Source organism: Trachinotus anak, unplaced genomic scaffold, assembly GCF_046630095.1.
Source record: "Trachinotus anak isolate AG129_WGS33_773 ecotype Australia unplaced genomic scaffold, CSIRO_AGI_Tana_v1 ptg000013l, whole genome shotgun sequence".
Classification (NCBI taxonomy): domain Eukaryota; kingdom Metazoa; phylum Chordata; class Actinopteri; order Carangiformes; family Carangidae; genus Trachinotus; species Trachinotus anak.
The window spans coordinates 3,076,562-3,201,082 of NW_027273864.1; the positions used below are offsets into that span (position 1 = coordinate 3,076,562).

Below are 124,521 nucleotides of genomic sequence, written 5' to 3' on the forward strand. Positions count from 1 at the left end.
CACTCCAATACAACGAAGGTGAATGGAACTTTGTGTAGCTACTCTGACACTAAAATGACATCTGATAAATTCAACAGCCACATTTCTTTCCAGAATCAGTGTCCTCATTGGATGATCCAGCCTACACTGGATAATCCACAAACGTCGCTGCCAACAATCTTCACAGAAAAAGAAGAAAGTTGTTCCAGGGAAAACAGATCACAGGGACCTCTGTGTGACCATGAGAGGTTAATAAGAAAAAATATTTTTTGTAAACTGGGTCAGCCAACCCTTTAATGATGAATACTGCTGTGTACAGTACATTATAATACTGCTGCAGACAATGCCAGCTAATCAAAGGTTGTCCTCTAATTTGCCCTATAAACACACTTCCATGCAGTGAGGACTGTGGGAGATCAAAACTACAGTCTGCAGATTTATAAAAGAAAATTGTATCCCTGTAAGAATGTACTCCCATTGGGCACCTGACTTGAAAGAGAAAATCAGATCAAATCCAGCTATTTACAAACTCATCCTTAATTTCTGGGCCACACGATAGGCCGACCTAACAGAGGCACAATGGCCATTACTCCCTGTGGAATATTGTAGTGCTCCTCTGGAATGCTTAGTAGGTTCCTGGAGGCCATTCCCCATTCAGCAAACAATCACTGCCAGGTAATAAAAGAAGCGTTTGTGTGTTATGTCAGCAGTGTGCGCGAGGCTTAAAAGCAGAGAGATGATGTGGCAAGATTGCATTCACTTTTTCTCCCAGAGGGGAAAGCTATACTATTATTACCAGTAGCCTCTAACACAGCTACAGTACTTCTCTGAAATAAAATGTGCCAAAGGCACTGTCAGACGATACTTGTGCGATCACATCCACCATAAATTGTCGTTCCTGAGGTCCAATGATTCTCTGGTTACAGGTGCAGGCACAAGAAAGGCTTGTCCCCAGTCAAAATGCCTAATGTGTTTTAGCAGGAGGACTTCAAAAATAAACAACAGAATTCAGTGATCTTGTCTTATTTTACAGTGTACATCTTATGTGGACTTCTGCTGGTGCTTGTTGCTGTTGTGTTTTTCCATGAATAACCTCTGAATCAGACTTTGTGGGCTGACTGGATTGGATTTTTGTGTTGTGTTTTCCATTGACATAGTTTTGAGTTTTTGTAGTTACGGTGACTCTATCACTGTTTATGCTAATAAAAACGTGTCTCAAAGAATTTTCCTCTGGAGAAGTGGCACTGGCTGCTCTGATTTATCACTAAAATAAAACAGCAGTTAAACTCTGACAACAACCTTTTAACTTCTTCAGGTTGTGTGAAATCCTTTCTGAGTGCACAGGCTTGAGATCCCTCAGTAGTCTAAGAAGGCAGGGAAGCCCGAGGGCCATAATGCTAGTCTGTACATGTGTGTTTTCTACATGCTCTTTACAACACATAGAAACACACGTTTGTTTTGTCTCATCTGCCTGTGGTGTAACCGTGAGCTACAGACTTATTAAACCCATTCATCATTTCACCCAGCGCAGACTGTCACAGCGGTGTGGGAGCCGGAGGACAGCACGAACAAAGCTGTGGTTCGAAACAATCAGCATTTGTTGATATTTCCCTCTATTCTGACTTGATTTGGACGAACTTCTTACTCGTTATACTGACTTCTCTCTGTAAGCTGCTCTCATATGCGACCTTCTCCTGCCACACTGTCATCTGAAACCACAGAGTTTCCGCTGCTGGGCATGTATATATAAATGTGTTGTGATATACAATATAATCAAACACTTAGGCCGTGCTGAAGCTTCTTGAGGAGGAACCCTTCATCTCAGCGATCACAGGAAACACCCACAGTTTATACATACATAGTTGTATTTGTCCATTGCATCCCGATGTACCACTGAGCTTCCACATCTGGACGTTGATGTTAACAGGTTATTTGACAGAAAGTAAAAGAATTTATTTGTCAGATTTTCTTTTTCTTTTGCTGTGATTTATAGTTAAAGAGTTCCATATGGATGAATGTATGTGACTGACGACTGCTGGATTGTTAAAAGTTAATCCTCCTCCATCACTCTAACACAATGTTAAACACCAACAATGAGGGTCCATAATGTGGCATCAGCAGCAGTCTCATGGCTGTGGAGAACCTAAGCAGCCTGGTGTGTTGGGTTAGGCCCCCAGAAAGAAGAGTGCGCCGTGAAAGAGGCGATATTTTTCAAATGGTCTGGCTGGTGAGCAGTGATAGAGCTGCCTGTCACATTTTTCTCCTTGACTACAGGGACACCCTTTCAGAGGAGCTCACAGGCCCTTGGATGTGACACACAAGCAGCCTTCCGGCCTTGTTTGCATTCAAATGTGATAAAACTAAGAGGTGACTTTCCCCCCACAGCTGGGCAGAAAACGGATTAGGTCAAAGTGACAGGCTTCTTGGAGATCCTGCCTCATCGGCTAGTCACACTGGGGAAGAAAAGAGGCCTCACTAAGCTTAGCTTTGGAAGCCAATTGAGAGGCTTTGCTATCCCTTTCACACTCCCAGTGTTCCCAGTGGCAGCTCGCCAGCCATGGTGAGCGGCTCACAGACAAGGTTAGTCATTCAGCACAGTCTCCTCCCAGTGCCAGGGTGCAAACCCACCCTCCCCAGCCGCGAGGTTTGACTTTTAGAAAATATATTACCATCATGATTATATTTTTTTTGTTTGACCATGAACATGTATGAAAAGTGTTAAAGTAATGGTCACATTTGGCTGAAGATGTGCAGACCTGGGAGAGTGGGACAAAATGTTGATTCTGGTGCAGTCTCGAATATCTTCATCCATGAGCAGAGGAAGAGCAGATTAGTTTGTCTTGCAGGAAGTGCAACAGTATGGTCACCTATAAAGTTCTTTATGTGTTGGCTCATGACTGTTGAACTGCAGGGAGTAAAACCTCAGTTCTTTTACCTGCAGCTCTTGGTTCAAGACAGATTTTCTGCTATTGTAATTTCCCCTTCCCCTTCCTATGAATTTCATCCGCTTTTCACCAAGTTTGTAAAATAATATATTTTGATTACTTTAAAAAATGCTTGTCGTTTTATATCCCACACTGTTGTTCTATCACCACCTGCCAAATTTTTGTAGGGTTGTTAGTCATAAATTGCCATAACTGTTTGCAATCAACTTTATATGAGGTCAAGATTGTTTATCAGTGTGTATTTTGATGCAAATCCAAATGCAGTTGAAACATTTATAAAAAATGATATAATTCAAATCACAAATATCAAGGCTTACACAACCTCCTTTCTGGATTTTTTTTCCTTCTTTATGATACATATTGTCTGTTTATTAGTGAGACATGTTTCATTGAAAAATGTGTGCCATGCTCCAGATAAGTATTTGTTTCCTAATAGACCCCTACTCAGTGGTTGTTGGCCCCAGATTAGAACCAATTGACTGTCCCTAAAGCACAGTTTGTTTAAAGCTTAGGTCTGTGTTGACATTGGCTTAATCTACTGCAAGACACAGGATGCTTCTATTTGAAAACAAGCAAACACAGTTGCATTTACATTCTATGGGACATAAGTTCACATCACCACATGATCAGGACTTTTTTTTTCTTTACCATGTAAAATGTGATAAAAATATTTCCTGAGGCCAATAACAACATTCTGACTGTGTGAGTGCTGAAAGCTTTTATGATGATTTTAAGTAGAGTTTCAGATCATGTTTCATCAAACTTTAGATGATTAAGTGAATTAATCATGGGGTATATCGCCAGTATATCTTAATGCACACATGCTCCTCAACAGTTGGGCGTATTATGAGAGAGCTCAGGAACTGCAGCGCCATCTTCAGGCTCAAGTTGTCTGAAGAACAAATCCCATTATTCATGGGGCTCAGTCATCAATGTGTTCATTCACACATTCTCATGCAGTGATGCACAAACACTCTGTAAACTTGTAGCTGAGTGAATGCTGAGTAACTGTATGCTTTACATATGTTCATTAGGCTGATTCCATTTAGTTTTACTTCATCTTACAGACTAAACACAAACCAGTGAAGTGGATGCTGTGGTGACTCGACAGAAGCTTTTTCAATCAACTCAAGGATCTGAAGGGAATTCTATTTCACACTATTGGTTTAATTGTTAAAATGGTAACAACTGGGCCTATATATGTCATCAGTGTTGTTCAGTGTTTGGAGTTCATGCCATGGTCAAAGTCACTGAGATCACATGTTTTTCCTCATTCTGATGTTTGAAGTGAATATTAACTAAAGCTCCTGACCTGTATCTGCAGGATTTTATGCAATGCACTGCTGCCACATGATTGGCTGATTGGATAATTGAATGAAGGAGCAGGTCTATAAGTTTTTATTCATAAAGTGTCCTTTGTATGTTCTCGTTATTACTGGATACCAAATGGATAACTGGATAAGTTGGTATGCTGTTACAGAAACTTCCATATGGTGTTCAAATGAGAAAAAGGTCCATCATCGCCAATTATAATATGACTGATAATGATGATGTGGACATATGCAGGGTGGTTTTGTGTGTGGTGGGTTGTGTGTTTTGACAGTGGGTTACTCACATCTCATCTGTGTACTTACACACAACCAGTATCAGTGATTGTCAATGACTGGTCTAACATTTCAGTACCGGTTAGTGCAGAGTTGGTGTACTGGACTGCAGCGATGTGCACCAGGCCTTTAGGGAGGGCAGTGGCCTTACAATGTGTGTATTCTGTTGGGAATGTGCTCCATGGAAACATTTTTCTGATTCAGGGAAGTGCAACGTTTATATACAGGATGGGAGTTGCAGAGAGGTGGTTGAGGTGTTTTAAGCACAGGACTGTGACATGGGTGACCACAGCTTTCACCCTGAATCCTGTGTGTGGTTGGATTTAGGCAACAAAAGCACTGAGGATAAGGGAAAGTTTGAGGTTTAAAACGAGACCATCTTTCCCAAACCATTTCCTTAGACCTGCTCTATAATCAAAAATCACATGGCAATCTCACTTTCTGCAACACACGACCTTTAAGACCTCCTTACTTACATGAATAGTGTAACGAGTTTGAGTGGCCTGCTGGTCTTCCTCAATATTAGTGTTGGAGATTACATCAGGGAAGTGGCCGCAGAGCAAAGTCACCAAGGCTGAGGAAACCCCAAAGAATTTAAGCCTCAGCAGCAGTGTGGTCAACCTTTAGTTGCTCTTGTCACACTACGGTGAGGTCAAGTTGGGTTTTTTGTCCTGTCTCCATGTCTTGTCTTGTCATTTCCCGTTTTATTTTGAAAAGTAACTCTCCTTTCGTTTCAGGTCACTTGCCCTTCCTCGTGTGGCTTGGTCTGATTGCCTGTTCAGTGTTTCCACCTGTCCCTTGTTACCATGTGTATAAGAGTCTGCGTCTCCCTTTTGTCTTGTGCCAGTGTGTCGTCTTTGTCGATGTCTGCATGCGTTCACCCTAGCCTACCACAGTCTCATCTCAGGCCTGTACCCAGTACCATTTGGTTTTTGTTCAGGTTCCTCCTCGATGAGTGATTTTCTGTTGTAAGTTTCATAGCATAGTGCCTCCAGTTTTCAGGAGAGTTTTTTGTTTGTTCGACTTCTTTTGTTATTTCTTTTGCCTCCGTAGCAGGAGTGATTTTCTGTTTCTATTTAACGTTTCATAGTCTTTTGTGTTTTCCTCCTTTAGTGGAGCGATTATTATTTTTGTACCTTTTGTAGCCACACTTCTCCCATAGGGAATTATAAGAGAGCTATTTCTTAGCTTGCTTCTGTTACTCGGTCTCAGAGGATTCGAATCTGATTCTGCAATAAAGACTTTTATTGAAACAATCCTGCATCTGCGTCCTGAGTCCTAGCCTTGGTGTGACAGCTCTGAACAGAGAACAAAACAGATAAGACAAAAATAATTTGAATACACTGGAAAGAGACACACTTTGCCAAGGTTAATATAATCATAATTATACATTCATAAAGGACTGTTGAGTGGACAAAGAGATTTCTGTCCTGGAGGCAATCCCAGTTGACATTGGTCGAGGGGGGGGGGTGCACCCTGGACAGGATGCCAGTCTGTCACAGAGTTGACACATAGAGATGAACAACCACACACACACACACCTATGGTAAATTTCAACCTAATGTGCATGTCGGAGAACCTGGAGGGAACCCACGCAGACATGGGGAGAACATGCAAACTCCACACAGAGAGGCCCCAGCCCCGGAGTTCGACACATGAGATATATATATATATATATATATATATATATATATAGTTACAGCTTATACACCTGCTAAAATAATCTATGTGCAATTCACATTTAATTCAATTACTTTAATATAATTATAGTTTAAATGGTAAGTGGACTGCACCCATACAGCACTTTTACCACTCAAAGCACTTTACACTACAAGCCACATTCACCCATTCACTCACACATGTATATGGCACATTTTCTATGCATGCTGCGCCTTTGGATGTCACACACTCACACACCGACAGTTTACCATCCATGAGCCTTGCCGGTGGTGCGAGGTTGTGGTGAGAAAGAGGAGGTATTACCGATGCCAGTCAGTTTTTCTGGTCTCGATGGCTTCTGTGTTACATTGCATTAAACAAAACACATTCTCTTCTCTATTGTAATTTAAGAAACTGTATAACTGAATATCAAATCATTTTAAAAACCAATTAGACCGAAGTTTCAATAGGTTGCTATATGACAATAATTTGCCATCCCTGACCATATCATTACTTTAAATCCACTGGAATTTGCCAACAGCCTGCAGTCGCAGTTACAGGCAGCTCAGAACCAGCTATTTTGAAAATTGAGTGAGAAAAAAGCTCTGGATCTGTTGTTCGGTGCAGAGGGAGGTGTTATTTTGGGTTTTAACTGTGATCCAAAAACAAATAGTGCAAATACATCTGCGGCTACAGTTGTTGGGGAGCGGAGATGATGCTGAAGTTGGTGGAGGAATGTTATTAGAGATCAAGGTCACAGTTCACATCTGCACCTGGTGGCTTTAATGACATAAATGATCTGAATTACAGGGCGAGTGTTTTATCTATTCTATCATCACCTGTGTATAGCTGCACTTTGGAGCTAAATTGTTGTCTTTATTATTGCATGTGCTGAGAGAAGAAACCTTGAAGGTGAACACACTTGAAAAGGAGTGATGCACCAAATAAAGTGCCTCCGATCGTCTGATCTGCGACAATGAGATGTGCCTCCGCAGCTGTTTTTCAAAGAGGAGTTAAAAAGTGAAATGTTTGTGGTGAGTGTTGCAGTCTAAAACCAACGTTTGCCCTTCGTCTGAAACCAATTAAGTTAATTATGTCTTCGTGTGCTCTGATGACTCAGACAGCAGGAAAATCAGTGAACTGTCCCCGTCAGTCAAAGGGCCCATCTGGGGAGGAACACTACACTGCAGCAAACTGAGATAGATGTGAACCACAAGCCCTCCTCCTGTTTCCTGCCAAGGGGCCGATGAAAGAACTGTCACTTTCCTGAAGCCTCTGGTAGCACGGTGGCTGAGAGATAAGTGATAACAAATAGGGCAAGATAGAGCCTGATGGTACCCACTTATCACATCAGAGCTCCTTTACAGTTCATGCAGACAGCAGAGGAGATAAAGACCAGGAGCTGATCTCAATCGTCAGGCATTTAGAGGCAGGTGGATGTTCTCTATGGACACAGAATTACTTTTGAGAAGATGCAGAAGAGTGATATTTAATAAGAGTGGAAAATAGCACCTGGAATTAAAATCAAACTGTGGGTCCCCACAAATTCCATCAAAACAAGGACAGGTGGGTTTGTGCTGCTAGATGGATTCAAAACTACTCTTAGGCACATTTAAAGAGGCTAAACTTTAAAGTCATTTATATAAATAAAAGCGCTTTGAATAAGTATAATGCTATATGCTTGAAGTGTTGGCTTGGTCGGATGGTCAGACAGCTTCTTTCTTTATGCAAAGCAATCTGACATTCACAGCCACTTCATGCTGTGATTGGTCAGCTGTGCAGAGATACAAATGCTAGAGTTGAACTTCTCTATCATGCTCTCTCTTTTTTCATTCTGTAGATTATATTTTTAATTGATTGAACTGTATTAGATACAGCTGAGAGTTTATTGATTACTTTTTTTTCAATTAAAATAATTGTTTTCAGTGTTTATATAGACTTTTATCATGTTGTGTTCCACTCATTATTTCCTAACCCAATGTAATGCACCATGTGTCTGAATTCAACACTTATTGATCTATGTGTGTGCGTCAGTCAATCACTGTGTCGCTGTTACTAATAGGCAAATATCATGGACTATGACCCCTGCGGCTCTTTCTGATGGGGGGGGGGGGGGGGGGGGGGTTAAAATGTGGTCACCCTAGATAAACGTTTCTCTTAACCCAAAACCACAATCATTTCCCTAACCTTTACTAAAGTTGTTCTATTGCCTGAACCTAACTACACACAGGATGCAAACCATGGACTCAGAGTCTGGTGACAGCTTCTGGTGCATTTCTGCCACCCTCAGGACTGAAGTAGGGCCAACTATGATCTGCTTGTAGCACAAAGACAGATTTGTGATGTGGGCAAAAGAGGTTTATATACTGTATACTGTGCACTGTATGTGTGTGTAGGTTTAGATTCAGTTCTAGCTCTACCTTTGGCTGGACGGGGGTAACCTGGAGAAGGTATTTGTGGGTAGTGAGGGGGAGGGTCATGGCTGTCTCACAAGCAAGCTGAATATCTGTAAGCAGGAAGTTCAACACCTGGTCGCTGCCTCTCACTGTCACACACAGTGCATGTGGGCTGTCTCTCCAAATTATGTCTTCACAGACATCACCTCACTGACCCTACCAACCTCCATATTAAGTCTTTCAGTTCTCAACCTCTCACATGCAGGTTATTAATAGATATAATGTGGACTTAATTGCTGGTTTATCATTACCAGTAATGATGGGAAGCACTGAGCTTAATCTTTGAAGTGACATCCCAGTTTTCTAGAAGATGGATAAGCACCCGTCCTCCAGATCAAGCTGATACCTTCTTGTCAACAGGTTCAGAGGTCAGAAGGAGAAACATTTGTTAATTTGTAAAACACACTGTTGCTTCAGTTTGTAAGATCACACAGAGCAGCAAGGCTGTGTGCTGCTCAGCTGCAGGGGAAGAAAAAAAATACACTGTGCTTTCTGTGCGTGTCTTCTAGGACTTTGAGGGGTCATTAGTTTAGGAATTTGAAGCCTTTAGCATGCACAGAGCTTTAAATGTACACACCCTGTTGAACAATATCTGTGATGGATCATTCAAATTTGGATTTTACATTTTCTGCATGTTTCCAAGTTAGATAGTATTTCTGCATGTCTTCAGACTGAAGACATTTTTGTGTGTTGTTCTGTAACATTTTAGTGAAGCTCAACTAAGCTGGATTTCTGCTGTCACCAGTTGGTTTATAAACACAGATATACAATATGAGTGGCTGATTTGGAGGTGGCCTATTTTGAACAATGTTGCCTTTATCTGTCCCCTCCTGTGATCACCCACCCCCACCCCATCCCCGCTTGGGTTTCCCAGCAGTCAGACAGCTCCAGGTCAGTCTGTCAGGTAAGTTTTACCTGCAGCTGAACTCTGCACCACCTCCTGCTGCAGCCAGCAGCACCGGCAGTACTCTCTTATCGACTAAACAAACGGTGAATTCCAGGCTCATGTCCTGAGGCTGCAATACTTCCACCACACATAGACCTAATATGTTTTTACATGAAGCCTCTGATTGTGAAAAGGGAGGATTTGCTCCTGTGCTGTGCTGCAGCTCATGCTGTTTGTCAGAACTCTGCTAAAAATGGCATTTTACGTGATTTTACTTTGAAGAAAACATTGATCCTGTTAAAATACAGCATGCGCTCATTTTGTGCAGTCTTCTGTTGTTTCATGCCACTGCTAATACTTGTATGAAATGTTTTTCAAATAAAACTGTCTAAATATGGTATAACAAGATATGTGCTACTAACATAGAACAGAGAAGCAATATGAAACTTTAATTTTGAAAAGTTAGGTTTCTATCTCTGTTTAAAGGTCCTGAAAATGGAATAAGATAATAATAATAATAATAAACAGATGATTGGTGTTCGTCAAACCATCTGTGCCCCCTGACATTCTGCACTGTAGGCAAGCATCACCTGTTCACCTGTGCCACCTGTGCCACGAGCCGGCCCCTGTCTGCTGCAGTATATAAGGTAGAAACAGAGGAGATTAGATCACTTAAACCAGCACCTCAGCATCTCAGATTATTTTGTATTAAAGTTGTGTCTTCAGGTTGGTGCCATCTCTGAAGCAGCTAAAGTCCTTTTAAAGGATGAATATTCATATTAATTCTCACTAACAAGCATTAGCTCTGTGATCACCATTGTCAGCCTGGTAGCTAAAGGTAAAAGATAGAACTATAAAAATGACCCAGTTTACCATGTGTTTGCAGTGGTATCAGTCGCAGTCTCAGCAATGAGGTCACCAACTTTGATGCTTCTTGAAAACCTCAGATCATGTCCAATTTCATAATCTTTTCTGCTGCTTTGGCCTCAGTGACGTAGCAGTGAGGTCATGCAGTAAAGAGACGAGTAAGTCCTCTTTTGCATGAAACACACACTTACTGACTGGCAAGTTTAATCATTTAGTGACGTTAGAGAATAATTTTGGACATAGAACCTTTTCTTTTTTAAATTACATGACCAATCATGCTTAAAACTAAAAAAATATTCTGACCTGACTCAGTGCACCCCCCAACTTTTGGACAAGGCCATAATCTTCCACCTCGACTACTGCGTTGTCCCTCTGGCAGGGCTCCCTTCTGGCACAGTAAAGTCCTTACAGTTGGTCCAGAATACAACAGCCTGTCTGGTTTATTGGTTTTACCAACTTCTACCACCACTTTATTGAGTGGCAGCCTTACTCAGCTCACCTCCTCTTCCACTCCCTTTACCTGGACCACTGAGGCTGAGCTGAAATCCAGTGAACTCAAGAGACACTTCACCAAGGCTCCCATCCCACTTCAATGAGATCTCCACTTGTTTATTGTGGAGGTGGATGCCTCAGACACCAGGATGGGAGGGTTAATAGATTTTTGAACCTGTGCTTTGGCCATTTCTGTTGCTTTTTCCCAACAGTTTCTCTGATTTCCCTTGAATCTCTTGACTTACCCATGGTAATTATTTGGTGCAAAGGGCAGAACACTGAAGCATTAAGAAGGGATGTGACTATCATAAATTAATGAAGGAATAATAATATTGTATATTTGAATATTAAGGTTATAGTCCTTTAATAAACTTGTGTATTAGAAAATTACTTCATGCATATGCTCCTCAGCATTAAGACGCAGCAGTAGCAAGTGCACGACTTGGTGACTGGAGCAGAGGGTCAGAAATTAGCAGCTTGGCAGCGCAATGTTTGTGCACTTTCCTCAGGCTACAGTCCAGACGATGAGCCAGGAAAGGGTTAACAACACTGAGGCAGTTTATGGTAATTATTTTGAAGATTACCATAGAGGTGATGGTTTTAAAATATTTTTGCTCTATACAGGACTTTCGACTTATTTACAATTCAAAGGAATAATCCTAACTCTTTGGAGGAGAAAGGTGAAGAGGTCCAGGCAGAGAGCAGCAAGATGCAGGAGAGAAAGACAGGCGACATGGAATCATGAGACAGGACAGGCCCTGAATTTATTTGACAGAGATTTCTGCATTAAAGGATTAATTTGGTTCATTACACTCATTCATTCATCACATAACTGTACACTGAACAGGTTTGAATCGGTCAGAAATGGCTGAGACATAAAGCATAGAGTTAAAATTCTACACACTGACAGGATTCATTATGTTTTCTCAGACAGGGTAGCACCAGAATGTGATTATGTTTTTGTAACAATACTCACAAATGATCAAACAGGTCATTTTCAGATTTATAACTGTTCTTAAAGACAACTCTGTCAGATGTGAGAAGTTTTATATATATCATACCATCTCGTAACCTTTCCGTCTTTCAACAAACCTGACATTTAGGAGCAACATTTCATTATCATTCTGCCGAATCATCAGCAATGAGTCATTAACCTGTGTCTGCAAAGTCTCCAGATTCCCATAAACATCTCCAGTAGCTGCATGATTCTTTTTGTCCCGATTTATTCAGCTCGGGGAAGAACACCTAGTTTGTGTGACAGGTGGAGAAAAAGAGGGCACTAGTGCTTTTACAGGTTCCTACCACAGAAAATTAAACATATGGCTGTTTGGAGTAGAGGACACAAGTGGGTTTTACTAGTGAGGACAGGACTGCAGTGGAATTCCTGAGGTGTGCACTAAGTAGGCAGTAAAAACACTCCATGTATCTATCCAGGACTCCCACACACAGTCAGCCTAGTGTAAAGTGGTCATGCATCCCGACTGATCTGTCACCAGATGCTTAGTGTGTCCCACAGTCGCTGACGGCCTCGGCCCAGCTCTTTGTCTGCCTGACTGCTGCACATAGAGCAAATTCACATTCCCCACATCCACAGGCAGCACTCTGCACAGCTCTGGAGGGGGGTACTTTATGACAACCTGACACACATTTTGTCTCCTTAATTTGTCATGGAAAGAAAGGACGTTCATTAGCCGTGGGTGGGAGCTTTTCTCATTCTGAAAAAGCAGAAGCAGGGAGTATCTGGCCTTTGTAGTATGGTCAACTGCAGCCCGAAACCTCACCACTCAGCACCGGGTCAGGCTACATTTAGCCAACATTACCTGTTCATTTAGAAGGTTTTGTGTGCTGCAGTGTCACTGGGAGCGGGTGAGGTTTAACTCACGGAGGCTCCCTGCCATAACATACAAGGAGACAGAGCTATCAGCACAGCCTGACACTCCACACCAGGGGGAAAATGGCTTTCATAAGAACAAACTCAGTACTCCAGAAACATTGTTACTCTCAAGGCAAGGCCCAGCTCTTCACCATCGTGAAGATCTGTCCTTTACTTTGGGAAATTTATTGGCCCTAAATCCATTTGCAAAAGACAACGTGCATTCCTGAGCTGATTTGTTACTGAAAGCAGAAACTCACTAGAAAGTATAGAGGAATGCCCAGCTGAGATAGAGACAGAGCTACAGAGAGACAGGGAGACAGAGAGAAAGAGAAAGAGAAACTATAGTGGTATTCAAAATACAACTGTAGAAGTTTTTGAAAGGGTCATTCAGATTTATTTCTGTAACTTTAATCTTATTTTTGCAGTTTTGTCAGTCATTTCTAGAGGTAATAATAATAGCATTGTATATGTGCTGTATCCAATATCTGATTGCAGAAATCTGGGAATGTGGTGATATTATGTCAAAAAGATTGACAACAGTGAGGTGATCAGCAAAGTTTTAAGTAAACCTTCAAACTTACTGAGAGAAAAAACAAACACCAGCAGTATAATTTTTACCTCTAGAAAACGACCCATTGAATTTTTTGGTGAAGCAGAGACAGAAATCCTGTAACTATCCAGTGGCAAACATGCTATACTTCAATTGTTCACCCGTGGACTTTTGTAAAAGAGGTACGACAACTGACATTTGCAGAGCACTTTAAACACCATCGGACACTTACACACCAGCTGATGGTTAAATCGAAGTGCATGGTCCAAAACTGCAACCTGTGACTCTGGGTCCCTGTTCCTTCAAAGGTCAGCACCGTCAGGATGGTTTGCTACAGGTCAGCAGGACGTATTCAAATGTTCACCAAAATTGAACTTGATTTGTGTGGATGCACTTGTCATGTGTGTGATTGTGTCTAAATGGTGGTATGACTGTAAACGTATATTACAAATTACAATTATACATACCTGTACTTTAGGAGTGCATACTGTTTGCTTTTGTAATGATAACCAACATTTTATGTGCACTCAATCAGGGTAAATGGCTTGTTTTGAAAGCTCCTCTGGAGACAGTGGTTCTTACTCAGTCAGACTTTGTAACTGATAGAACTGATGGAAAAACTATGATAATGCGATTCAAGTTCAAATAAATTAGAATTATCCTTCAAGATAAACATGATCAATCTGCAGCCAAAACAAATGTTAGAACTATAAATTCTTCCCCACTTTGGAAGAATTTAGACATAATTTATTCAAATACAATCCACTAATGATTTTGAAGTCACTGTCCAATTGGGCTGTCACCATGGATGTATTATAAGACCTTATAATATAGGTCTTATAATACATCCATGGCTGTCACGTTCTAACAATGAAAAGTTTAAGAAAAAACAAATTCAAAACAAACACATAATTGACAAATGTTTAGCGCGCCCTCTGCTGGACCACAAGACGGACTGTTTTAATTATAATGTCGATTCAATTATTTTTTACTTGAACTGTTTCCTTAATTTTCTGCCGCGCTCGAATGGAAAATATCAAAATTAATCAAAAAGGATCAAAAATGTGTGAGTGCAGATGGACATGTTTGAGGAGATATTTTAGATGTCCCAAGAGCCACTGGCAAAATCAACCAGTGAAACCACAATAAATTGCTGGCATCTACATTAAACATGGGCTGAATGTCTTCTGTATGAACACATATTATTTGAACATGTTTTGTCTTAACGCTTCATGGAGAAGCCTCCGTGCTTGACCTAAAAAACCCTTGACAAATCACACTGAAATATCTGTATTATGATTCAAATGCCCAAAAATGCATTCTGAGACTATGACTAACCCTGCTTGCCATTGCTTGCTGGCTTTTCTTGTGCATGTATGCACTTGGGCAAAACCCTGTGAGCATGATTCACTTGTATCCAGTAGAGTCTAGTGGAATCTCTTTTCACAGCGTAAATAAATCACCTTGAAACTGAACTGATCTTGGCAGAGCCCAACAAGTAGCTTTGACTGAAGTCTAAAGTAATGTCGCTTTCTGTGAGTGTGTGTGCGTGTGTGTTTGTGTGTGTGTGTGTGTGTGGTGTCACAGCCGAAGCAGACTGCATGCCACACAGTGAGACACCACTGGGATCCGTCATCAGAACCATTATTCTTTGTTGTAGCCAGACCCACCTACATCAGGCGATGAAAGTTCAGGTTAAAGTGCACTCGGGTGAGAAAAGCTCTCTGCTCTCCTGCTTTCTCAAATCCCCCACATTCACTTGGCTTGATAGGAAGGAAGCGTTTGCATCCGTTACATGACTGTGTGACTCACTGTGCAGGGATTTTCGAGAAGAGTTTTTGCATAGATACTCTTACATACATACATACCAACACCATACACAAGATTCTTAATGAAAAGGTTGCATCAGTCAAAACGTCAGGCTCGGCAGCTGTCTGCAGATCAGGCTCATGTATCGCAGATTCTTTGAACTATAGTGAGTGGACTTTCAATTTCTGCGCTCTCCAATTTAACACTGATTTAAAGCTGAAACTATTAAAGTGGATATCTGGTGTTCCAGTTGAAGCATCCAGTGGAGGCAGCATTAAACATTTTACATCATGACATAAGCCTCACTCAAGGATTTGTCACCTAAATCTGTGTTCAAGAACGAAGCCTCATGGCTTCAGAGTACAGAATTAGCTGCTGGATTTTATAAAGGGATTAAATTGTTTTGCACTGAAACACCACAGTGGGGGTCAAAAATACCGGTCACGCTGTAAATAGACTGCAGAACATCTATCAGGCTCTGTGATCAATGTTGTGTTGACCATCGCGATGTGTTAAGTAGTTTCAGTGCAGCACGTGGTGACAGCTGATCGAGGTGCAGCACACCGGTGGTTTTCGATGGAAAATGCATCACAGTACATTTGTAATTGTTCAGAGAAAAATCAGGATCAGAAAAACTTTATTGATCTGTGCAGGGACATTTGTTGTGACTGCACAACACACAGTTAGAAAAGGTAGTAAAGAAGAAAAAAACTACTGTAACATGTTACAGTAAAAATGTAAAAAAAATTGTACAAATGGAAATGTACAAAAAAAGTATTGTGTGAGGTGCATCACCAGGCCTCTTTAACGTTAGCACACAGCAGGTCCAGGGTCGTGTCTCCTCTGGTTGTGCAGTTCACAACCTGAGTGAAAGTAGGGACAGTCTCAGTTCAGTCAAAGTCCCCAGAGATCATGGAGAAGGTGTTGGGGTGCAGAGTCTGGGGTCTCGCAGTAACAAAGTGGATGATGTCATATGTGGTTGCCAGGTGAAAGCTCCCTGGGACTGAAGTATGGACAGCTAACAGTCTTATGTCTGGGCTGCAGGAACGCTCCATCCTGTCCACCTGAACCGTCAGAAAGTCGTTGATGGAGTATCTGCCTGTTGCCACGTCTCTGTGAAACTCATAACACTACACTCATGGAAGTTCCTCCGATCCCTCACCAGGGCTGTTGGCCTGTCCATCCTATTTTCCTGTGATCTCACATTACCTGTGATGATAGTCTCTGTTGTCTGGACCCACCTCTCTTCCCTCGTTACTTCGTTCCTCCTCTGCATCCTCTGTGTGTCCTCCTCTTGACTTCTGTGGGGATATTCTGGTTGCCATGCCGACCGGTCTGTCTCAGGTACAATATGGAAAACCCTCAGTGTCAATGTTTAGATTTGCTTTCTTTATGTGATGTGTACTTGCCAGGACAACATCTGGGGGTAGGACCTATTCTTTCAAATCTTGCACTTTTGCAAGAAAATACAGCCTGTATGTTTCTGTGTTATGTTACTGTGTGCTATGTGCCCCTGCTCTTTAACTCCACATTTGCACAGCAGAGAAAACCTACAATGAGGTGAAGTTTATTGATTGAGTGCACAGAGGGACAACAACAGTGTCTAGATTCACAGAAGGCTACAGTTAAATCCCTCCACGCCTCACAGCCAAACCACAGACACAAGAGTGGCCACCCACAAAAATGTTTCTCATAACAGCTCCAATCTCCACTGATAAGCCCAAAGCCAAGATAAATAAGAACGCACTCCTCTGCCAGCCTCCTAGTTTACACTGTAAATACTGCAGGAGTGTGCAAGGCAGTTGGTCAACATTTCCTCTTTTCAAATTGCCACACCCCAACAAGCACTACAGGTCCTCAGCTGTGGGCTCGTCAGAGCCAGAGGTGAAAATCCTCTTCTTGAAGCTTTGCACAAATCTGGTCCAGGGATCAGTTCAAACAGCTCCTGTTTTTTTTTTTTTTTTTTTTACATTCATGCAAAGGTATTAAGATACTGACTGGAAAATGCTTCCAGATTAAAAAAAAATAAAAATGCAGTGGTCTATTCAACACTTCAAAGGACAAACTGTGGTGAATTAACTGTGGCTTTTACCTTCAAAATAGAAATATTTCTGCTTACAAAACAGCACATGACACACATACAACACATGACATTTTCTAAACATACTTTCTTCTTGAATCTTAAAGCGTTTGAAGTGTCAGTGCACATGCTAACCCCCCTAAATTCATTATCACCTCTGATTTGTGGATGTTGAATGGATGAAACGGACCCTCCAAACCTTTTTGTTTATCAAACAGAAAGCTCGGTAAAATATCTGCCACATCAGAGAGACAAAAAACGTCTGGCAGGTCGGGAGGGGAAATAACAGGAAACACAAAGTCGCGTGTCGAAAGACAACTGATGGAACAGAAGCAGAGTTGTGCTTTGTTGGCCGGTCGGGTGTCATCTCTCTTCTGACCCCGGTGTGTAAGCTTTCAGTCAGACAGCACACACACCTTCCATGAGGAGCAGCTAAGCAGTGATGATAACAGATCTTTGTAGAAGATAGTAGAATTTGTTTTATTGTCATAAATTGTGTGAATCAAATTTGTAGCCACACTAGTGCAGCAGGTGTCCCAGTTTTTCTCTGGTCCAATTGATTTGCAAACGGTCCAATTGGACCAATTGATTTGCAATCAATGCAGATAACACCACAGTCGTGGGACTCATCAGTGGAAATGATAAAACAATGCACAGGGAGGAAGTGAATCACCTCGTGGACTGGTGCGGCAACCACAACTTGGAACTAAACTAAATGTTGACAAAACCAAGGAGACAGTTGTGGACTTCAGGAGATCAAAGCCCAAACACACAGCCCTTCACATCAGTAGCACTATGGTGGAGAGGGTGGAGAACAGCAGGTTCCTAGGAGTGCAGATCACAGACAGTCTCACCTGGTCCAGGAACACCAATGGGATTGTAGAATGGGCCCACCAGCAAGTGCACCACCTGAGGAAACTTAAATAAGCTTCACTCCCCACCAACATCCTCAGGACTTTCTACAGGGGCACGGGGCAGGCTCTGCAGAGGGCAGTGCAGCAGCAGAGAGGATCATCAGTGTTTCCCTGCCCTCTGTACAAGAACTGTTCCAGAGTATTGCACAGGACACACTGCAACCCCTCCACATATACCTGGTCCTCCTACCATCAGGCAAGAAGCACCGCAGCATTAAAGCCCAAACAACTGTAAAACAGCTTCCTTCCACAGTCTGTGAGGCTGCTGAACAATCACTCCACCTGAGTCTGTCGTTTGTTCGTGCATGGTGACTTTAACAACAACTTTTTAACCCTTACATGCACCTTTTTAACTGTCTTTATCAGGGTCGTGGATTGTTTTTACTCCTGTCATTTCATTTCATTTTGTAACTTTATCTTTGTGTGAATGTTTTTTTTTAGGTGTGGGATGCTCCGGTATTTCCTGGGAAACGTTTTCTCATTTTGCAATGTACAACTGTTGCTTTGTGCGATAACAATAAAGGCTGATTTGATTTGATTTGATTTGATTTGATTTGATTTGATTTGATTTGATTTGATTTGATTTGATTTGATTTGATTTGATTTGATTTGATTTGATTTGATTTGATTTGATTTGATTTGGCTAATTTAAATGGAGCTTTTCACTGTTTGTTTGTACCTGGTCTACAAATACGCAATACAACAAAAGTAGCAAATTCAGCGTAGTTAAGTGGCCCAACTACAATGGACGTAACCTGAAATAATCTGTGCCCCAAATCAGATATAGATATATGTTAATATTGAGCATGCATGCCAATACTAATGTTCACATGTAAGCATGAACTCAGCTTTCACACTCATGTGCTGAAAGCAAACATCATAATAATAATATCATGTTAGCACTTTGATTGATTCCGCATTTAACATGCACTGCAATCCTAGCGTTAATGCTAATCTTTAGCTAATCTTTCATTAATACACCAACAACAACATTGACGTCAAAGAAAATCTGAAAAGTAAGGCTGAGGCTAAAAACTTCCAACATAGAAAGTTGGACCAGGGAGTTTGACAAGCTCATTTTGATTGCATCATATAGGGTTAAACCTTTAGATTGTGGTAAAAACATCTGTTTTTGGCCAAACTTTACAGTTCTACCCTTCAAGCATAAGGGCTCTAAGTACAACAGATCTAGAGTGGCTGAAATATCGTTTTTGTTTTTATTTTGGTAACCTTGAAATGAAATCAAGTTTGTTGGAAAATATATAACCACAGCAGAGAGAGAGCTTCACCATAATAAGGAGTTGCAAATCCTAGAGTGGCAATATTTGCAACACCAGCAAGCACAAGCAGGAGCACAGGCTGACATACATCAGCCTTTCATCTTCTCTGTATTCAGAGATAGTGATCTACAGATTCTACTTGTGCTTCGCATTAACGCAACCGTGAGTCCTGGGAATGCTCAGCCTCTTCACCACGGCACCTCTCTTAGTATAAGAATCGATATAAAGCAAAGTTCTCCATAGTCTGCACCTCAGTGCCTGTTTATCCCCCATCACACAGCACAGCTCCCTTCATGATGGGACCCCTACCTTAGTGTCATCTAACAACTCAAGTATACACCTCACTTGTACAGTATTTCACAACCACTTAAAAATGCAGAATGATAACAAATCAGTCAGCTGGATAGAGTCACTGACTTGTAGAAATTTAAAACCTACTTTTCTCAAACTAATGTTCCAACAAAAACAAATCCTTCAACCTCTTTTTTAGACTTCTTTGGGACATAATGAGCCACTATAGCAAAACACTACATCCATAAGAGGATATATGGTTTCCAGTACCAAAAACCACCTCAGTGTAGTTTTACATCTCCTCTCTGAGGCTCCTCTCCGAAGGTCTAGTAACAACAGGTCAGTCAGCCATCAGAAGAGAGGCTCTGAGCTTCTCTTCTGATTGGCTGCATTCATATCAGTTTCAACCGGATTACGCAAACATGAATATTCTATTCCCACACGCATACACACTAATGTACACACACACGCTCCACTGCAGCTAAGTGATACAAGATGAGCTCAATCCATTGTGATATGAATGAGTCCACAACAACAGAACAACAACAAGCCAGACCTACAATCAATGACAGTGTCTGCAAAGTGGTGATTGATATCGAGATCCCACCCATATACCCACCAGTCACAATCACAAGTCAATCACAGCTGTCAATCATGATGTCACAACCCTGTTTATAGCATCAAATAACAAATTCAAACCAAGTGTTTTAGAAAAATGAGCACTTGAACAAACCTCAGTGTGATAAGACCTACGTACAATGACAGAAAACATCTTTGGGAAAAATGTATTTGACCTGTACGTTTTTTAGGACCGATGGTAGACTGAGATGTTCCAGCTTGGCTTTCAGTCATTACAGTCACAAGCACAGGCTACAATATGTAGTCATGTGTGCAGTCCATGTATTGTCTGGTGTGTGGTCAGTCAGCAACAGAAACTAGAATTCCTACAAGTTGGGCAGCCTGGTAGTCGAGTGGTTAGGGCGCGTACCATGTGTGAGCACAAGACACTCTTAGCAGGCAGTCACCAGTTCGACTCGGTCTGACTCTTTCCTGCATGTCATTCCCCTCTCTCTGCCCCCTTTCCTGTCAGTCTCCATTGATCTATCATAAAGGCACAAAAAGCCCAAAAAAATATAATTAAAAAAAAAAAGAATTCCTACAAGTCTGTCTCTTAAAAGCGATGTACACTCTGAAACAGTAAACATAGGTGTTTGAAGAAATATAATTGCGACTTGGATTGTTTTCCAGAAGCAGTGCATTTTCCAGTGTGCTTAAAGTCACTGTTGACTCTTCAAAAAATGAAAATGTTTTCAGCATTTCTGCTTTATTAGATAGAGACAGCAAGGTCTCAGGCTCAGTTGGTGTTATGTGCTCTACCTGGTGAGCTACCAGGGAACAAAATTTAAAAGGTTTTGCTTGTAGTAACAAACCCACATAATTATCACTTGCATCTGTAATTTGCTTCAGTTTCACAGTGTTTTTTTAGCCTCTTTTTATGGCCCACAAACACACAACTATGTTCCTAGAATTAAATAACTGGACTTATATTCACTTCAACTGATTTTAGCAATCCTTTGATGCAACGTTCGCCATAGCAATTTTATCAGGCAATACTATGTCAATTTCATGTTTTCTGTCCTTATGTGGCCAAAAAAATCAATTAATCCCACTTTAACCACTTGCTTTGAACAGTCTAAACATAAAGAAAATGTGAATCATGCTGTAGCAGATGTTGTAGGGAAGACAACTGGGAACGTTAAAAACATTTAAAACCTATTTCCTGTTGCAAATAAGTGGTATATTAACACATACTGCCGGTATGTGTTGGCCTCAGTCCACTGCACATGGGTCATGCTACAGCAACAATTAGAAGCCCACATGTAATGTGGCCACAAACAGACATGATACAGCGCCTCTCTTCCCATTATACCATTTTACAGAGAGGACTATAGCTACTGACTGGTGATGGATTTTCTAGACTCTGCTTTGGAACATCGCTAACTTAGGGTGCGTCTGAAAATTAACAAACAACCTCTCACAACATTCACCTTCCCCTCTTCTTCCTGAATTGTTTTTTTTTTTAAATTAATTATTAATTATTATTAATCAGAAATGCCAGCCTCTCTTAGAGGTGCATCACTGCCTGGAACCACTGAAACTTAATTATTAATCTGACTTGATGAATTAAATAATCAGGTCTGCACTGACAGCACTGGAGACTGGCCACTAGAAAACTGTCACTATACTGAGCAGCATGTGAGTGGTCTATCATTTTCAAGTGGTCATAAAGCCCAAGGCATAAATCATGTATCTGCATGTTGTTGATCTGTCACTGATGGACACTGACTGATATTTACACTAAATGAGTTTCTTAGTGGGGAAAACCTGGGAGATCATTTGTCATAGCAGCTGGAAAAACTGGGTCAATGATGGTCACGTGTTTGTGTTCTTTCTTGCACAGAATTTTGAAATCAACAGCAGCGTTTACATTTAGGTTGCACAGAATTTCCAGGATTCTTCACCTGGGTCAGAAGCCTCAGCCATCGAGTCGTCTAAATAATACAGTATAGGCTCATATAACAGAATAACACAGTCGCATGTTTAGCAATCTACAAAAGCACTTACAAAATAAACTTTTTAGATGAAATGATGTATCCTGGGCAGATTGAGGGTGTTCAGAGAAAAAAAATATCCCTGCTGTAGTCATCACTTTAAACTCATCATTTGTACGTCCTGTAAACTAAGAGCTTCTGGAAGACGAGCAGAGGGAATTACCACAGTGCCTCAGGGCCTGAGACAGAGCTGATAATAGCTCATCATGGCATGCAGTGAGTAATTAAAAAGCTGCCTGTAGTTTCTTGCTGCTTTACAAAAAAACTATGAACTGCTCTGAAGGTCAGTGTGAGAGCTGTTTTCTGTGCTTTCTGTTTTTTCTTCATGAAAAATAAATAAATGAACATTTTCATGGGTTGCAAACAGGTCAGACAAAAATTCTGATAAAAAATGATGAAATCATGATAAAGTAATACAAGGAATCCAAAGAGACACCTTCTTTGCAGATGTGAAACAAAGCTGAGTGCGGCTTTGAGCTTCATAATCACAGCTCTGGAGTGACCTGTGGCTAATTCAGCTGACCCGAGGATCAAAGCGGCTCAGTGTACCTGTGCGAGCATCACTTGTTGAGTACAAAGGCCCGTGCTGTCAGCCTGACCCTCGATGTAGCTGACCTGCGGCATCCGAGCTGATTCAGACGTGAACCATCCCAGCCTCAACAAATACACTGCTGGACAACTTCAAACGCTGCACTCAGTTCTGAATTTCATTAGCTCACATGAAAGACAAAGATTCATCTTCCCCTTTGAGCCAGACATTTCGTTTGATGCAATTCACTGACCTATATGGCCACAGTGCAGGTTTGGTTCTTGACAATCAGGCTCAGGTCTGTCACACTGCATCATGTAACGTGCATATACAGTGTATAGTTCTAATAAGATCAATAAATGGGGGAAGTCACTTCCTAATGTTTCAGTTAAAACATTAACTGCTCTTAAAAAGCAGTTACTCTTCAGTGAACCTGGGAAGTAAAACATTTCTGAGTTGGGGGAAGGTGATTTTTCTCACTTAGCCAAAGGAGCAGTGCAGGGCTGTGTGAAGCAGAATGGGGGTTTGAAAATGACCTGTCAAGCCACTAAAATCCAAAATAACACATTTTTTCAAGTCAGTGGAATGCACCATCCCAGTCCCTTACAGACACATTAAAATGACTGCATTCTGATAAACAGCAGAAAATACTGTTTAGAGTTTGATTTGCCAACTTAATTCTCTAGCTGCCCGAAGGAACCATGAGCTTTAAGGTTAGGGTTAAGTTAACATTAATATGTACTGGTTCTACCGGTGAAAAGTCAGAAAACAATCATAATTGTTATTTTTCCACTTGGGTGTAGCTGAACAAGCTGCAAACACAACACTGACATTAAAGCTGTTCTTAGCAGCATTAGCATTCATGTTTCGGCCCACCAAGTATTCACTCTTGCTCTTAGCTCTGTTTAGGCCTCTACAAACTCCTGAGAAAAATATCTAGTAAAATGTAGCTGCTGAATGTTTCCCAGGTAGTCACTCACTGCCACTGGCTATCTGCCTGCTGCTGGAAACAAGTTTGAGGAGCAAGACTGAATCAAAACAAATAGTTTCAGGGTGTAAAAAATCAAAACAAAAAGTTGAAGGACATTAACAAAGCTCCACAGAGCCAAGGGCAACTACAGAGCCTTTTCACAACGAGCAACTCCTTTCACAATACACAATATAGTAATAATGATTAGTGCAGCTTTAAAGAAAGATTAAACATAACCACGTCCTTTCTGCTAAAACAAAGTTAACTTTAGCAAATTTCTCTAATCAGACCTCTGTAAATAAATACATTTTAAGCCCTTAGTAGAAGCTGTTCTAATGATCAGAATTAAGATACTTATTTTACCTGTTTATCACAGTTGTATTTCCTTCTCTTTTAGAATACTGTATTGATGCCTATGGAAAATTTTATGGTAGACATTCATTTGAACAATCCTGTTCATGTAAAAAAAACATGACACTGAACCTAACAATGATAAGTTACATGTCAGCCAGGTTCCCTGAAGGCCGGAAACAAGTATGTTAAGGAATGATGAAGAGAGCTTTCAAGTCTTTTGCCCTCTTTTTACTGTCAGTGCCGTAGGGAAAGTTAGTGCTTGGTATGTCAGGGAAAGTCTCCCTTTCCACATACATAATGTATTGACACTTTTTCCTCTTGGTTACCAAACCAGTTAACAGACAAGGATTTACATGTTTGACTGTTTTCAGCATGAAGAATAAACCCTTCACAACAGTGGAATATTTTATAGCTTCCTTGCACATAATGATTATTATTTGTCAGCAAGATTTTGCAAGTGTTATCACTCTTTTGTCAATGTCCACTATGATTTAAAGCTTTTGAAACAGGCACACCTGGTCCAGTTATGTGTTTTTACTGGGAATGTTCCAGTCTCCCATGCCCACTATATATCACGCACTTAATGCTGTAAAACCTAAATGAATATTAGTGTGACAAAGTGGAGGGTTCTGAAAAACCCAATGTGGAGTTGGTCCATAGAGCTGTACACAGTGCAGCCTTGTTTCCAATTTGTCCTAGTCATCATTGTAGGACTGCAATAAAAAGAGAAAAGCGTAAACCTAGTGTACAGCAGGACTGTGTATGTCAACATGAGAAAATGTGGACATAGTTGATAACTGCTCTGGAACCGCTGTAAACTAAAGTTTGCTCGAAAAGTCACTACATGTGGCTAGATGACTCAATATGCTAATTAGTGACTGTGGAGCCATGTGAGTACAGTGAACTCATCGTCATTTTCAAGAAACCAGTTTGAGATGTTTGCCAAAGAATATTCCCCACACCATTACACCACCACCAGCCTGAACCACTGATACAAGGCAGGATGGATCCATGCTTTCATGTTGTTGACACCAAATTCTGACCCTACATCTGAATGTCACAGCAGAAATCGAGACTCATTAGACCAGGCAACGTTTTTCTAATCTTCTATTGTCCAGTTTTGTTGAGCCTGTGTGAACTGTAGCCAGTTTCCTGTTCTTAGCTGACAGGAGGGGCCCCAGTGTGGTCTTCTGCTGCTGTAGCCCATCTGCTTCAAGGTTCGATGTGTTGTGCATTCAGAGATGCTCTTCTGCAGACCTTGGTTGTCACGAATGGTTATTTGAGTTACTGTTGCCTTCCTATCAGCTCGAAGCAGTCTGGCCATTCTCCTCTGACCTCTGGCATCAACAAGGCATTTTCTCCCAGAGAACTGCCGCTCACTGGATATTTTCTCTTTTTTGGACCATTCTCTGTAAACACTGGAGATGGTTGTTGGGGAAAATCCCAGTAGATCAGCAGTTTCTGAAACACTCAGACCAGCCCGTCTGGCACCAACAACCATGTTCAAGTCATGTTCAAAGTCACTTAATTCACCTTTGTTCCCCGTTCTGATGCTCGGTTTGAACTTCAGCAGGTCGTCTTGACCATGTCTACATGCCTAAATGTACTGTTGCTGCCATGTGATTGGCTGATTAGATATTTGCATTAACAAGCAGTTGAACAGGTGTGCCTTAATAAAGAGGCCGGTGAGTGTATATAGCTCTTTTCTAGTCTTATTAACCACTCAAAGTACTTTACAACAGGAGCCACAGTCGCCCATTCACACACACACAGTCATACAGCCCTTACTTCTACACATAGAGCTCTTCTACCATTCACATGCACTCATACACTGAAGGAACAACCAGCTGAGGCAATCTGGGGTTCAGTATCTGGCCCAAGGACTGGGCAAGGTCACAGACTGGAGGAGCTGAATAGTGGACAATCAGCTCAACCTCCTGAGCCACAGCCACCCTAATTGTGGATCCGCTGTCCAACACTTAGCTGACCAATCATGTAATGTCATCATGAACTCAACTCTATCACTCTGCACACTGTGACCACCCCAGCCCTAAAATAAAAAAATCTCCTGCTGTGCAAAAAAAGTTTTCCCTTCAACCACTATTTTGAAAGACGTCAACATTCTCACTCCTATCTACTACTTCCTCTAAAATTATAAACCATGATCGAATATCTAGAATAGAAGCCTCTCCCAGAGCCGAGAGAGAAACTTTTTTTTTGGTGTCCAGCTTTCTCAATAAATCCATGAGGTGGACAGGTAAGCAATACATGATGGAGCTAATGCTAGCTAATGAAGACTGCCCTCACAAGACGGCAAGTTACAAGTTGTTATGTTTACCTGACGAGGACCTTGAGCAGTTGTATGAGTTAGTGCTCATGTTTGTCAAGAGCAAAGGCAGAATAAGCGAGACCATAGCTGTGTCCCACTTCAGGGACTGCATTTGAAGACTGACTGGGTCAAAGCAGCGCTACTGGGCTGTCCCACTCCGAAGGCATAAAACAAAGAAAACAGACTTATAGCACAAAAACATACTTCGGGTCACATATAGGGTGAGTGAAGTGTGAGCCATTACTCTTCATGTGTAGACAACTGGACTGATTAAAATAGTGCATATAAGCGTTCCATTAGGTGCACATGAGATAGACGGCTTTTGTATTTTTTTTTTTCATTTTGTGTAATTTTCCACACATGCTGTATAATTAAGAAGAGCAGTGGCAGCAAGTATGATAAAAAATGAGAAGGAATTTTTCCATAATGGGCCTATCCAAGAAAAATACTCACTTGAAACAGCGTTTCATCGTGATTGCAGTTCTGACAAAAAAGAATTAATCAAACTGAAGTGCTGCTCGTCGCGTCGAGGAATATTCCAAAACACATTAAACCTGGGAGGACTCTGATGAGTATGACTAATTCTGAGTGTGCTGACAATTGCTAGGTATGCAGCAGCAGAAGCTGTTTGATTTGCCAGGTCTGACATACACAGGCCTCACAATCTTTTGTATCTCTGCGATGAGCTGGAGTGGAGGATGAATAGTTATCATCAGAGGCATCGTTTTAAACTGGAGCTCCAGACAGTGTGCTGGTGTCACAGAGGGATTTCTCTGCTTTGGAAGAAACACATTACATCTATCCATGGAAAAGCTGACTCATGATTTCACACAGAGTCTGTATGATATCTCTCTCCACTAATACTTTTGACTGACACATTACACTGGGACTGTGATTAAACCGGGCAGTTAAGTGGAATCATTGGTGTGGTTCTGCAGTGAGGAAGGCCTGTGAGAAGAATGGGAATGTGTTTGTGACCACGTGCTGGAAAGGAAAATGTAGGCATGCATTTGATGTGCTGACACTCAGACAGGTTACGCAAGTGTGTTGAGCAAGTGAACATTCTTTCAGCTGCATGCTACGGCTGCAGGATTGGCACAGTCTGCTGCCCCCTACTGTCAGCCTGAGGGTTCCTGACATTCAGGGGCCAGCTTAGAAACATTTGAATCAAGGGGCCAGATAGTTTTAAAGAAGGTGGGCATGTTTACAAAATAAGTAAATATGTGTTCATATTTGCATTTAAAGCCCTGGATTTTGGCAATAATTAATTTTACATTATTAACTGTTACATTATCAGAATCAGAATCAGAATCAGAATCAGAATCAGTTTTATTGCCAAGTATGTTTTCACATACAAGGAATTTTTTCTGGTGATTGGTGCAATTGATCAGCAACAGTGGGGCTCTCTAGCCTTGTTGATGAGGCTAATAGCAGATGGGAAGAAGCTATTTTTGTGACGAGAGGTTTTGGTCCTGAAGGACCGCAGCCTCCTGCCAGAGGGGAGTGACACAAAGAGTTTGTGTCCAGGGTGGGAGGAGTCGGCTACAATCTTCCCTGCACGCCTCAGAGTCCTTGAGGTGTACAGGTCCTGGAGGGATGGAAGATTGCAGCCAATCACCTTCTCAGCAGAGTGGATGATACGCTGCAGTCTGTTATTGTCCCTCTCCGTGGCAGCAGCGTACCAGATGGTGATGGAGGAGGTGAGGATGGACTCAATGATGGAGGTGTTGGTGTTGATGGTGTGAACAGAATTATTTATTCAGTGCAATAAGGAAATACCAAATTAACAACTAATATGACATAATATCAATATATATCTGCTATTTTTAACTGTAAATGGTCAACAGTCATGGACTTATTATGAGACGTTGGGCCCACAATGAACAATGAAACCTCCCCCTCTCCTACATTGGACCAAGAGCCCCAGACTGAAAGAGACTCGTTCTGGTAATGTTTTCATTCTCTGTAGTTGTTTTTCATCTCTTTATGTTGGTATTATATCTTTGTGGTTGTTTTGAGGCTCTCTGTGGTCATTTTGAATCCTTTTGGAGTCATTTTGCATCTCTTTGTGGTTGTTTTGAGTCTCTTAGTGGATGCTTTGTGTGTTTCTGTTGTTTTGCAGCTCTATGTGATCAATTTGCACCTGTTTTTTTTTTCTTTGATTTTTTTGTCATTTTTTGTCCTAAAAGTTATCACTTTGCATCCTTTTGGTGTCATTATGCATTGTGTCTCTCTGCAGTCATTTCACTTTCCAACAAGAAATGTAACAGTCACCTGGGTAGGCCCTGGGCCCAGGGGCCCAGTGGGTCTGCCCAGTTATCCATCCATGATCATAAGAAGTCAATGTGTTTCTTTTACCAGATTCATGTTGAATATATTATCTTCATTACCTATAATCAAAAGGTTTTAACTATGAAACATCATCTCTATATTGCCATGTATTGCTTGGGGCAGTTAAACAGGGTTTTACACAATTTTGAGCAGGTGTAAGTGAAAAGAAATACTGGAAAATATGTTTTTTTTAATTCCTATATTTTATTCATATGTTTAGAAGGCAGTGAGAGGTTTTATCACAAAGTGTTTCACACAGTTTCTCCAACAGGTGAATATCACCTAAACATTATGTCAACCAGGTGATATTTTCAGGTAATTTAGCTAAGTATTTCTTTCACAGGTAAATAAGGTGATAAATAAGACAGAATATTCACGTATTTTTTACCTGACAAAAACATTAAATTAACACCAGTCATCAGTCAACACCCCGCCTTGAAGTCTTCAGCCAAGAAATGTGACCATTTTCAAATCTGGTAAAAACAAGATAAAAAGAGAGGTGACACATTTCATTCATGGGATCATTGCTCTCTTCCTGTTGGCTCACAGACCCAGGGTTCCCAGTTAGGTCCAATGTTGGCCCCTTCATCAACCAACAACAGAGATAGTGACAGAACCAGCAAACTGAACATCTTCATTTAAGATCAAAGCATGTTGGCCTGAATGCTCGATGTGGAGGTCACTGATCATTTTCTTTAACACACTGCTTTCATTTCATTGCCTAAGCTCTGATGTCCTTTTTACTGATGTGGCTTTTGAAAGCCATCGTGATAGTTTTGTAATTGAGCTGCAGTGATTCTGCAGGGAGTCTGTCTTTGAATTTAACTCTTCTGGGATAGTAAATCTTCTCAATCAGCATTTATAGTTTACATATACATTTATGACCAGTTTGAGATTATACAGTGAAACCCTCCAGTGAAATCTGGCTAATTAAGCTCTTTTTTAAATAGCTGGAAGCTCTGTGAATAGGAACCTACCGAACCTATTATAGTCTATGGGAAACTCTGGAATTGATACATATTACTGACTATTTTGAAATAAAATGCACATTCAGTTTTTTTTGCATTCAGTCTTAACACTTCTTTCATGTTCACAGATTACAGGCACCTCTGAATCTGGTTGTGAACGCTGATAGATCAGATCAGATTCAGTCCTGTCACATTGATTTGTGAGTGAGGTAGAAGAATGTGGCTTGCAGTGTAAAGCACAATATATAATAGCTGAGCAGCTATTACCTATCACTGTCTTTTAATGAGCTTTTGACGAGGCAGTAAACTGCTGTGAATCACTGTTGTCAGTCACCAGCACGAAGCTCCACTGCAAAAAGCTACTAATATGGTCAGTGACAATGGTGATCCAGTATAGACAGTTCAGTTTAAAGATTAATTGTCAAAGATTTACTTATGCATGTACTGAACAGCTCTGATAGATTGGTAACTTATTAATTAAGAAAAAAATGTTTGTAAGTTCATATATGAGGATTCACCAAGAAAATTCGTGGAGGTCAGTCGGTTGCAGTAGAACCGACAGAAAGCAGAATCACCTGATGATCTGTTAAAGGTTCTGTAAAAGATCATCACTGCCACTAGATGTCGCACTAGACCAGCAGCATCTCAGACCAAAACAAACACTTCATTAGCCACAACTCAGGCCTCTGTTCACATTCTCATCAGCAAGGCACTACGAAGCCCAGTGAAGGTGGACACTAAACACACAACAAGACACACAACTGAATAAAGTTACCCTGTTTACACGAGAGCCAACAGAAACAATCTAACCACAACCATTAGCTCATGCTAGCATTGCCGTGACATACTCCTCAGCAAGCTAGCGATAGCAACATTATCATGCTACTGTAGCTGGTCACTAACGAAAAAACAGACACGTAACGTTATGTAGCATCGAGTTACTTACACATGGAGGAGAAGTAAAACCAGTTCTGGGTCAAGTTGGAGCCATTTAGCAGCTTGTAGGCTTATCCATCCTAGTAAAGGCAGCCTCCATGTTTGGACTTTTGGATTAGGAAAGAAATTCAGCCATAGACTTATCTGCTGGGACGGCCTGCACGAATCAACAGTCCGCCGCCCTACTGGGGTTTGATAGTCCCCATGGTCGGTCTACTGCACCCTGGACTTACCTTCATTTAGAACACCATCAGTTCACCTTCATGTCTTTAGAGTGTGGGAGGAAGCTGCAGCACCTGCAGTGACCCTTTGACACAGGGTGAGGGATATGGGAAAGAAAAAAAATGTTGCTCCTCTCTCTGCTCCTGTTCTTTCTTGTCTCTCTCCTTTCCCCTTTCCTCTCCATCTCCAGCCTTTTGTCTGCCTCTTTCTTCAATGTATTTTCCTCCCTTTTCATCTTCACCTTTTTCCTTTTCAGTTCTTTGGTCAAGATCCTGGAGATTGAGAAATCAGTTTTCTTCTAAGCAGTCAGTTGTCAGGCAACTGGTGTTTATTAGCTGTTGCTTCCTGACTCCTCTACCTGCTCCTGATAAAGGTTTTTTTTTTTTTTTTTTTTTTTATTAAAGTGAAACCAACAGCTTGAAACAGCAAATATGCTTCTTCCACATTAGAGAGACTCCACTCTTACATACACTCATACATTCTTAGTGTCAGTGAATCTTGTGATTAACAACTTAGGCTGAAACCTAATGTATAAAACATTCTGAGGTCTGTTGATCTGGTGAAGTGAACCTGTTGGCATTTAAGGCGTCAGCAGAGTAATGTTCCTGGAGGTCTGCTTGTTCTCATGTTACAGTAACAAGGTGGAACCTCATCACATATATTTAGTTGTCTTGATAACCCTTTGAAGCCGAGACGCATAATCAGAGATCACACCCTTGCATGTGTGGGACGCCACCTCAATAGCCGGATGTGTTCAGCAGAGAGGGAAGAGGCCGCCCAGCGCAGACCCGTGTCACCAGTGGACTGGCTGAGAAGTTTCCTGAACAAAACCTGATATCATCCAGTCACATTTTGGGCCATATGAATCACAGACTCCTGTGATAAATATCCCTCACAATGGTATGGGTATGAAGTCTGAAAGGCATGGAATCTGGTAGATCTTTCCCTCACTGGTTCACAGAAAGTGATGTTTGTTTGACTGTTGTGTTTTGTAATAAAACAGAAAAACCTAGCACCACCAGCAGAAATCATAACAGAGCCCAGCTGTGATTTTGTCAACACTGCGATTTTGAATGTGAAATATACACTAACACCACATTGTCATCTTTTTGATTTCATTATGCTTTCCTCAGCCTTGTTTCCGGCAGACGCAGCAGGCGGCCGTTTTCAGTGGAAAAGCTCTGATAAATTCACTTTACACACTTTGCCAGCAACAGTCAGCTGACATAAAGAGTTAGAGACCAGATGGTGAACAGAGTGGAGCATCTAGCTAAGAAGACAAATATTTCTAGGTGGACACACTAATGTTGCCGATGCTAATGTTGCTCTGTGTCTGCTGGGTTTGTAAGGCAGCTATTGGCTGTTTTAGTTACTAAAAATTTATATGTTATGTAAATGTTTTGCTAAGCTTTTTGTAGGTAAACAAATCAACAAATGTAGCATTTAAAATATCACTGTAATAGAGTTTGAAGGCCTTTGGTCTTTTGGTGTGTTATTTCTTCTAATTTTATGTGCTTTTTCATGTTGCATTAAAGTCTGAGGTCTATTAGGGGCATTTCCATGTTGACAGATACAGGTCCTGTGCAAACAGTTGATATTGCACACCTACAAATGGATGATAAAGGGCAAACCTGAAAAAATGAGGGGAAGAACATAAGAACTAGAAGGCACAAGGGCTCATTAAAGACCCCATATTGTACTGTTAAAGTATCAAAGCCCCAGTCCACAGAGAAATGTACACAGCCTGTATTCAGACACTGAGCCTTAAAACCAGCCGTCAGGACTTCTGGAACTTGATGTTGTGATGTCACAACAAAGAACAACCCAGACCTAGACCCAACATCCAACCTTGCAGGATGTGGCACATTACCTGAAATCTGCTTTATTCTTATTTGATCACTCAGAGTCAGTCAGAACACCAACCTGTTGTTGCTTCAGCTCCAGAGAGAAGCCTGAGAGAGGAGATGTAGAACAGTAGAACTACATGAGCTGGTTTTTGGTTCTTAAAATCACAAATGTAACATCAACACTTCAAACAAAACACTGTAAAAGTGTAAAATATGGGACCTTTAGGAGGCGAGATTATGAAAATAATGTGAATCATGTGCTCTGGCCTTTGTAGTCACCAGATCTAAACCTAACAAGAGATTTTGGAGCGACATGTCAGACAGCTCCCTCTCCAACCATCATCAAAACACCAAATGTGGGAATATCTTTTGGACAAATAGTGTTCATGTTTCCACTAGAAGGATCTATGCCAAAGAGCATGAACCTGTCCTGGAGCCTCGTGGTGGAGCAGTACTTCATTAAGATACTTTCAGTTGGTATGCCCATTAATTTGTCACCCAGGAGCTTCAGCCCAAAAATACCAGTGTTGATAGTATGTTCTAAAACCTTGTATCAGTCAGACTGTGGTGTTTATTTATATGGTGACCGGGGAATGATTCACCCTGCCTAGTTTCCATTTGAAAGGCTATCTGTTGTATTAATAGACTGAGGCAGCAAAGCACACACACTTTCCGGGTGGGAATGTTGGAGGGTGTAACACACAATAAATGTTCCTTGTGGAACAGCATAGGTGATAAAAACAGGATAAAAACAGTTAAGAAGTGTCTAGACTTACTGGGAAGCAGTTTATTTTCAAAATAATATCTGTTAATAATAAGTGGTGAAGCCAGCTGACACTTCCCACCAGCAGATGGGGATGTTGGCTCATTGTACACCCAGAATCAACGTGAGAACAACAGGCCACCTGTGTACAGCACTGGGAGAAAGTGAAGATAAACTGACTCTGAAAATCTGCTAGGATTTAATTTGAACTTTTATTGAGCAAACGACAACAGTTTGATTATCATTTATTGATTGTTTTAGAGATATAAATGTCATGTGACAGCTGAAACTGTTCATGCTGTGTGAGGCCAGTCTGGAGTTACATCAGCAGACTGGTTTGTTCCTGCACACACACACAGGAATTTGTCTGGTGTATAAAAGACTGAATGATTTCGACCCTGAGATAATTACAACACAGTAACATAGAAAGATATGTCCAGTAATAGAGTATAGACTATAACACATCAATAAAATGATCACCAGTAACGTTACATTAATATTCTCACGGCTGAAAATAAACATGAATGAATGTTTTCTATGTCACGTGCACTGAATTTTCAACACTTACAATTTAATCAGGTCACATCTTTTTCTTTTTAAAAAAAATATACACCAAATGCTGAACAAAATGAAGTATTTGATGGATCTGCGTCTTTCTAACCGCATCAAAAACTGGGTGGTGACTGCTGAGGCCCAAAACTGATAAAAGTAATTAAAAAGTAGAACTGAATACGTCAATAGTGAACCCTGTAAGTTAAACATTTAGTGTAGAAAGAAAGCCGTATTAACATTTGGAATTTTCCTTTAATCTCTGATCAGTTGGTGAAATAAACTGAAATTGTATTTCTTTAAATCAAAATCAAATGGACCTTATTTTACTCTTTTATTTTAGCACACCATACTGAACCAGCCTGTGTACTGGACATACATGGACACCCTCTCTTTATCATATAAGCATAAAAGTAAAAGAGGAAATGTTGCAAAGGCAAAAATAGAAAACAGATACAAGTTTTCTATTTCTGCCTTAAATTTGGGCCAAGACGGAAAAAAAGTTAAATAAAATGAATTTAAAGAATACATTTTAAACAATTAAAATTAATACAAAGAAACCAATAGTTTATTCTATCAAGTAATTGGTGGTAAAGGAAAACATGAAAAGCATTTTTTTGTTGTAAACTGCTCAGAGATTAAAGGTTTTCACACTCCCTTCTAATTATTTAACTAACATCATCATTTATCAAAGAAATTCAGTCATATTTTTGACTCATCTGATAAACTTTTAGTACATTTTGTCAGTTTCGGGCCGACATAGTGACAAGTGCCATAAACTTGTAGTGCTGCAATGGTTTATTTGTGTCTTCAGACTTTGAGGAAGAATTCTCATGAAAATGAACTTTTAAAGAGCCATCAAGCCAGACTTGTCACCTTTCATATGAACAAACAGCTTGTGTAGACGCTAACAACAGTGGTGCATAAAAGCTGAAATGACGTGAGTCAAGCTGAAAAAATACTTTGCAGCAAATACAATGTTTGTCATAGAAAGTCTGCAGAGAAACAAGCAAAAAAACCAGTTTGACAGCATTTTACAAGATACTTGACTACGTTTAAATGTTTGGAGATGTTACAAAAAGGGTCTGCACATATATAAAACATTTAGCACCATACGAAATAGTCTCTTTCTCAATCCGTTCTGGTTCACACAGTGCTGGTAGTGATGAAGACATAGATCCTTGCAAGGAACGAGGTGAACTTGCCCTGCCTCAGCAGCTTCATCTCCACGTCTATTACGAAGTCTTTGGGCTCACGGACTTGTCTCTGCAGGTAGACAGCACCTGTGAAGCTGTTTAGCTTCCTGGTGCTGAAGTAGCCCTCTTCGTTGCCCTTGGTGATGCCGATGACGATATGGTCACCAGAGTAGGCGGGGGAAGGTCCGATTCGAAAGATCTGGGCTGGGATGATGATGTTGGTCTGGAAGCTGAGCTGGTAGTATGTAATCCGCACAGGAGAGTTCTGACAGTCTACGGAGTTGCTGGGACAGCTGATCCGCTCACAGCGTCTGAAAACGGGTTGAGAGAGAGAGAGGGTAGGTGAGCAAGACAATATTTAGAGGCTGACATTATACTGGGAAATTACAGGAAAAAAACTGGCATTGTTGAGTGCATTTAATTGGTAAAAATAGATATATTTAGCATCTTCCTCCTGTCAAGCTTTTTCTTGGTTGTGAGTCCTACTACCAGCTGTTTTTGTTTCCAGTGACTGTGTGGCTCCTATGCTGTGGTCACACTGTGAATATATATATAAATAAATGTTTCTCCTCCATTTCTGTTTGTGGTATAATTGTTTCCTCATGATGTCCCTGTGCTGATATAAGACGTTTCGTTTTCAAGACCCCCTCTGATGAAAATCAAGTGTTTCACCTTGTCCATATGATGCTTTTCATACGATACAAGACATATCATGAGCGAAATAAGTAGTTAAAGGCATTACTGCACATTTCAACCCTGGAACTGCAGTGAACCAATGATAATGACAGTCTCATAGAAACAGATTCAGACAGTCAGGGATTCATAGACATGTAACCTAAGGAACCAATCATGCCAACTGGCAGGGACGGGGGGGGGGGGGGGGGGGGCATTAGCACAACCACCAATACTGTGCCAGTTACAAGCTAACAAACAACATAAACAAATAAAAGATGCTAACTATGCTAACTGTTCTGATACGTCTGTGATTCTGGTCTCAACAGACTCCTCATCTCAGTCTGGGTCTGACTGAGGCTCAAACATGTAGCAAAGTAAGTCATAGCAAAGTATTTTATATAGTTTCAAACATGTCTGAAGAGGAACTTTAAAGTAGATAGCTACACGACAAACTGCAGAGCAAAAGATGCTTGACGCATTAAATTAATTTTACATCAAACATCTACTGTAACAAATCTGCTCATTATTTTGCTGTGTCACTTGCTGCAGCGGCTGTGCTGCTGTGGCTAAAGAGTAGAGGGGTCGTCCACTAATCAGAAGATCTGTGGTTCAATTCCTGGCTTCCCTTGTGTGTATGGTAGAAAAAGCGCTGTATGAATGTATGTGTGAATGGGTGAATGTGGTTTGTAGTGTGAGTGGTTCTATATAAGTGCAGTCAATTTCCCATTAATCTGGCTGTCAGAGACTTCAGTCTGCAGTGTGGTTCCATACACTTCAGTGATTAATTAATGTCAAGGATTTAATTTACACAATTAATAAAGTCCAGTTTCAGTGTCACTTCTCTCCTTCTGTGTGTACACACGTCCGCTCTCTCCTGTTGCTGTCGGATTCTCTCCTGAATCAGGAGATGGGTAGTGATAGATAGTGTGGATTTAAATAAAATACAGTAATGTAGTGTTTCTTAGCGGAGAAAATAGCATACAGCTGGAAACATCTATATATTACAGTATGATTCTGACTGCTTATAGGCAGGGTAGTTAAACTAATAGTATCACTACATGTAGCATTGCTGGTCCCCATCACTGTCCTCTGCTGCAACGACTCAGTGTAGTTGTGTCCACGGTTTTTCCCGTCTGTATTCCAATGCTTTGTGTGACTGCTTATCCATCGCACATCAGAATTTACAGCCTCGAGTAAAGCTTGATGTAGTGCACCTTAAAATGTGCCCAACTCATGCCAAAACAAGAGTCTTTTGGAAGCTGTTGCAGTGAATCACAGGGTGGCACCAAGAGCAGAGCAGGAGCCATTTTACCGTCAGCTGTCTGCCTCCTTGCTCGCCAAGTCTACTCATAAATGAAACATGTCTCTCCATGCCGTGCCAGGCCACATCCCACTGAGGTTAATAAGGTGTCTCTTGATAACACTGATAAAGCACTGCTGGTGGACTGACTGGAGTGTGTGTGTGTGTGTGTGTGTGTGTGTGTGTGTGTGCTGTTTCTGTCCACTGGAATGCAGAGGAGCGAGAGCAGCAGAGACAGCCCCAGGAAGCACCAGGCTGATCAAAGCCCTCTGACTTCATCGTAGAGCTCAATGAGAGTCGTGTTCGTTTAGCAGCCAGCCTCTACAGCTGCCACATGTTCACAGCTAACTAGGCCATTCTCTGCAGTATGGTGCACAGTTAGGACATGAATGTACAGTATCTCTCAATAGAGAACCACAGGCTTAAAGGAACAGATGCAGATAAAGGGGCAGAATGTCAGGTTTTTAATGCTCAGGTTACTGCAAAATAAATGTGACTCACGTGTCTGACACCTTCTTGTAATTTTGAGGACAGTCGAAGGAGAGACATCTGAAGCCTCCCTGCAGATTGTAGCATGTCTGTCCGTACGAGCAGTTGTGGCTGCCAGCTGTGCACTCATCAATATCTGGAAAAAAGGATAAATGAAAGGGGTCACTACACTTTCTCACGAGAAGCAGGCCCATCTCACTGGTGGCAATGGACAAAACATCACGCACAACTTAAAACAACCAATCATAGAAAAGATTAAATATAACTCACTAATCCTCAAAAGCAGGTTTGACAAAACAATCCTAACCCTAATATCCCTGGCCTAATATCACATGATCTTCATCAGCAGATGAGTCTGAGCTCAGTAGCTGTTAAGAGTATGTACTCATTTACTCCTTGTTTGTGCTGGCTTAATGTCAAGTTAAATTAACATTTCAGTATTTTGGGAAATACACTGATACCTTTCTCATGTCTACTTCTTGGCGACCAGTGGCCAGATGCAGTGATTTTGTGGAGTCTTGTTGTCTCTGCTGGTTATCTGGCAACCAGTAGAGACAAATATAATAATAACAATGATAATAAACTTAATCTGTGGAGCACTCTTTCAGTTACAAACTGATTTCCAAGACTCCAGGAAGTCAGTGTACCTGTTCAGGATATAGTGACAGCAGGCAGCTCCTTCTGCAACCACAAATTGTTGTTGTAAAAAAAATGAGATATAACATGTTAATTAGTGAGACTTAAGGGTACTGGTGGGTGGGTCAGAGCCAAGTTGGTTTTCCTCTGCTTCTGGTGTTTGTGCTAAGCTATGCTAATCACCTGTTGTAGCCTCCTCCTGTAGCTCCTGTATAGTTAGTGCCCAGACACGAGTCTGGAGCCGATCTTCTCATTTTACGTACTCTCAGGAAGAATCTGAGTGTGTGTCTGTATGTTACCATATTTCTAAAAATGTCAAACTATTCCTTTAAGCTTCAATGTGAATTGGCCTGGATGAAATCATAGAACCTATGTGGTTGAATACGATTAGTTCATCTCTATAACAAATGAGCAAACACAGCAACACATCTGCTGATGAACCGAAAGAGTTGGAACTGCTTCAAACTCATCGAATTGCTTCCTTAAGATGACTTGAGTGCAAATTTATATAATTCATATTTTATCATGCAATCGTGCTTTATTGTTTACACAGTCTGCCTGCATGGTAAAAGCTGTGAATGTCATGTTACAACCCTCAAGGTGCAGATTTTAGGGATATGCGGAGCAGTTTCTTTAATTAGTCCTCTTTGTTCTTTTAAACAGGCTTTAATCTCATTGTTTCATTATTTTTAAACACATAAGAAACATAAAAGGGGCTGAAGACTGTCAGAGTCTCTCTGGCAGGAATAATAAGTGCAGCCAGTTTCTACATTTTTAACAAAGTTTCTTTTCCATTTAGTTCTTATTCCCTTTAGAAGAAGTTAGAAAAAGGAGACATAAAATAATGGGTCATGACTAATGCAGGGTAATTAGTAACATAAATGAATGCACCAATGAATACAACTGTGCACTATACACACACCAACATCAAGTCAGCACTTAATTTTTAATTCAGTTAGGACCAATTAAGAGTTGTTTTTAACACTTCAGTCTGTCTGCTGTTTCATATTTGTGAAAAAATACATTAAATAATGAGAATAAAAACTAAACTTAAAAACTAAATTTTCTCTTGATGTAATTCATCTGCAGTTAACACAACTCATACTGTATGTTCACTCAAGCTTCACCTCTGCAGGTGCGTCCATTGGCCGACATGGTGTATCCCTGAGGAGGACAAGCACACCGGTAGCTTCCCGCCACATTAACACACTGGAAGGAACAGAGGTTCCCGATGCTCTGAGAGCACTCGTCAATATCTGTTAGAAACAAACACACAACTCACGAGTCAGATTAGAGCCCTGTTTGGAATCAAAGACATGTTCAAATAAAGTAGAAGCATTTGAATGTTGAATGTGTGTATTTGAGCCCTGTCACCGCAGAAGAAATAAAACCTGCTGCTTTCAATCTGGTCTCTGTATATATAACAAAAATGTATCATTATTTGGATCATAGTCTTAATATTAACCATCTTTGTTTTAGGGGTTATTCCATAACACAAATGTTATTAAGATTAAAGGTCCCATATTTTACACTTTTCCTGTGTTTTATCTGAAGTGTTGATCTCCATCAGAAGATATATTTATTGTTTTAAGAACTAAAAACCATCTTAGTGTAGTTTTACATCTCCTCTCTCAGGCTTCTCTTTGGAGCTTTAGCAACAACAGGTTGGTCAGCCAATCAGAAGAGAGGCTCTGAGCGTACAGGTGGGCCAATGCATGGAGCATGGCTGAGAGCGGTGACTGTTTTGTTGTGACATCACTAAGTTACAGAGGCTCTGACATCTCATTTTCTGTCCGTGCACTTTGCACTTTGATACTTTCACAGTATTAATATAGAACCTAGACCTGCTTTATAATCAAAAAAGACATCTATACAATATGGGACCTTTAAACAGCCTTTCATTAAGAATCAGTGTTTGGTTTGTAACTATGCACATATATCTCTACAATGTGGAATACCATTCACTTTATACTGCTGATTAAGTTGTTGGGTGCTGAAGACATCGCTGCTTCACTGTTCTAATTGTGTATGTACAGTGCTCAGCTCTGGTAAACTGCATGTGTATATGTAATGAAAAATATCTACACTATAAACTATCTGTCCTACTTTCTCAAGATTTGAAATGTTAACAGTTATTGATGCAACTAGACTGTCTGCTGCATTAAACAGTTTTCTACAAAATGCTGTATCTTTAAAATGATGGCAGGCTGAGGCTGCAGCACTTCACTGCCTTCCCTTTTATTACTGTTACATTGGCACCAACTTTTCGCTCAGTGAGTGCAATAAGTCCCGAGTTAGGCTGCATTCATACAAAATAATGCAACATTGGTTGAGGTATGTTGTGTCATGTGCTAGTGAGGTCCAGCTGAGAGAGTGCATGCATGTATGTGATTGAATGCAGCACGTCCCAATGTGACATAACATTGCACTGCATTAAAGCTGGTTCAACTGTTTCTCTGCATGACGCAGTGATGTTTTGGGATGAGGATGATGAGGGAATGTCTGTGTGAACATGGTCTTCATTGTTTCTGATACCTATTCCCAGTTTCATCATTCGTCCTATTCTTCTGCTAAATAAAAGGAAAAACACATTGAAAACTCTACAATAAAAATGAATGAAGAAGACTAATTTAAACTTGCTATGTGCGGATATTTTATACGATTGCAGCACCTAACAGCATCTTTTTGTGACAAATTACAGAGTGGAGTGGTTCCATGGAGCACAGGACGAAGAGGGTATGGGTTTGCATTAGGGTTGCTACATGATTTTGACACTATCCCCGGGGAGTGCCAAAGTCTGAAACTTTAATTACATTTTTACACAAAGGCTTTGAGGTTGCAAAGTGTAACCTTTTGTTTTGTTTTTGTTTTGGCGACTTGGCAGCAGAGCAACTAACGTGAAAAACACATATACTTCTTAACCACTCTCTCAGGTAGACCTAAACAATTTAATGTCCATCCAGTACAACAGCCATGTCACATATTGTACCTTTGCAAAGCTTATTATCACCAGTTTTTGCTAAATGTTGAATTATGTTTGTGTTTCCCTCATCAATAAACATGTACTGAAATTAATACCTCTCTGGGGTGTCAATCAAAACTGAGCATTATTATTTTTGTAATGGAGTAATTAATGGCCGAGCTGTTGTGGTGGATTGAATTACATTCCAGCAAATACCTTCACAAGTGTGTCCGTCTTCTTTCAGGAAGTAGCCTTGGCGACAGTAGCACTGATATGAGCCGTAGATGTTGGCGCACTCCTGGCTACAGGGATTTTTCTCACATTCATTTACATCTGAGAACAGAAAAGACATGATTATATTTCTCTGTTTTCTCAAAGGATAAGGCTGAGGTTTTAGTCAACAAATCTTATGAGAGGACAAACATTAAAAAAATAAATATCTATCCATCTCACGACATTTTCTGAAATCCCTACCCTGTCTGTGGCTCTGGGCCACAAGTCCACTGGTTCCTACAGAAGATGTAACTCTTTAGAAATTGCTGATAAATGTATAGTTTCATGTTTTACTGGTGGTTGAGACAGACCGGGCTTCGGATACATGGTTTTGGTCTTTAAGTGGAATTCAATGACAATAATGTTTGATGTAATAAACACACAAAGAAATGAGCAGCGCCTAAAGAAAGATCAGAAAAAGAAAAATAGGAAATGGGAGCCTGTTTGTTTGACAGGTGATATTTGGGGAACTGAAAGATTGAGTTAAAAGTAAAAATAAGATTTCTGCACATTAGCACTTGAGCCATTTTGATGGTGCAACAGTTGATGCCATTTGTTATTGAACTGCTTCCTGGAGAAAGATGAGCTGCAAGTGTCTGGAACGAATTAATTTGAAAATCACTAATCAAAACCCTCATCATGAAGCTCAGACAAGCTTTTATAATAAGCCTTGATAAATGCAAAGTTTCACCTTTGGATCGTGAACAGAAACATTCACAACCTGATTAAGTTGCCTCAGTAACAGCTGTGACAAGCTGAACGTAATGTGACTCACACTCCTGGTCAACTTTGCTCTTTAAAGCATGCCGTGTTTTCAGCATGTTGATTACTGATTACACCTGAACCTGGAAACCATTATGCACTGTTTGCACTCTGTGAGTTTCCCCCCACAGCCCACAGGTGGAGACTAAATTAAATTCAACCACAAAACTGTTTTTTACTGATAACTGAGACTTACGAAGGGCCCAAAACAGTTTCCCATTAATATATATGTAATCTCTGTATTTGGTTTTTGATGCCAAAGCTCTCCCCAGAGACTTCAAGGAAAATAAGACAGTATATCTAAACAAGGTGGCATTTAAATTCTCACTATGTTAGGAACAAAAAAAAAAAAGCAAACCTTCACAGTTCTTGCCATCGAATGCCAGGGAGAAGCCAGCTGTGCATGAGCAGTGGTAGGAGCCTGGGGTGTTTTCACAGGTCTGGGCACACAGCCTGCCAGGATAGCGCCAGCACTCATTTACATCTGTCAGTACAGGAGTAAGAGCTATTAGACAGCAGGCAAATACCTGCAGGCCACTAAGGACTCAACGCCAGTTCTCATTCAGACACACACAGAATGATGTAGCAGTGTGTGGTGACTTCTTCACCTTGTTAGCTAATTTTTCATATTCCTTCATACAGTACCTCGATACTCACCGAGCCTGTGTTAGGAACACCTGTACACCTGCTTATTAATTTTCAGTTATATTTATTGATTTGGAAGGCCCTTTTATCCAAAGCCACTTACAAGTGAGGGAAATGATTAAAGCTTCAGTGCAGTAGGAGACCTTGGCGTAGGCACTGTATCTAGTACTTAGTTTTATTCAGGCAGTTATCCAATCAGCCAATCATGTGGTAGCAGTGCAGTTCATTAAGTCGTGTAGATACAGGTCAGGAGCTCCAGTAAATGTTTCACATCAAACAACAGAATAAAGAAAAAAATTCTTACGAACTAAGGTTTTGGCCGATGGGATGGTAGTGAAAGATCTGTAAGTCGTTGTCTGCCACAAGTGGGAAACTGCTGAAGAATTACAGGCTACAGAACACAACATCTGGTCGTGGGCAATCTTGGCCATGTCCATATCACAGCTGCCCTTTCACATCAGTGTCCAGAAACCATAGAGCTGAAGAGGTTTGACAGCTAGGAATCATCTCACCTTCGCAGCGTTTAGAGAGCCACAAAACTGTCTTTAGTGTATTTGAAGGACACAGAAACAAATATGTACATTTCTGAAACACAAAAGCAGAAGACACAAATCCTGTTCTTTGAGAGATTTTAAGTAAGAAGTGTATGAGTCAGCGTAATAAGACTGTTGATCATTTTGATTCACCAGAGGCCAGTGATGATGAGGCTCCTGCTGAAGACAGAAGTTTGAATCTGGGGTTGCACGGTACAATATTCTCAGTTGTTATGAGCTCAGTGCTAAAACACATACAGACATGTGAACAAGTCTATGACAGAGCCAAGAAAAACTGAACCTTAAAGCCATCGTAAAAGCAGACTCTGTGGCTGATTTTGTTTCATGCTGTTGATTGGACACCAGAACCCTCAACTGTGACTTAGAGCCATTCCAAGCACATACAGTATGTATAGGGTTTAATTTGAAAGGTCAGCTGTGGTCACCCACTAATAATGTGCTACACATGTGTTTTACATTTAGATCTCTGCTCCCTCCAGTGTATTTTCTGTGCCAGTAACTTTGACATCAGACTTGTTCAGCACCAACTGCCACTCAGGAGTAGGTCAGTTTGCGTGATGTGTATTTGCATTCTGTCAGATTTTCAGACTGACATCACTCCCATGTCTGTGGTGTAAATATGAAGCTACAATGGGCAGCTTATGGGAGTTTTAAGTGCTATGCACAGTTTATTTGCTGGGACCAATGACTTCCTGGAGTCACAGCTGGTTCCCTGAGACAGCACGTAAAGGATCATTGATAGAGGTTTGTTTAACAGTAATTTAACCACCTCGTGTTAAAAACTGAAACTTTAACAAGGTTTAGGTTAGTGGATGAATCACAGATGTAGTCATTCTGTGTTTGATGGTGAAAATATATCAACTAGTATTTGGGAAAACTGTTGCATAATTCAACACATTTACATAACAGTTATTATAAATCTCTGCCAAAATTGTTTTAAGTTCGAGTTTTAATTCATCACAGGACGTCAAATCTATTCAATAATACCTGTTGCCACATTCTTTCTGTTTCCAATCGACCCAGGCTACAGTTTACTGAAGTTGGGTCGACAGGTCACCAGGTATAAACATTTTTTTAAGCCAAAAATGCCAAAATACAACAAATAAATAGAGAGAGGTGCTGTAAGGAAACAAAGCCTGAGCCACAACAAAATGTGTACGATATGAATACAATATAACATATGCTGACAATCTGTGTGTCATTCAAGTTGGAACTGACCAAGAACAAATGTTGTGTGCTGTAGACTGTAATGCATTAGTGGATTACAAATCATCCTGCAAGCCATATATGCATTTAGACTACAAAATGAGTAACTATATTCAGATACAGATTAAATCGATGGTAATAAAAATACTATGGGGCTAGAATAAAAAACCAGAACTGAAAAGTTAAACAATGGCACTGAAAAAAAGATGTATTGTATTATTCCACTGAAAAGTAAAGCACAGGCATTTTTCAGTTCAGGTTTTGTTTTCAATGTCAAATTTTACTTTTAATACCACAATGTAATGTCACTGTTCTAGCCCCAAACAATACAATTATCATATATCTTTCAAATGAACAGATTACTTAAAGGGATTACTTTCTCCACAGTTATTGACTCTCAAATTAAATAACATAATTTCAATGCAATTGATCGGAACCATTTGGGTATCATGAAAATATGTATTTCCATGTCATTTTGGACCATTACCATTATAATATTTATAAAAACACACCCACACAGGCTGCCATTTTTCATGAACATTAGCAAGAAGAAAAGCGAAACAAATATGCTCCCTGATGAAGAGACAACCATGCCCTGAAGTAATCCTTCATATTTTTACGAGTGATCGCCATAAAAAAATACCACTGGTAAAACAAGACTTATAGTGAATGGATTTGAACTGCAATTTTCTTATCCTCCCTATGGCCATCTGAGAATGTAACAACACCAGTCAGCTGACTGACTTACTGCAGTGAGTTGATTCCTCCTCTCCCTCTCGCATAATTATTTTGCATTGGCTTCATTTTTCAGCCCCCGAGGTTGCAGCTGAGTTACAGCAGCATCCTCTTCATTCATATTTGTTGTAATGAATTAATCTGTTACTGTCTACTACTGAAATACATATCCCTCATTTTTAAACCTAGGTTTCAGAAAAGAGATATTGTCTCATATTAGGCAAAATACAGCGTCCTTTCTACAGAGCTGTACAGAACTCTTGACATTTTTTCCATTCATCTAGTTTAGGGAGGAGGAAAAAGTGCTGCGCCTGAGTTGTATGCATGCCCCCTACTGAACTGTGTGAAATGATGTATTGATATCACGTGGCTCGGTTTCAGTGAGGATATGGTTCATGAGGCAGAAGCTTCCACTGAACGATGAACAATGAGCAGGATGCAGGATGATTTCGATGATGGAAGCGATCTATAATTGTGTGTTTGCATACGCTTAAAGGTTTTTCATCTCTACAGTTTGTACACATTCAGGGTGACTCAGATGCTGGGGAAAAATATTCTGAACTCAGGTGGTGTGCCACGTATTACTATGTGCCAGAGCTTCTGCACTCAGGTCCTATGAGTCCTGAGCAGGGTGTAGTCACAGATGAAGGCTGCAGAGATTTGATCAAAAGCCCCAAAAAGCTAATAAGTGAATCTTGACTTCAGAAGCGCTTATCACAGATATGCATTTCCAAGTTCAAGAGTAAGTCACCACTCTCAAATAACTTATTCTGTTCACATAATATTAAAAGGAGCGAATGAATGAGATAGGAATGATTCAAGTTACATTTGTAGTAGCTGTGCACACAAGAGCATATGATCTATGATACACACCAACAGATTGTTTCATCGTGATTTTATCTTATTAGTTAATTTTTGTTTGTTGTCATCTAATAAACTTGCATTGCTTTATTACATTTAGTCCTCTGGATCTGTGTGCTTATGTTTAAGTGAGGCAGTGAGATGGCCTCCACCTCCAGAGCAGCACTGGCTTTGAAGACAGTTTGGACGACAAAACCTACAATCTGCTTGTCATCATCCCCCAGATCTGACACTGAAATACGTGCCTGTGCAGACTTTGCGGAGGGCATCATACTGGTAGCCCGTCTGACAATCACAGCGGTAGCTGCCAGGGAGGTTGTGACAGATCTGGCCCACTCCACAGCGGTGTGTCCCCATCTGACACTCATCAATGTCTAGACAGGCAGAGAGAAAGATAAAGCACCTCAGCGATGACCCACTCTGCACCTGTCTGGGTCTGTCCTAAACACAGCCAAACTCCCACTCACCCCTCCAGATACAGTACACACACTCAAAAATGCCCTCTCTGGTTTAGAACTGTTGGTTGGAGAAGCCACCTTGGCCCCTGTGAGCTTTGAAAGATTTTATAGACAAAGTAATTGGTTGATCAGTTTAAACAAGACTACAGTCTACAGCCATGCTAGCATCTCTGCAAGGATGTGCTTTGACACAGCAGTGTTTTCAGCTAAATGCTAACATTAGTTTTCAAACATGCTCACAATGTCAATGCTAACATGCCTTGTTTGCATACAGCATTAAAGCACACATAATTTTTATCTTGTTGACCATCTTAGTTTAGCGTGTTACCATGCTAACATTTGCTATTAAGCTATAAACACAAGTACAGAACAATCCGTGCCATTCATCCACCCACATGTTATGATATATAAAAATCTACTGTTTCACTCAATCTTGGTGGTTGTGAAAATGTCAACACTATTGACTTCAATATATAAAAGAATGTGCTCAAATAGTGTTTATGACAAAATTATATCTTTCTGAAGTTCAAAGACATTATCATGATCACAAGGAAGATAAACTCTGAGTAAAACAAGATCAAAAGATTTCATCTCACAAGGCTGTTCTAAGTGCTCGGAGTAAGGTTATGAATTCAAACATTTGGAATCAATGAATCAATCTTTTTTTTTTCTGCTGGCTAGACATCACCCTGGCTTCTGTCTTTTTCTCTGTGTCTGTCAGAAAAAAAAAAAAAAACAGTTTGTTGCAGCCTTGATAATAATATGGCCCAGTGTCACTGCTCACTCACATATACACCTTGCACCTGTCCTACCTCTTAATTAGCGTGGGTTTGTTAATGCTGAGTCTAAATCATTAATTGTTCAAACTTAGCTCATTAATATAAAATGTAATTTTGTCTGTAATGTAATTTTCTTAAGTTCATAATAGCAGATGTTCAATTTTATTTAATAAAAATTGTTATTTCAAAAAGCCCTTTTTCAAGTATTTTTATGGCCCCAGCCACTTAAGCGACAAAGGTCAACAACTGCTTGAAGATTTTACAAGTTAGAACTTGTTAGCTAGAGCAACAACAATGCTAAAATTATTCTGAATCAGCTATCTGCTGCTGTAAATAAACAGCTCACAGACACAGCAACTAACATCTATTTTTTAAAATTTACTTAGCTTAACAAGGCTGCACATGCTACGTACTGTACACACCTGGCTAACTAGCTGGGTGGGCTTGTGCATTTGGTTTATTACTCAGCATCAGAGTAAGGGCACAGTGTGAGGAGCAGCAGCTAATATTAGCCATTTCATTCGGGGTTACCTGAGCAGTGTTTGACTCTACAACAGCTCCATCATCATCAAAGATGATGGAAAGTCTTCCCTTGTGGTTGCTCAGCCAGTGTGAGCACCTCACTCACACTGGCGCTTTCCTTTGATGCTAGGAAGTAAACATATCTATAATATTCTAGGCTAAACTGCCTATAAATATAATTATTTATTTACAGTTTTTTTGTTTGTTTAGTTAAAATTGAATACTGATATTTATACTTGGTGGGATTGGAATACATATTTTTTAAATCTTATGTGTTCTGTGGTAAGCCTTTTTGTTTTTAAACGATCTTGGTTTTCCAGTCCTGTGATTGGCTGCCTGCTCATTCAGACGACTGCAACGGCCAATCATGTTACAGGGACTACCCAGTTTGTTTTGACTGACAGACTTTGGGAGGAAAACTGGCACTATGAAATAAAAGACTCACTGGAAATGGTGCTTTTGAGAAATAGAAACAGACTATTTAAAGGACGCTGTAAAATAAAAACTGCTGCTGTAATTTCCTAGCAACACACTGTTATTCCAAAGAAATCATAATAATGGGCTCAATTATTTCATAATGTCTTGTTCATTTATTTAATTTTGAACCATTTTGGTCTTCATATAAACTCACCCCAACTGCCTGATACTCCTCCCTCTTGTAGCATTTTGTAATGTATTTGAGTACTTGTGTCATAGCCAACACCAGGGTGATATCACTGCATTCACATCTTTAAAAAGTTCCAGCCTTGTGCGTCCATGCTGTTGTGGTTGAGAGGTGAATCTCACCGACACACTTGGCTCCACTGGGACTGGCGTGGTATCCGTGGCTGCACTTTATGATCTTCTGCTGGCACGTGTAAGAGCCCACTGTGTTGATACAGTAAAATCCCGAGCTGCACGGCTCACTCAGGCTGTTGCACTCATTTATGTCTGGAGAGAGAGAGAGAGAGACGGGGGGGGGGAGAGAGAGAGAGAGAGAGAGAGAGAGAGAGAGAGAGAGAGAGAGAGAGAGAGAGTCAAGCCTCAGGACAGCTGAAAAATTATAGTTCCAGAGGAGAGTGATTGTTAGCAGGTTTAATCCTGATTGACAGCTCTATCTATATCTATTTCCTCACAGTAATTTCAGGACAATTACACACTTATGTAACTTGTTGACCTGATGCTGGTAATCATGCCTTCTTAGTATGTAGTGGTTCCAATACTCATAGAGCTGTGTCAATGTAGATTATGAACTGTATGAATGAATAAAGTTGTGTGGATGGTGGACAAAATAACCAATATCTTTTAAAAGGATTTGGACTTTGGACTAACTAAATGCAGTTAGTGGTATCTGTTAGCTCCTAAGCAGGACTAATAATCACTACATGAATTGATAAAGGACTTGGAGGAAACAAAGTCACAGAAATGTCAAAAATTGCTCATGTCACAGAATTTCCATAATTGTGGTTCAACCTTTTTAAAACAAAGAAGATACAGAGGATTTCCAGAACACTCAGGTTTACTTATGTAGCAAGTCAAAGAAAGACTTTCATGCTCTGTGACGGTTCAGTAATGTATGTGCAATCATCTGCTGGGAGTCATTAAGACTGATGACTACTCTGCTCTGTTTGGCTGTGTATCAGCACAAATACATGAAATCAGGAGCAGCCAGAAGTGAACATTATGGCTGCTTCATGATTTTTGTTGAAAGTGTTTTCATACACACTGGTAAAGAAATTTGAAGTCATCTAAAGAAAAGTGAGATGCTATACAGAAATGTAATATCCCTATATTTAGAGTAATGTTGCCATATATATCATCTATATATTATTATCACATGTATACATCCTCTAGATATATGAAGCTATAGGTTTATAACATATATGAAATACCCATAGCAAAGTTTGAAGCAGCCGACATATATTGAAAATATCTATATGATGAAGTTTTTACACGGTATAATATGTTGTAACCATATATGTTAATAATATATATTTAATTTCTACATGCAGGTTTATTAAAACAACATACATTAAAAATTATATATGCTTATGTCATATATAAATATATCTTACATGTTTCTTTCTTTTAAATTTCTCATTAATTTTAAGCATGTCTATCTTTTGGCATGTCTATCTTATATAATATCAACACATTGACAGGCTTTGGGGCAGATGTATATTTATGTAACATATGTCTACAATATAAGCAAACATACATAAACATACATATGGCAACGCAATATATGTACATATATTACTTTTGCATATGGGATATCATTTGTTTAATCTGTAAAAAAAAATTACAAGTTGAGATTTTATTGCAGTTATGTCCCAGATTGTTTCTTGGACAGATGCAGAAACTTCCTGGAGTCTAGTCACCAGTGGTGAATCTCCAAGAAGCTAAGAAATTATCCATCATATAATCCTCAAAAAAAAAAAATAAAAAAAATCCCACAACCTGTCATTTTTACACTTCTCTTTATGCCTTGCTCCAAAATATGTGGTAAATATAGTTTATATATAATATATGCCTACTGGGCAACTTCACCAGTTTAAACTTTAGTCATGGAAATGCTGATAAACTCAGAATAAGGATTAAACTGCCAAACACTGTGTAACCTTAAAATGGAAATCACAAAACCCTGTGCTAGTTGTGGACTGGGAAAATAATAATTCCATCCAACGAGAGAAAATGACAAATGACTGAAACAAAATGTGTATTGATTATATGAAAGACATTTCTGATCTTTGATTGAGTGTTCCTCTGTGTAAATCAATTTTTAGCATAATGTTTTATCATGCTATGGTGTAATGGGTCACTGACATATTACTTTAAATCATCTGGAATTAATATTTCTTTAATAAGCACAAAACAGAGCTTAAAGAGAGAAAATATTGGAATTACCAGCATCAGATGGACAGACACACCACTGATCAACTGTTTGCTTCCTGGTTCACCATATGAACTGGTTTTTGTTGAGCAGTGATGCTGGGTCAGAGATGAAACATACTTTAAACTTTCACCTAGAGAGATCATTGCAGTTTTGAAAACTGTGCACACTGCAAACAAACAGTGAGGAATGGGGGCCATAACGTGGGTCCTGTGGCTCATTTAGCCCTGGAGCTGCCCTCGCAAGTTGATCCAGCTGTAGAGAGGCAGCAGGATAAGGAGCTCTGAATCTGTTCGGAGGATAAAAATTTTAGCCCACTCTCCGGGCTGTGGCTCAGGAGGCAGAGCCAGTCATCCACTAGTCCAGAGGTTGGGTGTGTGTGCGTGTGTGGTAGAAAAGTGCTGTATGTGTAGATGAAAAGCAGTTTGTGAATTGGTGAAGGCAGCGTGTAGTGTAAAGCACTTGGAGTAGTTGATAAGACTCTATAAATTCAGTCCATTTACCATCTATTAGCTACTTCATGGTCATGTGTTATGAGTTTCCATTAGCCAGCAGAGAGCAGCCCTGACAGTCTCTTACCAATACAGTTGCCATGAGAGTCCTGTGTGAAGCCGCTGATGCACTTGTGTTTGGGATTACACAGGAAAGAACCCACTGTGTTCTCACACACAAAGCCCACTCCACAGTTATGGGTTCGCAGCACACATTCATCAACATCTAAAGAAAGAGCAGATAAACATAAATGCGATGAGTCATCCTGAGGAACCAAAATAATCCACACTGTATTCAGCTGTAAAAGGCTCACATCTGCTCCAGCCTCAGCTGCCGACAGGACAGTAGGTGGCACTGTGGCTCAAGCACAGAACAAACACATTGTCTTCCCACAAATTCAAACTTTCCCTGTCAGTGTTTAACTCCAGGAAAAAAAAATCCCCCTCCCATAAAAATATCACTTGTTCCAACTCTGCAATTAACAGAAGTGGAACCAAACTTCTTAAATGACAGTTATTGAATCTCATGAGCGATGGATGAAGTTTAAATGGAAGATTTTTGCTTTTGTGCTGCGACTACATTTCTCCAGAGTTCACATTATATTTTGTCCTTTGGAGATTCGTACCGAGGTACACGGGCGGAAGGTCTTAATTTGGGTTCTCCTCCACCAATCATCATCAGAGGGATGGATAGCCCACATCAGACAGCAGAGATCTCGCCTTTCTTTCATGAAGCTAATTATTTTTTCCCCTTTCCGATGGTCGATTGAATATTACCTTCATTATCTAGTTACACTGATTAGTCCTCCCTGGTGCCAAGTGCTGATGACACAAGTCAGAGACACAGCTTCAACGTACTTGACTCCCCATGCAATGCTGCCTCTCTGGGTGATTATCTTGTCAGATGCTGAACCTGGGCATCTGCCGAGGCACAAACATCACTACTGGGCCTAAAAAACATTAGCATAAATCTTAATGAAGCTTTGCTAACTGAGCTGACTTTAAGTGATCACAGCAGACAACTGACACGGTGCGGCAGGAATCTCACAATGAAAACTATTGGGAATTATCTGTATAATGGTCCAGGGTCTCGTATTTCTACACAGTGCTTTGAGGATTTGTAAAGATTTTTCTGCCACTAGTGTTGATTATATTCATGAAAACACAGATTAAAGGTGAAAATGAGCTGTTCAAATACATCCAATTTGTTTCTTTGAAAACAACTGTGTCCTATAAATAATGCCAAGAGCTACTTCTGATGTTCGATCCTGCAGTCTTCTACTCAGGGATGATTTGTGAATCATTAAGGGCCCTTTAAGGACAAATTATTTTGGGTTTGCAGCGATGCAATTAGAAAGAGCTACAGAGGGGATGTTATGACAAATTTAAGGACCAGAATAGCCTGCGTGTTCATGCCTGATCATCTATTACACAGAGCCTCAGTTTAAGCCAGAGGTGTCAGACTTGCGTGCTGCTGGTTGCTAGATCCTCCATAAGGCGCTGGTAAACTGAGTATCACACTCCAAAACAAACACAGGTTTCAGCCAAAATTAAGTGCCAAGTTCTGTTGTAAAGTGGAAGTAAACTGAGGGTAGTGTGAAGAATCTCACAGCTTGAAGGCTGCAACCTCAACTATACATGAGTGAATATTTTTGGGTTTCAGCTGCATATATTGCAGCCCAGTGTCACCAGCAGTTACATAAATACTGGGACAAATCCACAGCTCTAGACTGAAGTTCAGCTCCAACCTTCAGTGCCAATACAGGAAGTAGTGTGCCCTAAGTGCGGAGTGTGGAGGTCGGGGGTGGTGGATTGGCGTGTATTGAGTTTGACTTTCATGCAATAGTCTGTGTCCCATTACAGGTGCCTTTTAACATAACTATAATTTCTCATTTTTTCCAGCATTAGCAATTCAAAATGCAAATAGCCATTGCAGAATTGTAAATTCCCCCACTGTGGGACTAATAAAGGACTATCTTATCTCATCAATATATTAAAATTCTGTTATTTCCTGTCCAAACAGAATGTTTTGTTAGTGGCCAGGTCTGCCATTCTCATACTGGATCCAAGTTGCCTTCCGACGCACAAGGGATTCTCATGCATTTATGGTAATTCAGCACTACCGTCTGAATAGTTATATCATAAACACCAGCCTCACTGTTTGCTCTTTACATTCTCACACCTGTGTCACAGGAAACACAGTGTATTTGTCAAAAGGGCAGTGCTGACTCAAAAATATGTCTATAAAACAAGAAGACTGTGATTTTCTGCATTTTTTATCAGTGGACTCTTTTATTAAAACATCAGTCTGTAACAGTTGCTGTTACTATGGCAACTACAAACATTGCCCAATTAACCAGAACTGAAATCTTAAGGATAACAAATGTAGGCATATCTGAATCATCTTCTACTGGCTCTAATCACGATCTTTCCCTTACTTGCCATGAGCAATAAACTCAGACAGCGTGAATTTAAAAAACATTGGCAAAAAAACCCCAAACAGATACAATCCAGAGTTGTGTATTGGTGATTGTGGTTTTGGTACAAATCGAAGTTACTGTACTGCACTGGTATTTCCACTGACTACATTAGTGGCTCTGGAACTGACTGCTGGGTAAAATGTCTTGATGAAATACATCAGAAACATGAACTCACCTTCACAAACACTGTTCCTCAGCCGGTAGCCTGCAGGACAAGTGACCTGCAGCTCGCATACAAATGAACCCACTGTGTTCACACAGCGCTCACTGGGCCCACAGCTGTGGGTGTTGGTCACGCACTCATCCACATCTGCGGAAGAAGAAAAACATTGGCAGACAAAGAGTGCATGAATATGAGCTGAAGGTGAGGCAGCTTGTTGATGGACAGGATTTCTAAGCAATTTGATGCAACAATATTCATTGGTGGTTTCTGCAGGATCAATTTAAAATTTGCAGGCTTAAAGGGAGAAACCCACCAGTATTTGGAGGCAGAAGAAACACCAATTTAATTTTTGCTCCACTAAATGAAGATTTGCTTTTGGTCCCACTGATGCTGCACACATTACCCTCACAGAGTGTGTCCCGCTGTTTGTTAAGGCCAGTGTATCCACTCTGACCAGTGACTGCTTCGTCATTCCCAAGTCAAATTTAGACAGGTTTCATGTTTTGGCAAGAGTTAAGTGGTGTTTTGCTTGGTATGCTTGTGTAGTTGCAAACCTTTCAATTTTTATCAGTCACACAGCACTGTAGCTGGTAAACTGTTGCTGTTGATTTATGACACCGGTGGGCTCGTGCTGAGACAGAGGATCCTCACTCTGTTGTGGCTTATCTTTATAAAACGCATTGCCGATTAGCTGGATGCACCGAAGGGGATGGACTGGGATTATTGTGCGTTCCTGTGTATTTGTGTACATGCAAAAATGTGGCAGATATCCAGATTTGAAGATCACCTCAAAATATGGTGCATTCCACAGGGAACCAGAAGAAAAGGTCTTGTACTAATCTGCATGACAGAGCTGAGGCTTAAAAACAAAAGTATGGAACAAGAGGGGAACATATTCTCCTGTGTTGCCCGTGTATCTGTTGGCAGTCCCTTGCTGAAATTCCTTTTTCAACTTTCAAAGCCTTGCCATAGGGAATTTGAATGAACTCTGTGACTTACAACATTTTCACATGGGGAGAAGGAGGAGGAAAAATACTGATCTGAGGTTTTCAGTGTTTACCTGGTGTGTGGGTAACATCCTGCAGCTCTTTTCCTGTAAGGCTATTCACCTCAGAAAACTATACAAGCATCACCCCTCACAGTACGGAACGTAGCTCACTGTGTTGTATTAACCCTCTGTGGAGCAGCAAACACATTTGTCTGACTCAAAAAACTTAAAGGTTGTGGTAACAATTGTCACTGCCACTAGATCGTCAACATCTCAGACCAAAAGAAATGCTTCATCGGCCAAACCTCCAGCCTCCATTTGGCCAAATCCCCTGAGTCCGCCCCGTCATCTGGGCCCTGCTCTCCGTCAACCCACGAATAGATGGGACTGTTTGCATATTGCCAGTGGTGAAGACAGTCGCCTTCTCCTTCCATCGCAGGGCTCTGGTGTCCAGCATTATTTCCAGTGCGTCATTCAAGAAGGAGAAAAAAGAAAAGTAAAAGGAAAAAGTGCCTATTGCCTTGAGGTCCCTACCTTCTGTGTCCCCGGGGAGAACCACATTACACAATTGTGAGGAGGGAAGTGATCCAATACAAAACAAAGAAACAAAGAGTCTATTTCTGAGGGATGCAAAAGCTTAGTGGAACGGAGGGAGATTTAGTTTTAGAAGAATTCTGTCAAGAGACAGGAGGAGGTTGTGCACAGGGAGATGTATGAGAGAGGCAGCACCATTTGCCACCACAGAAAACACACACTCCGTTGTTCTTACACACTGGACCCAGCAGACGATGAGTTTTTTTTGGAAAGTTCATACTGAGGTAGATGAGGTCAGACTTGGCTTATGCAGATTAGGTGTGGGACAGGAGGGTTCGGGTTACAGAGATGCAGACTGGTGGGACCCGAGTGCAAGCTGTGTGCATGATTCCTCAATCATCAGTGACAAGGCGTTTCTTTTAGGGGTGCAGAACTTTTTTTCTTTTTCACGTTATAAGGCTTTTTGATTCCTAAAAAACAAAACAAAACAAAACATGTAGTTCTGTATTTTACACCCAAACATCAAGAATGAGCATGAGGTAATGTGCTCATGAGGACAGCTGAGGGATGGGAGGATGTGCACCTGCACATTTTTGTTCTGACATGCAGAATTCACTGGGTGAGGTTATGAATATAAACCAGAAGGTGTGGTGATTAATCATTGTCCTCCCTGACCCATCACATTAACCATTTCATACCTTTTAAACAGCTGTACCAATATGGCAGTTGATCTGCTCACTAACTGTTGGTGTAGGTAAAGACTGCTGTAGGCTTTAATAGTTTGTACAATAAAGCAGAGGTTTTTGTTACTGAAGTGATTAATATGACTGTATTCAATTAGGTGAGTTCTTTACTCAAGCTGTTAATATGATTCCGTCAGTTCTGATATTCATATCGATCCCATTTCCATGATCACGCAGACATGGTTATGGAGATTACTTGCTTGACACACCCCTCTAAAATTTTACAAAACTTTTACAATCATATTTCTGCTTTATCAGACATTGTTAAAAACTGTCTCAGTGTCCATGTCCACGTTTGATGTATACAGGATGTTTGGAGTGTTCTCTGGCTTTGATCAGAATTGTTAAGAATGTGCAAAGCTCCTTCACAGTCATGGTCCAGCTTGTCAGGTGTTTGCACTTACACTCACCGGCCACTTCATTAGGTACACCTGTTCAACTGCTTCTTAAACTGCTCCTAATCAGCAAATGACATGGCAGCATCTAGATGCATTTAGGCATGTAGCCATGGTCTAGATGACTGGCTGAAGTTCAAACCGTGCATTAGAACGGGGAAGAAAGGTGATTTAAGTGACATTGAACGTGGCATGGTTGTTGGTGCCAGACGGGCTGGTCTGAGTCTGAGTTTCAGAAACTGCTGATCTACTGGGATTTTCCTGAACAACCATCTTTAGGGTTTACAGAGAATGGTCCAATAAAGAGAACATATCCAGTGAGCAGCAGTTCTATGGGAGAAAATGACTTGTTGAGGTCAGAGGAGAATGGCCACACTGCTTCGAGCTGATAGGAAGGCAACAGTAACTCAAATAACCACTCGTTACAACCAAGGTCTGCAGAAGAGCATCTCTGAGCATCATTGAAATGCCACAGCCTACCTGAGTATTGTTGCTGACCATGTCCATCCCTTTATGACCACAGTGTACCATCTTCTGATGCTGCTTCCAGCAGGATATCGCACCATGTCACAAAGCTCAAATCATCTCAAACTGGTTTCTTGAACATGACAATGAGTTCACTGTACTCAAATGGCTCCACAGTCACCAGATCTCAGTCCAATAGAGCACCTTTGAGATGTGGTGGAACGGAAGATTCACATTATGGATGTGCAGCCGACAAATCTGCAGTAACTGTGTGATGCTATCATGTCAATATGGACCAAAATCTCCGAGGAATGTTTCCAGCACCTTGTTGAATCTATGCCACAAAGATTTAAGGGAGTTCTGAAGGCAAAAGGGGTCCAACCCGGTACTAGCAAGGTGTACCTTATAAAGTGTGAGTGTATTGCCTGATATGTGTTGGTGTGGGTGTGTGCGAATTGTTCTTGACTGACATCTCCTTAATCCTCCCGTTGGCACCTATGATAACACCTAAGATAACAACAACTCTATCGTTCTCATGGAAAGCGCTTCAAAACGTGACCATTGATTGATCATATCATGTTCACTTTGCAGTAATCAATTACAGCAGCACATAAAAGTTTTGGGGCAAAAAAGAAAATTGAATTCCAGCCTCACGATTGTTGGCCTCCACCAACCAGCCAAGTCGCAGGCAAATATGGTCACAATCCCCCCCTTCCTGAGTTACAGCATTGAATAATGACCTGAAATGTTTTTGCAGAACATGATTTCACAGTGTAGTTGACCTTTGACCATTTGGATATAAAATGTCATCACTTTATTATATCCTCATAGACATTTGAGTTAAACTGTGTTATAATTAGAGTATGAATTTGTGAATTATGGTCAAAAACCTGTTTTGTGAGGTCACAGTGACCTTTGACATTTGACCACCAAGTTAAAAAGTCAATTCATCCTCTTCAATGAATGCAAACCAAGTTTGCTGAAAACAGACATCTTCTTCTCATCAAAACATAAAAGAAGCCATTTTCAACCAGGTGCATATATCTTGTCATGAGCCACCTCATCTGTCTGGAATTCCCATCTCATTGCACTGATCTTTTTATGCTGCCAAGAAAACCAGAATGATTCTATCATCCGTTTTGAAGTACACACTATTTAAACTCTCAATAGACTGATGATTTCAATTTTAGTGACATTTCATTTTGACTGCAACAGCTATAGAGAACACCTTTAGCCTGGATGGAACTAGAGGGTTTCTCTCTGTTTAGCTAGGCAGGTCAACTTCGCTTAATAATCTAAAGATTATGTTAGCAATGTGACCACACAGAGGATAATGCAGTGGGACCTGATTGCTATTCAGTGTCTTATCCATAGCTATCGTCCATGTAATAACTCTGAAAGCTGATCTCCTCGCACCATTTTGAGAAATGCAAAACAAATCCAACCCTGCCTGCAAATGGTTTGTTGAGTCCTTAGAGTGAAAGTCTTAAATGGGTGAAGGTGGCAAACACATGAATTAAAGCCGGAAATCACTGCTGTCTGAATTACCAGTGAGCTTGTGTGTGTGTATGCCTGGGAAACTTAAGAATATCCATTCACAGCCTAGTGAGGAGCAGAAACAACAGCAGAGTTCTGATTTACTGTCTCACCTACACATTTACTATTCAGGCTGCACATTAAGCCTGCTTCTCACAGACACACACACACCTCCAGGGAACAACTGTGTGTTAAAAATGTTAACATTAATTCATATTCATATGCATCTGAATAGAGAGAGAAGCAGCTTTATTTACCCTGAAACTCTGTGAATTCAAATCTCACACAGTCGCGACGCTGGATTCATCACATCAGTTGTTCTGATATTGGTGTACATTCACAAATTTCAGATTTGACTTCCACAGTTTTCAAAGCCTGTACCATATATCTACAACTAGCACACCACAGTTTACTTCACAGTCTACTAACATCTCAGTCAAAAACTCAAATCCCCCCCCCCCCCCCTACACACACACACACACACACACACACTTCTTGTATTTGCTTTGTTTCATTCCAGTCTAAACCAAACGCTGCCCACCCACGTGTTCACATGTGGGAACACTTTAGGGGAGAAAGTGCTCGTTCTGTTCACTGAATGAAGAGATAGGAGGGGAAACACTAACAGTTATATAATGTTTTTGCATCTAGAGGTATTATCCTGTCTGCTGACTGGCAGATTAAATAAACTCGGGCCAGGACAGCGCTCACAGTCACCATCTCATACACTCATAAGTGCACATGATGCAGGCAGGGATTCGCTCCAGCAACACTTACTGAGCCCATGTGTATTGGATTTCAGAGGTGGACCATATATCACTTGTTTCACAATGCAAAATTGCTGCCAAGTTTTTACTCTATTGCAAATTCATGCATCAATTTACTAACTACTGCAGCTAATGCATTATGGTAAGCCCATTCATGGAAAATGACCTTTGGTGTGGTAACAATTACATTCCCTTCTGGGGAGAGGTTAAATCTGTGTGATTACTTTCTCTCCACAGTTAAATGTTGATTTTGTGTTAACATGTTCAACACACCTGTACTTGATGAGGACTGATCTAAAATTTTAGCAGCAATGTTTCTTATTTGGAACCATTTATATCAGTAAGTGAAGACTAAATACTACAAACACCTCAGTATTATGCAACAAAATTCAACAGCAGTACAGATCGTTTCTGATATGGAGCTTTGGTTTTTGGTTTTAAAATGGCATTATGAAATGAAAACATAGCAGTGTGGACGTAGCCTTAGACTGAAATAACTGAAATCACCATATGAAGCTGTAAAGGCTAACATGTTAGCGAACAATTGCCTATTGATGCATCTAGCAGCACGGAGCAACATTTGCATTTATCTGAAGTTGTCATTTTATCTCATCTCCAGTGTTTCTGGCACCCAGATGTTTTGTCTCCACCAATGTCTGAGGAAAATAAAATATCCGTTTTGTTAGCTGCTAAATGTCTGAGTTTGCCCATCTTCTGTTTGGTGCTGAGCGGATAGTGCAGCAGACGTTTTGGCTGAAATCAGCCGCCTGCTGCTACACATTTGTTTGATGGGACTGGAGTTAGTGAACCAGAAAACTAAAACAATGAACTGAAAGGGTCTAAAAGACTCAGTAGAACTGCAAAGTCAGGTGATGATGCTTTTCACATTACACATCCACTGTATAAAAACAATGAGTAGAGCAAAAATATATAAACTACATAAGTACTTAGGTAGTGGAGTTAAAAAGTCCAGGACTTGAAATCACACCTCACCTGAAATAAACAGCCTGAAGAATTTACTACATTTTTAAGAAATATAATATTAGTTTATTATTAGTAGTAACTACACGGGGGGGCAGACCCCCCAGGGCCCAAGAAGTGTATTTCGAATCATAAGGATCTCCATTATTTGAATAACTGCAAATTTGCTAAAACTTTTCATCACTGAAGAACTACATGATCTCTGGTGGGACCTCCGAGCTGTGACTCTTCTCTGGTTGACAGTCCTTGTGTAAAATGTAAAATGTAGTTTTATGAAGGATTTACCATTTATCTTCTTTTATATATAGGACTTGGTCAGCTCTGGTTGTTTTAAATGTGCTTTATAAATAAATTTGATTTAGATTTGATTATAATAAGCAGAAATCATGAGAACAATATTTTTACAATGTGCTTCTTGACACAGGCAGCAGGCAGCACATGCTCACACTAAACTGTGAATGCTGACCTTCTGTGAGAGGTGCTGCTGTTGTGCTTGGTCTTGAAGGAAGGTAGCCTAGTACACAGATGCTATGTGTAGTGTTTTGAAGCTGTTGCTGCCACAGAGTAATTGGCTATGGTTGACTCATGCTCCCAACAGCGGTCAATCAGTCGATGCATTGCTTAGTATCACAAGACCTGCATTTTCCTCCTTCATGAGCGACTGCATCCAATTAAAAAGTGTCCCAATCTCTGGACAAACTGCTCCATTGCACCTCTGCTCTGTTGTCATGGCTGCATGTGTTTGTTGTTGCTTGTTTATGCAGCATTGTTGATGGTGTTAGGTTGTTGTTACCTCGCAGCTTGAGGGAGACAGCTTAGGCGACACACACAGGCTTTTGTCAATTGCTCCAATTACTGCCAATGGTAACAGGACAAGAAGGAGTGGCAGCCCTTACCTTCACACATGTGTCCATCTGTCATCAGTGAGAAGCCTGGGAAACAGGAGCAGCGAGCCTGGCCTACCACCACCGTACACTGCTGACTGCAGGGACCGTTTTCTAGGGGAGACAAAAATATGAAACGTATGACCACAATCATCTCCAGATCGCACACAGCTTCGTCTCCAGGACAGTAAATCACACATAATGTCTGAAATGTCTCATCCTCATGCTGTTTCTCTGCTGTCCCGGTAATTCACTGCCTTGTTGTTTTGCTCCCCCAAGGCTCCGACTGTATGGATCCCGCCTTCACTCCCTCACACTGATCATCACTCCCTTGCAGAAAGACCTTCATGAGCTATCACATTCAACACAACAGAATCAATTCTCCCTATTTAGCAGCTCCATAGTCCTGTCACAATGAGGCAAGTACCAGGAACTGTTTCCCCACAATTTCTCACACATCCTTCACAAAAGCTCTGCAATGGTTAACTGTCAGAAGGCCGCTTCATCCATTGATCAGGACACTCTTATAAATAACAATCAGAGACTCTTTGAAGGAGAAGGGCTTTGAATGAGCCTGGAGCACAGACTCCTGCGGCTCAAGGGTTTGCAATCCTGACCTCCTACTGACTTTAACACGATTCATCTCATGTAGCAACAGCTATGGCTGAACAGTTTATCAGTGAAAGTGCATGCAGCGAGGTAGCTGTCCCTGGTTTTACTTCTGTTCATTCGCCTCAGGGCTTTCAGGCAGCACTCGGGTACATCTTGTCAACCCGGCCTGCTTGCTCTGTCTCAGTAAAAGCAGTTGATGTGTTGAGCAGATGTATCTGGCATACAGGGCTTTAGACATGGGGTTTAGAAGTAGGAGATACCCGTTTGTTTGCTTGTATAATTGAATGCTTCATATCAAACACTATCTACAGTCGTTAACCGTAACACATACAGCTACAACACACCACTTTAGACAAGGCAATGATCCATGAAGAAGAGTCACAGCAGGAAGTGAACATCAGAACCCCAGATCACTTTATTGTGTTATAGATTTAATTTTACACTCATAAAACTGCCATCTTTGCCCTTCACACATAACCCATAATGAGAAAATGAAAACATGTTCATAGACATTTTTGCAAATGTATTAAAAATCTGAATCTCTTATTTACAAAATATTCAAACTCTTTGCTGTGGTTCTCTAACATGTGGTCAGACGCATCCTGTTTGCTTTGATAATCATTGAGATGTGTCTTGAACTCGACCGGAATCCACCTGGGAAATGTCGGGTCTCTGTAATCAATGTTATAAAGAGTACGGTTGAGACCTCCTCTATTTGAAAAGTGCCTTAAGATAACTTCTATTGTGATTTGGTGCTATAGGAGTAAAAATTGACTTGACTTGACCTGTGGCAAAGTGAATTGATTAGACACACTTTAGAAAGCCACACACCTGCGTTTATAAGGTCCTGTAATTCACACTGTATGTCAGGACAAAAACCAAGCCATGAAAATGTAAAGAACTCCACAAGGACAAGGCTTAGATCATGGTCTAAAAACTATTCATAAAGCTTTTAATGGCCTCAGTAATTGTGAAATGGAAGAAGTTTGGATCCACCAGGACTCTTCCTAGAGTTGGCTGTCCATCCAAACTAAGTAACCAGGCATGAAGGTCCTTGGTCAGGGATGCAAACAAGGTCACTCTAACAGACCTTCAGAAGTCCACTTCAGAGAAGGGAGAGCCACCTAGATGGAAAACCATCTTATTTTTGGAGACTCTGTGAAGCACAAGTAAGCCTGCACTCTTGATTGTAATGTATAGGCTCTCTTTTCCCTGCTCCCCTTTTAATATTTCCAGCAGCATTCTGGATCTGCAGGAGAGTTCTTTGAGACTTGTTTAGATGTAGCCAGATAATAAGGAACTACAATAATCCAGCCTAAAGGAAACAAATATAATAATGCTATCTGTTTGTTTCTCAGCTGCAAGGACAAGGACACTGGTCAGATTGAGGGAAGGTTGAATGCAGCCAATTGCAGAAAGGTCCTAGAGGAATACCTGCTCCAGAATGCATGCACCCCGAGACTGTGGCAAAGGTTCACCTTTCAGCATGACAAAGTCCTGAAGCATTACAGCCAAGACAATGCTGGAGTGGCTTCTGACACATCCAATGTGACAGATATTTAGGGGATCTTCCAGGAAGAACAGGATAAAATGTCCAAATCCAGGTGTGCAAAGCTTTAAGAGACTTACCCAAGAAACCAAGGGGCTTTGCAAAAATGTCTAAAAACATGTTTTAACTTTGTCATTATGGGTTATTGAGTATAGATTGATGGGCAATGTATGTATAGTGCAGGAGGAACTGGTTGTTTCAGACACCTTGATTTTTATACCTGACATTATGTGATATGCACTGTACCTAGATATCATCGGCATTGGTGTAATTTTCACATAATAATGCTGAGTTTTTATTCAACATTACTCCTTAAGACCAGTAGGTCGGTTTGAGAGTGATAGCAAGTTCTAGTCCTGTTTTAATACTGGAGCTTTTTTGTACAGGTAGTATATGAATTGTGTTAATTTGCTAGTTGCCCTTTCTTATGAAATGCAGTACTATAGTAAAACTTTCTCTCTGTTGAGGCAAGTGTAAGATGGCTTTCAACATTTAGTATAATTAAGACCTAGAAAACTGTGACAGGAACAATGTTCTAAAACACAGTGAAAGCTTCACTCAGTAATTGAAGTATGTTGAGAAAAGAGTGATTTATTAACTGCTTCATAAACACTTCACTGAATACCATAATAGCTTCTGCAGATGCGTGTGTTTACTTGCTTCTTCAGTTATTTGTACAGACGTGCCATTGGTGTATTAAAACAGGGAAGGATTCCCAGGAATCCCAGGCTGCATAGGTACGAGTACCAGATTTTGTGCTGCACTGCTGCATTTACACTCCATGATTAGATCAGATTTCATTGCTAGGTGTGAATGTGCCATCATACACAAAGATGTGTCTGGAGGAAGTCTGGAGACAGAAAACATTTGCAATTTGTTAACTTTTAGTGGAGACTATGAAGCTAAATTTAAATTCAGCATGATACGTGGAATGCTTACATATAATCAAATAAGAAATGGTTAATGTGAGTCAGCTAACACCAGTAACCTAGATTGCATTGATAGCTGTAGTTGTAAGCTACTATGGATAGTTTAAGTGAGGATATCCATAAGAAGATACATTTGTGGTTTTAAGAACCAAAAACCATCTTAATGTAGTTTTACATCTCCTCTCTCAGGCTTCTCTCTTGTGCACTAGTAACAACAGGTCAGAAAAAAGTCAGCCAATCAGAGGAGAGGCTCAGAGCCTCTTCTCTGAGTGGCTGATTGATTCTGATTGAAGTGACTGAATAAAAATATAGCTGATTTCAGGTAGAGAAACTAAAACCTGCATGGCTGGACAGTGGGTGCAGGTGGGCGGGGCTTGGGGCATGGCTGAGAGTGGTTACTGCTTTTTTGTGTCATCACAAAGCTCCAGAAGTCCTGACGGCTGGTTTTAAGGCTCAGTTTCTGAATACAGGCTGTGTGCATTTCTCTGTGGACTGAGGCTTTGATACTTTCACAGTATAATATAGAACCTAGACCTGCTTTATAATCAAAAAGACTTCCTTTGTACAATATGGGAGCAGTTAGTGTAGAACTTTCCAGCAGTCATCACTGTTGCTTTATTATTATGAGTGATGCATGTACGGTTTTTTCATTATCTCCTGTGAGGAGCATGCGCAGTTCGCCGCAGGGCACACATGCCAAGTCTTTTTTTCTTTCTCATTTGAGTCATCGTCAGGACCGGTACGCCTTGTCGGTGAGTAATAACTGATAAAACTGGGAAATAATGTTATATGAGTATCTGTATAATATTAATAGTTAATTCTGTTTTTTGTGCTTGTGTTTACATTACAGGTTTACAACCTAGTCTAACCTGGTCTAACCTGGTTTAATTTAGACCACCAGTAGTGTAGCTGTAGTAGGCAGGCTAACACGTAGCGAGTGAATGCTATTGTGTGTATGTGTGTACACAATAAAAATAAAAAGAGAGAGACTCGAGTTGTTTCCGCCGTACTTTCCTGACAACCCTTCCAGAGGGTAGTTTACTATAGCAGGCTAGATAGCTTAGTAAAAATCTGGACAGTTAGCCTTTCATTAAGAATCAGTGGCGGTAGTCCATACTGTTGTAGAAGTTAGGGAAGGTAGGCTACTAATAAACTTTTTCATTGAACAATATAACTTGGTTAGGTTTATTTCACACAACATGGTCTGTATCATCTCTGCTGTACTTCTTTTCATATGGTATATGCACCTCACTGTGACTCAAGAGCACAACAAACAGAAAAAGGAGAGGCTATCATCATCAGTGTGGTATACTGTACATGTGCACTAAGTCAGGCAGGGACAGCTAAATATAAGGGATGGTTTTCCCTGAAAAATGTGCTCTATATAAACTGGCGTCTAGATATTCACTGCACTGAAAGGATAAATCCTTGCCTTTAGCAGTCTCTAAAAACAAATGAAAATGATTGAATATGCAAGTTTAATGTAAACGCACAGATGACAAAAGTTTGAATGTGTATCCTTACAGGGGGACGTGACTGCGGTAATTCCTGCACACAGTGATGTCACTATGCATTATAGTATAATGTTGGCTTTACCTGCACAAGGATCGAGGTGGACGGGGCTGGTGGTGGTAGTACTGGTCATGATGGTAGTGGTAGTAGTGGTTTGTGTTGGGACCACAGCAGGACTGTCCTCTCTGACTCTGTTGTCCTCATCAGGACTCACTGCACATAGAAGCACAATAACACAAACTATGAAGAACATGTCTAAATATGAGGTACAGCTGAGGGCTGCAAACAGAAAACAAACAATGACTTCAGACTACTTAACGTTTCTGATATATGAAACCAATTTCAAAAAGAGTAATATACCACATATTATCTACTTCCGAATAGCGAGACATAATTTGGCCCTTGCTGGATACTTTGGTCATTATACTCTAATAGAGCTGAGAGAGGTCTGTGAATAAATCATCTCTAATTTCAGGTTGCAGGGAACTTTGATGAGCCTGTTTAAATGACTCTTGTCCAAGCGCCATAAGCATGATGATGGAATCTGTTGTTGGTTTAACCGCAGTATAATCACAGTGAAATGACCAAAAATGTGTATACAATAAAATTCAGATTCTTGTAGTTAAGCTTTTAATACTTGAGTTTTATTGTTCAGCAGTTCCTCCATCTCCTGTCAGTGAATTCCAATCACACATCTGTATCGTAGTATAACTGAGGGAACACAAGGTCAAATAGGAGACAACATGAGCAGCATTTAAAGAAGATTACCCATATATACAGTACAAACACACCTGTAACAGACCACCCTCCAAATTAAAGGTGAGAATAGCCAATCACATACGTATCTGCCAATGGGGCTTCTACAAAGATGGGTTGCGGTTATGGTCATGTAGCTTCAGGCTCAGGTTTGTGAGGAGTGTCCAAAAGAGGACACGGGTGACACCATATACAGTTTATAGCCTGGAGAAGTGGACCTAAAGGGTGGTACTTAAGTTTGTATAAAAGGGACCCAGCTTAAAGTTTGAAACATGTGGGTGTTTACCAGGCAAGGATGGTTCAATGAATGAGAAAGTTGCATTATGGGAATAGTAAGATCCAGTGTTCTTAGAGGCTGAGCCAAAACAGGGTGACTCTACTACTTCAATTTCAACCGACATTTTTTAAATCTATCTTCTCTGGATCCTTTACTAAACTTTACTAAATTCAGCACCTCTTCAATTTTCCATTTGCAGACTCTAATTGAGCTCACTGCATAATCCCAGTAAAAACAGTAGAAATAAATACTCCTCATTTTCCATGTTAACATCAAATGCATGAATGATGAGAGTGTAATGAGAGTTTGCACAGATGGAGGAAGCACTGTGTTCACAGAAACCTGTTTAATACCAGACTGACCCAAACCAGTTCACTTCTCAAGCTTGGAGTGTCAGCTCACCTGGCTCATATTTAAAACCGGGTGATGTAAAACTTACAGTTGTGTGAATCAAGCTTGGAGGGTGAGTTCTGGTACCTGGTGCACAGGAGTGTCTGTCTTGCTGCAGGATGTAGCCCTGGTGGCATTCACAGCGGTAGGAGCCCCAGATGTTGGTGCATTTGTGTTGGCACAGCTGGCCTGCATACAGCTGACACTCATCCACATCCTCATGCTCCTCCACCACATTGGCAGCTTCATTTGTGGCACTGACGGAGAAGGCCTCCTTGGGGTACTTGCCTTCTGAAACTGGGAGGAGTGAGAGAGAGAGAAGGGAGTTGGGGGGGGTGAATTAGACACAGCACCAGATTGCCTGTATAATTTATTCGGCATACTTACCTCATGAAAACAACATCTGCTCCTCCTTTACATTTACACTCAGTGTTGTAAGTAATGCTTTTATCCAGAGCTCCAATACCTAATTCAGCATCATTACAACAAACTACCAGTAACAAGTGCAAAGGTCAGAGCATTTAAGGAACACTTGTGAGAGTGAAGTACTGGGAAAAGAAATATGCAAAATGCTAAGTATCTTCATGAGCTAATAGATATATATGAGGTACTTGGTGAAAATAATGTTTTTAGTTTGCTGCTAACTTCTAATGTGAACTGGCCAGGCACTGAACACTTTGGTTTAATAAAGTGTAATCGGATGTTGCTTTTTTTAATGACTCTTTCTACATGGCCAAAACGTTTATGCTCACACTGAACAGTTTGTTCGCCTGGTCATGACTCACACTGGTTGCACGGGTTTGCTCATTCATGCTTTTGCCAACTTACATATCCAAAAGTTTTATTCAGAGAAGATGGATGGATCCTAAAGAGAGAAGGAACAGCTTTACTTTGTACCACTGATTGTTTGCTAAAGCTCACAACAGAACAGCAACTGTCCTGTGATTGAATTTCTCCAGATGCCAAAATACTTTGCATGTGGCTCTAATAGTTGAGCCATAGTGGAGCATCTAAAGAGTTTGGAGGGTGGTGTCATTTTTTTAACTCCTTTCTAAAACCAGATGGGAAAATCTGTAAGAAAAGGACTACACACTCTGTTTATCTGTACATATACATATACATATATAATGTAATTTATATATATATATATATATATATATATATATATATATATATAAACGTTAAATTACCAAAAATGTGACCAAGTATTTTGTGTGGGCCTCAATGTTGTGTGTACATATGTGTATATATATATATATATATATATATATATATATATATACACATACATATATAGTTTTGCTTTTACCAAACTGATGGTTATTCTGTACTCATTTCCTTTTCTCTTAAAAAAGTAATGCATACTGAAAATGTAAATGCAATGCAGCCACTGTTTCATGAGCATAAATACATAACATATACATATTATACGAGCCTGCTCAATATTGATTCACTGTGCTGCTTGTCCCAACGTGCTTTTCAAAAGTAAGCATCCAAATACTATTATGTTAAAATATTGACATTTTAATTCTATTTTATAAATTATAGTGTACTACAATACTAGGACTTTGAAGCTCTACACTGCAGTACACAAACAATGCTGCTCCTTTATTTTCATGTCCTCTGTGGGTGAGTGTGTAGCCTCATCTTTTATCATACAGTATGGAGCCATCATGTCCAGACTGAATAATATCTGAGTAATACCAGCCCTATCTTCCCAACCCTGAAAAATAGAGTTGGAAAGATAGATAGGGCCAATATCACTTGCCCATTTTACTGCTCCATTTTATTTATATCACTGTACAGTTACTGTCAAGAAAGCAGACTGAAGAACTACATGTCAGCCAAAACTGCTGACAGGCCAGAAATTCAAGTGATCATCCAACAGACCATGGTTCATTTGGGCAAATAATCAGGTGTCGAGCCTTCTCTAAAACATCAAAAGGCAGCCAGCAGAGTGGAAATTATGGGTGTGCCAACTTTGATGTTAAAATGTGGTTTAAAGGGAAATTTTGTATTGCACTTCCATAAAGGCAGACTAAAAGTAGAATGTCACAATGAATCCAGCAGAGGCGGGAGATATCCTGATCTGTAGTCTCTAGCATGAGTCAAGCACCAAAAACATGGCATCTTACATTTCCCATAATGCAAATGAATTGCATCTTTCATTAGACCTTGCCTTACAGGTTTGCCCAAGGCTTTCGCTCTTGACAGCCCCTGTTTGTATTACAGAGCATCTCTTACAAATTTGTAGTTTCCAAGCCCAAAAGCTCCCTCCAGAGCCAGAGGGGACATTATACAACTGTGTAGTGAGGTAGTAACCATGACTAGTAAACAGGTCGCCATTTGTAAAAATGCTGGATTTGCCCCTTTAATCTGTGTAGTGTCTGCCCAGCACAAGTAAGAACCTAAAGGCAAAAACATACCAGACTATTTTAGGTTGGTGTGCCACTTTTGCCCAATCTACACTGAGCCAAAAACATGAACGTGTCAGTGTATCATAGACAACACTATACATCAACACACATGGCCTGAATGTACACTGTAATAATAATGAGTCCGGTTGTGGGTTTTCAGTAAATATTTCTCACAGTCATTACCTGGAATTTAAATTCAGAGAAGCAAGGCGATTAAATGTTTCCTGTTTTAATTAAAAGGCAGTGAGTCATAAGACTGAAAACATATCCCCCATGGAAATAATTACAGTGCATCTCATCCATTTTTTCTTCCTTAAAACTCTCACAAAGTAAAGGCATCCTTCATGCATGGAGTGTGTGTGCGAAAGAGAGTCAAATACACACACTGACACAGCTTGAACAGCTCTTGCAGCACCTAAACCTTTCACAGCTTTCAGCACGTTAATTGATTCCCACTTCAAAATGACATCATTCAAATTTCCCTTTTAAAGCTGAAGGAAATGAGCTGCAGTCGATGGTTAGAGCAGAGCCTATTAAAGGGCGGGATTAGGAGGAATTCCTCTGATGTTGTGAATGAAATAACAGACTATGGCAGTGAGGAGACTGACCTTACCTCACCATCATACTTGGATATAACTATTCCCATTAAAGCATGACCACAAAGGCTGAACTAAAAAGATGAACAAAGACCTACCACATCGCAAATCAGTGACTTTGGGATGATTCTTGTGCTTTTCTAAGGGGGATTTAATGCTATAATTTCACAGAAGAGTACAAACTAACTAACACACTAACAAATGCGGTGTCATACTGTAATCTTTTTAAAGCCTCATTTTACCCACACCTCTGATGTCATTGATGGAAAAACATGCAAAGTCGTTTCCATGAAGCTTACAGCTGCAAACAGGATATATAGGTCATATTCAGAGGCTGCTGCGCCGAACAGAGGAGGTATTCTAACCATTTTTTCTGCAGATATAAGGAGATATAAATGAGTATTGGAATGTATCTTGCATGAGGCATGTTTATCCCCAACCTCATTTGCTTGAAAATGCATCAATGCAAATGTCAGTGGCATTATGTACTTGATGGATCAGAGACAGAGGAAAACTTTGCTGGCACAAGTAGAGAGACAACAGCCTGAGCTGCCATCTGTTCCTGATTCATCCCAGCTTGCACACATCTTTCTCCATTACTCTGAATGGTAACGTGACTCCTGACCAATCAACCGGGAGCATCTGTCTTTTGGAAGATCAAACTCAGCCCATACTCCACCTCTGACATAAACTTCAATGAGGACAAAACAGCAATGGCTCAACCCAGGACTAACCCAGACATCAGTGCAGTGCAGAGTTTCCTGAAGCTAGTAACACTGGCCATAAATAAATTTTAAAAGGCAAAGATGATGAGGAGGCAGAATTCTTAAGTTCAAGTAACTAATTGTGAAATGTGAAAAAGAAGCTCTCAAAGGGACCTTTAACTCGGGACAAAATCAACACAAACATGGTGTGTAGTCTTGTGTGTAGCAGGCTACTTAACTAGCCTACTCCTCAAATTTCACACATGAAAAAGGTTTTTAAATGTGCACATATACAAATGTGAAAAAAAGTTGGGTAACACTTTTGTTGTGTCTCCAGAGGGAGCTGTGTGATAAACTGACTCAAGTGATGTCACCTGAGTCATTGTGGGTTGGAGCTGAAAACTACAAGTTTGAAAATGGAACTCATCCCTGCTTGAGACTAGCAGCGCCGGGCTATATTGTGCATCCGGAAAGTATTCACATTTTGTTATGTTACAGCCTTATGCCAAAATGGATTAAATTCAGTTTTTACCCCAAAATTCTACACACAATACCCCATAATGACAAAGTGAAAAAAGGTTGCTTGAATTTTTTGCAAATATATTAAAAATAAAAATCTAAAAAAAATCACATGTACATAAGTATTCACAGCCTTTGCCATGACACTCAAAACTGAGCTCAGATGCATCCTGTTTCCACTGATCATCCTTCAGATGTTTCTACAACTTGATTGGCAAATTGGTAAAAAACCTGTGGTAAATTCAGTTGATTGGACCTGATTTGGAAAGGCACACACCTGTCTATATAAGGTCCCATAGTTGACAGTGCATGTCAGAGCACAAACCAAGCCATGAAGTCCAAGGAATTGTCTGTAGACTTCCGAGACAGGATTGTATCGAGGCACAGATCTGGGGAAGGGTACAGAAAAATTTCTTCAGCATTGAAGGTCCCAATGAGCACAGTGGCCTCCATCATCCGTAAATGGAAGAGGTTTGGAACCACCAGGACTCTTCCCAGAGCTGGCCGCCCAGCCAATCTGAGCAATTGGGGCAGAAGGGCCTTAGTCAGGAGGTGACCAAGAACCCGATGGTCACTCTGACAGTGCTCCAGCGTTGCTCTGTGGAAAGAGGAGAACCTTCCAGAAGGACAACCATTTCTGCAGCACTCCTCTACTCTGTATGGTAGAGTGGCCAGACGGAAGCCACTCCTCAGTAAAAGGCACATGACAGCCTGCCTGGAGTTTGCCAAAAGGCACCTGAAGGACTCTCAGACCATGAGAAACAAAATTCTCTGGTCTGATGAAACAAAGCTTGAACTCTTTGGCCTGAATGCCAAGCGTCATGTCTGGAGGAAACCAGGCACTGCTCATCACCTGGCCAACACCAGCCCTACAGTGAAGCATGGTGGTGGCAGCATCATGCTGTGGGGATGTTTTTCAGCAGCAGGAACTGGGACACTAGTCAGGGTCGAGGGAAAGATGAATGCAGCAATGTACAGAGACATCCTTGATGACCTGCTCCAGAGCGCTCTGGACCTCGGACTGGGGCGAAGGTTCATCTTCCAACAGGACAACGACCCTAAGCACACAGCCAAGATAACAAAGGAGTGGCTTCAGGACAACTCTGTGAATGTCCTTGAGTGGCCCAGCCAGAGCCGAGACTTGATCCCGATTGAACACCTCTGGAGAGACCTGAAAATGGCTGTGCACCGACGCTCCCCATCCAACCTGATGGAGCTTGAGAGGTTCTGCAAAGAAGAATGGGAAAAACTGCCCAAAAATAGGTGTGCCAAGCTTGTAGCATCTTACTCAAAAAGACTTGAGGCTGTAATTGCTGCCAAAGGTGCTACAACAAGGTATTGAGCAAAAGCTGTGAATACTTATGTACATGTGATTTTTTTTAGTTTTTTATTTTTAATATATTTGCAAAACTTTTAAGCAAACTTTTTTCACTTTGTCATTATGGGGTATTGTGTGTAGAATTTTGAGGTAAAAAATGAATTTAATCAATTTTGGAATAAGGCTGTAAGATAACAAAATGTGGAAAAAGTGAAGCGCTGTGAACACTTTCCGGATGCACTGTAAGTGGTCTCCAACTGAGCAGGTGAAGGTTGAGTTGCATTATGGGCAATGTACAGTACAGTGCCAGGTTTTGACAAGAAAGAGGTATGCATGGAATAACAGACTATAACTCTGGTTCTGCTGCACTGATCTACACTGATTTTGATCCTTTTTCAACTGTTCATTGTGAATCTGAGATGAGTTTTAGCACAATGCTACAGTGCATCAGTAGAGTACTTGTAACAGCAGTATGATGAGTATGGAGACATCTGTTATGTCCTAGTTCCACACTACACACCAACTCGAAGGAGGTTTTGGGTTTGTTGTGCATTCATACCGAAGAACTGAAAGTTTGGTGCACTCAAAATATCTATTATCCCTCTATACAGGCATAAAGGAAATGGAATACGTCCACAGCTGCAAAACATTATACAAATTGTTACCAATTGTGGAAAAAAATAACTTGAGAAAGATCTTCAAAAAACAAAGTGTTAAATCTTTTCCTTTTTGTTATAGTTTAAGGATTTTTGCTTCCTTTTTGTGATGTGTTTGACATCATTTAGTATCACCTCAGAGTATGTCACTCAGCTTTCGGTCAGACTTGATTCTGACCTGTTTTACCACTGATACCATCACAAGATCAAGATCCCCATCAACTACAAGATCACAGTGCATGATGGAAAATATCTTGCTTCCCCTGAGCTAAAGCTCACTGTTCCACAGTGTAGATGAATATTCCTCCCTGCTCCCTGTTCCCTCTTCAGGGAACTTCAGTTAAGGGTTAGGTAAAAAATGTAGCCATGAGGATCCATCCTGCAACATCACTAACGCAGACGTCACTTCCTCCGTGCATTACCCTGGTAACGTAAACTACTCAGATACCTGTTGCTGCTCCTGTGAAAAGTTTACAGCAATTCCACAACAGTTTTCAACCACATCCTCAGTTTTGCACATTGACAGTATGTGGTGCTGCCATACACTAGATTTTGACCTAGTTTTGTTTCATTACATCTCGGCAAAACCTATCGAGTCATGAAGATCACGATATGATATAAAGTTTCAGGGCACCAAGTAAATGGACCTTGAATTTTGTGATCTATATTTTTGTTGTGTTAGCAAATGTGCTAGGATTATTAGCTTCCTCTTGACTTACCTCTTGCCTTTTTCTTAAAGCAGCTGTGGAACCAAGAAACTTAACTTAAATCCTAACACTACCAATGTGCGTGATGAATGTGTTTTCCATGTTGAAAGCTCCATCACTTGAAAACTGCTGTGCCGTGGATCATAGATACCTTTTCTCGGCTTGGATGTCGGTCTGGGTTTCTGCTTTCTCTTCAGCGGGATCTGGCTCGGACCTTCCTCCTCTTTGCAGCAGGTGAGGAAGACGTGACTACATGGGTTGCCCAGGTACTGGTGGGCATCGCAGCCCCATCCTTCACTGTGCATCCGTAAGCCAAGGGCACAGCAGCTGCAGCACACCTGGCCATCCAGACACAACAGCAGAGCCTATTAGGAGTGTGTCACTGCGGTGCTTCACATCTCTAATCACCACCTCTCTTTATGACCCTCCAGTTTTAGCCCTGTTTAGTAAACAGCAGTGGAGGCGGGGACATAGCAACAAAACAGGCAGACAGGCTAGTTCATCCCTGTGAACACACGGCAAAGGATTTCAGCTGCAGTCTCAAGCTGAACCATATGTCATGCAAAGAAAACCAGACTTTCACCTTTTTTCACTTTCCTTTAACAATGACCTGGCACAGTGGTTTGGCTCGGCTGGCTTAACACATGAACATTTGGCTGGAGAGCTAAACCACCAGGTTTCCTCTTGGAGAAACAGGGAAAGCTATTTGACCTGACTGAACAAAGGCACGAATCCAATTTCCACATTGAAGTATTCACAGGTCTGAAGGATGCAAACAGAAATGGGAGATTTTGGCAGTTCGTCTCTAATATATTTCAACCTGTTTGCCAATAAACACAAATAAACTGTCTGACCTTTATGAAAGCCTCTCTGCTGGCACAGGTATCTGAAATTGAAATCTCACTCTGGCAAAAACAATGATGCATTCCAGGAGATGTTCAAACTGTTTAAGGTCTCAAATACACTGGCAAAGTCAGTTCTCACCATGTTATTGTGGCAGTTCTAAAAGATTCAGAGGACTCAACCACTGCTGATGGTGGAACCGCTCATTTTCACTGTCTCGAACCATTCGAAACGTTGAGTCACCCTCAACCTGACTCAAAACAGCTCATCTTCTCTTCTAGAGGCAAATGTAACAACCTTTAATCAGTTCAGTGTTTGTTTTATAGAAAACTCGGTGGGTAGGAAACGTGGACATCATCCATCCATGATGTAATGTGTTGCAGTCGTGACTCAACCATCTTTCTCTTATTTCTTCCCCGCCACTCTCCACTGCGCGCTGTCTAATAAAGCAAATCTATGGCAGATGCCTTAACTTTTGAAAAACAACGCCACTGTGAGAGTTCTCATGCTGGTGAGACAGTGATGTACCTGGTAGGAGTCATCTGTGCACTGATCCTCCTGATCCACTTCACAGGTGTCCCCTCTTCTTGCTGAAGTCATACCTGACTCACACTGGCTCTCCTTAAGTGAGCTGAGGCAGCAGTGCTTCTGTACAGCACTGACACAAAAACACGCACACACATGCAACGCACACAAACACACACACACACACACACACACACACACACACACACACACACACACACACACACACACACACACACACACACACACACACACATTAACAAGAAGTCACTTCCAGGCCATTTTCAAGCTGCTGCTCTGCACTACGGAGGGAAAACCCCACCATGTGCTCAGGGGCCAATACTGACCCTTCTGTGGAGAGTTGGCTAAGGTTTGTCTAAAAAGTTGCTAGATTTGTTAATAGGTGACAGTAGGGCCCTAAAGGGTCCAGAGAAGTCAGTAAATCTGGGATCAAAGGCACTCAGTTGGAACACTGCCTGTAAATGCCCCCTGATGAAGAAACTGTCAGCGTCAGTTCATTGTGAAAGAGCAACAGTCATTGAGGAAACTCCAACACTCAAATGTTTCCTCAGCTTGTTTCCCTGATAGCTAAAGATCCAGACATCAGATGACTAAAACGCTTCATTCAGTTAAAATACATCATTTAAAATAATGAGTTGTGTATCATAAAAATGTGGCTTAAAACTGGATAAAAAGTCCGACCACAACCACAATCCTGACGCATGCACAAAGGTTATGATGCCACTGACAGGAAACAAAATGAAACAGTGACCTTGATAAGGGATGATGTAATTCAAGAAAAATGTATAATGTAGATATAGTCATTTTTAGACATTTTAATGTGAATTATACAAGTTTCCTCTGTAATAAAGCCCTGAACTATTCCTTAGTTATGCTGGTCAAGGCTGATGGGGGAACTGAGCATTATAATAATAATTATTATAAATAATAATAATAATAATAATAATGTTGCTGCTATTATTACTGTTATAATTGTTAAACACATTATTACACCTACAAGTCCATTATGATTAGTCTACTTTTATTATCATCATTATAAACAACCAGTTTAACAGAGCTTGAAAACAGATACAGTATATACAGCAGTTCCTGAAGTCTCATGCCAAACGAACCCATTCTTCTCTCAGACTTTAAAGAGCTAACTGTTCTCACATGCTCACCATTAGTCTAATCTTCATGTGTAAAATTGGTGGAATGGCCCCTTTAAGTAATCTTATGTTACTCTGTATTTCACTGAAAGAGTAAAGAGGTCTAGAACTTGTGCTAACAACTGGAATTGTTTTGCTCCACCCACTGGTGTTTCATCCATCCAACTAATTATTGAGATTGAAAGCAGCTTTCAAAAATGTTTGCATAATTAAAACTACATTCTGACGCCTGAGGCCACATCACTTACCTGCATATGGAGTGCTTATCATTGTCCAGCAGAAGCATGTGGTTGCAGTGGAGGTTTTCACTGGCCCATCCCCGGCCGGCAGCACAGGCCTGCGCAAGGCCTTCAGCAGAGACACCTGGACCTGCAGCCCAGCCCAGAGACACACAGGTATGCACACATCAGCACACACAAGATGGAATAAAAACAGTTCTGCAGTAAATCCTCCGTGTCTGCAAAGCTACACTATATGGAACAGACAAGCAGTCAGACAGACACATATGGTAGACTGCAATGGGCCTCAAAGGCGCCTTTAACATTTCTACAGCTGACTAAAGAGGTGCAGTCCAGTATACAGAAGCCCATTTTACGATTGGAAACTTTTTACTCAGGTCTATGGAAAGCTACAGTTTATTCTATAAATAGTTTTCCACAAGTAGAATGGCAGTCCTTTGATAGGTCTGTGAGCAAGAACATTACATTTACACTGACTCATTTGACAGACACTTTTATTCAAAGCAACTACAAGTGAGGGGCAACACTAAGGTTTCAGTGCAGTAGGAGACCTTGAAGTAAGTACTGAGCCAAACATCTGTTCAATAAGGCAAAGTGCCATAGATCAGATAAAGAGGTGCACTTAAAGTGTGAGTTAGGCATGTTAGGGTGTTAGTCGTGTTAGGAGAGGAGGTGCTCTTCGTAGAGATGAGTCTTCAAGAGATTCAAGACAGAGAGAGGCACCCCTGCTCTGATAGCATCTGGTAGCTTATTCCACCATCAGGTGCCCACAGATGAGATCAGACTGGACTGAGATTGTCTTGTGTGCAGGGATGACAACGTCAGATGACGTGTCTTGGAGGAACAAAGTGTCCTAGAAGGAGCATAAGGCTGAATGATTGAGTTCAAGTAGATGAGTGAAGACCCATAAGTCACTCAGTAGGCAGGCAATAGTGACTTGAATTTGATGCAGGGCAGCCTTGGGTAGCCAGTATAGAGCGGTGAGTAGTGGCCTTTTAAGCTGATTGAAGACCAGACGTGACGCTGCATTCGGAACCATCTGTAAGGGTTTCACTGTGTGTGAGGGGAGGCCCGCCAGAGGGGCACTGCAGGAGTCGAGGCGAGAGATAACCATGGCCTGGACCAAGAGTTGGGGGGCGTACTGAGTCAAGTAAGGTCTGATTTTTCTTATGTTGTGCAGTGTAAAGCAGCACGACTGGGAGACAGATGCAACAGTCGACACTGAGTCAGCATTTATGTGCAATGGTAGTTGCCTGGCAGTTGGTGCACTTCTAAGGTTTGAACGAACATGAAACTCTCCTGGTTGAATCATCAGAACAAAAGATGAGCAACTATTTTGGAAAATATCAAAGAACCAAATATTTTCTAACAGTCTACAACAATGCTAAAAGACATTCTCACAATGACAATACTAACATGCTGACACAATCACCATCTCAGTTAGCTTGCGAGCATTTTCTGATTAGCACTAAACAGAATGTACAGCTGAGGCTGGCAGGAATGTCCTTTGTTTTGCTGTACTGTCATAAACCAAAGTATACATATGGAAAGTTGGATCTAATGATGGCAGATGAAAAGTTTCCAGGCAGTCCATCCAATAGTTGTCAAGTCATAAACTAATTGATGAAAGGTCAGAGGTCAACAAAGTCAGTGGAAATCCTCCCCTGGAGACCTTTAGTGTTTGTAATAATTTCATTGCAATCCATTCAATAATTGTTGAGATAATTCAGTCTGACAAAAGTCAACTGACTAACATTACGATCCCTGGAGGAAGTCTGCTGGTATGGCTAAAAAGACAAGGTAGAAACCTGTGTATACAAAAGTGTATATCAGACGTGCTCAACAACCCCCAAAGAGCATTTTGGTATGAAACATCCAACAGCCTTGAAATTCTGTAGAGAATCTCACTAATGGTAAGTGGAAGCTCACACTTGATGAAACCTCATAAAACTTCAGCCTGCCTTCACTGGCCACTGAAATTAAATAAATTCAATACTCCTGTACAATAAAATGTAATCAGCTCAGCCATGAGTTCTACTTTTACCCAGCTTATATGATGATGTTGACAGAATTTGATTATTCTACCCTTACAAGTGTTTATTATTGAAGGTGGTGGTGGAATATATTGGCCTCACAAAATTGATGGAAACAAGAATTACCGCCTCCTTGTATGCCTCCGCCACTCAGACTAGTTTCAGGTTACATCCCTTTTCACCCAGAATCATAACAAATATTGACCATTGTGTGAAATTCTGTGATAATTTCTGTGTGAAGTCTTGTGTTATGGCTAAAAAAATGTTTTTTACAGAGACACTCTCCTTGACCTTTGACCACCAAAATCTAATCAGTTAGTTAATGTTTGTGCCAAATTTACAGAAGTTTCCTAAAGGTGTTACTGAGATACTGCATTCATGAGAATGGGATGGACAGGCAACCCAAAAACATAACGCCTACGACTCTGACTGTCACCAGTGCAGACGCATAAAAACTAAAATTAAATTTTTATGGAGAAAAATAGTATATAATGCAGAGACTTTCTGCCTTCACACAAGGTTGATTATGCATCACTATGAAAGTAATAACGAATGGTTAATGAAGCTGACATAAGATGGCTTTATGAATGGCTCTGTGAATTAAATCAGTTGTCATTATTAAATGGCTATTTATTTCAGTGAAAGAATACCAAAATAAATTCCTGTAATGGCTCCGCTTCAAAACCCTCTCCGTTCTACCATCCACTTATTCAGAGGAAAAATGGCATCGTTTCAATGTCATCAACTCCGAGAAAAGAGCATAAAACATGTGTTAAACCAGGAACCCATTAAATCCCCATAACTGAGTGAATGCATTTCATATTTCTAAATCTCCCATTTCTGCTGATGCTTAAAAAAAACAAAAAAAAACCTTCCTTTCTTCCAATTAGGCAATTGGAAGCAAACCTTGCCTACGTCAAGAGCGGCCGTCACAGCAATCACTGACATTCTTTGCTACTCTGCAGGTCCCACAGAGCCTGAAATGGCCCCCCACTGCTGAGTGAGTAACAGCGAGCCTGGCTGCTTTGCATGGAGCTCAGCTGGTGGAAGAACACACTGTGAGACAAGCTGCCGCTGCTGCTGCTGCTGCTGCTTGGCACTACAGAGCGCCAAGAGCCCATCAGCTTCCCCACTGCCTCCATGTCAGACTCTAAGCCGTCTCACTCTGCCGCTTTTATCCATGTATTAGCATGAACGCACACACACACATACACACACCAAAATTCACTCTGTGCCCTTTGAAGAAAAGGCACTGAGAAAGAGCTTTTGTTTTCTCAACTCAATAAACCTTCTCTGGCTCATATTGAGTACAGAACATTTGCATATTCTTCATATTCACACTACTGGTAAATGAAGCTTTGTTTTATAACTTTGAAGACACGAGCCTAATATATGTCTACAAAAAAAACAACAACAAAAAAAACCCCCAGTAAATACAAAAACATTTCAATAAATCAAGTCATTGTGTTCTGATACATTACAGCATCCAGCATTGAATTCACACTCGTACTATGCATTTTCATAGCAGAGTTCATTACACTTCGCTGTGTGAATTCCTGCTGAAAAGTGAAGCTTATTGCTTGTAATTAACAGCAGCTACATTAGAGGATTTACTCCACATGGTGTCAAATAAAGCACTGTGATCAGATTTAGTGATTTCCTACATGCATTATTTCCTCGATGTAATATCCATTGTATTCTCCTCAAAGTGGAGACGTCTAACTAGGCTAATCCCACAGATAAAATAAGAACAACTGAGCCTTAAATGGCTCTACTTTCAGCTTCACTTTGAAACTCTTTTTATTTCAGTTGGTTGCTCTCAGTTTCACCCCTGAGTAAACAATCATTTAAAGAAAAGCCTATCTGCTACTTTCTCTACATAATTTAGAAGCACTGTCTTCAGAAAATAAAAAGTGTCACATTAGAGAAGAAGTATTTCTCCTCACAACATTTTCACTCTGTGAAACATCAGTCTTGTAGAGTTCACGTCTTTGTTGAGAGTGTATTTTAAAAAGACTTCCATCTTGAAAACAGTAAAGTCTGATCTTTGCTTTGCTTTATTGATGGTCTCAATGCAATCAGCAACATCCCTTTTTAAACCCAACAGGGAATAAAGTAAGGTTTAAGGTATGTTTCCTTTCGTTATTAAAGCAGCTTTTAAGACACATGATACAACAGGAGGAAATGACCGTTCACAAAACCACTGGCTCGCCTCTCACAGATTTAAATCCCAGCCTGATTTTGCACAGAGGAAACTGTGGGGCTTTATTTGAAGTCGCAACTGCACAGGTTTTCCTCACTGACACTAAATGAGAAGGTTCGAAGCAGCGTAATTTCCCGCTGTTGTGTGAAGTATGTTCCAGGAGTGCTTGCCAAAGGCCAAACATGAGGTTCAACCGGAGGGCCAGACGCAGCGTAACACTCACGAGTAGCCTTCTAATTACCTGACAAACAATGGAAATGAGCAGATATATTTATATCTCAGAAACCACACTTTTGTCAATGGCCATTGTTCCAAGAGTCAACACGGTGTCTGGGGATTGCAGTGCTGCCTGCAAACTGGGCTGTTCTGTAGCAGATAGACTAAAAATAAGAGACATCCGCCAACTGAAGGGACTCCCCTGGGGTTTGTCTGGACTGATTAGCCTGGCCTCACGCTGCTTCCCCATCATTACTCTGTCTGGCCAAACAGACCTGCCTCACAACACGCTGAGATACATGTTGGACATATCTGTGCTGCCTGGGAATGCCTGTATGACAACATCCAGGCACCAACTGCAGCATGTGAGGTAATTAATGTTAGCCGCCAGTAATGCCTCTGCAGTATGGATGCTCTGGGTACTAATGAGGTGACAATACACTGACAATATACAGTACTGGCTGGTGTCCAGAAATATCAGTCATTTAGTGACATAGACATTCTTCTCTAAGCCAACTTACAAAATAGAGAAAGTAAAAACTGCAGTGAGTTGTCGTCTTTGCAAAATGTATTGACAGTATTTGTTCAGTATTCAATGAGTCCCTCAGTTAAAGACAGTAAGGTATTCCAGAGTTCATCTGCCATTTAATACATGGATTGGATAGCCTTTAAAGCTGCAGTAATCAATATTGTTTCTATTCACTATGGATGAAATGACAATGTCTAATGTCAAAGGAGCTGTTCATAGAGACAAACCCACAGAGAATGGTCACATAGCTGTACTTTCACCCTCAGCTCTACGTAGCATTTCAGCACCGTTAGCTTGTTCTGGTCCTCCAACCCATGGCAATAGGTAGATGTTTCCAGAGGAAGAGCTTTGATAATCCCACTGTAAGCTGCCTGCCCAGCAACAAGTCAGCAAACAGCTGGTGAACACCACTGAAAATCTTGCACAACTCCACATGACTGCAAATGTTACGCAACACCTGCAGAGTATGTAAAATACTGGCACTGACAAAAGTCAGATATATTTTCATTTTGTCACAGTGTTTCTCTCTAAATCAAATTACTCAAGCTTTAAAAACAGTGTTCATTTTTTTGGCCTCTTAGGGGAAGCAGAACAAGCTTTAAACACAACACTGACATACTATCACCTTATAAAGTTGATATGTTGTTGAGCATATCAACTGAGCAAACAGTTCTCCACCATGTTCACCACCTGGCCATTAACTTTACCTGTCTGGCATTTGGTACAGGGCAGGTCAGGTGTGTTTTTGCTGAAAATGCCTGTCTGCTTGGCTGGACAGGTAGTTGATGAGAGCAGTTAGACTGAACCAAAACAGTACAGTTTCAAGTATCTACAACAAGTTCAGTTGCCCCCTGATTCAACTTTTTAGTGGATAGTATAGTTGTGGGCTTTAAAATCACGAGTGACATCTGTTACATTACAAATGGTATCATTTCTTCCCTTCTTAATCTATAATATTGACTGGTGTAGCTTTAAAGAGCTACAAATCCTACTTTAAAAATCATACCTATGTCAGTTTCCCTGCACAGTTTTAGTGCCCCAAGCTTTAGGTGTTTGAAAAATCCTGTAGATTTTCTTAGTACAAAATTCTGGAGGAAATGGAAAAGCTTTAAGGAAAGGTGTATAGATATAATATAGGAAATATAGATATAAAGTGAGGCTGAATTGCACAGATAGCAGATGGTCCGAGACATAACAACACTGCCTCATCTAATTTTTTGGATAGGAAGGCTCCCAACCTTCCTGTTGAACTTTCACAGCCGTAAAACATGATGGACTTTATCTTTCCTGTCTGTATGCTTTCTGTTGCAATGTGCTTATTTGTGCAGCCAGTATGAATGGACTGATGAGGCACTCAGGCCATTCAGGGAGTGTCGTTTTTACAATGTAATAACACAAGCAGGCCAGAGTGGGTAATGGTCTAGAACAATACGAGGATGCTAACTGCCTCAGCTCCCACTGTTCTGACACAGTCAGGAGGTTTTCTCACCCTGAAACACATAGTTAGGGTCATTCATCAATATGCCTCCAAAACAAATAAACCAGGCAGAGCAGAACTGACTTACTCCTTCTCCAGAACAATATGAGGAGACTGTTGACATTATACAGTACATATAATACAGCAGACTGGCAGGAACATCGTTCAACATTCAGAGACATATTACAGGATCAGTGTGAAGCTCTAATCACTTGGTTGCAATCAGCAACCCCTAGATGCCACTAAATCCCATATAATGGTCCTTTAAGTGGCTGAGATACAGGGTTTTAGTCAAGGATAAAGATCAGTTTCAATATATTGTGACTTTGTCCTGTTCAATCCAGTGTGACCATGGGATGAGTTGTGGAGATGTAAGGAATACCTCCAACTCTTGTGAGACATAGGAAAAATATTAGAAACTTAAAGTTTCATGAATTTGATCAGTGTATCAGCTCCTGCCCTGTACTTTGGTTCTGCCCTGCGTCTGAGTCTTTGTCATGTCATGCTTGTCTATATGTTTTGTTATGTCTATCACTTTGTTTTGACATGGTTCACTAAAAAAATAATGCTCTGTTCATCAAGCCTGACATTTGTTGAACTAATTCCAGATTTTCACAGGCCAGGATGTGTTTTAAATGCAAAGGTCAGAGCAGAGTGCTGATGGAATGGAAAACAAGCCCCCTCCCATCCCCTGTGTGATCTTTTGGCCCAGCCCATTACAGACGTTGGAAGCACCAGTGGCTTTGCCAGACTGGACGATTTTCCGCCCAATTGAGCCACTTTTTATTTATTTTGTACCGTTTGGGTGGTTTCCATCAATGAAAAGTTAGGCTATATGCCAATGAGCCAGGCCCTCCTCTTTTCCTAGTATGATTGAGACTAATGATGACCATTAAAACCAAATGTCACTACAATTTATTTTATATCAACTACATTGAAATGTAGCTTTAAGATTCAAACATAGAGTGACTGAAATACAGGATGGATGTAAAATCTAATTTGGTAGATGCTAATTTTACTCATTCTATTATGTGCCTGTTTTGTCTTATTGAATTGATAGTTCACCATTGGAACACCATCTCCAGTGAAATAGCCATTCAATCAGATCACAGGCTAGGAGTTTCTTGTACACTATAAATAACTTTTTTTATTTGTTAATTGTGTGTTCTGAGTTGTTAACAATAATAATAATAATAATAATAACAATAATAAAGGATCTTTTTTTATTTATTCATAACAGTCACTGATGTTGTTATATCTACTGATTACAACATGGCTCATTTAAAGAGCTCAGGGTTCAGGTAAAACAAGAAGCAAGACTAGGTCCAAACCAAGGATACGGTTGGACCACATATGACAACGTAGTTGAAAACTGTTGTGGAGGTGCTCTAAACAACTGACGTCATTGTGTTGTATTTACATTCTGCCTGGTGTCAGCTGCTTTCCGCCCTTAATCTGTTTGCTCCTCTCCTCCTCTCTGTGCTCACATAGAGAGGATTTTAATATAACTGAATCTTCAGTAAAGCTGTTCTCATTTACAAGTTTTTTTCTGTTTCTGTTGCTAGACAATAGCAGCTGAAACGCAGCCCATAAAGACTACATGTCGACTCCCAAGCTGCTGCTCTGCTGCTGCTAATATCCTGATCTAAAAATCCCCAAACACATAAATGAAAAAACAAAGACAGTGCTGTGATTCCACCTATATTTACATTTAAGATGATCACTTGGAGAGAAAGTTAGAGGCGACAGGATATCGGTCTTGTTTTGTCTCTCACACCGTGCACAGCCTCCATCTGCTGCTCCGCCTCTCCACCTCTCACTGAACTGAGAAGACACAGAGAGACAAGCCTCTCACTTGCAGGGCAGTACTGGAGACTTTCTTCCTCAGCAAGTAGCTAAGGTTTGTTAAAAAAAACACACCAGATTTAAAAAAAAAAGAAAAAAAGAAGTCATTAAAGGTGTCAGAGACGTCGATAACACTACTTGTTCACGGCAATTCATTTTGAATGACCAATGGCGTAACTCCAACACTCTGCCGGCCGACCAGTGGTCTCACTTCATGAATATGTCACACGGCATTCAGCTGACCAATAGTGCAGCTTAATCACTCACTAAGTCAGTCAGTCAGTCAGTCAGTCACGAACATTCACGTTTATTAGGCTGGCCTTGCTGTTATGGTGAAAAAGCTCCACCTTTCAAAAAGCACGGCTTAGTTTATGAACATAATCATGTGACCAGGTCCATGAGCTTGTGACATGTGTTGTGACACACTGCACCTTTGCCAAAAAATAGCTCCTCTGATGTGGACATTGATTTAGATAATATTTCAGTTATTTTTGCAGCTGTAATGTGCACCAATCAAGATTTACCACCACCTGATTCTGAGTAGGATGTCACTTGTGTGACACTTAATGTTCCTCCTAACTTGAATGTTGACTGTTGCTTATTTAGTCATGAATGTTACTGTTATAATGAAAAACTTTAAGGACTTTAAGAAATTTCTCTTTCCATCTTTACCAGATGTCCAAGTTCATGCATGTCATGTATATGCAATACCCAGTGTGAGGAGACAGGAAGACAGCACAGCCAATAGCGAGCTGACAACTGATGATGCCTAAAACACTGCAAAAATATAGCTTTGATTTTGGGTCTCAAATGTGGCGGCACCAGTCTGGTTTAGCTGGGTCCAGGTCTCAGGTTTAGGCCTGCATTAGTAGGATAAAGCCTTAAAGTTGCACTAGTCAATGTTTTTATATTGGATCAAATCACCACCTCTGCAGTGACCCTCACCTGTTCAGAGCTTTTTAGTGGCTTAAGCTAAAAACTGGACGGAAAGGTGGATTTTTACATAAAGATCGCTGCTTTAAAAATAGCTGCAGTTTAGAAGTAATTGCTAAATATTGTGGTCTCTGGTGGCTTTCTGTATCTCTGCAGTGTCTTCTGGTGAACAACCACGACCTTCACTTTTTTAAAGCTCAGCCCAAGGCCTGTTGAATTTCCTGGATGGTTTTAACATGACCACATCGATATGTGAGCGTCATCTCCATTTCTTTCCTCCCGTCCTTCTCACTCAGCTCCCCAGGGTCTCATCTGTAAAGCAGATGGGAATATAATGGACTGCAGGCTTGAAAGGACTGTCCTTACACCAAGTCAGGGTTGTCCCTGATATATGTGGTAGGAAAGAAAGGCCTGTACAGTACAGAGCTTCATCTTTGGCTCTGCATTCCTCTGCATTCACTCACACTTTGCCTTTTGTTTCAGACACAACAGAGGTCCCAGCTTTGTGATTGTTCTTAACAATTATACCTCACTTCCTAGTAATGCTATTCTCCTGCAAAGCCCAGCATGCACATTTGGCCTCACAACACCAGTCAGTCCTTTTCATGTCTGGCAAACTCTCAGCCCAAATGTGAAACAGCAGAGCAGAACAATATTTAACTTTACAAATGTCACAAAATGATACCATGCCTGCATGATAATAGAGTTTGTAAACACATTGCATGGTTCAGCTCGAAACTTACTCACACCAAAAGTGAGGAATAAGTCATTTCTTATATGTTATATTCTGGGACACCCTCTTCCTGTCATACTTCATTATGTTTAATGCTGCCAGCTTCAGGTAAGATCATTCTGGTAGAAATCCACCACCACCACCACCACCACCATCTGCAGTCTGGACTGGAGCTGTGGACCAGAAACAAGCTTAAAAAAAAGCTGCACTCCTGGAAACACTCTTTCAAATCGACATCTCACATCTGCCATGTAGCAGCCCCATTGTGGAGACTTTTTGTGAAATAAACCCATTTTGAATGTCTTTCCAACAGAAAAAAGGGCCTTTCAGCTCCTTATATTACATTCTGAGAAGGGTAATACTGTCTGTCAAGAAAGAGAGAAGATATGGCCAAGTGAGAAAGATGTGTTGGGGAGAAACTGACAACACACTGGTTTTTTTGTGTCAGGCTGTAAACCTGTTTATTTCTGCTGTGAAATGGGACATTTTAACATGGGAGTCTATGGGTACTGACTCACTGTTGGGTCCAGACCCTAGTGGTCATTAGAGGAACTGCAGCTTATGCCCCAGAAGTTGCCATTGACTGTGCACATTCTTTAACATGCAATAGCAGACTTATTGGTAACATGGGAGGCAAGGTATGTTTTCATAGCTTAGTCTGTTAGCTTAGCTTGACCTCCACCTGTACTGCAACCTTTCCTCTGAATTCAATGCAATGATCCAAAACACAAACTACTTGTGTTCATTACAACACAACTACATCATGATATCGTCTGATATTACTGAGCTGGAGGTCTGGCTGAATCCTGCATCATATTCTCCATATGATGAAACTGTCCATAAAGTCAGTCTACCATTGGATCATGTGATCACAGTTGACTGATGTATGTAAAGTTGCCAAAGCTATGAAGACAGTGAAGAGCTGGACAAAAGCAAAGTACAAAAGCAAAGCCATATGCAAGATGTGCAAGAAGAAGCCAACAGAAGAAGAAGCCTGCGAACCTGTTCTTACACTCTGTCGCCGATGCCCTGGGGTACATCACTTCCCCTCTATTATTTCTTGAGATGTGTGTCTAAACTGTTATGTTAAAGAGAAAGTGCATTCATGTAACTGCCATGGGATCATTTGTAATGTAAACATTAATATTTTTAATAATGCACCAGGTTAGAGAAACAAATTGAAAGCAGTTGCTCTCTGAGATACTCATTCATACCCAACAAAATTGGTATTGTCACTGAAATATCTCTTACTAAAATCGATATCCAATCGGGACCTTTTGAATCGAAATTGAATGGATTCAGGAAATCAGCAGCAATACCCAGCTGTGGTTATAAGTGGTGATGTCAGTGGTTGGTTGATAAATTCATTATTTTTTTGTCCTACAGAAAAAGTTTCTTACTTGATTTTATGGATTTTATTCATTTTTTTTATTTTACTTTATTTATTTACTTTATTTATTTTTTACTTTATCTTGTTATCATTATGAAGTGGCTTTTACTTTCCACCTCATTTTAAATGGATGGTTTTGTGTTCATTTTGTCTTTTTCAAACGAAGACCTTGGTGCATGTGATTTCTTTGAGCTGCATTTTTAGCTCATCATTATTATTATTATTATGATTAACAAAGGCTGACATTCACAGCTCCTACAGCACTACACTTGTACATTTTTGACTGAATTACAGCTCTCACATAGTTTGCCCAATATCTTTACAAAAGACCTTACACAGCTACTCTAATATGACTTATGACGTTTTTTCACATTTCACGGTGAGTTTTGTGCTCCTTTGATGCAGTACCCACTTCCTTCCTGCCCTCCTTTCACTGCCTGTAACATGCCCCCTTGGAAACTGAGTCCTTTTTTAATGCTTTATGTTGAGTAGGTTTTCCTGCAGAGGAGATGCAATATTCTAACATTTTTACAAGACTGATTCGTTTAAAGGGCTGTTTCACCCAAATTACGGTAAAACATATTTTCTCATATACATACACGTAGTGGTACAAATGGAACTGTGCAGACTCTGTAGTTTTGGTTTTACTATCTCAAGAAATTTCTTCAACCATCTAAATACAATGGAGTTTTACTTGTTTAAGAACTAGTCCCTGTGAAAACTGTCTTCTCTGGATTATAATTTTTATTAGTAATGAGAACATCGTTTCTGGACAGAGATGTTGTTGAAGACTTTAAATTCAAACTAAATTTGACTTCCTTCCATTGAACTGTGATGACATTTCATCTCAAACCATGTGCACATAAAACAAATGCTATCTGCATAGTCACTAGATGTAAATGAGAAAGGATTTTTCTTAGTGAACTGAGCCCAGTTTCCACATGATCTAAGTTCGAAACAGCACAAGATGTCTCAGTGTGTCTTCGCTTCAGTTCTGACTCTCTTTGGCAGCAGAGCATCACGCTCCAGGTCAACAAACTGTTTCACATGCTCTCCTCACAAACTATGTTATTACAAAAAGGCTTGTTGCCTTGATTAGATGCAAAAATAACATTCTTTTGTTTCCCTAATTACCCCCACTCCTCCTCAAGAAGAAACAACAATTTTTTTTTTGTACTCGACAGCAGATCCAAGCAGTGTGTTGACTCTGTCTCACGCTGAAGTCCTACAAACACAGAAACAAAGTTTAGTTTTTGCATGATTAGCTGCTTGTTGCTCCACTTTACTGCTGTCAGGCAGCACTGAGAGCAGCATGACTGGGGTCATAACAAAAGCAGGAGGCCCGCGCTCATGACCCAGCTATCTCTCCACATTCAGCAGAACGACCCTGGTGACAGATGACGGACCCACTCTGCATCGTCATCCGCTTTTATGTAGAGGATTTGCTCCCTGCCAGCAAACCCCGTGAGCAAAATGGCTCTGACATCGGCTGAGAACAAAGCAGGCGACAGCGCACTGAGAGGCAAAAGCTTTCATGGATCTACTTAAGATATGAAAAAAAAGCCTTCATGCGGAGTTATATGCAAGCATAACAGAAGATGAGAATCAATATCATCCATTATTCACGATATCTATGCCAGTTGCTTTTAATGCAGCCATCTTAAGAGACACTCTCTCCATTGTTGGGAATAACAATAACAGTTAAAAAATCTGTCTCTGATTTTTCCACCCAGACACTTGGTGAAGAGCTGAGCAGAGGAAACTGGAGCACCAGAGGCAGAGGAAATGAAGGAGGTCTATGTTCTTTTCTGTGTCAGACAGAACAACACAATGGCACAAATGGGATCAGTCCAAGTTGGGATCAGTGTTTTCTTCTAGGCCACTATGCAAACGTTGTGCACGACACCGTGCACTACAACGCCAGCATGTGAAATCTTCAGGGTCCGTATTTCTAGGTAGTCCTCTGTGCAGCCCGTGAGCTTCGCTGCAGAGAATGCAGCATTGTTTTAATGATTGGGGTCAAACAGTCGGTCAGGCTGACACCAGGGCGGGAGTGTGCAGTTGAGCAAACCCTCATAACAGCCGTATTATCCAGGGACAGCAGGTTGCAAGAACTGCTGAGCCTCGAGGGGGTCGTACTGACTCCCCTCTGGGTTCGAGGCAATAACACGGCCCTCCCATCTATCACATGTAATGCTGCTTTCACACCCAGACTTCAAATAAGAGGAAAAAAAACCTCAGGGTACTTTGAGATCTCATACTAAATCAGGGCACTGGAGACGGTGCAGACGTAGGACACCTGAGGGTCATCCATCTTGAAGCTGATAATCAGATGGAGCTTCCTCTGACATCGTAAATAACTGGGATTGTGTCCCTTTGCTCTGTTTGCCTTCGAGTTACTGACACCCTGCCTCGGTCAGGTCGATACTGCTGGCAGCACTGATGATCTGTGTCTGCCGCTGAGCCTGGTTGACTTCATCTAAAAGGTTTTTCTCCGAACTTTTTGACCTCAGCAGCTTGATCTGGCCAAGGTCAATCTACCAGTTGTCTGAAAGACAACAGTGTGCTGCAACTAAGAAGTGGCAACAAGGAAAATAAACCTGAAACTAAGAAAACCCTTCAGTGCCAAAAATGTAGAAACAGGCCAAGAGATCACATTTAAAAAAAAAAGACACTCAAAAAAAACACATGCAAAAATTTAAATAGGAGCTGTAGTTTTTTTTAAACTGTAGTTTTTTTTTAATTTGCTAACAAATTGATCAAAGGCAGATTGTAATTAAAAGTGCTATAGTGGATATATATATATAGCTATAGCCCATTATCTTCATTAGATAATGGGCCATAGAACTGAAAATTCACAGCTGTGGTGCTTTTGGTTTTGCAGTTTAGTACATTTTCAGCACAGCAGGAATAAAACAACTGAAACACAGATTTGACATTGCTACTACTTACTAAATCAGAGACTTTTGGAAACACTGCTCTCCCTGTTTTGGTCCCTGGATGGGTAAAAATGGAGACCTTTGGAAGTGGTGATACCCACACTCGCCTCTTGATTGGATGTTTTCGGTCACGACCACCAGTCGTAAATGCAACTTGGATAACGATTTACAGGCATTGCTGACCTTGCTGTCTTTGCTAGCAGCTGCTTCGCAGTTAAATTCTGCATTTGCAGTAAGTATTTTTGTTTGTGTTATTAGCGTTAACGTATTATATTATCATTGTAGCGTTAGTATTTTCTGCAACCAGCTCCCCAACTGCAGAGCAGACAATCTCCTTGTTTACACCAGCACGCACAGTATATGTGAATGGTCATGTGATTATGCATGTTCAGGTGTGATAGTATGGATGGGGATTATTTCAGACAGGGAACTAAAACAGTTGTCTGAACAGAGATCGCTTTTGTTTTAAAATGAAAACACAGCAGAGTGGACGGAGCCCAAGTCCTTGTTAATTTTGTCGGGATTTCTCTTCAACTTGTCGTCATGCTTCTGCGATTTGACCATGAAAAGGCTTGAATCTTTCAGGAAACACATTTGATGTTTAATGAACAAATCTGAAATTAAAGATATATATCACTTGGTGTATGGCTGCAGCTAACAAAGCTTCTGTGTGCCAGGACAGACTGTAGATTTTGTGTCTTTAAGGTGAATGATGATGAGGACATTTTCTCTCTGTATTTTGGGTTTTTGTTGAGCATGATGTTTGCTAAAGGTCATAAGGACTCAGGCCTGGCTGATAAGAGTTTGTGAGGGATCATGTTTAACTTTGAAGGACAGAGACAATTTAATTATTTAAATGCCAAAAATGATGAGTGTTCAAGTTTTGTCTTGAGCTCTGTTCTTAGGATCGGAAAATAAAACTGACCCACTTCATGGGCTGGGGTTGGGGAACAGAGAACTGAATTAAGTTTAATGTAGTAATAGAAACTCTGTGAGTGTTTGTGTAGGAGCCAACATTGGAAACTAATTTGGTTTCTGCTCGTTGCAGTCAGAAATTCCAGGAATAGTCACTTATTGCACTGACTTGAAATAAACTCAGCCAAAATCTCACACATCAAAAACAAACACATATCTTTTTTTTGCAGATGGTTGTGTAATCATCTCTCATTATGTGAAAATTATTTCAACACAGCATTTTGTTTCTCATTTTCAGCTATTTCCACCATTGTATCCTCATATCTTCACTGTCAGCTGACTTCAGTTCAGGTCCAGCATGGGTCAAACAAATCAAATCAGTTAAGAGAGAGTCTCTCATTAGAGTTTCTTTTACTGGCCTCTCTGAAAAAGTTCAGTCATGTTCCTGAGGTTTTTTTTGTCCGGTGCAGATCTAATGTCACGACTGTTGGTCTCAGAGCAGTAGAAAACACTCTGTATGTGACTGTTAGTCAAACCAGGCGTAGTGTAGTGAGAAACCAGAGCTGAAAGAGTTTAATAGTTTCCCAGTAAGTTATGGCGCCACTGGACAAAGAGAGGTGGAATAGATTAAAACGGTGTGTTAAGGTTTTTCAACCATGTGCCTGGAAAACTAAACTTGCAAAGACATCTTGAAGTAGCATCACCTGAATGCAGTGCGTTTCAAAGATACTCTGTGAGGTGAAGGGGACAGGTAGACTTCTTCTAAAGACAAGCAACAAGGCAAAGATGAAGGAGGTGTAGATAGGGATGTCACCAGAACCGATACTTTGGTACCAAGTTGATGCCAAAATTCTGATAATGTGACGGCACCTGTTTTTCTACAGTACCGGAGGTATGTAGATGTCATAGGTACCAGAGATGTGTTTCTTCCAGGACTGATGAGAGCAGTATAATAACACTACAAGCATCCTGGTTTGACATCATCTCAGAGAGAAGAAGCAGGCACGGGAAGCAATAACAACAACACAGTGAGTGACAGCAGCAAGCACAGGTGCAGACACAGGTCCACCTCAACTGGTGGAGAGAAACAGGTGTGGGGAGATATTTTGTATTTGACTCGAATCATCAGGGACAAGTTACAGATGACCAGAAGACACAGGAGGAGACACCTCGAATTTATCTGAGCAGCTTGACGACAGATGTCAGATCTGTGGAGTGGGCAAGTTTCAGATGTGCTCTTTATATTAACAACAAGTTGTCAACATGTTCGCATCCGGAAATGTTGCTGTTGAATTGTGGAATTGCGACGTCTATATATATATATATATATATATATATATATATATATAAAGAGAGAGAGAGAGAGAGAGAGAGATTATATATATATATATATATATATATATATATATATATATATATATAAAAACACATATATATAAAATCTCCCTCTCACCCCTCCTGGGCTGGTGTGTCTTCCTCGAGCTTGGGTCCTCTGCCAGAGGCCTGGGAGTTTGAGGGTTCAGTATCTTAACTGTTCCTAGGACTACACTCTCCTGGACAGAGACCTCAGATGTGGTACCTGGAATCTGCTGGAGCCATTCTCCCAGTTTGGGGGTCACAGCCCCCAGTGCTCCAATTACCACTGGCACCACTGTTGCCTTTACTCTCCACATCTTTTCTAGCTCCTCTGTAAGCCCTTGGTATTTCTCAAGCTCCTCATGTTCCTTCTTCTTGATGTTGCTGTCACTTGGGATTGCTACATCAGCAGGGAGCCGGGAGAGGAACAGCCGGGAGGAGGGGGGGGCCCATGCTAGAGCAAGCTTGATTTACAGAACTTGCATATTCTAACCAAGTGTGTCCCAGTGTGTTCTGAAAATCTTCCACACACTGTCTGCTGGCAACAACAGGACACGTGTCACACAAGTGGGCACTTGATTTCTTGCAAATTGCAAATACCGTAAGCTTGAGTATTGGCACAGTATTTCTTAAATTAACAAGTTGGCAATGACATGGAGCCAGAGTAAACCCACTGCAGTGGATTTGTGCTCTCTCTGTGGTCTAGCTCCTTTAATGTATGAGACAAGTGCTTCAAATGTGAGTGATATGATGTGAGCTGAGAAATCCCTTCTCAATGTCACGTGTGGCACAGCATTTCATCTTCGTACACGCGCCTCAGTTTGAATTGTAGATATGATGATTCCTTTGGAGAAGTAAATTATTTCCAACACTAATCCAGACATGCAGACACATTCTTTTTAAGTGCCGTGTACACACTCCCCTGTCCCCTGTTTGGACACCGTCCACATTTCAGATCAAAGTCACATTTCTCTGAAGTGCACATTGCTCAGTATTTGCTATTGTATATCCCACAGGAAGCAGTGATTATGGATGAACAGATGGAAGCTCTTGTCTTGAGTTTACAGATGACTTTGACACAGGTCTGAGAGTCTGCTGGATTAGCTCTGTTCACACAGCTTAAAAAGATTCTGTGGAAATGATGATGTTAAAACTTTTTCTGTTTGCGATGTAACACCATCAACAGCCATTAGCTACCAGTCCAGGTCTTGCGAAGCAGAATCCATGAGCATCCTGTCTGTCGGGTCCTGGGAGCGTGACTGGCATTTTGTTTTAGTTTTGTCAGAGGACTGTGTGGGACCTTGAATCTTGATTGAAGACAGTGGCTGCAGAGGCACACTGACTCCACTGAGGGCATGTTGTATGGAAAAAAACTTGCTACTATGGAGGGTAATAGCCAGTTATCTCCTTAGTTGTGTATCTGATTTTTAAAGGTCATCTGCTCTGTAGCGCACAGCCATAATGAATAGAATCTAATTGATACCAGTGACTCAACAGTTACTTCACTGGGAACTGGGATTTCAACTTTCCAACTCTTTCCAGGCTGGACTGTGTATTGGAACAAACAATCCCCAGCTACGAAGAGCGCCAAGATGCTCCCAGCAGCTACTATGATGCAAAACATTTCTGAAAAGAAGACTGGGAGTCTCTTCTCTCAAGCCAGCACAGCAAATGACGAATCAGTAATGTTATTCCAGTGTTTATTATGGTGATACACTTAAATGCATGGTCTATTAAATCGTAGCTGTGATTGATCACAATTGTTCAGTCAAGTTTAGCAAACATAACCTGACCGCCCTGTTAACAGCAGTATATGTTCTACAAAGAGCGTGAATGATGGTGTCTTTTTAGTGCCTTTGCTGTATTAAACTGTGATTTTTCCTAAAACATTAGCTTTATAGGCATTATTTTGTGGTCCCGTTAGCAAAAGTGCCAGTTCGGAATTTAAACATCCACTGTTCGATTCCCCCTGGAGTGTGGGCTGGTCGTTGATGCAACTACATGAGACTTTAGTGCAATGTTAGCAACTCTGAACTGCTGGATTGGACGTAGTTTCAAAAAGTAGCTCAGCACCAGCACTGACGGCAGCTGGAGCAGCGAACAGAACCTACTCGCTCCGTGCCGCCTCCATTGAAGTCCATCAATATAGTTCCTTTGACTGAAGGTGACTAAACTTGGTCTAACGAACGTATATAACATGAAATAATGTGCCGTCAGCTAAAACCAATTTTAAGACAAATCTATACATAAATGCAGGTCATTCACTCATTGTTTTTTTCCAGTGTATTTTCAGTGCTAGACTGCCAAGTCTTCTAGCCGAGCACACGTTTATTATTTAAAAGGTGTCTGATTAATCCACCTGAAATTCAATGAGTAACACAAAAAATTGCATTTGTTTTTAATTAAGTTCAGGCGATTCACAAATGTCTATCAAATGTCCACAGCAGGAGATGGAATGGATGGAAATCTAAGCCCCACACACGCCTCAGGCAGCTGCTGTCATCAAGCCTGATTTATCATGTCAGTAACCTTTAAGGAGCCACTTCAGGACTAACTCACCTGAGTACAGGGACAGAAAGTCTGAAGCTGCTACCTGACAAATATCTCACCCTCCTCTGATTGACCCTGACAGACTGTTTAGGACATCTGACTGGCTGAGCATTTATATCACTCCCTGTGGGCAGTAAAAAAAATAGTGTTATCTAGAGGAAATTGGTGAAGAATGACTCCCTCGAACTGAGACTCTACAAATTTCTGAACAAATAAGCAGTGATCCAGGATTCACATACCAAAGACTATCGTACTGCAACAGCTGATCATGGGTTTCATAGTAGGTTTGAGTGTGACATCAACACTAACTGCTACATCGGGCTACAACTTAACTATGACTGTAATCAAAGCATAGTTATCACAGATAGTGAATCATTATGGAAGACAAAGATGCCACTAATGAGGAAGAAAGTGAGAGACATACAATAGATGGTTGACAGTATTTAGAAGGTGAATGTAATGCTATCAGGTAACTAGCAAACATACGATGCAACTTAATTGTCTTTAAAGTTTCTTTTCTGCTTTTTTTTTTTTACATTCCAAGGTGAGGATAGATAAATTACACAAAAAAACATCAACTCACAATTCTATCAGGGTTTTACTAGTTTACTACTGCCAGTGAATCTTTAGTGAAGTTAATGTTGTGCCAAGTGTAAGGATATGAAAGTCTGTCACAGAGAATGAACTCCCACTTTAACAACTGAAAGAGCTTTGCTCCGGCTAAGCCCTACCATCTATGTGTTCTGCCATGGCTGTGAATAAAGACTGGCGTCTACCTGTCTGGGGAGTTTTGGGTGTTCATCCTATATTGTAACTTGTACATCACAAATCCATCCCTTCTAAGTTACAGTGTAGTTTCCCACTACGCTGAAACGCAGCTACATTTGAACGGCCGGGGCAACAGGCTGCTGCTGTAGTAATTTAGGATTCATCATCCCAAAATAAGATATAACTTTCCTGAATGTCGGTTTTTGCAGTGTGTGTGTTACGCAGGCCAAAGGACACCATCCTGGGTGCAAAACCTCCTTTGACCTTTGTTGTGCACAACTCCCTAATCAGAGCCCCCTTGAGTTCACGCACACAGGAAAGGAATCATTCAAAGTTTAAGGCCCTCTTTAAATGTTCTCATTATCAATTCATCTGCTGATTATTTTCTCAATCACTGCCTGAACTGCTTCGTCTATAAACATCAGAAAACTGTGAAAAATGCCTGTGACTGCTCCCACAACCCCAAAATATTTAATCAAAGCTGCAACTGTCATTGGCACTTTGGCATTTTTGTTTGAAAAATTACAGATAATGAATTATCAAAATAGTTGCCGATTAATTTTCGGTTGAGTGACTTATCTATTAATTGCTGAAGCTGTATTGTAAACCAATTCGATATTAGTCAGGCAGAGAAGGAGAGGTGGGACGGAGGTGTCTCATTTATGGAGCTCTAATTTGCATTTAAGTAACCACTAATGATTTTCCAATTTTCAGTATGATAAAATAATGACATTATGATTAAATAGAGGTATGATATAATCCGCTGTAAGGCATAAACATTTTAGTGGGAACTGAGAAAAACTTCAGAAAGAGTCACAAATGCCAAAACACGAGCAGATGAAATTCTGGCAGATAACAGAGACAAAACTTCACAGAGATCAGCCCGAAGCCGGCTTCATGAAAAAAAAAATGGGGCCATTTGTGCCAGATGTTAAAGAGTTGCCGGATCCGGCAGGCTTTGCCAGTGCTGTTCCAAGATGATGTGCCATCAGGACTGACAAACGTGATTATCAGCAGCCTGGATAGAGGCCCAGCCAAGCCCTGCTCACCCTATCTCGACATTACGATTGTGAACAGCCACCTGTCTGTAGTCTGGAGCATTTCTATCTGGAAAAAGCAGTTTATCTGGCATAAGAGTACCCAGTCACCCTGACAGATAACTCCTCCTAAGCTTATCCTGCAGCATATGCTACACAGTGTCATTTTTGGGGAGAAGCTTTTCGGATGGACTCGATCCACAAACCACTGCACACAAGTTTTTCATTATTAACATGAATCAATGCGCAAATGGCCTTAGAATAAATCAAAAGTGGCACATTGTGATTATGTAATTACATTATCTCATCAAAAGATTAATTGACATAGACCAGCCTTCTAATAAATGAGGGACTGGATCATTCTATAATCCACATCCTCTATTGAAAGAGCATTTTGATAACGTGTGTTGAGTGTATCTGTCTCACATGATGTCATTTTAGTGGAGAGCCTTAAACACAGTAACACCTGTACAATCTAGTGTGACTCAGTGCAACAGCAGTGCATTAGATCCTTCAGTTCACACCTGCATGCACACACACAACCACTGCAGACAATAGATATGTCACCATGGAGACACTCACCATGCAACTCCCATCCTGCAAATTAGCCTCTGACCAGCACATCCACAGCAGCCTTAGTGTCAGATTGATCAACTTCACTCTAACAGTCTGCCCTGGATTCAGACCACCACAGCAACCATCAAACACCCGAGTTAGCTTTATCCAGCCAGCACTAATAAATCAACACAAAGGTAGCTTACAAATAATCATCAAGAAAAGAGCAACAGCTCATTATAGGTCTACACATTCCGAATGAGCGGATGATGGCACCTAATCACACAATTACTTGCTTTAAGGAATTCATCAATCATCATAAATAACACAGCTGCCACATGTTATCACACACACAGATCACAACAGCTGCAAAATTACCAACATATGAGACACAGATTTAAATCCCTGATCCCGCTCCATAAAAACAGGAACCTGTACTCAGCCGTTAGAAGTTCATCTGCCGGGCCTCGCACTCAGCAAAGTCATTAACAACATGCCTGAAGTCCACATCCTGGCTCTGCTGTTCTCCAATGAGCTAACACAGCTAACGTTAGCCTCCGACTGCACGTCAACGCTAGCATGGTGAGTAAAACTAACTAGTATGAATCTAACTTCATCAAAGCCACCTCTGCTGCCGCTACTGCCAGAAACGGTGAGGGTGCTAGATCAATAGGCTAAACTGCAATATGCATGCACCTGTCTGCACCTGGCGTTCCTCATGTCTCTCCCTCCCTCAGCTCATCCCTGGGGGAGGCACACCCCTCAGTGTGAAAACTTTTTTCCCCTTAAATATAGGGCTTCAACTGATGATAATTTGATAATTTTCATTATGGAATAATCTATTGTTTTTAAATTAATCCAGTAATCTTCTTTTATGTAGGTACACCTATTAAACAAAATGTATCTGCTGTCACAGTGTTATTGGGATATTAACATGGTTTAAATAAATAGACTCTTCGTATTTTCGCTTTCAAAGCAGTTAGAGTTGACCTTGGGATACTAAACAACACAATAACATATAGATTCAAAATCTTTCAAATCTAAGATACACTTCTGAAATAAAAGCACTTGGAGGTTGGAGGCCAGAGAGATTTATGACTGAATCCACTCTCAAGCCTGCCTGTCTGTCTCCTGTGGGAGAGCTGAGGTAACATGCAGTAAAACAGTGGCCCAGCCTTGTTCGCTGGGTGAGCGATGGAGGTGATTGCTATGAAATGGTGGTGAGAGGATGTTCACCACTGGAGGAGTGTTTGACTCCCTGCTCCAGACAGACCCTGAGCTCACTATTTATGTTCCTGTTCAAATACCAAGGGGCTGTTGAGTGTCTCCATTCCTTCCATATGCTAATGACATATGGCCTGGCTTGGTATTTAGAGCAGGATAGAGAAAGGGAACATTGTTGGACTGTGAGGACAATGTTATACTAAATGCTAGACAAATAATTCCTACAGCTTTAGCGATGTAATTACGATTTATGGACAGCTTCAGGAGTACACACAAGTATGTGTCATTTAGATTAAAAATGTGAAATCTGGTAAAGTTGAGCTAAAAATTTACGACATTAAAGCTGTAGTAACCCACTATATGCTACCTACCCAGCACCGAAGGACAGACAGACAAAGTTAACGAGTCGCTAGTGGAAATAATGCACAACACCACAGATTTGACCCAAATTCTACACGGTATTTGGAAACAATTCCTACAGCTGTCAAAAAATCTTTCTCAACAACTCTCTGTGCCACCAGTGTGTGTGGAGCCTGTACCGCTGTGTTCAAGCCTTCCTGAAACCTGTACACTGCAGAGCTGTACCCTACAATGTGCAGGGCTCCTCGAACCTCGCTTCTTATTTAACAAGGACTGTGTTCTCACAGTAAAGAGAGAGTGAACACAAGCTTTATTCACTGTTTTAGTAACATGGGCATGTGCACACACAACATAATTTAAAACACCAAATTATAAAAGATGACACTGGGGCCTCTCTGTGTGGAGTTTACACGTTCTACCCGTGCCTGCGTGGGTTCCCTCTAGGTTCTCCAGCTTCCTCCCACAGACCAAAGACATGCACATTAGGCTGATCGGTGACTCCCGTGGATGTGAATGTAAGTGTGAATGGTTGTTTGTCTCTGTATGTTGGCCCTGTGTAGACTGGCATCCTGTCCCGGGTGTACTCCGCCCCCCTCTATGTAGGGACTGGACAAGAAAATGACCCAGTTTATCACTGCCATTGTTACAATTGTTTGTTCCCTTTTTTGTGTGTGTGGCAGAGGAAATAACTTTCTGGGTCTTCTAATTTAGTAATTTAAATAAAAACTGAGGAAATCATTGATAAATTTTGGTTGAAATGTTATTATCAAAGTAAATTTTATTATCAAAGTAAAGATATCATATTGAGACTACTACTGAGATCAAATAGTATCAAATGGCATATCTATTGCACTTAATGAATAGATCCATCCATCTATCCATATACCACTTATCCAAACTGGGTCGCCAGTCGATAACAGGGCTGACATATGTAGAACAAACAACCACTCACACACCTTCAGGCAATTTAGAGTCACCAATTACCTTAACGGTTAGGTTAGGTATTACACCAAGGCCTCCAACTGCACTGTCTTAGTGTTGTCTCTCACGTGTAAGTCACTTTGGATAAAAGTGCCTTCAAAATTAGTAAATGTAAATGTGTGTATTATTTTTGCATTAGGTCATGGGTTGTGTATCTGTGAGTCAGTCCCCAAAGACCCCGATGTTAAAATGTCCAACTTAACAGCAGAAATAAACAAGTTTACAGCCTGGTACAAAAACAGTTTGGTCTCTGTAGCTAATTATCTCCTTCATGACTGTAGGGGGATGGTGGTGAATTTTTGGATAATTCACCCATTTAAATTTTATTAAGTCTTAAAATTATACAAAACTGAGGGCACGCCACTTCGAATGACAAGTGGGTGAAGGTAATCTTGCCACAAACAGTCACACACCAGTTGCCACACACACTCCATCTCTTTGCCCTATTTCGAGTAGCCGGGAGTTAGGTGGAGTCAGTCACTACCAACATGATACATCAATTCTGCGCCAATAAAAAGTTTCAGTTGCGCACTCTGCGACACCTCTGCTCTTGCTGTTCTTTTTTTTTTCTTGGTATTTTGGTGGAGGCCCGTAACAGTGGCTGGCAGCGTGACGTGAATTCTTCCACAGTTGAAGAAGCAGAAGCAAGTACTGTAATGTCAACATAAGACTGAAAACCCTGTTCAGCCTTTATCGCATCTTTACTTTTTGGATTCAACTCAGCCAAGTATAAAAACTATTCATTACTACTAATTTCTGGCCATGTTATTTCAGTTTTTTTACAAGCCCATTGACAAGGCATGAATTAAAACAGAAATGGTTGAAAAATTAAATAAATAAAAAGAACATCATTTTTTAACTGAGCACGTTAAAGCATCTAAGCATCTCTTGACTTACCTAAGACAGGCTGACCTTTCTCCTCCTCTGTCTCCATCACCTTTTCCTTCACCTCCTCTCTGTCTTCACTGTGAAGGTTAAACAGCCTTTGACCTGGCTTTCTGCTGGGCTGACTCTCATCCAGCTTGACCCTGACCGGCAGCTGAGTGGGGGTGGTTGTCATAAAATGGACCATGGGGGTTGTGTGGAACTCAGACCCTGTGGGGGAGCTGGTGCTGGGCTCGAGTGTGGTCTTTATGTAGCTGCTGGTTGTGTCGCTGCTCTCGGTCTGATCATGGCTTCTCTCCTGTGGAGCTGACTTCATCTTGTTGGGCACATCCTCTTCTTCAGGCTCAAGGACACTCTGAAAAGTTACAGTTTCTTCCTTCTCTTCCTCCTCCTCTTGCATCTCCTCTGCATCCAGCCCTTCCCCATGATCCGGTGTAACTGTCCCCTGTAATTCTTTTTGACCATTTTGACTTCTCTGCACGTACATCAGAAAATTCACTCCATCTAATCGTCTCGGCTGATTGGTTTGACTCTCCGCACCTCCGGCTGGATGACTAACGTTGATCTGATTGTCTGAACGTCTGGGTGTAACACTATTTGATGCATTTTGGTGATGTGTGTTCATCTCAGAGGTTCTTTGATGATTTAATACACTCTCTGAACTCATATGTGGATACTCTGGGTGTTTTTCACCCTGTAAACCTTGGTTTAATGGAAATGTGCCACTATCCAAATTCCTGTGTGCATGCAATGGATTCTCTAGATCTGTCTGTCGACTCTGCTCACTGAATGAGGCACTTTGCGTACTTGTCAGACCCTGTAAGGGCTGCCAAGAAGTAGTGATGTCCTTGTGCATATGTGGCCTGACAGTACTTTGCTCTTCTCTCAGGGGATTTTCTGTCACTTCCTCTTTGTCTGTAGGATGGTCATGAACCCCAGATTGCTCTCTCAGCTCCAGCTTGCTTCCTCTGTCAAAACTCTGAATTGCAGAGGTTCTGTCAGACCTGTCTGATCCTCCAAACACAGATATGACCTTGTTGGAGAAGAAGGACTGGGTGGGGAGGACCAGAGATTCAGGGTAGGTCTCAGGAAGGTCTGTAGGACCATAATCATAGTCTTCTGGCCCCTCCTTATCCAATGGCGATAATTTGAAAAGAGGAAGATTCCCATTAGGAAGAGGGTGGTATGGTGTTGAGAATTGATCTGGATGGCCTTGCTGGTCAAACCTGTTGGGGTAACCGCCACTCCTCCTGGCTGCATCTTCTTCTGTCACTGCAGCTAACATGGGTTTATGGTCTTTCTTCAGATCACAGTCAGGTACAGGGTAGCACATCAGCTTCCCCCCTTCACTGGGGCAGTGGCAGACCCGGCAAGGGTCAATGTGGAAGGAGTGCCCGGCTTCATACTTTTGCCTGCCATGGACACACCCGGTGCGTTCGCACTGCATGCAACCATCTGCAGGCTCTGAAACCTCAATGCAGTTAGGTGGTAGGTCAGGACAGCTGATGAAGTTACAGCTGATCCGGCCTCCTCCCACAGGGCAGGAGCACTCTGTGCTGCCATAGTCCACAAAATAAGAATCTCCCTCAGGCACTTTGCCGTTCTTGAATCCAGCATTGATGCAATCATAGTATTGGTAACCCTCGCATGTGCATCCTTTCTGTAAGCATGAAGCACAACAGGCGCCACTCTCCAGCACTTCCTCAATACAGTTGTCCAGCAGGGGACAGTCCACACCAGTGCAGTCACGCTGGCATGATGAGACACTCAGGTAGAGAAAAAGCAGTGCACACTTTAGCAGTGCTACTTCAGCTCTTATGAAATCGGCCATGGCACCAGGTGAACGTATCAAAGGAGATCAGGTATCATCCAAGGCCTTTAGATTATCTTCAAGGCTTCTGGCACATTCTGTCCATCTGAATCACCTCTGCTCTGAAGGAAATAAAGGACACAGAGAGACAGACAGGCAGACAGAGGCTTTTAAAATGAAAGCAGACCAACATCTGGCTTCATAGTTGAGCTTACAAAGAGCCCAGTTTTTTCAGCCTCCTGGTTGTCCTGACATTAAGACTACATGCTCCTCATTAAAATCAGCTGCAGCAAACTGTTTTGCATCATTTTGGAGACTGCCATGATGGAACTCGGAACCTGCCCAAGTTCTACATTACTACCACATCCATGCTTATCTTGTTTGCAATCAACCCTCAAGTCTAACTCCTGAACATAGATGCTTCATAAAGCTTTAACAGTTGAGTTTGTTGGGAATTGATTACACTCTATGAGTATACACCAAAGTGCAGTCTTTTACATCATAAAATGTTTTGGTAATTATGTTAAATAAAATCAACAAGAGAATCAAATTTGACACAGATCCCTTGCTACTCCACTCTAATGTAATATCAGTGAGGTTAGGCATATTTTCCCACGGCAGTGCATGCTGGCTGGCCTGTAGGTAAACACACACCCACACATCTAAATCTAACTGCTTTGTTCTTGGGTTGATATTCATGTTGTATTCATGAAGTGCTGAATTTCACACCAGTTTGTTATGAATATTGCTGTCAGAAGTCAGTAAACCTGCACAGTTATTCTCATCATCTGTTAACCACATTGTCTTCTGACTCATTTAGATGGATCCAGCAAATGTCCTGACAGACTGGGAAATGTTATGCATTTTACTAATTTGTGTATCATATTAAACACTGTTTTTATCACTTTTCACAAAAGCATCACAACACATCAAAAACTTATCATCTTGCCCTTAGAAATTTTTGTCACACAATGAATATATCCATTTATGGAGAAATAACAATTATTTTAAAGCATTTCATTTGTAAAAATGATTGTGTTGGTTATTGGTCATGTTTGTTAAAAACAAGTAACTGTGCATTAAGCTGATCCAAACAATTCTCTGCCATAAGACAATGATAATTAACATTAACATTTCTTAGGTACATTGCTGAACATTTGTGTTTGATCACAAAAATGGGTTTATTGTATTGTATATTGTTTTCCAGATCATTCTAATAAAAAGGCTGGTTTTGATATGTCAAAGCCAAGGACTGTGTGCCACAAAATTGACTCTAAGTAGCACAAAGAAAGAAGAGGAGTTGAACAATTGGTTGTTGTTTTTTTTGGCTCTAAACCTTTTGGACTTCATGTGACAAGCTTCCTGGGGGGATGACCAGCCCCAGTCTGCCCCGAAGGCCATCTTACACTAAACTGAGCTGATTTCTAGCTTGAGAAGTGACCACCACTGCAGTCCTGTCAGGGAAAGTCACATGCATCGCTACTGTACTAAACATAATAAAAGCTGGCAAGCATAGGCTGCGAAAGAATGCACACTGAGAAGACTAAGCAGCCTGGTGTTTCCCATAGCAGCGAGGGATGGGGGGGATCCCTCTCTCTCTCTGCCCGCACACGCACACGCACACGCACACACACACACACACACATACAGCTGATGGCTAAACAATCCCTGATGTCATACAGCTCTGCCAACATGGACAAAAAGAAAGGTGATGATTCATTTATGAAAAAAAAAAAGAACAACTTCTCAAGAGAAAATGCGTCTATGCTACAGACTGTACCCCACTCTGGAGTCTGCAGGGAGATTCAGTAATTCTGAAGATGCAGTTATGAGGTGAGAGTGCTTTAAATGCTAGAGCCTTTTACATCACAAAAACTTTTAATAAGTCCATTCAACTTTTCTTGTTGAGTTATTGTCACACCTGTATGCATTAGCAACACTGCATATCTTTCCTCCTGTGCACAAACTGCATCGCAACCTGTCATCTCTCCACCTGATAACTGGAACAACTCATCCAGCCAAAACACTGATGGCAAGAATTCGCCAATAAAACAAAACTTTCAAAAAGTAATCTGTATTGTTTTACTCACAAAGTTTTTATCACAGCATCCATGGATTAATGTTTTTAAGCAGGCGAACAGAATAGAAAAAAAAACTGCATTGGACGGTTTGACGAGTAAAGCTGTGTGAAGACACCGGGTTGTGTTACCTTGTCGTGTGCGGACTAACGGGCTGGGGAGCCGCCTGCCGCCGATCCTCTGAGCCCGGCAAGTGGGAATCTTCTGACCACGGCAGCGCTGCTGGGACCAGCAGACAGGCGGAGGGGGAGGTACGAAGAACTTCCCCTGCTGGAGACTCCGGCGGAGATCCAATCATGATCCGTAATGAACAGCAGGCTCCACTGGCAGGGCCGGCCCACACAATACAGCACGTACAGCTGGGGAGGATTACTTAACTTGCTATTCCAAGAAAGAAAAAAAAAATAAAGAAAAAAAAGTTTGTTTTCGTCTACCTGATTGCAAATGAAGTCTACATAAATATACCACTTTTATGTTTATGTGTTAAGTATGGAGCAAGTTGAAAATATGTCTGCAACTTTAAAGCTCACAAATGATGGTGTTTCATCTCAGTTGTCTTGTCCTTTAACGAACAGAAATATAAGAAATTACAAGTTGTGGTTTCATCATAAAAAGGTTATGTGTTGTATGGTGTTGTGACTTCCAGGAGTCTCTGCTTCCAGCCCTTATGCTAAGCTAATTGTCACCCAGCTCCAATTCTGTACCTTCGACATAGAGATGAGTGCACTCTCTTATATTTCCTTTAGAGCCGTGTTGTGAGACCCCTGGGTAAACTTTACCTGCTGTCTGCTGCTGGCTTTTTAAGGATCTTGCATGTACCTCTTAAACTGCAGGCCGTAAGCTTGGCTAAACAAGAGCCTTGTGCTCACATCATTACTCATGCTGCTGTCTGCCTCTGCCAGTTGCAGTCCATGCATGACACAAGGCAATCAGCTATCTCAACGGCACACAAAAGACTAAGTCTCCTTCAAATACAGGCCTGCTCTTAATTACCTGTGTGATCCAACACTGAGCCCTGCTCCATGGAGGGATAAAGATGCATGTCATTCAAGCAAGCACATCCCTGCATTCACAATTCACCCACAGTCATTTTTATATATTTCCACCTTTTGGAGGGAGCATGACCCTGTAACAGCAAATGGCAGTAACTTTATGACTTCATTTGAAGTGGCCCCTTTGGAGGGCACCATAAATTTGGCCCGACACAGCACCTTCAGTGGATGTCTGAGTTCAAAGACCGTAGGAAGTGTGAGTGTTGTTTGGAATAAAAAGCAGCATGCTAAAGGTTTGAAAGCACTCACTCATCATGTCGGAGCGCAAAGATCTGATCACTAGACTGGACCCCACCCAGCAGCCATTATAAGGGTCCTTATGAGAAGCTGTCAGGGCCTGGGGTGAAGTGGTGGTCAGTGCTGTGATAAACATATCAATTCTGATGGCAGATAAGACCACTGCCGGGGGAGTGGGCCGGCTTTCAACTGGAGATGAGAGATGTGGTAAAACAATAGAAAGGACTCACTTCAGAGTGTTCAGGGCTAGGTCAGTGGAAGGACATGTCAAAACTTGCTTCTAGGCCTATATGTTTTTATTTAATCGACTGTACTGTGGGCCAGCTGCCTTATTTTCTCATGTATAAAAATAGTCTCCTGCATGGCTCCTGGAGTTGACTGCACTTTCGTCTGATGTCGCACAGGTGACACACTGTAGGATAATAAGATCAGAGAGGGGTCGCCATGGTATAGTGAACCAACTCGAGTTTTGCATGTGTTTAACAGGATCAGGCTCAGCCCCACTATAAAACACCGCGTGAGACTCAACCACGCGGGGGTGAGATTTGTGGAATCCCAGTGTGATCTCTGGAGAAAGCTGTCAGATGCAGACATGGCTTTGAAATAGCCGCTGAGGCCTCAGGGAGTCAGGCTTCAGATGTGGGGTCACCAGGGAGCATCTGGCTCAAGACTCACTGGTGTCCCTGTTGTATGGTTTATTGAAGAAGGGCTTGGCAGGGGCCTCAAAAAATGGTTTTGGAACTATGTCTGTGTCCATTTTTGAGTTCCACTTGAAAACTGGATGCAAGTAATGTATCAATACTGTATGACACGTTAGCTTCACATATCTGTATAACAATCGCTCAGGATGGGTGTCAGTGCAAAAAATTAACTCTACTTTTGTTCCCAGTTTGGGCTTGAAATTCAGACGATCACTGCTTCCTCCAAACCAGCTGGAGCTTGAGGGAAAGTGAGATCACGTTATTATGTGTGCAAGATGTACTTGAAGATAATTAGCCCATGTCATTTGAGCAGCTGGAATGAATGATATCTCCTAGGTGAGCTGCATTATAGCTGTATTCTGTTGACTGCAAGCACAGAAAACAACATATTAAGACTGACCAGATGTTGCATGAAATGGGTCCTGAAAAGTATCAGTTTTATTATTTCATGAGACTGTCACACTGTTGACAGAGAGATTTTGGTTGAATTGCATCAGAAGGTGTTTTCCTGGTGGTCTTATCAATCCAAAAATACTGATCACCTTTCAAAGTGTGGATATACTGAATGCACCAGGATCAAGATTTTGTGGTGAGACTTTCCTGCTTTCATCGTAGTAATTCTCTCTTCAATGAGTCATGGCTCTATACCGACTGCTGTTTTGTAAGCATGTTTGTTTTCCATTGTTCAGTGTTAAAGTTAATTCGATGCCAGGAAGCAGTAGTAATAACTGAATTTTTTTGGCTATTTAGGTGCAGAGGAAACAAGTTGTGAACACAACTCAAACGTATCATCACCTGTTAAGTGATAATAGTGATAATTTGCTGAACTTGTCAGCAAACGGCTGCATATTCACACATCCAGCAGACAAAGAGCAACATTATTGTTCCTTTTGGAGTCATGTTCCCGTGCACCTGATGGATTTAAGTGTCAGATTCACTCTCTATTACCTCTGTTTTTGGTCTTACTAAGGGAAAGCTGTTTGGCTGTTTAGCAACTAAATGCTCCACTATGTTCACCAGCTGGTCTCTAACTGTGTCTGCCTGCTGTTTGCTGCTGAACAGGTGATGTACAGTGGGTTTTTAGTTGGTTCCCTGAAAACAGCTGCCTTCTGAAGCCACCAGATGCCAGCCAAAAACACTGTGAAAGTGAACCACAACAGAAACGTTAAGGGGGGGCTGCAGATTCAGATGATAATTCTCTGCAGGTTCAGTACAAACGACCCCTTTCACATTGTTACATTATCATTTGCTACGCTGTTGTTTTGGAAAGCCAGTAGACAAAGGTACTAGTAAAAAACAATGAGAATGTTAATTTCTGGCTTGGACAGACAGCAAACCTGTCAGCAGTTACTTGTTTTGGTTGAAAGCTGACGTCAGTAGCCTGTGGCTTTAAGGTGGTGAGTGAAGTGCTTGAAAAGTCTGTGTAAACACAAAAGTTAGACCTGTTCTGAATGACCATGCAAAGCTGAAATAAAAGCCTGTCATCAAAAGCCCCATTTCCACTTGTCTTTTCAAGGCTCCAGAGAAAATCAAGATGCTTTTCAATCCACTTTCATTTACTCTTCACAACATACATGCATCTTCATATCACAAATCTGATTCCAACCCATCTAGGTTTTTCCCAGGCTACAAAGAAATCAGCAAATGACTCCAGTCAGAGAAAGTGGGAGAAACTAACCTGCAGCTGTTAAACCAGCTCACAATCAGCCAACAACAAACAACTGGACACTTGAAATGACAAGTATAAACGGGTCCTTTTTTGACAGTGGATCAGCTCAAAATGGCTGACATGGTAAAGTGTAATGGGGTAAATAGGAGGAGGTCGTTCATATGGGGATAATTGTGGCACACACCTCCAGTCTCTCCTCCAAGTCATTTATAGTTCTGTCAGTTGTATACATGCAATGGGAAAAGTGAAGAATGAAAAAAAGATCCAGCTTACTCACCAACCTGTCTGAATGCTGCATGAGGTGGGTAAGAAAAGTTCCACGGTCAGAAAGCTGAGGGATGAGAGGGTTTTATCTGCCATTTGAAGATCCAGCGAACTGGCTGTTGTCTTCTTCTGCTACAGTGAATTCTTGTTTTATTTGTTTTTTTGACAGTAAATAGAGATAAAAGACAGTATAGGGCACATTAGCCACCTAATGATGCTGCCCCCCTCATTACACAGGGCAAGTTCTATACAGTCCAACATACCACCTTCACCTGCTGAGCAGTTCACACACAGGTCACCAATATCCTGTCTGGCTGCAGGTGAAATGATTATCATGCCAATGATCTGCACATCCTGTCGTTTACAGATATTTCACAACTGTTCTTTTTAAAATGGGACACTTAGTATACTGCAATGCACTGTGTTAGGTAGGAGTGTCATAAGGCAATGCCCATCTCCACGCATGTCTCCAATGACTCACTTTAGTTTGTTTGGTATCATTTTGTGGCTGAATGAAATTAAAGTGAAATATAATGGAGAGATTAAATTTCTGGAAAATTCTTGTGTTGCTGGCTGAAACCTTTTGGTTAATAAATGAGAGAAATTACTTCCAGACAAAACATATTTAGATGGTAATGTGTATTGAAAGTATAAATAGAATATTTTGGGAACAATTTTTCACTGACTGGGAGACTAAAAGGTTTGGAGATATCTGCCTCTCTGTGGACAAGTATATGTGCAGCATGTTGCAGTAAACTTCTGGCCTCAGCTCAGCTGCAAATCTTCTCTCCTGCAGAACACTGAAAGTCACAGACTGTATGTCCTCTGTAGTTAATGATTTACAGGGGATGGTAATACCTATCAACACATCATCACTGATTCATTTTGCCAACGGCACAGACACATACCCACACACTTCTGCAAAAAGAGATGATATTGACTCTGTTCCATAGGCCTGGGGAGGAGTGACCTTCACATGGGTGTCAGTCTGCTGGGTTATCTGAAGGCTGCAGTGCAGTGATTTGCAGGACAAAAGTGAACTGTGAAGAGAGAGGGGAAATGGGTGGTGTCGTGCTCTGGAATCTCCATTAACCCAGCACTGTAGGGGACGGAGCGGCCGTGCCCCTCATCACTGATTCTCTTAACACTGGGTCAGGTAACCAAGGGCCCTTATAAAAGCAAATGCAAAAGCCCACTGTGAGTATTTTATAAGAATAATATGTGCTGAACTCAAGACTCTCAAAGATTCAGGTGAACCCTGCAGCGGCCTAACACATGCTGCGTTCCATCTGTATCTGCCTCTGAACACATACATGTATTTCACCGCTGTCTGAGAATGTGCTGCACATGTTCTGGTGTTAAGGCTCCAGTCAAATCAAAACTACTACCTGGGCACGTGAACAAAAGCTCGATCACATTTTTGCCCTCAGGCTGTTGTTTTGTACAACGTGGAATGAAATGTTCGGCTTAGATTAATTAAAAACGCTGACTCACCAAACCAAATCTGAACCTATTTGGTGGAACAAAACTTGTCAAATTGTGCAAAACAAGCGTCATAATGCCTGGTGTGTGTTTGCCAGTGTGTCAGCTTGTCTTAGTTGCTGGCTGACTTGTCTTGTTTGGCAGCACAGTGTGTTTGGACGGAGCAGCATGAGCAGAGAGCGGGACACTGTCAGGCTTGTGCTCTGACTGCTGCCTGTGCCAGTCAGCGGGATGCTGGAGACTTTAATCCTCTGTGCACTGAAATTAATAGTTTGTTGTTGACCAGTGAGGAATAAACAAGCGAGAGTCAGCATTTAGGTCAAGAGTAAAACTGGCTGATTAGTCTTTGTGAGTATAGAGTTGAACTAAATAGTAAAACAGTAAGAAGATGATTATGATAATTACTGCATATGATGTATATATGGTCCTGCATGCAAGGTATAACAGGGACATACGGTCGGCCACACAGTATTCATAGTAGTAAACAGTTGCTTGGCTACATATTCTGCAGACACAGAGCAACATTAGCATTCAGTTGGATTTGTGTCTTTCTCCACGTGATGAATAAAAATATTCACCCCCCCCACAGACTGTATATAAAGATGGATGTAGCCTCTGTGAGCTCCCCCACAGGTTTCTGAAGAGTGGTTTTGAAACTCAGAGTGGACTGCTGCACTGTCGCCATCTTGGCAGTGTCTGACTTCACCTAACTCCTGGCTAATCCAAAAATGGGCAAAAGGTGGGGGCCTGGGTGGAGCTGAGACTACAGAGCATGCTGGTTTGTGGCAAGCATATGCTCACTCACCTGTCACTCAAAGCAACACACCCTCAATTAAACATAACTTTAAGCCTTAATGGGTGAGTTATATTCCATAGGCCTGGGGAGGAGTGACCTTCACATGGGCGTTGGCTTCCTTTTTCAGGCCTGGAGGTTAGCCGCTTGGTCTCTGCAAACTCCTGGGGAAAATATCTGGCTCATTAGTTGCTAAATGTTGCACTTTATTCAGCAGCTAGTTGCTAACTTTGTCTGCTGAGGGAAGGTGGTTTTTTACTGAAAACATCAAAGCAAAAAAAAAAAACAGATAAGAGGCACAGTTATCATTACTAATATTACACAGTCACTTTGTGGTGATTTGAGTGATCACTATTTACTTCTTAAGAATAATAACTGGAATTTAAAGGGGGCTCCTACATTTTTACAACATATGAATACTTCCCTAGTGGTATAGCTGGTATAGTTTCTACATGATGCAATCACTGTCATTAGGTTCTCTGGCCTGGATTGCCTTGGATTAGCAAACTTTATTCTACCTGTATTTTAACTAAAAAAAAAAGATCTTATTTTATATTGAGTGATTTCTTTATTCGATGCAATTATTCAAACCCATTCAGTTAATCAGCTTCTGATTTCATGAAATATGCATGGGCTACCAGCAGGCACTCTGTGGGGAGCTCTGGTTTCCAGGGGGTGTCGGTATGGAGGAGGCATCCAAATTATCCCTTGTTCCAAATTGGCTTGCTGTGACTTCAGATTTCAGCAAAAACACAGTCATGGTGTTACAGCCCAGAAGTGTTAAAACTCTAACATCAGGAGCTATGTTACCTCAAATGTTCCTTCACCCTGTTAGCCTGAGTGCTTTGAAAGAAAAAAAAAGTTACAGCAGCACTGATTGAGCCCCCCGTGCTGTCAACAAGATACATTCCTGTCCTGAGCACATTCCTGTCCTGACAAATAGACCTTCAAGTAAAACGAACACTCATGGCCTTTGTTGTCATTCCCCTTTGTTAAGTTGGAACCCATCGGCTGAGCTGGTGGACAAAGCCAGGCTTTAAATATAAAAAACAAAACCAACACCTGGAGTAGAGTCAGCTGTTCCTTCTCTCAGCGAGGTGTCTGGCTTCAGAAAAAACACTACCGCAATGTGGAACTGTTCAGCGTGTCATAATACCCCGACCTTTACCTTGAATTAAAACAAAGATCAGTAAGAAGTTATTGCTGTTGGACAAGCTCTGTAAATGCCATGTATTATCCTGTTTGCTTTGGAAAATTCCTCCCCACCCTTTTCAAATCCTCATCCAGTTAATTTAATCTATACTTTACAGATAATACAACCAACAGCACTGAGTAGTGACATTGATTTATTAAAAACTGCTTAAGTCCTCATGTTATCTTATACTGGGAAAAAATGAAGCAGTGCAATTTTGTCTCATTTGTAAGGAGAAAAAAACTGTTTGCTTTTGCCTGCATGTTTTTTGCTCCCTCATTTCATTATGACAGCTATTCAAATGAGTAGCTGTTGAACACTGTAAATGTCAACCCAATCAACAGTCATGCTGAATGTCAACAATGCACCATTGTTTTATGCAATCCCAAAGGCCATTTGAAAAAGCAGTGATTGTGTACAAAATAGGACAAAGGATTTCTTCCCATATGGATAGCAGATCCACACGAGCTGGCCCCCAGCACTGAACCTCTGCCTGCCCCAGAGAATCCAACAGGAACTACAGGGAGAAACAATAACATATCCGCTTGAAACTGCCTTTGTTAGCAGCACAAGTCATGTTTTTTCAGCAGCAAGTGTTGTTGCATCATCTTTTTTCCAGGCAGCACAACACCAAGTCCAGTATTTACTTGGCATTCTTGCATGTCCCTTTTCTCAAACTGTTTGGGAATGCATGATGCAAAGTTCGGCGTTTTACAATGACACCCAGTGGGGCCAGTCGGTTCTGCCTGACCAGTCCCGTAGGCCATTATAGGTTTGTGTTCATCTTAATGATGTGTGCAATTACCATAGCTGTCCCAACCCAAAAGGGATGTGAGATGCCTGCACAAAAACAGTTGTTTAACTGTGCTAAGACCAGTACATTGAAGGGCTGGTAGTGATACATGTGAATTCAAAGCATGTTGATGTGCCGTCCCTGCTCCAGGACATTCAAACATGATGATAAAATGAGCTTTCAGATGACATAATGCACCCCTAGGTGATCATTTTGTGGGTCCTTAGCTCTGGAGAAGTAAAACACAGAACATCTGCTTGTGTCTCTAAATGGACATCTGTGTTGTCTCAGTAGGTTTGGACAGACACGACTAGGTTTTGTTCGGGTTTTTAGTAGGTGCTCATGATAACTAATGATACACCACACCTTTTGAATGTGTATTAGCAGGTTAACTTATGACATACTCAGGTAACCTCTATTATCACGACAGGGAAATGAAAAGGGTCAGTTTTCAAAGGTCGTGTTTTCCTATTTACCTCTAGAGGTATCTATTTTAGATTCATGTGCCTGGGTTTTGAGATATGTGCCCCCTTTTCCTTTCCTTGCCTTTCCCCTTTAAGGGCATGGGCCTTGTGGATAACCTGTGGGTGTGATGTAGTCATCGAGGTGTTATGGGGAGTAGATTTCCCATGTGTGTCTTTGAGTGAGAAGGTACCATATGCTGTTGCAGCCACAGAAAAACTACATGCATCAGGCAGTCAGTCAGAAGTGAAGAAATAAAGCTTAGGATAGCGGCATAAAAGTGTTGATAGGCTGGGAACGGTGTTCACTGCCAGGAAGGAAACAGAATTATTCTGAACGCTCCTTAAACGCCTGGTCAGAGAGGTCCAAACCAAAAGCTACTTAATAGCTAAATTACAAGCAAGGCTGAACAACAGCAAGTGCGCTCATCTAGCCTAAAGGTAGGAGGGAGGTAACACTTTCCAAATTTGTGGTGTTGAAGCATCTGAAACATTAAATATCAAATACTTACAGTGCAAAGTTTGAGAAAAAATGTTTAGTACATATGCATAGTCTGCATAGTATGCGTAACAGCTGTTTGCTTACTAGTCCAGTGGAGACGCTGTGAATTCAACATCAAACTTCATTCCTTTACTCACCGAGAGCTGTCTCCAGGAGAGAAACACCAACATTAACCTTTGTCTCTATCAAGGCTTTTCTTCTACTGAAAGTTAGCTAGCAAACCAACTGACCTTGGTCCATCACCAATAGCAATTCACCGTAGCCTCCAAGCCCTGACGACAGAAGCTCTTGTCAAGCAACAATCACCACCACCCCCTCCCAGCAAGAAACCATGTTCAGCGACAGAGAAAATGTTAACACTCACTGCTAATCTGCTTTATCAGGACCCTGTGCATTTAATTCAAGTTTTTCCAAATTGAATTAAATATTGATTATAGCTGTCAAATTTCTTCACATTGTGACTGTCATATTGCTAATGTCTGATCAGTGCAAAGAAACACAGACAACACACACACAGCTCTTTCCATCAGAAACTGCTCCATTTCAAATCAGGGAAAAGGCCACAGACGAACACAAACACAGAAAATCTCTCATGCGAAATAACTTTCAGCAGAACGTTTTTGTGTTTATGCAAGACTCCATCACTCATAGGATTGGTGATTTAGAAAATAGGCTTTCAGGGTTATCAGCATCATGTCTGTCCAGGAACAATTTTTAATTTCCTCTGGATAATCTATAGACCTCACTGTGAGCTGAAGATTTCATCAGGACTATTTTCTTATTTTGTTAAATAGTTCCAATTTGGGATTTGGAAGCAACTTGACTTGGAATAATTGATGTGTGTTTACAAGAAGCACACACTCACAGGAACACACACAATGTTAAAAGTTTAAAGACACCAGGGCTACATCTGGGCCTTGTTTGACTGGCCCTCAGTCGCTGTGAATGGGCTGAGTGTCCACTGAGCTGGAGACAAGAGCCTGAGGCACAGTGCCAACCATGTGTTGCATTACGAGGAGAGCTTTATACATTACTCATAATATGTCACTGTAGTCTGGTGGGGCTGCCTTGGCAAGTCTGAGCATGTGAGACAGTTTAAGACATTATGGATTGGCTGTAAAACCTCACAAATCGCAGTGTGCATTTTTACAAAGAATCACCCAATAAAGTTTAAGAGTAATGAGGATCTGATCTTGTTAAAGGCAAAGATCCCTGAACATTGCTTTGAAGGGAAAACAACAGTTTTGTCTTCACTATGTATTTCAACACCAGATTATGTAGCAGCCTTTCCCAGGGCCTCAGGTCTTAATGAAAATGTTTGTGCTGATGGGAAAGCGCTGATGACAGCGCTGAGGAAACCAAGGTTATTTAAACATACAAACCAGGATTAAACCTGGCTGCAACTGACATGTACATCTATATATTTGCGCATTAGTCTAGTCAAGTACAAAACCAGCTGGTGACCAAACAGAGGAGTCATAAGACTGAAACATGAAAGCCCCCCAGTTCTGAGGACTGTATGGAGGGGATGGAACAGGAGAGATATTACAGTAATTCTCACGCTGCACCGTCCCTGGAACTGGTTGAGGTTGTGGAAGAGCAGGAGCCACCTTGAGCCACCTTGATACACCCTGAGGGTGTATCTTACGTCATCCAGAGCCCCACTGAGGCCCCTGGGAGCCAAGGCTGTGGGCAGTCTGCAGGATTTCACTGGAAAAATAGCTAACTCCATCTGTCTCAGCAGCTAATCAGTGTCCCACAACTTCCTGTGCTCTCAGCAGAGCATTCTTCAGTTAGTTGAAAGCAGAGACATACAGGAAGTCTATGGGGTCTTTTCTCTTCTCAAGGTGCTATTATCCCTGTAGAAATTTCATTTTCTTCAGCTTATAGCATGACAATACACAGGCCATCTGCAACTCTTTATTCAGCTAAAACTGTCTAGATGTTTAACCTCCTCTCTGTCTCTGTGGGAGGAGAAGTTGAGATGCATCAGGGAAGAACTGTGATACAAAGGGAAGTTCAAACACCCAAGAGAATGTGCTGCAGAAGGACAAAAGCACTTGAAACATTCATTTTCAGAATGAAAGCACATGCTGTTCTGTTTGATCTCTTCCTTAAAGGTATTCAGACATCAGCACTGACTTTGATAACCCTTGAAGAAGTCCCTGACTGTCCCTTTATTCCTGCCAATATAAGGGATTTTTCAAAGATGGCAGAAGCAGCAGGGTGCACGGTTCCACTGCAGGGACAGTGTGGCAGCTGAGTCAGACACACACCAACTCTGCTGTTTAATCCCTCCTTCATTCTCACAAATGAGGTTTTATGTATACGCATAACTACAGGTGTGGCAGGGAGCTCATTTTCACTCCTTAAAAATGCTGCACTCCACTTTTCCTCATTTATATATATCAGTGACCAGTGCAGTAAAAAAAATAAAAATTAAAAGACCTCCTGACCTTCTTGTCTGCTGCCTTTTGCAGTTTTCGTTTAATCTAATTAATTTTCAGGCTCATCGCTCAGTAAAACTTTAAACTGAGTAATGACACAAAAAAAGCAGAGAAAGAAAATAACGTATCTCAGAGGAGGCAGCTACAGGGACTGCAGACAGTCACAGTGATATCATTATCACACTTCATTTCATATAAATGCGTAGACATATGTATTTAGACGATAGTATGAATTTTTAAAAGAAATCTAACTACAGTTTTATTACAGCTTGGGTTTTATTTTTGTGCTTTGGCCCTCGGTTCTATCAGTAATGATGTATGTAACATTTATTTGAAATATCTGGACCCAGGAGCAGACACAGAAGCTCAGCAGCGGTGTTCAAGGTATCTTAATAGTGAACAGGGTTGTGGGGAGATGAATGGAGAGGATGGGGCTGAGCAGGAGAGGGCAGATTGGAGAGGTGGAGGGGTTGCTGAGGACTGTAGACCTGGGGAGCAATGGTGAGTGTGGAGGAGATGGTTGCCAGGCAGCAGCTGGAGGGAAATGGAGTTAGGTCTGGAGACCGGAGTCCTGGAGAACAGGAGAAGCAGCGTTAACTAAACAAAACTCAGAGAGCGCTGCTACCACAAAGACAGGCCGAACGATCTGGGAATGAGGGGAAGGAAGACTGGAGAACTGTCAAGAGCCAGGAAGAGGTAAGCCCCGCCCACTGCGCATACACACACTGACAGAACAGGAGGGCAGAAACCCGAAGGGGAACACAGGAAAAGACGAGTTCACAATCAGGCCTGTGACAAATGTACTCACCAAGATAACTGCTTAAATCTTAAAACACGGTGACATAACTAAAAATACACTGGGATAAAATGTCAGTTTTCCCAGAAATCACTTCCTCTTCACTACTCTGAAACAGTAGCCTGCACAGGAAGTGCAGCAACGACTGTTTTCGATCAGCGAAGAAGAATTAATTTCACTAGAAAGTCCCAACAGTAAAAAGGTAACATGTACAGTTACCTTGAGTGGTGGCACTGGTGTTGGGATAATTAGTGTAGAAGTTGTGTTTTATTTCTTTTTATTTTTTTATGACTGACAGTGCAATTAGATAATAGAAGAAAGAACCAAATATTTGTTGGGAGTATTTGCAGCACGTTAGTGTATTTTGTTGTGTAGTGTGTATTTGCAGCATGTTTTGTCAAATTGATGAAGATGTTTTCTGAATTAGTTTGTGTTTTGTCTGTTTGCATGCTTTTTCTTGCAGTGTGTTGAGCTCTCAGGGGCCACCATAGGGTTTAACCTGCGCCATACAACAATGACAGCAATCATATCACTTCCATAGAGGGTTAGTAGTTTACAGCTGTAAAAAAAAAAAAAGAATGCACTGGTATCAGCACAAGTTCAGCTATTGGAATTGTATTGGGAAGGAAAAAAGGTATGGGATTGTGTTTTTAATTTGCAGAACTTGATGCATAAAAAACTCTTGTCCTCTTTATTTCTCTCTTGGTTGCTCTATGTAACGTCTGTCAAATGATGTCAAAATCCTTGAAGTAAAAACAGCTCTGCTCACTGACTCCATGTGGATGTTTCGAGGAGCAGACTTGGAACAGAACAACCTGGATCCCAATCACCAGACTCTGGTGAGTGTAACAACATTCTGAGGTGGCTGGACACAGACTTGCTTTCAGAAATTCAAATAACCCCCTGATAGTCAGCATGTATTCAACTGTGAATGTTAAACTACATTTAAACCAGGAGTCCTGCTTCAGCTCATTTGTAAGTCTTGACATTGTGTAGCTTGAATTCATCACGGGGCTCTCTTGCTCAGGTTTTTTTTTTGTGTGTTTTGTCCTGCCAAGAATTCCTGAGATGGAAGTTGTGAATCAGCAGCAGCCGGAGTATGGAGGAGACTCCAGGCTGCACCATCTGGATGTGTTTGGCTCATTCCTTCATGTGCCATCACTGAGTCAAAAAAACACTAACTGAAAGAACAACATCCCAAACTTGAAATGGGATTTTCTTTTTTCTTTCAGGCCAATATTTAAATCAATCGAGCTAGAGTAGTAGAAGTGTTATAGCAGATGTTCAGCTGCAGTCCGAATGCAGGCAAAGAAATGTTTCCTGTGTGTCTATAAATCACAACAAGGTTCCACTCATGACGATTACAGTGAGGGGATAGATTCTGTCTTTAGCTGAGGTTTATCTACTCTTGGTCATCCAAAATCTTTACATATTAACTATATTTAGCTAAAGAACATAGTGATTTCACAGCACGGCCATGCAGGCTTCTCTGCAGATTCATGCAGGCCAACAGCACCACAGAAAAATCAGCAGACTTAATAAACTCTGCCTTGTTATGAAAGACCTATTGTTTTCCTAATTCTTTGCTCCTAATTGACTGTGGCAGCTTGGATGTGGACGGCAGTTTCTCCACTTGTTCATGGCAGTTTCAGAGACGTCCCTGACAGCCTTGTCTGCGGTGGATGAATGAAAACGCCTGGCTTCTGTCCGAGGCCCACCAGCAGGCCGCTCAAATGAGGGCTCAAACATGACTCCTTCGCCGTCCGCTCAGCAAGAGCAGCCGGTTCCCCTGAGGAACACTTTTAATGGGTCAGGTAATCAACCTCTGTGAGTCCAAACACCCTCCCTGCTTGTCTCCTTTACATGAACAACACCGCTCGTGTCTCCTCTCTATTGTTTTTCTGGAAGTCCTACATATTTAGGTGATAAGAGGTGATAAGAGGTGATAAGAGGTGATAAGAGACATTAAATTTGTAGCCTACTTTCAGATTTCCTGATCAATGCCCTCATCTCTGATTTGTTCAACATTTCCATCTGTTTGAGAAATAATCGACTAACCAGAGGGTGCATCATGTTCCCATACAGCTAGCTACCATGACAAGTAGTGGCCACAGAGACAGCTATACAAAGTATTGTAAGTCAAGTTACAAAAATAACAATGATTGGTTAAAGAGTTAAACCCCACCCCTGCCCCCAAATCAGAAATCAGCTAATATGAAGAGGCGACAAAATGTGGCCCCTTTCCCCCAAATCCTTCCAAGTCTTGATATGAGCTTCCACAGACAGTGAAAAACTTACACATTTTTAAGAATTATTTAAAGAATTGTGCTGTTTTGCTTTACCAGAGTTAGGTGAGAATATCAATATCACTTTGGTATCAGGCCAAGAACAAATGCATGGTGTGTGTGTGGCGGCTGTGCAACTTTTTGTTTTTCATTTTGGCGCCCATGTTGGTCAGAGTGGACACATTGGCTGTGTCACATGATCTAGAGATTCAGCATGTGGTCTGTTCATCACACCTTACACATGTGGTTCTCAGCAAAAACAACTACACCACCATACCAGGGGAGTATTCCATGAAGCAGGATTAAGGGAAAGTCTGGCTCATTTAAGTGGGAGTCCCGTTCCATCATCGTGGCCTAAATGAATCCCTGCTGAGTTACCATAGTAACTTATGCTGGTGAACAAGTCTATTCCGGACCAGGCTAACTGTCGAGCTTAGTTTAGCTTTGTCTCAAAGAATGTCAGACGAGTGGAAACAGATGGTTTCGTCAGATGTCATTGGGAGAAACTCCATACATTGTCAGGTAGAGGGACTTAACTCTGAATTGGAATTTACATTTTGCATCATCTGTAACAATGAGCAATCTCAAATGAATGCTCTGCCAGTCAAAGAGTGCTATATCCCTGAATCCACCCTCTGTGCTCAGATGATCTGCAATGGAAATTGTCTAATTTCCAATGTTGAGGCAAAATGGCCAGGCTCTGTCCATGATTCCAGGATCTTTTGAGAATCCTCACTAGCACAGAGGTTTGCAGGAGGTTTGCAGTATATTTCATGGAATCTAATGAGGGGTAAGGTCGTCTTAATTTCCAAAAAACTAGTTTGAAAAGCCATTAGGCACACATTGCTTCAATTTAAGTCTTGATACATGTGGATATCTGTCATACACAACATATCTAACCAATACTTTCTTCTGCAGGGGAGTTTAACGGAGTACTGCTTGGGGACAGTGGCAATGCCTGTATGCTGTCCCTTCTAACCCCATACCCAGAAGCACAAACTGAGGCAGAGGGGGCCTTTAACAACGCCCACAGCAGAACAAGGGCAGGGATAGAGATGACCTTTGGCCAACTAAAACACAGGTTTGAAATTCATATACATTTCTTGTGGGGCAACTTTTCAGGCTAACAAATTTCTCCCTGCTTTAACCCTTGCAGATTCCAGTGCCTGGAAGGCCTTAGAGTAAGTCCTGACAGGGCCTGTAACATTGTGGTTGCCCGTGTCGTCCTGCACAATATGCCGGAGAGATTGCCCACATTGTTGGTGGAGGAGCAGTGGGAGAACATCACTCCAGCTCTTTAGAAGAGAATGGATGGAAGGACTGTGAGGGACCTTTACAGGGACACATACTTCAATGCCACTGGTGACCTTTGACTACCTCCCTCCCACCATTTCATGTATTTTTCAATTTTAAGAGTATACTTTAAGAGTATACAAAGAGTATTCTTTAAATTTTCTTTATTCAGCCATTGTTTGAAGCTATGGAGAGAGAACAGTAAATTCAACACAGTTCAAACCTTGACCTTTTGCTCTGTTAGAGTGTATACTTAAATCCATCTCTAGTTTCTTGATCTCCAGCTTAGTTTTCCTTATCAGAAGCCTTTTATATTCAATGTCGAGCTTCTCCTGTTCGATGGCAAGGAGCAGCTTTCTTTTATTAATGGTACAGAGATACAGAGATAATGCGTCACAAAGAAGCCAATTATGTTATTGGTGGTGGTAATGATAATAATAATAATAATAATAATAAGTAGTAGTAGTAATTACTGACTTCACTCCTTGCTGAAGGGGATCGTGTTCTGGTTACATCCTGCAATAAGGTGTATGTTACTAAAATGTAGTTCTTCAGACTGCAAACAAATCCAGAACATTTCACATTTGGGCTCACCTCTGGCATTTCAGACCTAGATGTACTGGGGCCATCTAACTGCAACATGAGGAACACTAAAGTTGTTGAAGCAAGAGAAGATTGCATGACAGTGCATCCTTTATTTAAACCAAAAAACATGACATACTTACACATGGGTGGCTGTGGGATCTCACCTCTATCAAGGGTTACTAGGTCAGTGGGGTTCACACACACTTAACTCAGTTGAGCTCATTAGTAACCTAAATGCATTGTAGTTGTGTCGGTTACAAGTAGATAGATATTATCTAGACTACTGACAGTATAGTCATACTGTCTACTTTGTCTGAAAGTTTATTAAACAGTAAAATGTTGGACTGTTCCTAAGATTAAAATATAAAGTGTTTCCTGAACAGCAGTTCATGCTCCAGCCAAAGAAAGCTGGACTCAACAGTGTCTTGTGGCTTTTTATGCTCTGGTATAAAATCATCACATGCATCATGTTACATGATTTCTGGGTATTGGAGATTTTTCAAACTCCATTTGTAGACATACTCTCGGCATGCCAATAAACTGTGAACTATTTTTAAGGAAAATATAGGTTAAATGAAGGAAAATAGGAATTTCAAAACAGATAAACTTAGTTACAACAGAGATACAAAACCATACCTTTTTCTAGACACTGAAAGACTGCAGTGTGTCTTGGCTTGATAAGTCAACCACTTGATTGATTATCTTTCGGTTTACATCTAGGCAGAGGGCCATGTCTCTGTGGCTGTTGGAGGAGTGAAGGATGAAAGCTCAGTCTGGAGCCCTGTGTGGTCCTGGAGCTCCAGAGGCCTCCGCTCTGGCAGCCTGCTCCTGCCTTGCATACACCTACACACATCTTCCCAGGTTCATCTTTTATTAAGAGAAATTTGGGACGTGAATACACAACTTCACAAACACAGAAGTGGAAATAGGTAGAACTGCAGAAAGTGAAGCAACCCCTGCATTTTGCTAAACATTGGGGTTTATCAAAGAACCAGTCATACAAACAGATTCATTCTTTAGTGGCATGTACAAGTGATATGAACAGATATACTGACAGTTTTGGCTTTGATTTAAGAATTGCATCGTGGCTTAATCTGAATGAATTTGGAGTGAAAATATGATACCAAAATTGATTTAATTAAAAAATACCAAATGTAATGCAAAATTAATATTATATTTTCCATATCATAATCATCATCATCAGTGCCATTAAGAGAGCTGGTGAAGCCAGCTTGAACAACTTGTACCAACAAGCTTCACAGAAAAAGGAAGAGAGGTTTAGGATACAGAGCACAAAAATGTTCTTGAATGAGACCCAACATCTCTCCTTAATGTGTAGCCTTGGAAAACAGGCCACTTACTGTGCACCAGTGCCAATAATCACAATAAGGGATCAAGAAATGTTTGGATATAACTCCTGATTTTTGCAGTATGATCTTCTGAGCCCTAAGGAAAACTCATGCTCCAGCTGTGAACCGGACTCTAGAGGGAAAAGAAACAACATCCCATGAGCAGTTCCTTCTTTTCACTCTCCCTTAGTGTTCTACTTCCACCTCACTGTATGTCTTATATTTTGTCTAAATTCTGTCTAAAGTAAATATGTTAAAAACTACAATATTGATTGAATTATGCTGTCCTCCATTTCCTCTCCAGAGCAACAACTTCTTCTATGTCCATCCTCCTGTGCAGTTTGCCCCAGGTTGCACTGGCACCGATTCTGTCAGTGGTGGGGAAGTTGGGCATGCATAGGCAATTGAGAAATCATCCTGTGAGGAGACCATATTGGTAGAATTGTAACATAGTCCAATAAACATAGATTAAGATGTGGACACAATGTGAAAACAAAAGTTTTAAATCTGAGCAAAACCACTATTAAGATTTCTTTGTGTCAGCTCTCTTTAGGTTTTGACCTCAGTGGTTTCATGATGCAAAGCAACTCATTTTGCATCACCTTGTGAACTGTTCCCTGGACACTCTTTAAATT

The 124,521-nt window shown here is 41.1% G+C and overlaps 1 protein-coding gene across 4 annotated transcripts; it reads right to left on the minus strand.

Annotated features, from left to right (window-relative positions):
- Positions 1-33,742: 33,742 nt before the first annotated feature.
- Positions 33,743-106,821, minus strand: fbln2 (fibulin 2). Of its 4 annotated transcripts, none has more exons than XM_071494539.1 (17): positions 106,117-106,812; positions 102,110-104,024; positions 77,178-77,298; positions 75,764-75,893; positions 74,544-74,730; positions 67,563-67,772; positions 66,137-66,265; positions 61,463-61,564; positions 54,170-54,304; positions 51,603-51,740; positions 48,938-49,081; positions 46,638-46,766; positions 42,750-42,875; positions 41,573-41,689; positions 39,522-39,650; positions 37,771-37,894; positions 33,743-35,605 (listed from the first exon to the last, which is right to left on the minus strand). In XM_071494539.1, the coding sequence occupies exons 2-17, from the start codon at positions 103,926-103,928 to the stop codon at positions 35,245-35,247; spliced, it is 4,101 nt and encodes a 1,366-aa protein (XP_071350640.1). In that variant the 5' UTR covers positions 103,929-104,024; positions 106,117-106,812; the 3' UTR covers positions 33,743-35,244. The 4 variants fall into 4 exon arrangements, with proteins under 4 accessions (XP_071350640.1, XP_071350638.1, XP_071350639.1 ...); XM_071494537.1 differs by having other exon boundaries at positions 102,110-104,029; positions 106,117-106,811; XM_071494538.1 differs by having other exon boundaries at positions 102,110-104,029; positions 105,998-106,132.
- Positions 106,822-124,521: the final 17,700 nt, after the last annotated feature.

What these genes read in the sequence shown, in the direction of transcription:
- fbln2 (XM_071494539.1), bottom strand. Translation starts at nt 103,928, where the DNA reads ATGGCCGATTTCATAAGAGCTGAAGTAGCACTGCTAAAGTGTGCACTG. An exon ending in CTCTCATGGCAACTGTATTG is followed by an intron (nt 49,082 to 51,602) that starts GTAAGAGACTGT and finishes CTCTCTCTCCAG; the next exon opens with ACATAAATGAGTGCAACAGC. An exon ending in CCTCCGCAAAGTCTGCACAG is followed by an intron (nt 42,876 to 46,637) that starts GCACGTATTTCA and finishes CTGTACTGACAG; the next exon opens with ATGTAAATGAGTGCTGGCGC.